The 129,596-nt window shown below is 32.5% G+C and overlaps 3 protein-coding genes across 5 annotated transcripts; 2 read left to right on the forward strand and 1 right to left on the reverse strand.

Annotated features, from left to right (window-relative positions):
* Positions 1 to 800: 800 nt before the first annotated feature.
* LOC129949925 (calcium uptake protein 1 homolog, mitochondrial) lies at positions 801 to 12,226 on the reverse strand. Of its 2 annotated transcripts, none has more exons than XM_056061656.1 (9): positions 12,085 to 12,226; positions 11,733 to 12,016; positions 11,463 to 11,658; positions 10,056 to 10,218; positions 9,873 to 9,910; positions 8,927 to 9,041; positions 1,890 to 2,050; positions 1,159 to 1,618; positions 801 to 1,094 (listed from the first exon to the last, which is right to left on the reverse strand). In XM_056061656.1, the coding sequence occupies exons 2-9, from the start codon at positions 11,987 to 11,989 to the stop codon at positions 940 to 942; spliced, it is 1,545 nt and encodes a 514-aa protein (XP_055917631.1). In that variant the 5' UTR covers positions 11,990 to 12,016; positions 12,085 to 12,226; the 3' UTR covers positions 801 to 939. The 2 variants fall into 2 exon arrangements, with proteins under 2 accessions (XP_055917631.1, XP_055917629.1); XM_056061654.1 differs by lacking the exon at positions 10,056 to 10,218 and adding an exon at positions 11,123 to 11,285.
* On the forward strand, positions 2,321 to 4,815 carry LOC129949926 (carbohydrate sulfotransferase 11). Of its 2 annotated transcripts, none has more exons than XM_056061657.1 (5): positions 2,321 to 2,421; positions 2,883 to 3,228; positions 3,294 to 3,624; positions 3,692 to 4,229; positions 4,286 to 4,815. In XM_056061657.1, the coding sequence occupies exons 2-5, from the start codon at positions 3,076 to 3,078 to the stop codon at positions 4,527 to 4,529; spliced, it is 1,266 nt and encodes a 421-aa protein (XP_055917632.1). In that variant the 5' UTR covers positions 2,321 to 2,421; positions 2,883 to 3,075; the 3' UTR covers positions 4,530 to 4,815. The 2 variants fall into 2 exon arrangements, with proteins under 2 accessions (XP_055917632.1, XP_055917633.1); XM_056061658.1 differs by lacking the exon at positions 2,321 to 2,421 and adding an exon at positions 2,574 to 2,656.
* A 21,443-nt stretch (positions 12,227 to 33,669) lies between the features above and the next one.
* Positions 33,670 to 121,377, forward strand: LOC129950907 (uncharacterized). Its single transcript, XM_056062846.1, has 5 exons — positions 33,670 to 35,291; positions 103,188 to 103,320; positions 103,565 to 103,776; positions 118,744 to 119,021; positions 119,089 to 121,377. The coding sequence occupies exons 1-5, from the start codon at positions 34,332 to 34,334 to the stop codon at positions 119,213 to 119,215; spliced, it is 1,710 nt and encodes a 569-aa protein (XP_055918821.1). The 5' UTR covers positions 33,670 to 34,331; the 3' UTR covers positions 119,216 to 121,377.
* Positions 121,378 to 129,596: the final 8,219 nt, after the last annotated feature.

Below are 129,596 nucleotides of genomic sequence, written 5' to 3' on the forward strand. Positions count from 1 at the left end.
CGAAGCAAATAAAGCCGATTTACTCAACGAACTGTTTGTAATAAAACATAACTAAGTCTGCTAGGCTTCGACTCGGACAAATCTCTTTTTTCCATTAACACCTCCTCAACAAAAATCATCCCCATATCTGCTCCACTTGCAACACCTGCCTACAACTTTGCCCACTGTCGCAGCCAATAGTAAAAAAAAACTTTTCAAACAATTCCATACATAAAATTTTCAAAAACTTTAGCCTAAGAAATAATATACATAAATGAAATCATTGAATTTTTCAAAGAAGAAAAAATTATAACTTCGATTCCTAAACAATAGAAAGCCTATAGTCGCTGCAGATAGGCTTGCACATTTTATATTAGCTTTTAATTTTGAATTATTAATAAATAATAATAATAATATTTTCAAGTAAAAATTTGACTTAAACATTTGGTGGCAATGAATTTCAGCCTTCTCCTTACTTAAAATTTTGTTGTTGAATCAAAAAAATTAAACTTATTTAAGTTTTAGCTTGTTTAAGCTCCAAATAATTTCTAATATACCACATAAGCTATAAAATCATAAAAGCGCAACCAATGGGATGATTTCATAAAATCTATTCCTCCGTAGGGGCACAAATTTGTGATGTTTCGAACTTATAATAATAACTGAAAATAGTCAACATTTTAATGGGATTGATTAAGTAAAAGCTAGCATTATCCAAAGTATTGGTTTTGAAAGTTCCTATAGTATTCAAAGTTGATTTGAATTGTGTTTTCCTTATCTGGATGTTTAATCCTATTTATAAATTAAAATAAAAGACATCGTTATCAAATACATAGCATTCTGAAATACTTTTGCATGTGTTTTCTTTTTTAAAATAAACATCAAAGAATTATTCGAGGAGCTTAAAAATTAATATTAATTATATTACTAGCTAGAAATGCATTTAAGGTTAATTGGTGTTTAAATATCCAAGAGGACAGGTTTAGATTCGTTGGCACATTTTAAAATCGAATACATTAGCTTAACAAATCCAGTGTCTTTAGGTTTTTCCAATCCTCTTAAGATGCGATTTTTCATTACCGAGACAAATTCTTTGTTGCTCAACTGTCCGTCCACTTTAAATGTAAGAAAATAATTTAATTTTATAAAGCTCACAACATTTTTCAAGCTCAAACTTACTGTTTTCATCAAAAATAGTAAACACAACATCAATAACATGGTCCGATAAATTCACCATAGCTACAGTTTTAGCAACGTGCTTTAAGGTTGCTGGATCAATAGAAGCACCCGCAATGTGGTAAAATGTCAAAGCCGTATCAACGTCATTAATATTATTCAAAAAGTGGAAAAAGTCTAGATAATCTGTCTTGGAAATGCCCTTTCCATGGTCACGGAATCGACGCTTCACTCGTTTAACCTTCTTTTGCTTCTTTTTATCAGAATACCCGGCATAGGCTATCATCAGCTCCGCGAAATCTGCTTCACTTATCATTCCATTTTCGTCTGGTTTTTTTCTTTCAAACTCCAAAGACAGCATTTCACGTTGCAGTTGTCTTTGAAAGTCCAAAAACTTTTCAATTGTCAGTTTTTTGTTCATATTCCGACCGAAGAAATAGGTTGTCAATGCCGAATTGACGCCCTAAAAATTGAAAGAATCCTTAAATTTTGATCTTCAAATAAAGGGACATGTTGTTAGAGTGTCAAGTGTTGTGCAAAGTATCATATTCACAAACATAAGTGTTTGAGAGTGCAAACAAAAATAATGCAAAAGGAAAAGAGTGCAAAAGTACAGAAAGGAGAGTACCTCGGATTTCTTAGTACACAACAAGGAGAAAAACAAAGATACATTAGAAAAAGAACAAACACCGATTAATTGGCACTTAAGGCTATGTTTGAGAATAGGTAGCTACCTTAAATGTGCTTCCAGTATGGGAATGATCTCGATGTCGGTTACCTATACTCGTCTGCTGACGTATGAGGGTAGCAACCTTTTCAAATTCCTCCGAGTCCACATCACCGTCACCGTTCAAGTCAAACATCCTAAAAGCTATCTCAAAATGGCGCCTGGAAGCTGAAAATATATGTGAAAATGAAAATCATTTGAGGTGCAATCAGGTGGTTTTCCACACTTAAATTAAAAGGCTCTTAGTTAAAGTCCAAAGCTCTCCAAAGTGCGTAGCCCAAAGGCAGTAAACATTATTAAAATACGCGTCCCGGCGCATGACAGTGTCAGCAAACTTTCACTCTCAAAAAAAAAACACAAAATTATAACTTTTAACATCCCAATCCCAGCTAGGGTGGGTGCTATCGCTGTTCTTGCCGATAGTCGGATAGTTGCATATGTTCGCCTTCCTTGCTTGGTCTCCAGTGTCGTGAGGACATATTTTTTTCGTGGAGCTATTGAAAAACTGAAACTGTGGATACATTTTTTAGCTGCTTCTGGTTAGTTGATATTTTTCTTAGTCTTTTCTACCTCTGTGCTATTTTAAAACAAGTATTAATAAAATAATTCATGAAAGGACTTATTTTTCAAGTGCGAATTGGTATTGAAAATTGTGTGTTTCTAAGTTTCGAGGATTTAAAATCACAACAAGAAAAAAACCACCCACACCCTAACCCACACTGCTGTCGTCATACATTGGGGGTTTTCCAAAAAGGACATTAGACATTCAACAAGGTGCTGTGTGCACTAGTTCATTCTTTGTTTGCATTTCATTTCAAGTTTTTCTTTTATTTTCGTCCTTTGTGTCCTTCCCCCAACAATAGTTTTGGTTAAAAATCGCTTTTTATTGTTTAAATGCACGTTTTAATTCTGGGCGGTGTTTTTGGGTTTTGTTTCAAGTGAAAATTGCGCCGCTTTAAGTGACAGCTTTGTCTTTTTTTCTATTATGTGTACATTTCAGCAAAAGTGACATGAATTGGCAGAAAGGACGAACAAAGTTTCACTAAAAATAATGAGAAAACGAAGAAAATATATCAACAAAACAAGCTCAATTGTAACAAAAGATAAGGAGCGAGGTTAAAGAGTGAATTAATTAAGAAGAAACAACAGCTTAGCTTCAGCTTCAGCCAGAAAAGAAAAACTCGTAAGGCACCATGCTGAAGCGAATATGCTCAAGGCGACGTGTCAATATTTATTTCAAGTTTACTCTGCTCTTGCTGTTGGCGATTTTCTACATAACTTTTCTCTTTCGAGAATCTTTAAATGCTTTCGAAATGAATAAAGATAAATCACTCAACAAGCCAGAAGTAAGTTCAAAACTATATATTGAATTGATTAAATACCAATGAACATAAATATTGTTTTCTTAAAGTCAAACCCAAAACCTGAAATAATTAGAAACAGACGTCGACACCAGGTCAAAATCGAGGTGGATCCATATGCAGATTTCCAAGTCAGGACCACCAAAATCCCAACGACCCTCAATCCAGTCTACGAATATTCCGAAGAGATCCACAGTGCTACCGAAAGAAATCTGACGAGCCGAAAAACCCACCTCAACGAAATATGCAAAAAAAGGAATATTGTGTCCACATACCCACCGAAACCGTGGGAGTTTTTTGTCTCTCCAGGTCACAATCTAGTCTGGTGCAATATTTTCAAAGCGGCAAGTAGCACATGGATGTACTACTTCAATATATTAGGTAAGGACACACTTTTATTTGATCTTGATGACTTTTGAAAAGTTTACATATTTGTTCTTCATTTTAGGCGGTTACGACATAAAATATCTTCAGCGAACAAAAATGTCTCCACTTGAATTAGCCCGACATCGTTTTCCTAGGCCAGAACTATTGGAGCTCTTTGAGTCTCTAGCATCTTCTCTATCATTTCTCACTGTGCGTGAACCTTTTGAAAGGTTATTATCTGCTTATCGGGATAAGTTAGAAGGATGCCGCAATAAATACTACAAGGTACTAGGGAAACAGATAATTAGGCAATTCAGGAAAGGAGCAAAGCTAAAGCGACATAATTCAGGACCAACTTTTAAAGAATTTCTACATTTCATTGTTCACAATAATAAGATCGGCAAGCAATTCGATGAGCACTGGGCGCCTATTTACAGTTTTTGCACACCGTGCACTATCAATTTTACACTTATTGCAAAGGTCGAGACATTCCAACGAGACAGTGAATATATTATCAGGCAAGCTGGATTAGAGCCATTGCTATTGGGCAAACTTCCAAAGAGCAAAATGCGAAAAATATCAAACCAATCAGCTCATAATACTGGAAATCTTATTCAAAGGTATAATTGTGACTTTCATTGTCCCGAAAAGTGATTGAGTTGAAAAATCATTTCAGATATTTTTCACAAATCGACCGACAAACTTTGGATGCCGTTCTCGATATATATCGTTTGGATTTCGAGCTATTTGGCTATGACCTGACCAAGTATTACGACATTGTCCAACCACCATCCACGACAACACCACCATATTCTCCAGAACTTTTTACAACAAATCTGTCAACAGTCTCACAGACCGCGACCAATACAAAATCCCTCACAACTATTACGGACCAGGACCACTTTAATCACTTGATTTAAATCTAAACAGAAATTACAAAACTATACTAAAAAAAAAACACAACAAAACAGAACCCGTACGAATTTTACATCTAGAAACTAGTTCATTTATACAAAAATGTATTGGTTTCACACCATTATTCAATCTATATGACCTTGAACAGGTACCTACTCAAATGTTATTAACATAAATATATATATTATAAACTATTGTACATAATTTAGACTATACAAAACAAAAAACAAATATGTTGCCAAATTATTAACAAATTATATTATCATACAAATATTTATAATTTAGTATTATTGTATACTAAACACTTCTCACCGAAGTGTTTTTAGCACAAGTAACATATATTTTGTTGAATTTTTAACCGTCTTTAAGAAAATATTTCAAAAAATACGCTTTATTGTTCCGAAAAGGATTGATTTTGTTTAAGAAAAAATAGTATTTATAAAGAAAATCAGCCGCATAATTAAATAAATGTGATAATTTCTAATCTGTTTTATATCTTATTGTTTTTATTAATTTTTAAATATTTTTTTTCTTTTATTTATAAAAAAAAGAAACTATTTTTGAATGAAAATTTACTGTAGGTGTAAAGGCTATAATATTGTCCTTTTAGACAATCTGCGCTCGAATGTCTTTAAACAGGTCCATTCAGACAAAGAGAAATAAGTACATACATAATATATAATTTTTTATATATAAGAAGAATTTTAAAATATTAATAACATTTAAAAATGTATAAAATATATTTACGAGTATAGCTTAAATTTGCAATTGTAAGATAGTAGTTTGAATTTTTTTATCAATAAAAAATGTATTTGATGTTTAAAAATATGTAAATGTTGTAATTGTTTATTCTTTAAAAAACACTCATATTATTTACAACCCCACATTTCTGGACGGCAAAAATTGTAGTTGTTTCCTTCGCCACTTGCAGTTTTTGTTGCCTATGTTCTGCCTAAAATATGCTCCAATAAGTTTAGTAACACAATTCCAACAAATTATTTGTTACAATCTTTTTATTTGATTTGTATAACATACATACGTACATACGTTTAAAAAAGGCTGTCAACTAAAATATTTTAAGACTTATTGTTCTGAACTTTGAGGAAAAAAACATTTTTGAAAACATTAGCCGAAAATTTTCGGAAATAAGAATATTAACCGAAATATGAAAACCTATAGAACGATGTTAATAAGGCATATTAAAAAAAACCGAAAAATGTAAAATCTTTTTCGGATGTCCAGACCTACATTTAAAGTAAGCCATTTTGTATTCAAATCTGACAGTTTCCAACAGCTTGTTTTGAATCAACTTAAGCCATTTTGCAAACACTCAATTTGCGAACGGACGAAAAAAGATATGATTCTACCCCACTATTTAAAAGCTTGCAAATAATTGTTCATTTAGTATAATAAGCTGTTTATTCGATATTGATATAGAATCAACTTCCAACAAGATTGTTGTTAAAATATACAAAATACTCACATTAGTTCCTCTGTCATTTAAATGGAAATTCAGCAACATAATAAAAACTAACTTAAATTGACCGTCGTTTAACTTTTATGAATACAAGTATTGTAATGCTCACGCATACCTTATGCTGCTTGTTTACATTACGTCCGTTCGTGTACCTTCCTAAAACAGTCCAATTTTACGAAAAATTACAAAATTTAACTAAATCCCGTTCGCGAACTCAAAAAATTCGTAGTTTTTCGTAAAAGAGAGCCCTCACGAGAGACTAAAATATTTCCCCAATCTACAAATTTTAGCCCAAGAAATTTCATTGGGATGATTTGTAAAAAGTGTCAAATTTGATAGAACTTCAAATAAATTAAATAAATGGCGTTCAATCTCGTGTTTGATAGGGTATCTTGAATAGGTGGATTTTAGATATCTTCTTGCACGAGTCGGATAGGTGTATTGAGATAGCTGTCAAAAAATAAAAACAACTTTCAGCTGTTCACAAAAAGCAGGGAAACATCTAAGCTTCGAAGTTGACAACATACACCCAGACTTTTTAAAAATCCTTCTCCCTTTCATACTTCCTCATAACCCACATTTTTAACACCATCATAATGACCTCCATTTATCCCACCTCCTGGAAAAAATGTTAAGAAAGAAAATGGAATACAGAGCAATAGCTATCCTTCCTTTTTTATCTAAGGCTTTTGAAACTATCTTAAGTAACCAGATCAAAAATTATATTGAAGATACACGTCTTCTCCAATCGGGATTTAGATTTGGCTACAGCTGCATCTCAGCCCTTTTAAAAATTTCTGAAGATATAAGACAAGATTTAGACTATAATTAAACAACTGGGATAACCCTACTTGACTTTTCCAAAGTATTTGATTGCGTTAACTCTAGCCTCCTCTGTGATAAACTGACGACTTATTGACTAATCGCATGCAAGCCGTATCGTGTAACGGTATAGGTGTTCCTTAAGGATCTATCCTTGGTCCTTTACTGTTCTCTATGTTTATTAATGATTTGCCATCTGTTTTATCTTACATCCAGTTGCACATCTACGCTGATGGTGTACAATTATATAGAAGCTTTCCTATCGGTATGATTGAAGATGCGATAGAAAAAATGAACATTGATTTATGCTCAATATTCGATTGGTCAACTCGGAATGAACTTGTACTTAATCCAGAAAAAACAAAAGCTATTCCAATAAGTAAAAATAAACCCCACCTTAAAAATGTTCCACCCCTTTACTTGAACGCCTGCCAAATCGAATATGTCACAAATGCAAAAAAACCTGGGTATAACTTTCAACAGTAGGCTAAAGTGGGACACCCATATCAAAACTGTTATCTCCAAAATGTATGCTTCACTCCGAGGACTATCTGTTACTAGACCAATTCTGCCTACTTAAGTTAGATTAAAGCTGGTTAAATCACTTATCATACCAATAGTAACGTATGGGTGTGAGATATTTCCAGATCCTGACTCCAACTCGCTTCGTAAGCTAAAGGTAGCATTCAATGCCATTGCTCGGTTTGTTTTGAACCTCCGAAGATACGATCACGTTTCGTCTCAGGCTCGTCAACTTTTAAATTGCAACTTGGAAGCTTTTTTTTAAATATCGGTGTTGTTTGCTTCTCTTCAAACTAGTTTTCAACAAGACTCCAAACTATTTGTTTAATAAGCTTAATTTTAGATCTTCATGTCATTTTACCTTGCTGCGCTCCCCCAGGTTTACCTGTTTGACATCACGGAGGCAATTTTTCGTTTATGCTATCAGACTGTGGAATAATCTTCCCAGTCACATAGGGTCTGGAATCGAACATAGAAGGTTTCATCAACTTTGTTTTGAATATTTCTCAAATTTGAACTGAGGTAACTTTTTTGTAATTAGGTAACTTTTTTGTAATTATTGTAATTTCTTCTTCCTGTGACTTTAGTAGAAATTCTTGGATACCTTTGGATTCTATTTTTCACACCTCAGATAGTAAAACACTAACAAAAAGGTATCCGGATACCCTATCTGTCTGAGATTGAACGCAGTCAATGCAATTTATTTGCTCTCACTTATAGGATTAAAAATTGGGCGTATTCACAAAGCTAGTGGCTATGTAGTCAAAATTCAACAAGCTTTGTGAATGCAAATCTACACTACAAAGCTAGTCAATCTGGAACGGTCATATTATTGACAAGTGCAAATATATAAAATAAGAAAAATTTTTGGTTTTTAAAGTCAATAAAATCAAATTAAGGACACAATTTGAATGATTTATATTTGTATTTAATGACTGAACGATTTATTTCATTTTGAATTCGTGTCTTTACCGAGCAGCTGATTCTGAAACGTCAAAATCATTCTAAACTAACTTTGTAGCCGATTTTTGTACACTACGTCGGAGGGAAAATTTCAAATCATTTTGTAGTTAGATTTAGCCAATCAGAATCTCTTGACTACGTAGCCACTAGCTTTGCAAATGCGAACATTCTTTTCCAAAGAACAGCAACAAGACTACAGCTTTCAAGTTTTTCCATAAAAAAAAACAATGGACCAGCATGATGTTGCTCGAAGTTCATGTTGTCTTGAATGGTCCATTTACAAACAAAAAATTAATTCTACGAAATTAAACAATTATGTTTCAAAATTTATATTTTTTTGACAGTTGAATTGTGGGAAAAATTTGTTGATTTCCCGTTCGCTTACTTTTTTGTCGTTTTATTTTTTGTGAGAGAATTTTACCCCCACTCTTTAAAATATCTCTTTTTACGAATATTAGCGCAGAAAGCACGCGAACGGACCTATTATTAACGATATTGCAGATTCTTAACAATTTTTAAAGTTGTTCAAATTTGACATTTACTTTCTGACCTTTTAGTAAAAATATTCTTAACGAACGTACAAAATCGTTACATTTAATTTAAATTGTTTATACTCACTTGATAAAACAGTCAAAAGAAATATATAGTCCGAAAATGTAATCAAACCAGAAGATCCCAGCTTATAGAAAATACTGTCCTTTTCCAGATTCAAATCCAAACGTTCTGTTACCGACTGCGAGAAAAAATAATGACAAAGAATTGGTTTGAAATTTCGTCATTGATATAAATTTTAGACAATGTAAAAAAAAATAGAACTAATACTATTCATGTGCATTGGCCAAACTAAAATCACATACAAGTTAGCTAAAAATGACCACATCTTTCAAGAGCATAGATTTATACTGAAATTTTTATCGTGATGTGTACTTGATTGTATTTTATTTTATGGGGGGGGGGCTAAACTATATAAATCAAAAATATGTATTTAAAAACATTCAGGTTAAAATAGTCGAGTGTATTTTTGTATGTAGGTAAGGTTGGTTAAAAGAGAATATCGCCAAAGATTATAAAACTGACAAAAATATTTATTTTTCCTTAAAGCCGTAAAGTTAACAATGGCGCTGGGAGAGGGAGCAAAGAGAAGTTCAATCAAATTCATGCAACAGATCAATAAAATTCTCTTATTTATTAAACAAAACATGCAAGGAAGATTTTATATGTAAAATGCTTGCTTTGGTTTTAAAAATGAAAACCTAAGAAAATTGAATTATTTGAGAAATGCAAAACTAATTTATACCTCGCCAGAAACCTGAAAAGACATATTTAGAGATGAAAAAAAAGAGAGGAAAGGTGTTAGAAGAAATATTACGTAATTGCAATATTGCGCTAGCAAAACTTTATTTGAAAAACAAAAAGACAAAAATAAGAATGAAAGTAGGGCATGTGAACGGCTTTTTTTTAGAAAGTTATTATATTAATTTTCCTGAGAAATCAACGGATTGGTTTAATTGCATTGTTGAATCTAAATAAAGAACACAAAACGGTTCCATCTATTTGAACTCACCTTTGGGTCGTAGCGACGGAATTGATCTAAACCAAGACCTTAAAATAAAAAGAAAAGAAAATATTTGATTGGCTTAACAAACACTTTTGGAAATATGAATTTGAATGAAATGTTAGTTAAATTTACAATATTATTATATATGTATGTATGTAGTATTAGTATGTTATAAAGCATATTTCCTACCCTCTGGTTGTTTTATGCCCGGTGTCATGCTTGTTAGAAAATCGCTTGGAGTCATAAACACCTCATAACGATCGTCTATGGTTGGAACTTGAATCGTGGCAAAGTAACGAAAAACTTTATCTGGCGTTGAAAATTGTCGAATGCGATTTTCATACTCGATTATCTGTGAGATTCAATTTTTAGATACAATGGCAAAAATGGAAAAGTAGATAATTAAATACATAAACTTCTGCATGTCAAAAACAAAACAAAGGGAAAAGTAAAAACAAAACTAATGGAGACAAAAATTACACGAAATGATAGCAAAGCAAGGATTTGATATAAACCATGAAAATGGCCTTTTGAAAGTTTTGACTAAGAGACCACAATAAACTTGATTCTTTAATTCATAACAAAAATTTGGGTATGCGGGTTTTTAGCTAATTTTTCGTGATTTTTTGAATTTAAAAAAGAACTAATTTTGTTTATTATTTCGCGACTTGGAAGGAATCTGAATTTTTGTTTTTTTTTTTTTTCTTGAAAACAATTAATTTGTATGATATGCCGAAAATGCGAAATGTAGAGCAAAATGGTAAGCTCTTAACTTCGATATCAAGTAGATTTTTAAACTGTTACTATTTTATGAAATTTAAAAGGTAAAACATTGTTTAAGGTTTCTATTCGAAAAATACAATTTAATTGAAATGGGACAGCAGGAAAGAGCTGCATACATTTTTTTTTAGATTATAGTATTATATTTTTATAACACAACTTTAAGGGTGTGGGATGTTAAAAAATCAACTTTCATAGCAGTAAATTAGTACCAAATACATTTCCGAAAAAATAATCCCTTAACTTAATAATAGTGTTATTATGATTAAGCAAAATTTCAATTAAGAAATATGCCCTTACAATGTATAATAAAGTTTGTTATAAGAAACGGTTATAACCCATAACTTGTTTAATATCGTGTTAGTTTTAATTAATTTTATTCTACTGCTATTGGCAAAAGTTAGTACCATAAATCTAAGCTTTAGAAGTGCAACCCAACTTAATTGAAAAAAAAAAAAATGTTTGAATATTTTTACCATCTGGTTGTTTGAGGCCTGGATAAATGGCTCGAAGGAAATCATCGGGAGTCATGTATATTTCAGTTCCGCCGCCACTCATTGGCAGCCTCACAGTCGCAAAATATCGAAAAATCTTATCGGGTGTTGAGAATTGACGGATTCTGTTTTCGTATTCCATTATCTTGGTTTTTCAGAAATTTAAGTGCGAACATAAGAGAAACAAAGATTTTTAAAACAAAACATAAATAAAAACATCACCAACATAAATAATAAATTTAAAATCCACCAATGCTAAAGGCAAATAATGTTCTTTTATTGTTTATAAAGCAACGTAGTTGAGTAGATCCTAACAATATACCTTTCGATCACGAAAACCGAATTTTTCTTTTTTGGATTTCTTTGCTGCTTCATCATTTATTTGGCTCTCATCTTCAGATTCACCAGAATCACCTTCGCTTTCGTTTGCTGATTGGCCAAGTTTTTCCTGTTGAGACTTTTGAGGCTCTTCTTGGCTAGCATCCGCATCGACTTTGGGCATTAGATATTTCTTTATTCTAAAACAAGAGAACAAATTTTAAGTTCTTTTGCCTTTGTCTTTAATTTATTTGAAGATGAAACCAAAACCTACTTCCTGAAATCGACCATGCAGATAATGAAGAGCGAACCAATAACCAAGTGGAAGTACTTGGTAAGCGAGGGAGTTGGTTCTTTTGCGTGACCAAACTTCTTGTGTCCTCTTGTATTGGGGTTTTCCGATTGTTGTGCAGCGAGCGCCCAAGGTTGGTGTCTGTTTTGTAAAAATGTCGTCGTTGTTCCTGGAGCCAGACGGCTGGCACTTATGAACTGCCTGCCAATGGCAGCGCCACATTGACGCAGTACTGACATTCTTCGATGCAAAAATATATATTTACGCTTTAAAATGCAAATATCGATTATTAAATTTTTAAAACAAGAAAACAAAAAACAACAATTAAATTTACAATTTAGAATTTTAATTTTGAAAGTAATCTTCCTCAGCTCCTTATGTACGCAGAATTTTTCACTTTGTCACAAAAGTCAAATGTTGTCATTCTTCTGATGACAGTTGTTATCAGCTGTTAGGGTGCGCTCAGAAATTTGGTAGCTGTCAAGTCATTTTCAAGAGAAAATTCATTGCAGCATATTAGGAGACATTTTTAGAAACAATAATGAGTACGTTCAGGCCACAATACAAGCCAAATTAATGAAGGTCAAATAGCGAAGGTTTAATCCTTGGACTGCCTGCAAAATGCTTAACCAAAAAAGTGGATTCTGACAAATTTAAAATCTTTAATAATAATTGTTAAGCGCTATTCACATAAGTACGATAAACGACCAACGAATTAACGAATATTCGTTGATTTTGACATTTCTTTCACATGAGAGTTTTTAATTCATCGCGATTGAAGTGTGACTTTGACAATTGACCAAAACAAGAATAATTTTTTTAGGTTAAGAGCAAGCTATTATTTTGTTGGTTGCGAGTGTGGATTATGTGGAACGCGTATAAAGTTTGACAGTTCGCTTCAACTACAATTTTTTCGCGACGAATAAATTAGTTTTTCTTAAATTTATTAATGTATGATAATTAAAGTATGCATCATAAATCAAATAGAAACTATATTGCTATCGTTTTGTTAAGAATTTGCTCTTCAACCGTAAATAAACTCACATTTTGTAATTCATTCGTCGTTCGTTGGTCGTGCTCATGTTAATAGTGCTTTAGACAATCACTAGGTACGTTTGGTAACTAGAAATTACCTAGGTTACGTTAGGTTATAGTAGCTGTCCAAGATGGAAACGGACACACTTAGGCGAGTTCAATGGCCCATTGTGATACCACATGAATCTTTAGGCTTCCTCCTAAGCTCAATGGAACCAGTTTGAGTCCCTTACCAAACGTGAGAGGCTGATTATGCTGATATGATTTAGATCGTTGAAGAATAATTCTACTAGGTAAATCTTGCATTCTTGAGCTAGAGCAGGGCATGCACAGAGAAGGTGAAAATTGTTTCCTCCTCTTAATCGTTCATAGAGCTTCTGAAAAAGTCATTTAAGAATACGCCTAACAGCCAGCGTGGCGTGCTTTCCTATTAAACAGTGTCCGGTTATGACACCTATTATCGAGTTTGTAGAGACAGAGTCCAAAGATTTGATAGCGGCCTGGCTATCTGAGAAAATACGGATATCAGAAGTTGATATCACGTTTTCTTTAAGCAAGGACAAGACTTTCTTAATCGCCAAAAGTGGAACACGCTACAATGATAAGAAAGGCGGAATGAGAAACTTAATTTCAGTCCTTCAGAGTACACACCTCCTAGAGATTACCTACTCATAAGAAAAACAAGTTTCCAAGACTTGCTGAAGATTATGGGTTACTTAACAAAAGATTCTTGGTAAATGCCACTTTTGAGACATCACGAACACTTTTGTTTTTGGCATTAATGCCAAATTCATGGCAAATCGACTGCTTAGTATAAATTCCATAATTTATTAAGCCCAAATAATAAAAGTGGAATTAGCAATTTTTTGTATTAGGTGTCAATTATAGCTATTCTTAAATATTTACTTTTTTCCTCAAAAATTGAAATCCTCCGAAAAATGTTTACTGACAGAAATCTGTTATTGAAATTGTGCAAAAAAACACAAATCAGTGGAACGATTTGTTTCTATTTTGGACATAAAAGTATCAGCTCTTCAGGAAGTTAATTTCCATCCGGAAAATAGAAAAATAATTTTCTGGAGAAAAACAAATGCGCAACTTCACTTTTTATTCCTTAAAAAAAATCTTTTTGTGATTCTCGATCAATCAGTAAATAATATTCATTCCTAATCGAATTGAAACATAGTCAAACATCGATTCTAAAATTTTCCCGGATCGATTTCAATGATAGCTAAAACTGGCCCCTTAATAGGGCAACAATTAAACAATTTAAATTAGTGAAAACATTGTAGCAAAAAATAAGCAAGTTTTAATAAAGCTAGCTTGACAGCTGTCATTCTCTGTAACTGCGGTTGTATTTCAGAAGTTGTAACTGCGGTTGTAATTCAGCACCTGTCAATGAAACAAATTTAAGAACTTACCTTTTCAAGAGTTTTTTTTTAATATACGGAATATTTACTTACTTACTTATTAAGGGTGGCGCTACAGTCCTGTGTGAACTAGGGCCTCACCCAACAAACTACTCCATCTAGCTCGGTCCCTAGCTAGATGTCTCCAGTTTCGTGCTCCAAGTTGGGTGAGGTCACTTTCCACTTGTGCGTGCCACCTGATCCGCGGTCTTCCTCTACTGCGCTATCCTGTGGTTGTGGATTCGAAGACTCTCCGGGCCGGAGCATTGGTTTCTATGCGCTCTACGTGACCCAGCCATCTTAGTCGTTGGAATTTTACCCTTTTCTCTAAGTCAACGTCGCTGTACAGCCCGTACAGCTCGTCGTTCTATCTTCTCCTCCACTCCCCTTCGATGCATACGGGACCGTAGATCATTCAACAGTGAATCCGTTCGTATCCGAGGCTTGTTGGTGCTTCGCAACTATGATTTTTTTACGTGGTCAGGAGGTCAACCCGACGGCACAACCCCCAACCTGGAGGATCAGATCCTTAGTATAACTATTTATAGGCCTGGAATCAGAATAAGTCGTAGAAGCCCTATAAGGTGTTCACTAAGTAGTTCAACCTTACTGGAACTGTAGACGCAACCGTTGATTCCATCTCGGGAATTCCTCCACTAACGTCTGGATAAGAAGAGGTGCCTTAGTGGAAACATCTCTCCCCCCTCTCTCGAATATTTAGATTATGATAAATGTAAACTAAATACTTGCAACACTTCTTGTAAAAAATAGAATGCTTAAGCCTTCCACGCCTGTTGCTTCAAAAATCCTTTTTTCACAAGCATTTATCTTCAGTCTAAGTTTTGGATTACTCTGTACTGAATAGTTTATGTTTAACAGAAAGCTTTTTTGATGTACCCAACTGATATTTTTGATCCTGTCATAACCTCATATGGTTAACATTTCCGTCAAAAAAGGCGCGTCCCATGCGTGGGTATATAGTTTTCCATTAGTAGAGACTAGGGAAGAAATGCTATACTATGTCATTCACAAAACAGATTACCGCACCCGAGTTGGCTTTAGTATGACTGGCTTTATATTTAATATTCCAGCCAGATGATCTTTTAGTTTTCATTCACAGAATAAACGAACTCGTGTCTGTCCGAATTGCGTGGAATATTTGCCAATCGTTCTTCTGTCAGACGAAGAAGGTTTTCCCGCTTCTTGAAAGTGTTAACGAATTGTGCATGTCAATGAGGCTTGAGAATTAAATGGCGTTATATGTTACATCATAAACTTATGCTGCTACAGCTACACTGCTAGTGTTTCTAGCTCTGTTCTTTTATGACCATATCAAACTGCGCCCAACCAGGTTAACTTAGATAGGTATGCACTATAAGTACTCTGTATTCATCCGGCGGCATTTTTAACTGCAAATGCAATTCAATGCTTATTCAAATTTGATGCTGCTTGAGGTCATAGCTGACCCATGCGGCTTTGAGCACTTCGTCACAATGTCCAGTGCCCACCCACAGAACTTTAAAGGTAGGTAGGTATACTTTCCCAATCGCGGAAGCAATAATCAATTCATCGACTAAGACCAGCCCGTATATAATATAAATATCGAAGAATAAACAAGCGAAGCCGCAATGGTTGTGATGGCTTCATACAACTTCGAGTATGCGCTTCTCCATTAAGACAATATAACCAGGGAACGTCTTTATCGAGGCTAACCAGATGTCTACACAATGCGGTACATACGTGAACAAATGCTGGCGCTTTCCAGCAGCCATATCGGACTCTACATGGAGTACGAGAGTACGAGTAACAAAATTAATATCTCACCGGCATGCACTGCACTCGCAAAGGATCCGCATCCAACTATGGTCATGTTCTTCAAGCTGGATCCGACTCCAAAAGTCTACCGTAGACTGTGAAGAGATATTATCTTCTGCGTTCGGCTTGTGTTGGTCTTTTGCGTCTTGCGTCTTATGGTGATTCGAGACAGTTGTTGTTTTTGTTTCTATGGATTATAATAGTATGATGTACTTTATTGCTGTTGGATTCTTTGTTTAAGCACCGAGCTACGCAAAACGACTAGTGGTAGCTTGTCACGAAAATCAAGACCGAATCGGCCATTTGTCTTACGGAGATGAACGTTTCAATTATAACCGCTGCTGCTGGTAAATTAAGCTAAAGGAAAATTATTTCCGCGGGAGTTTTATTTTTGTTTTAATGGAAATGGAAACAACAACAAGTCGTGATAGACGTTACAATAATAAGACCTTTGTTTCGTTGTTTTGTTAATTTTAAGGCATCATCATCAATTTAACGACTATAAAAATGTTAGTTCAAGGTTAGAGCTATACTCGTAAAACCATACTCCATGCCTACAACTTAGGTAGGTTAGGTATACCTTTGAACAGCGGAAACCTTTTAAATTTTGTAACTTCTTATAACATCTGATGTGGTTTATATTTAAATACTTTGGTTCAGTACCTTACCTACCTACTTAATCTTGAAGTACGATTTACGTGATAATTCGTAACTTTTATATACGAGTATAATTGGCAGCAAATTGGCTTATAAGAGCAGATTTAATGGCCAAGCTAGTATGGGATTATTTACCAATAAAAATCATATTCTTTTGTAAGTCTCACGTTCCTAGATATTGAGAATGGACATAATGTATTCTGCAAACGTAAAAAAATGGATCTCCGTCAGAGAACTACAAATAGGAATAGTTTCAAGATTCAGAACTATGAATGTGCACATCCGTATTCGATTAGGTCTCTTGATATAATTAAAATGATATCTTTTTCTGGCAAGGATTTTTGTCTCAAGGACTAAGACTATCATTTGAATTTGTGGTATAGCTTGAATGAACAGGTAGTTATATACCCACATCCATGTACATCACAAATATATCTATTTACCTAAAGGTAGGTCACGTGTTATCTTCATAAAGCCTTTTTGCGGGAAGTATAGATCTTTATTTTACCTGCTGCCTTTAAGGATTAGCAGAGATTCAGATAGAAAAAAGGAACCGAAAATAAAAATGTAAATTGAATTCGAAGGCGGACAGAAGCTATGCAGATTATTTGTTTTTTATTGTTGTTTGTTATTTTAATTTTGAGAAAAGGGATTCATGTTGATAACAAAAGTTGGTAAGTGATTTATTTGAGAGGCGTTTTCAATTGAAAGTATCATAAATAAACGGCAAACATTGTCAATAGTCGTTTTGGAAACCGAAAGTATTTGTTTTCTTTTTAAGGGAATTACTCATACCATTTTTTTGTTTGAAAGAGAGATCCAAGTTTTATAAAATGTAGATATGACAGGTGATTTACAAAAGGTACTTACAAAAGGCTTAAAGGACTCATGGGCTCACAGATACGAATTGTGGAGTTTCGATTTCAGACCGAAGGATTTTTACCTTTTTTTGACTAAGTATACATTTAAAAAATACATTACTGAGTTTAAAAGGACAAAAGAAAAACAACTTTTTAAGGTTATGTTTCAATTTTGTTATTTTTTCTTATTGCAAATAATGTTAGTCATCATAAGCACAAGAAAATTAAATTTAAACGGAACAGATTTGTTTTTATATTTAAGTTTTAACAATTGTTTTTATTTTCATAAAGTTGTTGTAACTGATAATTTCAACAATCTAGAAAAACAGTAGAATGAGGCATGAATTTTATTTAAACCCTTAATATCTCAGAATTTCAAAGGCAAAATTACCGCATTTGCTGATGATTAGGCCTTTTCATATGGTTGCAGTTCTCTGGTTTATTTAATTTATGACATTAACTCAGATTTGGATATCTTAAGATGCTATTAAGCAATAAAACAAAACTAATGTACTTTAGTCTGTCAGGATCTTCTAACTTAGTTGATATATTTTATCATTCCTCAGATTGCCAAAAATTTAAATTCAGTGTTAACGAATCTAATAGATTTGTCTCTAGGGAGCCCTGTTCAACACATTGCTTTCAGGTAGAATTTGTGAATACCTTTAAATACCTTGGTGTCATACTTCATACTAAAATAAATTGGTCCGAACATACATTATCGTTAAAAAATTATTTACTATGTTACTTAAGACAGTTTTATACACTTGGCTTATAATGCTCGAGAAAAATACTTGTTATGATCTACTTTGGTATTGTTCACTCTAAAATTCAGTATGGAATAACCTGTTGGGGAGGGTCTTATAAAAATAAAATCAATCCGCTTCTTGTTCTTCAAAAACATGTAATAGGAATTGTTGGAAAAAAAATCGCTTTCATAATAGTTTGTATTTATTTCAGGAGTTAAAAGTTCTTCCCTTAAGACATCTACAATAATTCAAAGTAATGAGGTCGTTTTTTATTAGAAGTGGATATCTATCAATAAGAAATATAATCCTCGTTACAATTTCAGAGTGAATTCTATGAATTTAGTATCTATACGCTCTTATAGTAAAATTCACTTTCTTCACAATAGTAGCATCTTCAATTTTTAATAAACTGCCTTTCTTCGTCCATTTTCCTACAAAGTGTAAGGTCATGGCTGTTTAGTTACGTTCACGAACAAATTGAAACCTTATAATTTATTAAAGTTAATAAATACAATACAAATACAAATACAAATACAATACAAAATACAATGACTTTTGAAGAAGAAGAGTCCTATCAAAAGCCATTCTTTTAAATAAAGACTACAACTATGATTCAAATGCTACAGGTTGAAAAATAAAGAACCACAAATGTTTTGGAAGTAAAAATTGCAATGAGGGAATTATTAAAGTTGTTTTTAAAGCTGAAAGATAAATTAATAAACTCGAAAAAACGCGAAGTGATAGGTCTGCTAAATGACATTTACTTAGTTTAGCCATCAAAAAAGTGATTCACCGAAGTAATGTTCAACTAATTTGTTGTTAGATTATTAAACTTTAATAAAATTCAAAAATTGTCTGTAATAATTCTTGGACAATCAGCAATAGCTTAGATAAATACCTCTAAGGTGCATTTGGTAATGAGAAAAAATTGAATTGACTCCTAAGAAAAATGACAATTTTGCTGAAATCAAAAATTTGCTGAAATTTCAAGCCAGTTAACCTACAAAGGAATCTAGAAAAAATGTCCTCATATTTTTCCACTAACATTTTGCTTTTATTACTTTAGTCCTTAAATCCATGGATTAGCAACTATTATGAAATTTTTATTAGAAGAAAATGGAAGTTTTATAAGTTGCAATGTTTAACAAGAAAATAGCCTTAGGTATCAGCAAAATCGTCACAAATAATGAGCTGCTAAAAATTCATGTCTTGAAAATCTTGATTTCCATATGTGCTTTGATTTAACTTAAATGTTGCGAAATTGAGCTATTAAGAAAACAATTATTCTACACCCGTATGCTAGAGTTTTGAAAATAAATAAACCAACTATAAATGTGCCAAGATACAAAATGCAACAGTTTGCAATATAAAACTATTTAACATATTTTTATGTTGAAAAAAAAAAATACATACTTTCAGACTTTTAACTCATTTTAATTTCCAAGAAAAATGAATACTCCCTCTGACCAAACGAAGCATTATTTCCAAGCTACCGTTGTTGGTTGGAGTTGGCGTATTCAGTCGTATTTCAAAATTGATTATTTTTTTCAGAAATAGACATGTCCTATAAGTTTAAAGACTTTCCTTGGGGCCGGGCACTTACAAAGGTAAGTTAACGTAAGACAGCAACCATTGTTAATGTTTTCTTTTTTATTATTTTTTAATGATTGACTGAGTTTCCCCACAATCAAAGGTATGCAATGGTCAACTGGTACTATATGGCTTTTCAGACTCTTGTCTGGAATCCAAATCATCAATCAATCAAATCGATTAAAAGGATGTGACACCCTTACGTGCCCGGAATGAAGGAAAGTTATTACGCCTTTAAGTAACTTCGGTGTATATGGACGTTACCTAGTAAACCACACCACACCACACCACATTTATTTCATTTATTTTTAATAAGATTTTATAAACCTTTTTTATGGTTGTAGCTTGTAGACGAAGAAAGCTTTTATTTTATTTTTTCAAAAGATTTAGGTGATGGGTCTGAAAAATATTATTACTACCTCCTATTGTTTCACTTTTGATCAATTTATTACTTCAACAAAATGTTTTCATATAATATTTAATAAATTGAGTTAAGGTTCACACAACAGAGGGATGGGAGCCCGATTTTGAACTATTTTCAGGATGATAAAAGAGTTTTAGAAATAATCAAACTATAAAAATACTCTTCACCGATCTTTTCGATAAACCAGGCGCCTTTTTCACTTGAGATCAATTTACTTGAATTTACAATTCCGTAAAACTAAAATATCCATAGAAATTTCTGAGCATTCATTTCTTTCTTAGAACGATAATACCTATCAAAGAATTTTTGGGATTCTTAGACAGAGAATCATTTTCGTCCATAGAACGATGACTTCAATAGCAGTTTCTGAGATTTGAAAACAGAGATTTAATTTCTTCCCCAACTTAAAAACTCTTTAAGTAGGTACTGCTCATTCATCGACGGCAGGCATCAAAGTCAAGAAGTTTTTAGTGGATTTAGTAAAAAAACATCAAACAACTTTCAATTACATTCAACAGGATCAATGAACTCCGTTGCGTACTTTATGAAATCTTTCATTAAACTAATGTTAACATTTTTCATGAGTCAGAAAAGTATCAACCAAACCTTTGATTAATGATTCCATCACAGTTAAAACAAAATAAAAACCATTAAATATTATCCAAATGTCAACATGTTGTAATTATTTAAAACAAAAATGTTAAATGACTTTTATATGCTTCCATCATAGCCTCAAACCAAAGGTGAAGCTATAAAAAGAAAAACAATATACCTACCTTCCCACGCGTAGAAAAAAAACCAACAAATTCCCAAGATGATGAGCTCGAATGAAATTACTTGGAGATATTAATAAAAATCTGTTACGTAAACTTTGCAGCAGCCAAGGTTCCACTTCATAATATTCTTACATTAAGAATGACGACGACGATCATAATCAAACTATTCACATAATCACAAAATTTATGAGGTCATCGCACAGAGGGAGTGCAGCAAAAGATAACCTCAACTTCGACGATGACGATGAAAATATGAAAATGACGGTAAGTATCTTTAACAAAGAATTTCAAGCCCAATGATGCTACCGTATTGCGCTACTACTGATGCCTTTTGGGTTGGAAGAAGACTTTTTTATCCATGGAAATATAAGGAAAAGTTAATATTTGGGTAGGTCGTATGGTCAAAGATTCAAGATCTAAGATGTACCTATGTAATACCAGGAAGGAATTATTATTATAAGGCAGACAAAAATTAAGAAAAGGGGCAGACACAGGCTTGATGCCTTTTGTAAGGTGGATTTATTTATTTTTTTATTTTTAGCGGAAGCACTTTGTTATTTCTAATAAGATTATAATTGAAAGAAAAATAGAACCAGTTTCTTTTAGAAAACTATCACAAAGGATACATTGTTGTTTTCGTTTATATTTTCCAACATTTCAAATAAAACCAAACAGTATCACTTGTAGTACAATATTTAGTAACCTGTCAGGGCCACAGTTCTTTCTTTCTAGATTAAAAAAGAAGATAGATGAAGGGCTTATGGTTTACATATGTATGTATATGGGTAAAACAAAAGGAAAGCGGTTTTGTTAAAAACATGCTTTGTACAAATAGGATGGATCACAAAAAGTTAGTTAAAAATTATTAAAATATTTGAAAGAATTATTTGTTAAGCTATAAACTCTAAAACTCCATTTTTAATTTCTAGATATAACTGCTGACTTTTCTTTGTAATACAATCTAAAACCCTCCGATCTATTAGTAAAGAGAAATCTTATTAAGTATGATATTGATGCTGGCTTCATTTATTTATCTTCTGTTGTTTCCGAGTTAGGTCCTTAATTTTATGACAAAACTACTATTTTCTTAGTTTTCGTCATTTACTGCACTACACAATAGAAAATAGTATAATTTAAAATTCAACGTACCAACATTTTAAAGTGATTTATTAAAATTGATGCATTATACTCACCCTCTTTATAATCAACAATATGATTTTTTAATAGTTCGGACCCTTACCCTTATTTTATCATAAGCGAAAATGTTTTGAACAATAAAAACAATTTTCTCGGTACTTAAGCAATCAGAGTCCTGATTTCCGTTTTTAATATTATTTTCAATGGCTCACGACAAAATTAAAGTATTTTATGTCCATGTCCGTAAAATTGATGCGTTACTCTGATGGTGAACCATGACAATTCTTCAGCAAAGTTAAACTGTACATGAAAAATAGCTATTATGCCAAATTTATCTTTTACAATTAAAACCATATTCGGGAAAGTTCATTGAATGTGTGGTATAGGTTTTAATTTATTAATTTAATATAATAGGTACATTTGATCAGGTTTGGCTTTTATTTCTGAAAAATATAACTTTCAGAGTTCGTTTTAATAATTTTTATAAGGGGCTGTCATTAGTTTCCATCATTGAAAATTTTGTCTGGATATTCAAAAGTGGTTAAAAGAGTCAAATTTTGTATGTTTGGTGTTAAAATGAACGTTAAGACTTGTAGATGTCTTTTACCATACAAAATAGTTTATCTAATCCATCATTTTTCTTTTGGTTCATTTTTAAATAAACAAATGATTTTTTGATTCTTTTGAAAGTGTTGCATTTTCCTTGCATTTCCAACTGTCAGTTTTGCTTTCAATGATCAGCTTTTACCTGAAATGCTTGTTTTCAATCAGTAAATCCTACTTTGATTTGATTGAGGGAATGTTTGTCCAATGACAGACATTTTCAATGATTGGTTTCAATGCTAGAAACCAATGATAGCTATTGCTGGCCCCTAAATTAAGGTTTTTTCAATGATGAAATAGTTTTTAATAAACTGTTGATTTTTTGGTTTTATAATTCTTCAAATAAACTGTTTTACTAGAGGCGTTCTATTGTCTTTTTATATTCTCCCTGAAAGGTATTATTTTCAATGATAAGAACCATCGACAACAATAACTTGCTTTAAATTTCAATGACACTTTTTCCAAATTTTTCTTACTAGTATAATTCTAATATATAAAATACATACTCCTGTCACAGTGTTAGTTGCTATACTCCTCCGAAACGGCTTAACCAATTCCAGTACAATTTTGCATTTACCTTTAGTAGGTCTGAAAATAGATTTGTATCTATTTTTTATTTTCCTAAGTGCTATGGTTTAATTGCATCAACATCGTATACGGTGCAACGATCTTACGATAGTAGTCAGTGACGCTATGAACAATGAAGCATTGGTTGCTATTGAGGATTTTTGCATAATCATTGCCAACTAACCACTCAGTCATTTCGGTATGCAATTACCAAATCGAAATACATCTGATTTAATAGACACTGAATTGAATTGTGAACTAAAATACAATACTGTAGAAATGGCAGCGATTGTTGCTCGCAATGTCTCACTAATGAATAAAGAACAAAGAACCATTTTTGAAAACATCATGTACGCTGTTTCGGCAGGACAGCGTGGATTATTATTTTTGGATGCACCAAGTGGAACTGGCAAACAAATCCTTATTTCGATAATTCTTGCTAAAATACGATCAAATAATGGTATCGCATTGGCTGTTGCATCTTCTGATATTGCGGCGCTTTATTGGATGGCACTACCACTTATATTCAAAATAACCCAGACGCGGTAATGCAATATATAAAAAACAATCATCCATGGCCAGGCCACAGTGCTGAAACAGTGTAAAATTATCATCTGGGATGAAACATTCGCTTGAGGCTTTAAACAGGACATTGACAGATTATTTAGCAGCATTCTTTTCAGGTGATTTCAGACAAACACTTTCCGTTTTTCCGCATTCAACATACGCTGATGAGATCAACGCATGCTTAAAATCATCGAAACTATGGCGTAATGTTGAAAATGTACACAACTGAATGTAAATATGCGTGTTCAAATGCTTCAAGATCCACCCGCTGAAATATTCTCAAAACAACTGTTAGATATAGGCAACGGAAAAGTTTCTAAAGATGAAACTGGATGCATAAAATTTCCGGTCGATTTCTGCACGATTATTGATTCACAAGATGCCCTCATTGACCAGATATTTACCGATGCACACAGACAATATACGAATCAAAAGTGGCTGACAGAAAGAGAAATTTCAGCAGCAAAAAATATTGATGTCAACGAATTAAATCTCAAGATACAACCTTTGTTACCAGGAGACTTGGTGTCTTACAAATCTATTTATACAGGCATACCACCGCACAATCTACAACTGAAGGTTGAATTTCCCATAATTTTGTTTCGTAATTTGAATCCACCACTGCACGCTATTAGTAATTAAAAATGGCGAATTCTGAGGTGAAAATATATTATTTCCGCGAATCCTTATTATACCCACAGATGTGCCAATTCAATTCAAACGCCTTCAATTTCCAATTTGATTGGCATTTGCAATGACTGTCAATAAGTGTCAAGGCCACATCGTTTGGCCTGCGGCTTAGATTTGAGCACTTCATGATTTTCACAAGCACAATTATACGTGACGTGCTCTCGAGTGGGCAAACCATCCAGTTCCTTTTTTTTTTTTGGCAAAAGATGGGATCACAAAAAATATTGTACAATCTGTTGCATTGAGGGATTGATATTGTTTTTTTTTAAATTAATTTTAATAAGTTAAAAAAAATTGCTTGTTGATTTGTTATTTTAATATTTTGCCACCGTTTACAGTGCTTGCACAATAAGTAATTTATTCCTATCAAAATATTCTCTAGAAATTATTTATATGACAAAACAACGTTTGTCGGGTCAGCTAGTATTATTAACTTCCCACAGGAAGTTATTGTGATAGGTCCGATTTGTCAAATTGAAAATTTTGACATTTCTCGACGTTTCAAGGTTCCTAGATTTGAAATAAAAGATTTTTAGAAAAATGTCTGTGCGTGCGTGTGTACGTACCTTCGTACGTCCGTACGTTCGCGACGTTTTTTTCGTCGTTCATGGCTCAGGAACCAGAAGTGATATCGATTTCAAATAAATTTTGTTACACAGAAAGATGCAGAAAGGGCTTTCAAGAAAATTGCGTGGGTGGTTTTTTTACCATAGCAGTTTGAAAAAAAGGTGAACATTTTGGTTAACCCTTAATATCTTAAGAAATAAAAACGCTAGAGACTTGAAATAAATTTTATATAATAAACTGTAACGTGATCTCAAAGAAGTATATATTTTTTAAAAATCAATATGACGGTTTTTTTTCTAAATCAAAAAAACTGAAAAAAAATTTGTCATCTCCTAAATTTAACGACTTACATATGATTTCATCTCCAAAACAATTGTGTGCAACGGAGAATAAAGTTTTTGAAATCTGATAAAACTTTGAGAAAAATCGAATTGACAGTTTTTTTATAAAAAGTAAAAATCTAAAAAAAATATTACTCAAAGTTCGTAAAAATTAAATATCAATTCAAATATCTTTTCAAAAACTTGAAATTTAGGCTTCAAACTTATTTGATCTTATAAGAAGTATTGTGTTCAACATTCAGTAAAATTTTGAGAACAATCGAATTGACAATTTTTTTACAAAAAATAAAAACCTAAAAAAAAATTAATAAATGTTGGTAAAAATTGATTTTTGACTCAAATATCTTTTCAAAACTTTGAGATATTGGCTTTAATTTACTTTTATCTTTCAAAAAATATTGTTGTCAACATTCAGTAAAATTTTGAACAAAATCGAATTGACAGTTTTTTTTATAAAAAATTAAAAACCGAACAAAAATTAACAAAAGTTGGTAAAAATTGAATATGGATTCAAATATCTTTTCAAAAACTTGAAAGTTAGACTTCAAACTTATTTTATCTTATAAGAAACATTGTTTTAAACATTCTGAAAGATGTTGAGAAAAATCGAATTGACAGTTTTTTTTACAAAAAATATAAACCTTAAAAAAAATTTATAAAAGCTGGTAAAAATTGATTTTCGACTCAAATATCTTTTTAAAATTATAAAATATTGGCTTCAAACTAATTTTATCTTATAGAAAATATTGTTTTGAACATTCGATAGAATTTTGAAGAAAATCGAATTGACGGTTATTTTACAAAAAATAAAACTCTAAAAAAAAAACAATACTAAAACTTGGTAAAAATTTACTTTCGACTCAAAATTTAAAAATATTGGTTTCAAACTTATTTTATTTTCCAGAAAATATTGTTTTCGATATTCAGTGATTTTTATATAAAAATCCAACAGTCCGTTTTTTCATAAAAAATAAAATCTATAAAAAATAGTACGCAAATTTGGTAAAATTGATACTAGTATATAGAGACAAACTTTTAAGCAAGACAAATCGACAGACGGGATGGGAAGTTATCAGTGTGGGTCGCATCCCAGCCTCTTTTTATTTTAATAAATTAAAACAAAATTGTTTGGTGATTTGTTATTTTAATATTTTGTCACCGTTTACAGTACACTAACTCTCCCACTTATACACCACATCCTTACACACTTCCAATAAGTTATTTATTTCTATCAAAATATTCTCTAGAAATTATTTATATGACAAAACAACGTTTGTCGGGTCAGCTAGTTATATTATATAATTATAACATTAGAATTTTCAGCACTAGAAAACCACTAAAATATTTTCTAATCTAAACTTAATAATAATAAATAATAATTAAACTTCATTAATGAGAAAGAAATAAATTAAAAAAATCAGGAGTTTATGGTTACATTTTTCTTTATTATAAAATTTATAAGAATCGTAAGTTAAGTAATGAAAACGCATTTATTTCAATCAATAGTTCTTTAAGGAAGGTACGAAAAACAATGTTGTATGTATGAAATGTATCGTCAAAAATCTATAGAATGCAGAACTGTTACCATATTGAAAGCGAATCATTGACCCACTGTTTCTTTAACATGTGTTGTTAACCACAATTAAGGTGAAGGTTGTGCAGTAAAATAAAAATTTACAAAACAAACTATTAAAACAACAGAAATGAAATCAACAATTCCATCATGCATGTACATTTTTAACATAAATACAAAAGTTACCATCGTTTTTTGAAAAATTATCTGATAAAATATAATGATCATAATTATTGTGTCCGAAATCCATAAAATGCTGATTCATTACTAAAACAGAGATTCAAATGCCATATAGTTACATAAACGTGTTTATTTTGCCTTATTAACCACAAATTCAAAGCCTCCGTCTTTGGAGCAACACTTTTTCAACAAAGTGTTGTTCTCTGTAATTAATTGCTTCTTTTATGACTTTGTTATGGGTTTGTTTTGAATAGTACTTGTCGTAGGTATACTGTATACCTCTAACAGACCAAACAGCAGGCTTCCAATTGAATCCAGAAACACAACAATTAGCATGAGTGCAGAGTGCTGACTGATGACTGACCCAAAACTAGGTCATCAACATTACAGCTTTGTTGCATATAGCATATCTATATAAGACTTCGAGAAGGTCTATATAATATAAGTATTCCAACTTATAAACATGTTCAGCATCATTATCGAATTTATAAATAATCTGCAAATTATCATGTTCACTCAATAAAAAGTGCCACTCTAACGACACCGACTGACTAGAGTACGAATGCAAGTTTTGATATTTGTGTCAGCAAAAGCCACAGCAAGCCAAGAGAAAACTAAAAAGTCTACGAAATCATCAAAACCTACAGATTCAAATTTTGGTACCAGCAGCAGCACAACAGCAGCAAAAATGTGACATCAAAAATAGTCCAAGGAAACACTAAATGATGAAAAATAGACACAATATTCCAATACGCTCTTTCATCGACACTAGACTCGACTCGACAGCCGGACTGTGAGTGAGCAATAATGTCGTCGCCGGGCCGCGTCGGGCGGAAAGGGTATTGTAGCGATATCTATAAGAGTGATGCTTCTCAAGACTCGTTGAAGGTATCTAAAATATATATGTACGTATTTTCCAACAAATCTTAAAATTATACAGAATTATCGGGAATCCGTGGGCATGTCCCAACTTTGTCGTCTTCGTCGTCGTCGACTTCATCTTCGTCGTCGTCTTTTTTATTTGTCGTATACTCAAAGATTCTCCGTGAATGAAAGAGAATGACAGCAGATTCACACTATCACCACCGTCTTCGGTCGGTCGTTCGTCGTCGTCGTCGTCGTGCCCAAGAAACCCGCCTACGCGCAACGTTCCCAAAATATACACGTTGGACCTACGACAACTAAACTATACAACAGATGCTGATGACGAAGTGTTTTGCTATTAGAGTCGATGCACTTTGCTGAAATCCCACACAGCAACCGTTCTAAGAGAGAGAGAGAGAGAGAGACTATAGCTAGCGGGGATGGCAGGGTTAGCGGCATGACGCCTGTGGTTAGATGTTTTGAAGCAGAAACCACACACTCTTTATAGGTACCTCAACTTAGCTCAATAGCTCTATAGACGTTCCCATAATACATACTAATCCATTAATTACTTTTCATATTTATGATTTGGGACAGACACTTGCCCCTAGGGACTTGAAACCACCGAGCATTGAAAATAACTCATGTGTGCACAGAAGCATTTGCCACAAAGAAGTCAATAAGGGCAATCGCTTGCTGGAGCAAAAGGTCCACTCCAATACAAATACTTCGCATCCGTATACCGTATACCGCATCCAGCTTCCAACATTCAAAACAACAGCCCTTGACCTTTATCCACCTGATCTATTTTCAGGAATTTTCAGTTGCCTATACTCTTTCGAGTATATACTGTAGCACGTTGTAGGAGAGGGCTGCTTTTATCTTTCGTAATGGAAATTTGGAAATGGAATCGAGAGTAGTGACATACACACAATATGTTATACACAAAACGATGAAGAGGGTCGCAGCTCGGAACCGAAGGAATGAAGCTCCGAAATAGATTTTAGATTTTAGAAATAAAAAAAAAATTGAAAAATACTCTTCTCAGAACATAGAACGATTCATTGCGGAGGACGGCAAACAACTTTCGCAATTCTACTGGGTTACGATAATTGGATGGTGGAGTGCGGTGTGGCGAGGTGGCGGGTGAAGTGCGGCGGGCGCGCAAGTTTCGCTGAAATTGTCTACAACCAAACTAGCTATTTGGACTGAGATTAATTGCCTGCCATTTATATTGCAGCATCTTTTGGTCGTTATTTCGTCCTCCACTTTGATAACAATAAACGCCGTGCAGTAGTTACGTACATATACGTTTATGAACGTCCTACTCGAAGCCATAGATGCTGCTGACGTTAGACCGTTCCATTGTTAGCTTAGTTGTTCGGTCAAATTTTATATATCTACCAGTACTAAAAGTGTTCAACCACGATTGGAACTTGGCCAAAAACACCACTACCGTGTGCGGTCTTTTTCTTTGGTCAATTCCGCTATGTGTTTTTAACATCAGGACACATCAAACGTATTTTCAGTTATCTAGACTTGGAGGAAATTTTTTACACATACTTTAAAAATTTATGAAAGATCGAAGATTTAGTTCCGCAAAATGAATTTTCGGATTATTATTTTTTGCAAGACTTATAAGATACGATGGCAGTGGGCTGTGCGCAGAGTCCGCGGCAAAATATGGCTTTGATTTGTGAGTTTTAAGTAATATAACAGTTTCGAGAAAATTGTCTAATAAAACAATTACCACACATGCGAGTGACCATCATCATCACTTTTTTATTGAAAGTAAAGATCAATAGTAAATCTGTTGAAGAGTAAACAAAATTTCAACCTCTGGCAAGATCTACCCTTTAATTTTGTTGGAAAGTCTTAAAAAAGTATAAAGGTTATTTGAAAATAAATAAATCATAACGCAATTTGAGAGCCTTTTTCTTACAGCGCAAGGCGGAATCTTTTGACACTAATTATTTGGACGTTTAATCATTTCCTCCAATTTCTTCTTTCTTTCTTTTTCTCTTAGCCTTCGAAAACGAGTTGCCTCAAAAGAATCTAATGTGAAGGCCTTCTAAGGCAACTCAAACTTGACAGCTTTTTCTGATAGTTAATTTGACAGCTGACAGATGATTTGTACTAAGTGTACTTAAAAAAAGAAACTAAAATTGAAGTTGGTTGAATAGTTTAAATTTCAACTTGCAGAAAATTTTGACAACCTGGAAAATTGCAGCAAGTTTTGAAACCTACCAAATTTTGCTTAGTCTCTCAAAAAATAAGTTAAACTGGAAAAAATCTAATATTTTAATACAAAAAATTAAATGCAAAACAAATCCAAAATATTACACTAAAACCCTCACAGAAATGCTGCGAGGGTCACCTCAGGTTTTATGTGATGCTTGTAAGCTGAGTATTTCACGTTCATAACAATTATTGAAGAAAAGAGAGGTCGTAGTAATGGAGATGATGCATTGGTCCAACGTTCAAGCAATAAAAACGTCTTACAAAGATTTTTTATAGCTTATATGCTAAAAGAGAAGAAGAACAACGCATTTCCATTTCCATGTCAGAAAAGAAGGATTACATCAAAACGTTACGCGCTCTACAACTGGGCTCTGTGAAGTGGCAATATATGAACCTAACCTACAACAGGTAGCGAGTGTTTCTAATTATACCTACCTTAAAAAATAAAGAAAAGAAGAACCTACCCCGGTGGATCCGTGTCGAATCCCACTCTCACATATCGTAGCTTTCAACTTGATTAATAACAGGAGAGTGACGCGTTTAGATCTTCAAGACCACCCATCATCATAATAATACCCGCGTTCTAATTTGTTGGTAGTGTATTTACTCTCGAATATGCATTTTGTAAATTATAAAGAAAATAAATATATATATATATCCATGAGCTGAACTAGTGCACTTCGTTTGATATTGATGCTATGCATGCGGTGCAGTGTCGGTGTCGGTCAGTCTTTGAGAGAGATGACGATAAAATGTTTTTAAAAGCAAAGTGCCGCATCGGCAAAAGACTCGTATCGAAAATTGTAATAGCAATTGATTCTCACTCCTTTCAAGTGGATGTGAGATCATTATTAAAAATCATTTCAAGATGTGAAAACTATTAATTACCCACTTATTCGAAAGATAGGAGTTCGTGGCTTGAATATTGTGTTTGGATATTTCATGTAAGGCTCGTATATTTTCGAATTCTAAATTGTGATGAAGAGTATATCGACTTTTTGAGTGTTTTGACTTTGAGTCATCAAACTATATCTTGAGTTCAAATAAAAACAAATACGCTTAATGGAAATCAATGCGTTTTGTGCATTCTCGCTTCGGCATATACTCCAATGAACACACGAAAAATTAGAAATTAGAAATCCGTAAAGGAGAAAGTATCGGGTATCATTGGAAATGTTCAATTTTGAATTCTTGCATTATTTCGTCAAAAAGAAAATAAAACGCAATGCAAAACACTTTTGAAGAAAAACAAAATAGAAGCAGATTTGATGTCAGCTGCTCACAGTACTTAGTGAGCTATTCTATTCTATTTTCGTACTCGATAGTGCCCAATGATGCTGTAGCACTTGTGCCTATACCAGGATCTGATGTATTTGAAGTATTTTTTTGAAATTCGTTTGTGGTCTGTAAGTAGTCAGCTATAAATTTTATAGCTAAGTTGGCACACATATGTCTATTAATTTTCATTTGAGTTTTTAGCACGAAAGATCATCTTTTGGAATTTGAATCAGACTTAGTTTTGCGCTGGCAGAGAGGGCAAATTCTTTAAACTTGAGGTTTAAGTTGTGTTTAAGATTCGTTTTGGAATATGTTTTCAATAAAAAATTTCTTTTGCTATATTGTTAGTAAATTTTTAATAAATAGAAAAATGAAACTAAAAGTTATGAAGTCTTAGTGCATAAACAAAAAACCTTTTTAAATGGCGCCCAATGTGGAATGCTATTTTAAAACATGGCTACCTGCGGAAACATTCAAGCAGCAGGGTTTTTTTAGATTTGACTATTTTTTACTAAACGTGCCATTCAAAATTGTAATTGATGAACAAAAATAGAAAATTAAATTAAAAGTTATTAAATGGCGCCAGGGATGGAAGGGATCTACAGTTTTAAGCCAATTCCGAACAGCTAATTTGAGAAAGCACTTTTCATGACAAGATTTACTCTTGGAGAATTTGTCCGTTCCTCCTTTTTCCATTCCTTTAGGTGGCATAGTCAGAGATCGAACCCAAGACCTCTCGCATGACAGTCCATCGCACTAACCATCATGCCAAGGGTACTACTCGTTACTACCAAATTGTTTTTAAAAAATTGTCTTGTTTTAGAGAACAAAATGCAAAATTTTATTATCCTAACATAAGTGTCAATTGGTTCCTTATAATTTTAATGTGTTTTTGTTTGAAATTGACTTTTTGAAATGTGTTAAATCACGTTTGTTCGTCCATTTTTTCATTTGCTGTTTACTCTCATGTGCAAGGTCCTTTAGATGTGACGATTTTTCACTAAAATTGCAACTCAAAATTTAATTTGATGGGCCGAAAATTCCTTTGACGAAAAATGTTTTTTTGTGAAAATTTTAACGCCTTTTTCTCAAAGTTCTTTTTGAAATACAAGCTCCACTTTCTCAAACACTTCCACATCTGCATTCAAATTAATACAATTTAATTGTTCTAGAGTTTTTGAATCCAGTAATTAGAAAATTCTGAAATTTAACTTAATGTGGTTTCAGTTTGTTTTGAACCATATCTTTTTAATCTCTTATTTATTTTCCTGTATAAGAACTAATTTTTAGCTTTGATGCGATTAAATTGTGGGAAAAAGGTCAGTTTCTCATTTTAAATAACCCAATTCAGCAACATTTTAGCATCGTTGCCAAACTTTTCTTAAATGGCGCCCAACGTGGAATTCGTTTTTTTTTGTTTTTAACTTAAATCTTAAATGGCTCCCAACGTGGTATAAACCGAATTGAATAGAGTTATATTTTTAAAATTTAGTCACATTACTTGGATAATTTAATTTTTAATTGAACCATTTTCTCAAAGAAAAAAATCAACTTATTTATTTGATTACACCTTGTATCGTAGGGAATTTACTGTCCGCTTGTATTGTTGATGGGCAATTTAACGAGAATGTTTATATATATTTTGTTTTCAGTTGCAACATGATGCAGAGCTAGCGCAGAAGCAGAAGGGCCAACAATAATCATTGTGTATAGTGTGTATAGACACAACATCACTGGTGTTTTTGTTTATAGTCAACAATTTCCCCAGTGGCAAGTGGCAGCGCTGCGCAATGAACCTTTCCGTTGTGTGTGGATTGCATTTGTACCGCTATATTGCACTATGGAACGGATTGGGGGCTTGAGAACGAACATCACGAGCAAGAGCACAAAAGATACAACAAATAATGCTGGTAGCTACTTAGTGCTTACTTGCGTTTTGCTTAGCATCATTTCCATGTTGCTAGAGCAAATGCATCCAATCCAATCCAATCAAATCAGTTGTTATCTCAACGTCGAGTTGCACGGTTGATGTTCGAGTGAATTTCCGTCGTTGAATTAATATTTTTGTTAGTTTTAAATGCTAAGGAATTTGTTGTTGTGTGTTTTGTATTTTTCAGAAATGTGTAGCACAAACGAATTTTTGATTTTGTAAAAAAAATATTTAGGTATTTGAAACTTCATGCGTCCTTTGTGTCCAATTATTGTTGGACATCAGTGTGTCGTTTTTAATGAGAATCATTTTCTTTTGTGTAATGAATTTGCATCCAGAAACTAGTGAACCCGTCGATTCTGTGCGTGGGCGTGTGTATGCAAATTCTAAAATATAAATACAAAAATATATAAAGAACCTAGTTATATGTTTTAATGTGTACTTAAACGTAATGTTAAAAATACGATATTCGAAATACGAAATAATGATAACGAAATAATAGGATTTAAATATACATAGGTATACCTTAAACTGGATTAAAAGTGCATCCGCATTCGAACGAATCAATGTGTATTTTATTTGTCCCTCAGGGAATTTAAAAATAAAAATAAAAATAAAAGAAAAACAAAATCTTAAAACGAAGGAACGAAGAACATAAAATCGTAATTTTGTAGGTATCCATTTGACAGCGAACAAATAAGAAAGACCACCGACCAACGACCATCGACATGCCGGGGCTCAAGGCTTTAATTCTCTTCGTCTCCGTGGTGCTTGTGAACTTCGGATTGCTGCCGGTCACAATGGGCTATCTTGATGTTAGTGGAGGCCAGACGTCCGCAGAGGATCTGTCGTTGTCGTCATCGTCGTCAATGGAAAATGAGTTTCCCCATTCGTTCCGACATCAGGAACACTATAATCATCGCATTGAACACGCATTGAAAGAATCTAAAAAGAAAATACTGAGAGCCTCTAGTCTCAGCAGCGCCAGCGCCATCGCCTCCACAAAAAACAACTCGCAGTCGGCTCATCAGATCTATCTGCGACACCATCATAGAGGCGGTGTGGTGACCTCCACATCCACGCCATCACCCTATAAATCGGGACATCATTTGCGACATCATAACCGTCATCATGAACCATGGGAGAATCGCGTTTTGATGCAATCGCAAGGTCAACAGCATCAAGCTGTCGCCGAGGCTTCTGCGGGACCCACAACCACCGTGAGACCACTCAAGCTTAACCTCACCAACACTCTACACAGTCGCCTATTCGATCGCGATAGTCTGTATACAATGCCGAGAACAAGGACCACGACCGGTCCGAAATCAAGACACAATTATGGGAGTCACATTCTGGCAGCTAGTTCCAGCAGCGATCGGGCCTATGGTGATGACAATCGATTTGACGATCGGGATAGACCGCAATTGCAAACGCAAAAGCAAACAGTGGAACATTCACAAAAGTACTCTGACAAAAACAATGCAGCAATGCATCTGTTCTCTGGAGAAGACTACAACGAGGATGAGGAAGATGATGATGATGATTATCAATACGAAAGCAATGACGAAGACGAACAGAACGAGGAGCCAGCTTTAGACAGTGAAAAGTGGAATAAAATCGATATTCAGGACCGAAGGAATAGAAGAGAACACTCTCCATCTGCAAAGCCCTGGGTTAGCATAAGTGATGTGAGTATCATCTTCTAATCTAAAATTCTACAAAGTAAAGAAATTAAACTCTCTAACGATTGTAGCGCTATAATTCTTGGTTTGTTATTGTTATTTCTATTTTTTAACTTCTGCACTTAACTTTAATATGGTGCGTATATTAAACAGAAGCAAAAAGAACAAAAACGCAAGACAAAGCATCATTAATAAAAGGAGGAATGAGTTTTTAAATCCAGACTCAGATCAACGTCTGTCGTCGCCACTCGGCGGGACTAGTATTGTAATGTGTTAGATTTCAGCATCTGTATTTATGAAGTGTGAGATCTCTTCAGCTTTGACTTCTTTGTTACTCGCATACACCACACTGTTTGGTCTTTGGTTTATTTATAACCGCCCACGATTGGTCACGTTTTTGATTAATCTCATGAGTGTGCATTCCACAATTCTGTGATGATTCCGAGTGTTCGTTTTTATTGTGTCTTAAAGGTGCTAGGAGGCTTTCCATCAGAACTTGCATATTAAATAAGGTATTAGAAATTTGTATTTTTAGTTCAACGTTATTCTTTTGTTTTCAATGTTGAAATGTTTGCACACAACACAGCACAAGATGTTCCTCAAACAAATAAGGATAATTTAAGAAACAAGAATTTAAACAGGAGGCTTTTGTTAAAGTGAAAACATAACTTATTTCCAGGAAGTAGTTGAAGAATAATATTTCCTCGTTATTTAAAAGACCATCATTTTTAAAGTCTGTTAGAGAACTAATGATTTTACTTAATAGAAGACACCATTCAAATCCGATGTTTTCAACTGAAAAGATCTTCAGTATTGTAACAAATTCTGGATAATCATTAGTATTGCAAAAGTTTCTAAGATGAAAAGGTTTAAAGGATTTTAATAAACTAGGAAGCATATCTTTTAAACTTTTTTATTAATAGAACATATTTTGCAACACAAACTGAAATTAACTTCATCGAAGGAACATTCATTCAAGGACAACATTCGATAAAAAGTAAATGTATGCTTCTTCAAAAAGAATTCATTTAAAATCACTTAGTAACCATAAAATAAAAATAAAAAAACGTCTTAATCCAAATCGTCATCATCATAAAAATGATTCTCCACTCAAACAATGCTATATATCCCTACCTTAAGTCTCGTCTATAAATGGTGAAAGAGAGTAAGCAAAATGAAATTGCACTAGCCCCTGGACCTGGACCTGGACTTGGCTATTAATTCTAAGAAAAGAATCTTTATGGAACAAAATGCACGATTCTAATCAACTATTCCTATAGCTCCATCAGTATCGTCACTTGTAAAGACTACACATTCAAGCACTTCTCCTCCCAACAGTCTGTGTTTGTACAAGTGTTGTATAATATTTTTCCATTTAGAATTCTTCTATATGTACCTAAAGCTAACCAGAAGGCTGCTTTTCAGGAACAAAACAAAATAACACTCATCCATATTTGTATCATATCACATGTTGCAGCATTCCATTTAAAAAACGAAAAAAGGTTTAGGGCATCTATTAATATCCATTACCCAAAGCAGTAAGTTATAACTGAAAAGATAGTTTTTTTTTTCAATGTTACAATAGTTGCAACACATTACATATATATGCATATGTATTTCTATGTAAATAGACAGGGTGTTATTTTTGTTAGATTCCGTATTGAGCTTTTCCAAGAAGTTAACGTCAAATTTCCAAATAATTTGAACAGCTTCCACCTGTTTTGGCGGAAATACTCAGAATTTGATTGTTATTGTTTGAAGTTTGAATATTCAAACAACATATTTCCTATTATTGATTTCTAGAAATAGTGCAATAGGCGGAGAATACATAATGTTGCATTCTTAATAACTTTGGTGGTCTTGATGCTTAGTAAAGTTATTGGTTCTGTATTTTTAAATGTCTGTTATTGCAGTTTATTGTAAAAAAGGGGCTGGGATGCCACCCACGCCAATAACGAAAACTTCCCATTGGTACTCATACTATTTAGAAATTGCTATTCATATTTTGTAAGCCGAATTTTCATTTTTAAAGAACTTCAAAAACCACATATGCTGTCGTAAATAGAATTCTAAGCTGCTTTCTGTCGAGTATTCAACCGTTTCATTAAATCAAAAAGGGTTTCGTAGGACTTTAATATTTGTAAAAATATCACTGTGAAATAGATTTCTTTGAGAAATTTAATCAAATGAATGACTATTTTGAGAGATGTTAAAAACAATATTTTGTATAAAATAAAATAAGTTAAAATGTTAAACAGGTCTTGCTTAAGCAATAAAGCCGACTTTAGTCAAAGCAGTTTTTTACTTATAAAGTCATGTTTAAAGTTTTCTTAATTTTACACAATTTAAACAACCCGTCAAACTAATGAAGGTGTCCTTACGCATTTGTATGTTTTTTTTGTATGTGATAGAGTTTTTTTTGTATGTGATAGAGCATTATAGATAGAGCATTCTATCTATTTCACTAAAGATCGAGAGGTTCTTAGTCGAAATCCGGGCACAGCTTTAGTGATTGTTGACTGACAAGCTCAAAATCATCTCAAGATTTGCATTTGTCCAGGCTATCTTTCTATCGTCCTATTGCACTTACGTCCCTTCTTTCCAAGGTCATGATCAATTTTCAGCTTGAGAAATATCTTAAAGAACGGAAGCTTCTTAATGTCCGGCAGTATGGCTTTCGTTGCAATAGGTCCACTGGTGACCTTATGGTTTATCTTATCAAACAGTGGAACAAATCTTTACATCGTTTTGGGGAAAATAGGATTATTGACTTGATATTTCAAAGGCTTTTGATACTGTTTGGCACTAAGCTCTCTTATCGAAAAAGGGTGCTCTTGATATCGATGAATCTCTTCTTTGTTGGGTTAGAAATTATATTTCGGACCGTTCAATTCAAGTAGTATTGCACGGGTTCAAATCTGATATTCACAAAATAAACACTGGTGTGCCCCAGGGCTCCGTTTTGTCTCCGATGCTCTTCTTTATTTTTATAAATGATTTTTTGTCTGAAACTTCTAACCTAATAAATTGTTTCGCTGACGACAGTACCCTCAGCTTTTCGCATTCATTTTTAGATTCTCGTGCTTGTTCTTCGGATGTGGACTCATTAAATATGATAAGCTCATTAAATTCTGATTTAAACAGCATTGTTTAATGGGGAATCAAAATCAAATTGGGTAGTGCAACAGTCCGTTGAGAACTAGAGCCTAGTGACTTACAACTCTCAACCATTCCTGTGTGCGAGTTGTCAGAAATGGAGGGGACCTACAGTTTATATGCCAAATCCGAACAGCTAATTTGAGAAAACACTTTTTCATGACAAGAGTTACTCTTGGAGAATTTGTCAATTCCTCGAAAAAAGGTAGTACCCGTGAAAATACTTTAGATGGCATAGGCAGGGATCAAACCCAAGACCTCTGGCATGACAGTCCAACGCACTAACCATCATGCCACGGGCACTAAAACGGAGAATCAAAAACCGTGTAGAATATAATGCTTCGAAAACTCGATTCTGTCTACTGTCGCAAAAGCTTACCTTCCCCCGATGCCACTTTCCATGAGTGGTATTTGCATCGAAGAGACTGAACAACTACCAGTCCTAGGTATGGGGTAGATATCACAACCCACTTGTTGTCTAGTGATCACATATTTGCCATCACCAAAAATTCTGCTAAGTGATTAGGTTTTCTCCGACGACACGCAATAAGTTTTGTACCCCTTCTGATCTGGCTATAATTTAAAAAGCTTTTATTCGCCCAAAACTTGAGTATAACACTCATAATAACGTACTTGAGTCTTTTGGATAATATTGAAAAAAGAGCTCTAAAAATGATCTCTTACCGAGACATTTGCTTCTCGTGAACACCGCCACAAGGTCTCATACCTATCATTTTTATATCGTAATTTTTATAAAAAAATGCTCTATTGAAATAGCCAGTTGCAATCCTTCTCTTAAACAATTCAACCGTAACACCCGTACTGCTGAATGTGGTATCAAGATATTTGATTCGAAAACCAATTTTTCAAAAGTTTTAGCAAAAATATTTTGTAATTAAATGTTTTAATTTTTGTAAAAAGAAAAGGTCTATGTTGAAAACATCATTTTCCGTTGCATAAGTTATTCTTGAGATACTATCATTCCTGTTCATAAAATATTCGAGATTACAAATATTAATTTTAGTTTGTTTCTAATTTATAGAGGAAACTGTCAGTTAAATTTTTATTAAGCCCACTATGACATCACAATGTGTGATACCAAATTTAATTGAAGTCTATAAAGTCATTATTTCATGAGATATTTGTGAATTTTTGCCTTTTTCTTTTTAGTTGATGTATTAAAAAGGCACCCATTAAAATGTTTTATAGTCCTTTATGCATATTTTTATGCAATCATCTTTAAAACAAAATGAATTTAAAATTTATTTCTCTCTTGAGAATGGCCTACTAAAAAAAGTATTCTGGACACTTATGGACATAATACTTACAATTTACTCGTACATTCTAGAGACCTTGAAATGTGTTATCAAACTTGTATGTTCTTCTCAATAGAACACCCTGTTAATTGATTATACAATCAATAAAGAGTAAGCAAAATTCTCCAGAGGGCTATAGCTCATCTATTTTATCGATGCTTTTAGTTTCGTGTAGATTTTTTCATGGTTCTGGTTCGTGATTCGTAACAATACGCATATGGAATCACACTCAGCTCTAATCCGCCTAATCAGCCACAAGTTTGCTATGAAGCCAAACCGCTCTACTTATACCAAAGAGACAATAATCACTAGACATTGGCTAAGTTCCTCCATACGCCTTTGGACTCTAATTCCTTCTCATTGCCATTGAGGATAAAGTCATCATTATAATCAATATAGACATTTTCTTTTTCCAAATAAGGCATTTAAAAAATCTTTCTAATCCAGTTTTAGAAAAGTCTGTCTTGTTAATCTTTTCAGTACAAAATAATTTATTATTATTATTTTTCACAGAGGTGTTACTCAAATGGAAGGTAGAAACTCTAGTTAACCACCTTTTCTCCAATATACTCTAAGGAAAGTTGGAAAATTGTTATGAATTTATTTCAAACTCCTCCGTGACAAATTTTGTATTTGTTTTAAAAACTTTGTATGTTTATAGCTTAAGATAATTTTTGTAAGTCGCTCGAGGTCGAAACTTATATGTGTCTACTTTTTTGGAACTCATATACGAGTAGACTAAACAAAGACTGATGATGCGTGTTTTCATATGAGGGAGCAATCTGTACAACCAAAACCAACGCAACGATAGAAGTTATAATAATTAAAAGTAGTATCATCCAACCCATAAGGCCTGCGGCACTGCTGCGGTGTAATATTTGATAAGGCAGGCGAGGGGGCTTGTTTACTTTTGGTTTCTCTCCACTTACTCGTATATGTACTTGTCAGAAAATGCCAAGTGCCGAGCCGACCTAGTAAACTGTCAACTGAATTAATTACAATAATAATAATTCTCCTGGGTATTTTAGTACGATTGCTTTTATTATAAGCTCAAGTTTGTTGTTATTCGTACTTCATCATATGATATGATATGATGCGATGTGATGCGATGAGATGACGGAGAAATTTAATTAAAACTGATTACAGTAATGTTCTCGTTCTTAATGTGGAAATGATATTTCTGTTTTCTATTTTATACTATTAGTGCTAATTTATGCAATAATGTACAACAAGAAAAACTTAATCGACTCTCTGAAGCCTCAACTCGAAATGTGTGCGATTCCAATTCATTTTCTAGTTATAGGTACATACGTCCATAAATAAATGTACATATTTGAGAGTCAACGACTGTGGTTCAATTATAAGTCATCTTTTGATGGAAAAAGTTTTCCACCAATAGGCATAAGACGTTAAATTTATATTTATGACTATGTCTAACATCATTTTAATTGAGATTATGGATTTCCTAATTAAGGTCAAATTATTGATGGGAGAAAAGATGAGAAGGGAATTCGTTTTTTAAGAGGAGACCTATATGTCACACATGCATTTATATATGGGAAGAAAGCTATGAGGAAGTATGTACCTAAATTAATAAGCTATAAATTTGTCGTATAATTAATTGGAACTAATATTTGCCTTAAGGACCGTGGTAGAAAGGGTGAATAGGTTAGAAAAATTAATTTCGAAAATAGTAAAATTGAAATCGGCTCCTATATAAGACCCAAAGTTTCCCAATCTTCCACTGGACTCTTGCATGATCGCTTATAAAGAGATAAGGGTCGAGGGGGATGAACATTTATTTTAGCACAGAATTTCAAAATTGTTTTGGGGGAGGTAAGAGGAATTGAAAATCGCCATTTTTGAAAATAGGTTAGTCGCTTTCCATTGCATATTCGTTAGCTTTCTCTTTATTTTTTTTTTTTCAATCATATGTAGGCACTTTTTGCCTTAATCAAATTTTTGATCATCAATTAATTAATAGCTTTTTTTGAAATAAAAAAATCAATTAAATTTCAAATCACGTTCATTTTGTTTAAAAAATTGTTTATTAAATGATGTGTAGGCTTTTATTTAACGGTACAATTCCATCGAACAACACTTTTAACGCACGATTAATTATCAACTTTTCGCAAGCATATCGTATTTAAATTTTCAAAATATTTTCATGGTCGTCTCTGCGCCGCCATAAGCACTGAGCCTCTAGTCACACCCACAAATTGTAAGCATCAGAATAATAATAAATATTTCACCATTTCCGATTTTGTGGTGGGCACTCCCTGACCTAGTTTTCTCCCTCCTCGGGCTTGCACTTCAATTGAATTAAAATCTGTACAAAAATTCATCATGGGCAACTTAATAATTCTCGAAGATTTAACATGATTATAAAACAATAACAAAAAGCCAACAAAGCTCCAAATAAATCATTTTACACAATTGAAAATGATTAGAAGTATCTGTCAACAATTTAAAGATATGTTCATATGAACAGCATGTGAGGTAATTTATTCATATTTTAAATCCCTAAGTTATTGATTTTTCCAACCAACAATTGCAGCGTAAATAATATGCAATTAAGTTTAATAACAAAAAAGTTGAAAAAAAACAACAAAAACTCAAACAAAATACGTGTTCCAAAAAAGGGTTTTTTTCGGGAAATAGAAATAATGCTACACACCAAAACAGACACAAACACAAAGGCAGAAAGTCATATCAAGAAGCAAAAGCAGGTCAAAATGTAGTACTTAGATAAGCAAAATTTGTCGTCTAGATAAACAACAAAATGGTTATTAACTTTTGGGAATAGCTTCTTAATGCGAGAGGCATTTCCAATTATACAGAAAATTGTTTATTTTTGTCTCATGGTGATGCTGCGTTATGGGAAGGGAAGTGCTTTCGGCTATAACCTTTTTGTCTTTTCACACAAATTACACGAATTTTAGGCTCATTGATATAATAATTGCTAAACTTGTCTAAATGCCTATGAATTTGAATATGTACTTTGGAACAACTTAATATAGTGTACGAGTTTTCTAAACTGGTTGTTGGAACACATTTCTTCTTGTTTCTGATGTTTGTTTTAATTTTAAGGGTATTTATATGAGTTGCATGAAGTAAGGGTTTTCCTTAAAGGAAGATTTTTGTTCTGAAATCTACGTAATCTATGTAATTATAGCTGTAGTCAAAAACTATTATTTTAATATTTAGAAATAGGCGAAACAAATTTGTTATTCCAATATCCCAACCTCTCATTAAACATGCTGTTTATTAAGTTCGTAAAAACGTTTTTTCAAGAATCTAAAAATTAAATTAAATTGGGTGGCGCAACAGTCCGTTGTGAACCAGGGCCTAGTGACTTACAACTCTCAACCATTCCTGTGTGCGAGTACTGTTGTCAGGAATGGAAGGGGACTACAATTTTAGGCCGAATCCGAACGGCTTATTTGGGAAAGCTCTTTTTCATGACAAGAATTACTCTTGAAGGATTTGTCAATTCCTCGCAAGAGGCAGTACCCGCGAAAATTAATTTTTTTTTAAATTAAAGTGGCACAGGCAGGGATTGAACTCAAGACCCCTTGCATGACAGTCCATCGCACTAACCTTCATGTCACGGTTACTTTAATCTGTTTGACGAAAATGTCAAATTTATTTGTTACCTTGCTTTTTACAAAACAGTATTTAGAAATTAAAGAAATGTTGAAAGGTTGATAAAATGGTCGTAAAAGAAGCTTTTCTACAATCACAAGACAATCAGAAAAAAAGTTAAAATAAAACTTAGTATCTCATCTATAGTCATCATCATCATCAATTGTGTACACTTTAATATAGGGTTTCACTTTCACATAAATTGTTTATTTAATAAATCAATGGTTTAATATTTATTTCAAAAAGAAATATAGCACATTTTACTTTTCAAGTATATACAAAATGGTAACGTGACATTTTCTGAAAGATTATTATGGGTCTTCTGGTTTACAAATCACTCTTTATTCTAAAAAAGCTTTCCCTTCTTTTATATCGACAGATAACGTCTCGTCGTCGTAGTACATTGTCTAGAGTCAATCCCTTGATTAAATAATGACTTCTTATTTTAATTCTGTCAGCATAATAATAATGGATTTTCTCTATAAAATCACAATATCGGTCATGGTATTTAGTTTCTGAAAGGCTATTAAAAATTTGAATATCAAAAGTTATGACGAAAAGACCGCTGCGGGCTGTGTTGAAAAATAGCTTTATTGCCGCCACAAAGGAAAGTGGTGGTGGAAATCTGGTTGTTAAGAATCAAAACAGATTTTTACAACTCAATTTTTTTGAGAGTTGTCTGATGGTATAATAAAAGATGATTCTAAAAACAAATACAGTCGTAAAAAGTGCGGTGTTAGTTTTAGGTCGGCATCCGTTAAGTTATAAAATTAATCATATTTATTGAGAATAAAGTTTATGAATAAATAATACAAATTTTATTGAAAGTTCCATTAAAGGTTTAGAATAATACTTTCTAAGAATAAAAAGTTGTTATTATTTCGTAACTTAGTTTTTTAAATTTTATTTTTGAGTTTACATCAGGAAATAAAATTAAGTTTCTCAGAATTCCTTTTTCATTTTCAAAACCAAAAATACTGGTATAAATTGTTTAAAAATATTATGGTCAATATTAACACTAAAATTACTTCAATATTTCAACAAGTCATCTAAATCGGAGCAAAAGAAAATAAACTTTTTTGTGTGGTTTTTTAAGGTTTTCTAAAAATTTAAGTATCAAGAATATCAACTTTTGTTCTACATTTCACTTTCACTAAAATAAATAATTGAATTGGGTGGCGCAACAGTCCGTTTGAGAACTAGGGCCTAGTGACTGACAACTCTCAACCATTCCTGTGCGCGAGTACTATTGTCAGGGATGTCACTTTGACTAGAAGGAAAAAATTACCTTCAACTCAATATACAAATTGGAGTTCTGAAATTTATTTTTGTAGATATTGATTGCTGCATTTCAATTTTTGCAATTTTCAAGTGATCTGAGTTCGATTAGATTATGGGGTAGGATTTAAATTCGACAAGAGTAAATTCTTTTGAAGCAGAAGTTTTTCAATTGTAGAAAATAAAGAAACACTAAATGTTTAAACAGGATTAATTAGTAGAAAGTTGCAGTTAGAGCATTTAAAACGATTTTTCAGCAAGGGGAATGTCTTCTCTATAACAAAATTGTTCCTTAAAACTTTCAACTGTGCTTTGACTCATAACAACATCGGAGTTTTTTCCAACCGATTTTGAAAACATACGAAATTATACAAGTTATGAACATCAACTTTGGCAATTGTTTATTAAATGCTGCGATACAATGTATTTAACTGATTGGCACTCAAGGGGTTATTGGTACCCTTTATATGTTTATATTTAAACACAGTGCGAGCATTAGGAAAATAGGGAAGGATTTAAGAGGAGATACCGGTGCACATTTGTCTTAATGTTCTGAACATCAAAATGGGAAGAAAAAATAAAGCTGGACAAAGCATTCCACATTCTCGATGTGCGGTTTAAGAAAGAATTTCTATACTTGACAGTCCGCCCGAAATTGAGCTCAAGGGTAAATTGATGAGTAATCCTGGAAGTGCTAGTATTACGACTGAATCGTTTAGGAGGTGGAATGCAAATGAGTAATTCGACAGAACATTATTTGTAAAAATATCGATAAAACATCGAAACGGTGTTCCAGCGATGTACATGTTTTGATTATAGTTCTATCGCCTATCATTTTTAAAGCCCGTTTTTGCATTGGCAATTTCAAATATGTGATCATTTAATAAAGGTGATATGTGATACACATACCGAGTACTGACAGTTGATTAGTTTTCTGGATGCAAGTGCCACTCATCGGGTGTGTGTTGCGCTTTAACGACAGAATATAGCATTAAATTCAACAAGGTTTCTGACTCCCCATGGACAATGCTGTCAAGATCAGAATTTCATGAGCTTATCAGATGCTGCCGTTTAAGTTCCACATCCGAAGAACAAGGATGTGAATCTAGAAACGAATATTAATATGAGGGTACTGTCAACAGCGAAACAGTTTACTTTGTAAGAAGTGTCAGACAGAAGATCATTTATGAATATAAGGAAGAGAGTCGGAGACATTTTCGATGTTGTGAAATAAGGACAAGTTGTTCTAGATTTACTTTTCAAAAGGAAAATATTGCTAAGTTTATGTAGTTGGTCCTATTGCATTTTAACAAAGTGAAATATGGTCAACTTATCAAGAGAAATATGCAAACCATATTGTTGAAAGTGAAATGTGACCTACTTGACTGTATTTCACTTTTTTTAAGTTTGATAAGACCAACTGTTAGAAATTAGCTTTATTATACTATACAAAAGTAAAATAAAGCAATGCTTAAAATTCATCCTTATTTCACTTGGCTTTTTTTTCACTGCACTTTCATTTTTCCGAAAAATACTCGAAAACATGGAACTGATCAAAAGATAGAAACCTTAAAACGATTTAACCAGATTTTCGGAAACCTAAATGAAGACATAATGATTTCTTCTTTTCAAAATTAAAATTAAAACAAAGCTTCAAATTATTTAATTAATAAACGTAGTTTAGTAACATAACAACGAACAATTTAATTTTCTTTCTAGAAACATCATCAAAACCCCGAGTATTTGCTTAGACCCTTAACATTGGATTTGCTCCCTTTTCCATCATTTAAAAAAAAATTGAGATATGTCTTAAGATTAAAGATATTTGTCTGCTTAAAAGCATTAATAAGTTGATACATAACATAACAACAGACTCTCAAGTTTATAAATGAGGTGATTTTCATATTTTGTCAACTCAAAAATTATAATCATTAATTAAAAAACTTAGACAATAAAAGACAATTTGATTCAAACAAAGAAAAGTAAAATGTATATTATATACGTATATTTATCTTTAATAAATTTATAAAGAAATAAATCCCTCAACAGAAAACCAGACCTATCTCTGAGAATATACTTAAAATATAAAAGAAGGTAGACAAAGAGTTGATGAATTCGTTGGATTGTTATAGTTTCGAGGTCTGGAATTTTTGTTTCTTAGTAAAATACTTTTTTGATGATATTTTGTGTATAAAGTTTTTTCAATTTAAGTTTAAAGTGGATTATGTATTTGGCTTAGCAGTATAATTATATAAATCATTGGAGCATTTTATAATAATTATTTTTGTAAAAATGAAAAAAGTACAAAACCTAAAAATAGCACTCTGTGTTTGACGTCAAAGATGTTTAGGTACCTATTCAGTTATGAGAGTGGTCTTGTAACAACGTCTTCAAGAACTTTTTGGTTATAATTCTCTTAAGTTATGTTTATATCATCTTTTGCTTTTTATTCTTTTTTTTAATAAATAAATTAGTTGTTATTACTCCAATTACTACAAGACTTTCATTTTCATTCCTTCAGACCAAAAAACCAATAATTATAAAGGAAACATATTTCCTGTACTTTCAACTCCACAAAACCATTCAGTTCACCTCTAAGATCGTTAAGTTGTAATTCTAGAAAGCTTTTAGCTCCTTTTTTCATAATTATGTAAATTATTACTATTATTACCAAACCTTCCATATTTTCCAAATGTGTGGGTTTTATAAGCTGTTGCAAAAACAAAGGGTTAATGTTGTTTAAAATTAAGATAAACACACACACACACACATTACATAAACCTACTCTAGTTGGACAAATATCTTAGAAAATATGAACTTGGAGTATAATGTACAAATTTTTAAAAAATAAACATTGAGAATGAGGAAATATATTATATCAAAATCACCTTCAATATACATTATTAAAAATTGTAAAATGTCAGAAACAGCTCCCCCCGCAAATAACAATCAGAAAAAGTGTTGTAAAAGCCTGCTCACTCTTCTATAAAAATCGACTTCCATAAGAGAGGAAAGTAAATATGAGAAAAAAAAAAGAAATCATCACGAACTGGCACAAAACGACTAGGCCGTAAAAATAACAAAACCATCAAGAGACCATTTTTGCGGTATTGAGGTTCACTTCAGGAAAGCACCAAGGTAAGCGGGAGCAGAATAAAATAAATGTATGCATCTCTGTACAGTAGAGTACATACATATGTAGTTATATATGCAAGTACAATATGCCACCATCTATATACCACCTGTTCACGCTGAAGTTGCATGCAAAGGACTTAACCCCGTCGCTTTATTTCGATTCACAGCACTAAAGGCTTACTTTGCAGCTAGACCTCCTCTGAGTCGTTAAACTCCTTTCGTATGCACGTTCACTTTGAAGACCAACATGAATAAAACAGGAGAAATAACGTTACAGAATATTCCATCAGAAAATCGCGGGCAGTTCACGATGTTGGTAGGAAGGCTTAGAGCAGTTTTACAAAGGATGTCTGTGCTTATGTGTACTTTGGAGGTAGAAATAACAACTGTGTTATGGTTTCTAAGGTTGCCAAAGTAATGCTTCGAGAATTTTTAAGTTTCTTTATAATTTGTTTTCCAAATAGAATTATGCAAAACTTTACTAATTTTGTTGAAAATATGAGTTATATAACCTCTTAATTTTAGGTAGTCTCTTTATGAATATGTTTAACTTTATGTTCCTCCGGCATTAATGATGGAAAGATTGTTTTTTGAATAAACGATTTTAAACTCCATTCTTACTTAATAAAAAAATAATAAAGAAATAACTTTATAGGGTTATTTCTTAGCCAAATCCAAAAACTTTAATTGAGTTAGCTGTTGAAGAAAATTATTCAGTTCCGGAAACTTTGGAAAGATAGTCAATAGTGCTATTTTTTACATTTTGGAAAACGTTGCTATTGTTGTAAAAATTCGATAGGTAATTATTAAAGGATGTTGAAGTTTTTCGTTTAAAATAGGGACCAAAACTTTTTATTTCAAATTAATTTCAGCATTTTGTGAAGAATTTGGACTTTAGTCTATTGATAAAAATTCTTTAATTGACATCAATAGTATTTTCTTTCACTCGAAAAGATAATGGATACAATTTTCTTCTTTTAAGACTGATTACAGCTTCTATATTGATTTTAATTCAATGATTTTTAGGAGTTTTTGAAATCAATTGAAATATGGTCAATCAAAACAAGTTAAGTCATTTTTTAAATTACATTTCGATCAATATATAAAACTTAGCTGTAAAAAATTTCAAACGAAGTTGAGATATGTACCATTTTCTTATTTCATCTAACAGTTAAAAAAGATAAAAACTTACTTGGCAATATTATTCTTTGTAACGAAAACCTATGTTACTGTGTTACCTAAATAAAATTTCAATATAGCAATAGCTACTTTAATAGCTAATGTTTGAAACAGCAGCGCAAGTAGGTTCCTTTTTAGTTTTAGACAATTCTTTCCGGGCCGAATATTTTGCTTGCAGGTTTTCGTTCTCATCTCAAAATAAAACTTTCATTTACATAATGTACGATTTTTTAAAGAACTTATTTGAGTAAACTATTTCTTGAATGTCTCCTTTATTTTTCCTCCTTATCCCCGACATCTTTCTAGGGGTGATATGACCAAATTTATCTTCTTGTAGACGAAGATGGTTGTTTGCATTGAATGGACATTATGTGTACTAAAAAAAAAAACAGCAAACTTTCGTTTTGAAGCCAAATCAACACTCCCCACATCTTATACCTAAAAGGATGAGTTTTTCCATTCGACCCAAATTCATATAGAAAAGAAGGAAAAATAAAATTCTGGTTTGATGGTATTTACCTTTTGGCAATTATTTCCTTTTTCAGTTTCGGGCAATAACTGATGAAGGATAAATTGTTTTGAAAAACAGCAAAACCAGCACACACAACAACCGGTTCCTGTTCAATAATGGTTAAAGTTTTTGCTTCTGTAGAGTTTCCGCTTTCAAAACTAAAATATGATGAATAGCTTAACAACAAACCTACCCCCCCCCCCCTTTCCCTTTCAAACTGTAATTCTATGAAATTGCTTCTGGTTTTTGAAAAAGAAATACAGCTGAAACTTTATTTCCTTGATACGAAAATGGGGTTGTTGGTAATCTCGTAAATTTGTTTGCATTAAAAAATAACTTTCGTATAAATAAAATAGTTTATGGATATCTGATTTAAAACGAGTCAAATAAAACAACAATCAGGATAACTGTATTGATCCATTGATACTTTAGATATTTTATTTTAAATTCCAGAGGGTAAAAAGTCCATAGACCAAAAGTTCCTATTGCACTTGGGAGGGTTAAAAGTGCAGAGAGAACTTAAAACTCACCCAAATGTTCAGTAGAAAGTTGTCGTCATTTTAAAGGCCCAAAAGTTCATATTTTAGCCAAGCAATTTCTTTTTTTAAGAAAAATGGTCAAAAGGCCATATTTTAGACCAACAAATCAATGACTATCAATAAAAAAAAGAAATAAGAGAAAATGTCAAACAATTTTTTCTAGCTCAAATTGAAAAAGAACCAGACTTTTTTTGGAAAATAAGTCACAAATGTGGGAAATAATGCCACCCAGGAATGAAAAGAAAGCTAAATGAAAATAGGGCCAACAAATTCAATAAAGCATATTCTGGCTTATGCAAATCTCTAGGAATAACAATTGCAATTAAAAATTATGTATTACGATGTGTTAACAATGAGTCAATGTTTTGCACAACGACGCGATGTCATGCATAATTTTGAATCATGGACTCAACTTACAACTACATAAACGATGAGTCAGTAGTTCACAAGAGCTATTAGCCCACTTCGGTGGTAATAATTTCATAGTGCTTTTATGGACTTTTAACCCTGAACAGTCTTGTAACATTAAAATTTCTCTATAAAGGCTAAGTGTGGGTATAAGGCTTCATCTTAATGAGTCACATTTTATTTCTCAACATCGTTATTCTATCGAAATCCTTAACAAATTCATTTTCAAAATGAATAACATCGATTACGACGAACTATCATCACATTTACATTAAAACCATATAAATCAACCATAAGCCCGGCAAAAAAGTAGAAAGCATAATAATAATTGACGTACAGACCCTCCAGGTTGTAAGTGTGAACATTCCAATTGAAAGTCGTGATTATAATACGTAGAGGATGGTGACAACTGTTATATGAAATTGTTGTCACCCTTCGGTCGGCAATCCATCAGACAAAACGGCATAAGTTCTACATTAGCATATATAATATACAATTGTTATGCATTTCAATACGATAGCAACCTACCTATACTCTACTCAAGCCTTACTTACGTATTGTAAGGTATGCCTTAAAGCGTTTAAATATTCCCATTGTATAGTTAAATGAATCACTAGACAACTGAACGCTACTTGTGTATTGTGACCCTTCTCGTCACGGACTTTTTTTTTAGAGGAATTCGGATGTAATTTATTTGAATAAAGGGTTATTTATGGCCACCCATCATCACGTAGTGTAACGTGGCCAATAAAAATGTTGTGTTCGGGTTACATTCAAAATTTACTACAATTTCTCCTCGTAAATCAAAACTCCAATAGAGGAATTAAAAATGTTCAATACTTTAAAAAACATTCGAAATAATTGAAAATAAGTAACTACTTAAAATATGTGGAATTAAAAACTTATCCCTAAAGTATTTGAAATTAGTAACCTACTTATCAAAATGATGAGTGCATGTTCTTCATTTCTACAAGTTCCAAAATAGGATACACATATTTTCATGTTTCATTTTAATACAAAACAAAAATAACGCAACTTCACTTCAAATGACATTTTTTGTGAAAGTTTTTCAAGAAATGCTGAAAACATACACGTGAAGCCTCCTCTCACGCGCTTATAAACGAAATCACGCGGCAAAGGGACAAGAAATAAAGAAACTGCTCAAGATGCATGACATTAAGAAGCATATGCGGAAAGGTTTCATAGAAATCCATGCATTAAATTATGTCTACTCAATTAACTATGCTGGTCATTCAATCTTTTCTTGTGTAAATGAATTGTCAAAAGGCGCCCGCCGCCGCCACCATCAACATTACCTACGTTTCACGACTAAGGCCAAACTGTTGCCGTTGACTTGTTGTTGAAAGAATGCACAATAAAAGAGCTCTGGTTTCTTTTTTGTTATATAAAATAAAAGTCTAGGTACTGGAACCTTTAACGAGTGATGTTAAACATTTAATAAACTATATATAACCGGAAAACATGATGGAAGTGTATATGGAACTTGCCTTAACAACAGAAACAAAAAACTCAATCCCACCCTTTTTGATGTTATTTTTATTTTGTTTAAAAAACTTAATCCGCTGAAAATCGATTATCTTAAAATCAGCTTTTGTAATTACATTAGTGTTCTATTTTTTTGTTTTTCCAGCACATTACCTTTATGGTAGCAGAGCCATCAACTGTTTGAACTGTTTAAAGGGGGAAAAGCTATAATACCATCAATTTTTGTCTGTTTTTTGAAACAAGAACAAATTTATATTCTCGATACACGATTTTCGAAGCAAAATCCAAATCAGATTATACCTACAATATGTAGATTTATATGTTTTTAGGTACCTGGGAGGCATGCACCCATATGCAATCAGGTGCTGCACTTACAGCAGCCGCGGCGTGAAGATACGAGCTTGTTTATTTTTTATGTTTTCAATCGACATACTTTTCATACTGAACGAGTTAAAAATAGTTTCAAAATACAAAAAAAGTGTAGAAAAATAAGGAATGGAATATGCATCTTTTTTAAATTAATTTTCCACGCTCGATTGCATATTTTTGACAACATTTTCAGTTTATTCAAGATATAGAAAATATGCATTTATGTAAATGAATTTATTCTTAACTAAAATATGCGCTGATTTTTTAACGTTTTTGACATATTTTGTAGAAAATGTAACATTTAAAAGCATTTTCAGCACGATACTATGACGGAAAATAGGTTTAGTAATTTTAAACTAAATTTGTTTTGACATTTTATTAAAACTATGTCAGAAAAGGTTTGTTTATAAACTGTTTTTGTAACGTTCAGTTGAAGTTACAGGTTGTATAATGCGTCAAGCGTTCAGTTGCAGTAAACATTTTTATTTTGCCTCAAGCTCATAGTGTAAAAGCAGGCTGTTCAACATTTTGCTATTATTAATGGAATATTAAGTATGTTTTTGTATGTAAGTTTTGAATATTGATAAATCCGATGCTATTGAGTTTTTAAAAATAAAAATAAAAGCTGGTTCTACACTTAATTTTGTTTTGTAAAAAAAGACATCAAAGTGCTTAGAGCTGGTACGAGAAATGAAGTGATTACACCAGATTACAATTATTATTTAATATCAATAAAATACAAAGTGCAATTGGTGTATAGAATTCCGTAATTGATTGCAGCTCAAAGAAAAAAGAAAGAAGAATGAGGGATGTTTTGTTTATATTAAACAAACAAAATAAAAAGCTCGTAGTCAGCCTGTACTTCGACACCGACAGGTTTGAAGCTGTATCTGTATAGTATTGAATATATTTTTCAAACTTATAATTTTAAGTTATATGCTAGTGGCAATTTCTAATATTTGTTTGTAATACAAAATAAATAGAAGGAGACGTTTAGAAAAAGCTCATAATTACTTTTATTTTAAAGAAGAAACTATTTATTTAGTTTTTGGTCTATTTGTAAGTGGCAGTTTATTTTTTATATTATTTCTCTAAAGATTCCGCGATTTTTGAACATTTTAGTTTAGTTTAGTTTTTTTTTTACAACCGTAAGAAAAAAAACAGAGTTTACTAGAACCTGGACTATCTAGTCCTTCGTCTAACGCTAATGAACTTGACAGCAAAAGTCAATGACCTTACCTCAGCTATGAACAGATCGCTAGAAATTGCTTGTCTATTTATTCACATGAGAGGAAAGAGGAAACCACAATGGTGGGCAGAAAAGAATGCAGGAAACTTTTCAACCGGGCCAAAGCCACAAGACTAGATTCTCACTGGGACTCTTACAAAGAATCCCTAAGAATCTACAAGAAGGCACAAAGGAAATCTAAGCAAACTTCTTGGCGATCCTTCTGTGGCCCGATAGAAGAAACTTCTGAAGCCTCTAGGTTACGCAAATTCTTTCAACTAGTTCAGCGATGCCAAGCTGCTTGAAAAATGCAGACGGCTCCTTTACAATTTCAAGTAATGAATCTCTGCACTTACTAATGGACACTCACTTTCCTGGTAGTTCTCTTACCAAAATTTGCAACAATTATATACGTTCAAGTTGAAATACAACATATCCACAAGGTCTGATCACCAGGGACAAGCTTCAATAGGCTCTCAACAGCTTCAAACCATTTAAATCTGCAGGACCAGATGGAAAAATACCAGCCGAGTTACAAAAGACTTCTGACATAATTGCACCAATCCTTGAGGTAATTTTTACCAGCTGTTTTTACCTGGTCCATGTTCCCTCGGCATGGAGAGAAGTTAAAGTTGTTTTTATACTTAAAGCAGGTAAATGCCCGCAAGTTAATCCTAAATATCTACCACCTATAAATCTAATATCATTCCCTCTTAAGACTTTGGAAAGATTGGTTGATATTCATTTAAGGGCAAGTATCGATGCAAGACTTCTGTCTTGGTCTTAAAATGCCTACTGTAAAGGTAAATCGGTGAAAACAGCGCTATACACTTTAGTACGCACCGTCAAAAATTCTCTAAATCATAAAGAGTCCACTATGGTTGCTTTCCTTGACATCGAAGGTGCATTTAACAGCATATCTGCACTAACATCTCTAAGTGTAGAGAGTTCGCTTCGGGAGTTAATTCCTTTAATCCTCATTATTGGCTCAAAACTGGGCAACTCTTCTGGTAGACGATTCGTTAGTAGAGGGACACCGCAAGGTGGTGTTCTATCCCTTCTCCTCTGGAACATGGTGGTGAATGAAACCCTAACTGGTCTGGATGAGAAGGGCTTCATAGTGGTAGCCTATGTGGACGACGTTGCTATAGCAGTTTCAGGAAAGCATCTTAAAGTCCTAAAATAACTCTTACAAAATGCCTTGGACGGACTAATACTTTGGACTGATCGGTGTGGACTGGGTGTTAACCCACACAAAACCGATTTGGTCTTATTTTCGAGGAGATACAAAAGTCCATTTGTCAACCCTCCCTATATTGAAGGAATCCAATTAAAATTATCAGACGAGGCTAAATACCTGGGTCTTGTCTTAGATACAAAAATAAATTGGAAGGACGTACAGGAAAGAGTCAAAAAAGCTACTGTAGCTCTCTTTTCTTCCAAAAACACTATTGGTAATAAATGGGGTTTACAATCCAGAATCACACATACACATCGTTAATCAGACCGATTTTAATGTACGGTGTGGCAGTATGGTGGACTGCTTTAGAGAAAGATATAAACAGGGATAAGCTAAATAAAGTCCAACGTTCAGCTTGCCTATGCATAAGCGGATTGCTTCGCACGATCCCACCTGCAGCACTGGACACCTTACTTTACCTAAGACCTCTTGACATATTAAGAAAACAAATAGTTGCAAGCTGCTATTCGCCTCAAAGCATCTTAGCAGTGGGCTAACAACAACATTGGCCACTCCGTAATTCTTAGGTATTTAAAATCAATTTCAAAGCACACAGACTGCACCATCACCCAACTGCAATTCGACAAAAATTTCCAGATTTCTATACCTCCCAGATCTTTTTGGGAGGATAGGACATTCTTAGAGCATATGTCAATTCATTTTTACACAGATGGGTCAAAAACAAAAGTAGGGGTTGGTGAAGGTGTGTACTCTGAACGACTGAAAATAAGTCTCTCATTCCGCCTTCCCAATCATTGTACCGTATTCCAGGCGAAACTTTTAGCGATGAAGGAAGTCTTGTCCTGGTTTAAAAAAAAAAAGTAATATCAACATCTGATATTACCGCTATCAAATCTCTTGACTCTGTCTCTAGAAACTCTATAACAGTCCATAACTGTCGATCATCTCTAATGAAGATGGCACAACAGTTTAATATTCACCATTGCTGGGTGCTGGGCCATGGAGACTGTAAGGCAGATGAACTCGCCAGGAAAGGTACATCCTACCACGTTTGGCAAGTACTGGCATACCAATCGCTACTTGTAAGCTGGTGCTAATGCAAGACGCTGTGAGGAGGGCAGGCACCAGGTGGAACAACATCACCATGTGTCAAGTCACAAAAAACATCTGGCCAACACTGGATTTAAAACGTTCAAGATGCTTGCTCTCTCTAAGCAGATCGCATATAAGCTCCATTATAGGTGTCATAACCAGACTCTGTCTAATAAGAAAGCATTCCACGAGACTAGGCGTATTCTCAAATGACTTTTGCAGAAGCTGTATGGACGAGGAAGAGGAAGGAACGGTTCTTCATCTTCTCTGCACATGCCCTGCTCTGGCTCAAAAACGCAAGAATTACCTAGGAGAATTCTTCTTTAACGCTCTAAACGATCTAAATCATATCGGTATAATCAGCCTCTCACGTTTCGTAAGGGACTCAAGCTGATTCCATTGAGCTTAGGAGGAAGCCTCAAGATTCATGTGGTATCACAATGGGCTATTAAGTGGCCGAAGTGGCCTAACCCAAACCTAGCCTAAGGTATTTTTAATAGTATTTGCTTTTATCAGCACTTAAAACTTTGAAACTTGACAAAACGCACTTTAAATTGTTTTCGCAGGGCCTTTTTACTTATAACAGTTGACTTTTTTTTTAAATACTTGAGCAACAAAAATTAAAACAAAGTTTTGACTAGAACTAGAACTGCATAATTTCTTCCGAAATTGCCCTTATGCTTAATTTATTGTAATTTGATATGCCTCAAAATCGAGGAAACTTATTTTAGAATTTTTATTTCTTCAATATCTGCTTATTGTTTTAGACATTTTTAATTATTTTGTTGGTCTATTAATCAATAAAAAGTTTCATTTGTTTAATATACTTAATTAAAATTAAATCAACCACCCCTACTTAACATAAAATTGTCATAAATGCAAATGTCTTTCCTTCCCCGAGTGAGCCATAACTTTCAAGGTTAGGAAATTCATGGAAATGCAAAATACCCTCTACTCCTTTATTTTAATATCACTTAAGTTTGAAGTGCTTTAATACTTTAACGTAATTAATCATTGAGCATAGGGATGATGTAAGCTTAGTTAAAACCCATAAAGTTGTTGTTTTACTTTTCCACGTAATTTGAATTATGTGCACTCGGGCGTATGCGCACTTTTTTTAATTGATGTTATTATTATCATCCAATTTTTTAGTGGGTGTTGAGTTTTTTCAAGCATTGTATGAATTCATGAAAAGTGGGGACTATGCACCATTAACATGCAAAAAGTATCAAAATATAAATAGAATACAAATATAAGTTTTTCAAATTTGCATTATAGTTTATCTGGATCAAATATTCAATGTTGTATCTTTTATTTTAATACTATGATCTTCTTAATAGCTTTGAAAAAGTTACTTTAACTTGTATGTTCAAACTTATGCATCTGTGGATTTATAAATAAAACATAGTTTTGTATTTCAGATCCCGTGCTCAGGTCAACTACACCATTAAATAAAAATGTTTTTGACTCAAATAAAACAGCCCAAAAAATTATTATTCCATGGTAAAGTTGACCTGAACACGGGAACGGAAAAAAAGCATTTATTTCTAAACAAGGCAAGAAGTTAGCTAAGTAGTAGCTAAGCTATAATTTATTTTGCACATATCAGAAGTGGAATTCTCATTTAATTTTATGAGTATGAAGAAATTCTTCAAGCGAATATTTTTCTAAATATTATAAATTACTTAAAAATAAAAGTTTTTGTATTTTTTTTTCAATTAAATCAAATTTTCCTGGAAATGGTGTTCATATAAATTTTTATTTTCTAAATGTAAATAAATATATGTGAGCATTATAATTCAGCTCCACTGAATCTCAGATTTAGTTGTTTAATTGTTTGAGCTAAGGCTAATATTTTTGTTTTTTTTTTAGAATACAAACAGAAAATATTTTTGTTTAGAATCATAAACTTTCAAAGGTTTCTCCCTCTCTCACCTATTTTATAAAACATACACAAAAACTTGTGTTTTTCTGAGAATTTTAAACTACACGGATAAAATGCTTCAATTCAAAACCACAAATTTACCCGCATTCTATTTTATAGAAACGAGCTTTTCATTGATTGAAACTCAAACAAAACAAAATACAAAACTTGAAGCAAATAAAAAGAAAGAAAAACTGAATTTTCCACCAACCAAATTGCAAGCTATATGAAAGTTGAAAGCCAAGTTCCTTTCATTCTACATCAGAAATGTTTACTGGATGCCAAATTTTGAGTTTATATTTTCTTTTTGTTTTTCTTATTTTTTCTTCGTGTAATTCGCTTGAATTTATGATGGTTTGTTTAAGTTGTACATACACACATGTAAGATGGGTAGCTAGATATGAGTTTGAATGTGAGGGCAGAACTTTGTAAGCAATTAGCACTTACATTTTCCAAGTGAAAACAATTCAATTGAATACAAAACTTTAAAGTTTGGTGCACGAACAATTAGTATTCCAATGTGATTTCGCATTTTCGGGGATTCGTACTCGTTTATAAAAATCCAATTATGGGCTTACAGAAGAATACAATATAACTTGTTTTGAATGTGGTGAATATCGCACATTCACTGCTTTCGAATGTTTTTTTTTCTTTGTTAGTAGGGCACGTTCCAAAAACCCTAAAACGGCGGTATAGTGATTCATGGTGGGCAATTAAGATTTGATTGATAAAGCTCAAAATGAAAGGGTCACTGATTTTTTTTTTTATTTCTGTTGCTTTCACTGAACCTCGTGGTTTGGCTTTACTTGACCATTTGCAGAAGAGTTGCAAGATAAATCATCACACGGTAACATTAAAAAATGTTTAATGAACAATTTTGAAAAGGCAGCTTTTTGAGCAATTTTGAAGATTTCGTCGTGACACATTAAGACTTCGTTATTACTAAAAATAAAATATTCTTTATCGATACATTCTAAATTTCATTACACACATGGCACAAAGGAAAAATATTTCAATTTTGAAAAAAAGTTTTTGAACTGTTATGTAAAATTCCTTTGAAACGGTGTCTGCTCCAACTATAGTCATTGTAGTAATTTTGCTGATATCTTTTTAGATTTCTATTGACAGTTCGTAACAGCATTTTTTAATATCATAATAAAACCTGCGACCAATTTCACCAAACACTTTTCACTTTACAATTTTGGAATTTTACTTTGCAATTTACGTTTTAACAAACGCAAATTTGCAAAGAGGAAGTTATTTAATTGAAAAGTGTTCATTTTTGCAAAATACATTTCACCAAATTCAATTTTTGCAAAGTGCAAAGTCTTCTCTGAAAAGTGAAATGATTTGTTATTTTGCAAAGTATTTCTTCTTTTTATTTCACGAAAACAGTAAACTTTGCAAACAATATTTAAAATTTTGAAAAGCTTTTCAGTAATATGCAAAGAAAATAATGGACGTAGCCTATTTTTAAATTTTGAAGAATTTACGAAAGATCATTAATTTGAATTTTATTGTTAACTCCTTGGTTCATCTTTATTTCAAAAATGTCTGATTTTGTCAGGATGTTTTAATCCATCAGCATCATGTCCTTCAATAAAATTTGACAGATTTTATCGAAAAAAGGTTTCTTTTGAAAAGCTGTTGTTTATTTATTTATATATATTTAAAAAAATTAATTGTTTAAAATAATATTCTGAAAACAAAGAAGTAAAGTCGTATAAAAATTACCTTCGATATCGTAAATGATTTTTACAATTGAATTTGTGTTTTCTAAAATTGGAATAAACTACAATTTAAAAGTCAAAGAGCTTTGAATAGAGCCCAATATCACAGTTTTGCGTCTATGCATGGAACAAGCAAAAGAAACACTCTAAAGCCATTTACTGGGCACAAAATATTTCAGGCATAGGCTCCAAATTTTTTCTTTTCTTAAGCTGGATTTCTTCACAAATTTTTATTTTATCTTAATAAACACAATCTAAAATTTACTTTGAAACTTTTCAAAATGTGAATTCAAATTCACTTTTCAATTAAAGTCTGAAAAACTGAAAAGTAAAAATTCTCCACTTAAACTTTGCAGTGTATTATTTTTTTGCAAAGTTGCAAAGTGAAAAATGTTTAGTGAAATAGGCCCCTGGTATTGATTAACCAAATACCCACATTTTTCATATGATCATCAAATTTTTTAAGAGTTTATTCTTTAAAGTCTGACCAGTAGTGTACACTTGTAATAACACCAATAAAACATACATTTAATAATACTGATGAACATTTTGAAAATAATGGACGTAGGCAATTTTTTTAAATGTTGACGAATATGCCAAAGAATATGAATTTAGAATTTTAAGGTTTACGCCTTGATCTCTATTTTAAAAATTTCTGATTTTGTAGAGTTAATCTATCAACATCGTAGCTTTCAATTGAATTTGACAGATTTTAGTAAAGATAAAGCTTCTTTTGAAAAAGTGTTTTAAAATAATTTTTAAAAAAGAAATTGTTTGAAATAACAAATAAATAATAAATAAATAATTTTTTAACAAAATAGAGATTTCGATTAACGAAAAGCACTATCGAATTTGTGTTTTCTAAAATTGTTAATAAACTACAATTTAACAGTCAAAGAGCTTTGATAGAGCCTAATACCACAGTTTTGCGTCTAGGCATGGAACAAGCAAAAGAAACATCTGATTGAATATTACCATTAACTAATTTTTCTCTAATACCATTTGCTGGGCACAAAGTTGTTCAGACATAGCCTAGAATTTTGTTCTCTTCTCAAGGAGGATTCCCTTATGTAGCTGGATGTGTTGACGGTAATATTATAGATATTGATTCACCAATTTGTTTTAATTCATATTTGATCTCAATAAACACAATCTAACATTTACTTTGCAACTTTTAAAAATGCGAATTGCTTGCAAAATAACTTTTCACTTTCCAAATAAAGTCTGAAAAATTGAAAAATAAAAATTCTTTTCGCTTTGCGGATTTTGTGAAACACTGCACTTTAACTTTGCAGAGTGAAAATGTTTGTGAAATAAGCCACTGGTATTGATCAACCAAATACCCCCATTTTCATATGATCATCAATGCTTTTAAGAGTTCTTTAAAGTCTGGCCAGTTGTGTACACTTGTAATAATACCAATAAACATCCATTTAATAAGACTGACGAACATTTTTTCTTGTTTAAGTTGTTTAATTCCTTCCACAATTTTAGAGAAGACCTTCTAAATTAAATTTGAATAGGATTTGCTGAAAAATATCATGGCACAAAATGGCATTCAACAAATTTTACTAGTTCAAGATATTTTTTAACCTTTATCGGTTACTCAAGGTTTTGTTGAATTTGTTGTATTTAAGGTATTTTTGAAAGTCCTAACAAAACAAGTTGTTGTTTAACTTTGAAATTCCATCCTTGGTTAAAAACCTATCAACCAACCTATGATCTTTTTTCGTTAACATTGAAATAAAAATCGAAATCGAGATCTTAGTCTTTTCCTTCCTTAAAGCCAATCCAACTTAACATTGTTGCCTATGATTTTATTTTTTTATTTTTGTTGTCAACATATTGTTTGCTTTCACTTTTTGGTTTACAATATGTTGCATAGAGGTATAGACACAAACGATGCTTTCACCGTATATTAATTAATCCTTAAACTATTGAAAACTCATATTAGACATTCTTCGGCTTCACATTCATCATACATATATGGACAAATAAATAAAAGTTTTATGATGGAGATTAGACAGTCTCGGATACAGGTTTTAACTTTAATGTTTTTCTGCTCTGTTGATTTACAAAATTTTATTGAATTATTGATTTATTGAATTTACAATGGATTATACGCACTTTCAACTCTTGAATGAAATCGTATTCTTAATCAGTGATAATGATGACGGATCAGCCACCTTTTTTTATTTATTTCGAATTTGGATATTCTGTTTGAATTATTGTAGAATACAAAATCAATAAGTTTGTACAAGCCTAAAGTTTTGACATCTCATTGCTGATAGTTTATTCCTCTAAAGGAAATAACAAGAGTAAAGTTGCAATTGTAGAGAACTAGATTTTCTGAGAAGTATATATTTTAATACATTTATTTGGAATATAAAACATAGTGTGTTAAATTAAAAAATACAACTTTATTTTAAAAACTAAAAGGGTGTTTTTTTTTAGCAGCATGAGAAGTTTTTATGGTTGTTGTCTATTTTTTGACAGCTGCGCATGTGAATCTGTATTGACATTTCTGTTCAGTAAGGTTAACAATTTATTGGAAATCGTTTAACGCGATAACAACGTTTTCAAATTGTCGAAATTTACACTCCGTGCAATAAACAGTATTTTGTTTGGTAAATGGTGTTTGCCTTAAAAGCAGCAAATACAATCCTCAAGCTATAAAGGAGTCACTCTAATGTCAAAATAAATTGACTGTTTGTTGCAATTAACACGCTGGTGCTGGCGGGTGGCGTAATAGGTCTTTGTTTATTTCAAAACGAGGAAAGATTTGCCGTTACTGTGAATGGGTTCACTGATTGTTATTTCCAAAATTGAATCAGCTAAACATCGACGACTTTTGGTAAGATAACGCAACTTACCGTCAATTTCTTGAAAGATATACAAATTGGTGACAGCTTTATTTCTAGAAGTTATCCTGCTAACTAGCCCTCTTATTAGTGGGACATAAGGCCTCCCGATTAATTATTTGTATAGGACCAAATTAAGTTATTAGTTCATAGAGATATACCAGCAACTCTTGAAGCTTTGATAGGAAATATTAAAGCTACTATTAGAATGGTTCATGAAAGATTTATTGGAAATGGACAAATTGGACTGACCTAATAGACTATGTTACTATGACACAATAGAATATGTAAATTAATTTCAATAATTTGTCTGTATAGTATTATTATTGAAGGTTTGCAAGCTCTTAAAAATAATCAAAATACATAAACTTAAGAATATGTTTTACTGAAATAAAAGGGATGTATAAAAAGTATCACTCATTTGTTTTTTTTAGAAATGTTGTTGTTGTTTGTTTGTTAACTTGGTAAAGATTTTATCTTACACATTATTAATAATATATTTTTTAAAACTCAAAAACTATTCACATTTGTCGTCAAAGCTAGAACAAAAAATATTGAACTTAAAATTAAATATTTACTGCAAAAATAGTCCAAGTCTTTCAAAACTTAATCTTTACTTCTCAACTCTCCTTATCCTTATTTATTTTGAGTTAAAAAAAACTCCATTATGCTATTGTGTAAGACTTTCCATCCAGAAAATTCAACTGTAAACGTTCGGGTTTCTATGTAATTGCACCTAAAATATGTAAGGTATGTGAGCCTCATATCCATTTTTCAAATTCCATGCAGTATAATCCGCCTACTCATTCTTTTTATTATAAAATCTGTCAGAATGTCAAATAAATTGCCATGCGATATTCGTGTCATCAATCATTATATTGACGCCGCTTATGTAGGAACTTTCTTTTAAGGCTCACGAAAGGCATGCAGCAAAAATGGAACTATGGAACTTTTGACATCTTATGAGAGTATCCACTTTTTACATACGCCTAAAATACATACATACGAGTACATACCTACTTTACCTACAAACAAACATTTTTTATATTTTGTATGTGTACATTTTTTAGTTTTTATTTGTACATAACACTCACAAATGTAAGCGATGTGCTAATAGTGGTCCTCCTTTATCCCATCAGGAGCGGCTCTCATGAATTTTAAATTGACAAAAATTCATATTTTGGAGGTGAACCAAAAACACTTGCAAAAGTTAAAAAAAATAGACTCACTCACAACTTAAAAAACTGTCTGTCTGTTTGGTAAAAAACGTGTACTCATCAATTATGCAGTCGGCTGCATATTTTGACTTTAATATGTTATGGCCAAAAAATAAATGCACTCAGCATAACTTAAGGTTAACGTCATAACTCATAAGCATATGACTCACTTTAAAATTTGGCACAGAATCATAAAATATAAATATATCTTCAATTGTACACATACCTTTAATACAATGTTTAAATTTATGTTTATTAACTTGCAATTACTTTTGAAATAAGGGAGATAGTATGTGGATTATGTGTATTGCGTGGCATTACGAATTCCGATGGAGCTCAGTGGAGTCAAGTCACATTCTCATGCCATTGATTTCTAATTGAAATTAATTACGTCCATGGGAACAGTACTCGAATATGCATAAGTTGCAGGAACTCACTGAGCCAGAGCTGGCAAAGTGAATGCTTCGAATCAGAGAGTTCCTTTATTGCTTTTGAATACGGGTAACGAGTAGTCATAAAGACATAAAGGTAGATTCGTTCAGAGCTGAATTTGCAATCAATCGCGCCTTTTATGAAACTAAGGGCGCCATGTTTAAAAACACATGAAACTTTCAATTGATATACATTCTGTTTTTCTGAATAATCATAAAGCATTAAGGATTTTAATTAAGCATTAGATGAATTAAAGTGACACAAGCAAACTTATGTAAAAAGTTCAAAAATGTTGTGATGAATGAATACTAATGTGAATCTTTACTCATCGTAATTCAAAACTTCAATCGAATCATGTAAGACAAATTGTTTCATTATTCCAAGTATCTTGATTCGCGCCTCTAATAACAAATTACTTGCTACCGGCCCAAGCTATACACGACGATGTTTGTGGATATGATATCGACCTAACGTATGCAAATAACGTTGACTAGTATCTATGCATTACTCCTTGTGAATAAACCAAACCTATCTATGATAGATACTGTAGGTACCTACTTCATTGTACATCGGTAGCAGGTTTTAATTTACACTTGCAATCGCAATCTCAATAGCAATACGAGTACAACCCATTCATTCATGCAATCTCATCAAAGGTAAAATAAAAATAAAAATAATTTAAGACAAAAAATAATAGAGTTTGGATTTCCAATTAAAATCCCAGGCATCATTAAAATAAAAGGAAGCAATTTACATCACTGCAAAACATATTTTGAGAGGGGCAGTATAGATAAACATGGTAGGTATAACTCATTCGACCGACTTTGTTAAAGTGGATTTGAAGGGTCGCTCGTTACTACATAATCGCACAAAGGCAAAGAAAGAATAACTTTTATTTTATATAAATTCAATGTTATTTTTACCAAGCCACTGAGCACATCAAGGACTTTTAGAGAGATGAAAAATATATGTTCTCATCTCGTACAATTAATTGCATTGCAAAACTAGACATACTTTATTTTTATTCACATCAAAACACTCTTTGAAATATGTTGATGTTCTAATAAATGAAACATTAATTCAAAGGAAGAACCAATTTGTCAATTTATTTATGATATTTTCGTTATTGTGGAACATGTTGGTGAAAGGTCATTTCATTAAAACACTGGGATATCTGTTTTATTTTTCCCCTAAAGAACCATTACATAGGACCCCAGAAACTATAGATTTCAAAATATGAGTGAATCTGAAGTTGAACTCTATAAATTTTGACTCCATACTTTGTGTGTTAACACCGAACAATTGACACCATATTTGTCATCTTTTTGTTTTCATTTGGTGGCTGTTTATTTCGTTTGTACAAATGTGTTAAAAACTTAATAATTTATATTTAAATATAAAAAATTACCCATATATGTGGTTCAATTCATTTTATATATTTTTTAACTGAAATAGAAAATAACTTGTATTTTTTTATTTATTGCAAATGACATTTTCAACTTAATTTCTGAAAGAATAGTAGGACTTTCTATTTTTTATGTTCGACCAAGAGGGTTTTAATTGCACTTCTAATTTATGCATTGTCAGTTCAAAAAGTTAGAAGTCAAATGTAACAATAAAAAACATTTATTAGAATGCCACACGCATCTATGATGCAGATGAAATATTAATTCTTAAGTGTCATCACGTCATCAAAATTACAAACAATGAAACTGGGCCCGGGTTAGGTTAATACATAGCAATGGCTGTTTTTTAGCTGCATGAGAAGTTTCGATGGTTGTTGTCTATGGTTGGACAGTTGAAGATGTCAAACCATGTTGATACTGGAAATTCGTTTACAAATATTTGAAATTTACTTCAAATAAAATAAAAAATCTGTTCACGAAATTCGTAAAGCACTTCATCAATTTTACAGTGCCAAGTGATGAATCTATAGACCGATTTGTGTCAACTGTCAAAATAACAGCTGGTGGAAACGATACAACCAAGAACTGTACGAATTGAACAGTGACATTCCACTGGTCAAAATACTACGTGTTCAACGGCTCATCTTAGCCTAGGACATGTTGAGCGAATTAATATCGAAGCTCCAGTTCGTATTGTATTGAACGACGAATCATAGGTAACAAGAAACTGAAACAATCCACTCAGGCTCGAAACTAAAGACAGCAATCAAGAGATCGAGTTACCTGTCGAAATCTATTACCTGAGGCCCAGGAGCTCTCTGTGCTATAGCACTACAAAAAGTAAATGTAAGGTTATTTAAGTGGTGAAACTCATTTAACGTTTAATATTCAAGGCTTCATTGACGCCATGCGGCCAGATTTATTGAAAAAAAGTAGTAAAAACAATGTACTTCTATAAGAGACTTTGTTATGTGTTTATATTATTTTTTATGTTACCAGTTAATATTAGAACTTAAATTTTATAAAATCAAAATTGCAACGTGCTTTTGGAAACTATTTTTTCATCTACGGAAGAATTTTGATAACCTAATTGTACACTCAAATTGGAGGCCAAAAATACCATAATCAAATGCTTTGAAATTATCTACAAGTTTAAAACAATATAGATAGATAGATATTTTTATTCAATAATTTTAAGATTCTTATTACATATGTAAATTTTTTGGTTTAAGAAATAAATAATAAGGCATGACAAAAATGTCGTCTACCCGAATGACAATGATATTTAATTTTATATTCAATTTAAAATCATACAATTTTTAGTTTTTTTTTAAAGTAATTGGTACTTATGGACTTGTAACATAATTTTTTTTGTTGCTTACTTTAAGTTTATTTACAAAATCCAAAGAAAATCATGACTTTTAGTAGACACAAAAATACAAAAACAAAGATAGTTTAAAACATTTTCGTCTATGATTCTTCTCCTATAGAACATCACCTCGGTGGTATATTTTTGGATCAGAAACTAATCATCTCGATTTAGGTAACTTATTGTTTCATTGTCACTTAGATAGCTTTTTCCAAAAAAGAGTCTCCTTAGCTCCTTTAATATTGGAAATACACCAATGAAGTGGATAGTGTTTTCTTTCACTCTCATTTTGCATAAGGAGCAAATATTAAGCAAATCATTTATGTGTAGCATAAAATTCAGGTTAAGAAGTTCACCTCTTACTTTAAAAATAGTTTTCCTTGAAAAATCGAGCCTAGAGTAGTTATGTTCATTTAGATTATAATTAAGCTTCGATTTCACCGATCGATTGGATAACCTCACGTACAGTGCTTTTTTCATCTGGAGACCAGTACATCCATTCAGTTCTAGAATAATACCACAATTTGCAGCAAGATCAATCCAATCCTTGTTTTTCACGCATGACACTTCTCAGCATAATATTTGGTAATCGGTTTCGGTCCTTATTAATCACCTGTATCAAATAGTCTGCGCTCGGCCTCAATTTTGATGAAAAGAGTTTCGAAAGCCCTGTTTCCAAATAATACATGTACTTAGGCGTACTCAGGGTGAGGAGAAATACTTTTCTAAGGAAGAATAGAAGCACATTTTCAACAATTTCGTATTTCGGAACACCCCAGATCTGTGCTCGATAAAATAGAACTGCTTGTGAAGTTGCGTTAAAAACTTCAAAATTGGCGTTTGTTGATATGTTTTTATTATTGAAAATTTTCTTCCAGTTCGAGCAAATAGCCGATCTAGCAGCATCGGCATTGGCTTTGAGGTGTTTTTCCATGTTCAAATTAAATGTGAGAGTCATTAACAGATATACATAATCCTTGACGACTTCCAATACTAATCCATCATATTTCCAGTTTACTTCTCTGCATCATTTTGAAATACCATTATCTTAGGTTTTGCAAAATTTACTTCCAACCCCATTTTTTACAATAATCATATAGCCTATTGATCATGAGCTACAGTGAAGCTGGAGACTCTGCCAAAATGACTATTTCAAAATCCATTCCACAAGGAAGCCAATCAACCAAGTCATCAAGATTTGTCACATCTTTTATGAATGCTAGCTGTCGTTAGATTGTAAAATTTTTCCAGTGCTTTAACAAACTTGGATAATACAATTCAGTAAAATAATGGTTTGTAAGTCTTGGGTTATCAATTAAAAGTTCTGAAGCTCTTAGTAAAAAACACCCGATACAATGTACATCCTTATATTTTTGTCGGTTATAACATATCGAGCTTTTAGTACCCCGAGGCTCTTTTCCCAATATTACGTTCATAATGCATGGTTGGAAAACAATTAATTTTAATCCAGAAATAATTGAAGTATAGCCTGAATTAAAAACAAGATGTCAATCAAAATGTCGGTACATAATAAACGAGTAATTCCCTTTATTAATTTTTATGAGCAAAAATATACAAAAACTTAATAATTTTATTTTATTTTCTTACTCATTCGTATGAATAATATATTTTTGTATATTGTGTTTTTATACATATACAAAATATATGGAATAACTATATTATAATCCAAGGTTTGAAATTCAGGATTAAGGGCTTTGAAATTAAACATATGTAGCTATTACGTAAAATTATCAAAATATACAAAATGATTTATCATTCCATTATAGAAAATGTTTTATTTGCTCATTTTTAATGAACAATAAATATCCCAGGTACACAACAAAAGAAACATACATATATCACATATAAATATGTACATAAACAATAACGAATCTACATACATTTTATATTGATTCATATGCATTCAAAGGAGTTATAAAAAACCATGTTTGAATGGACATTACTCTCAATTGAATTAACATTAAAATGTGATATCGCCATAACAAGTTATTCAGATCTGAAAACGGAATTGATGTGTCACCTAACTATGGCGTTAACATTTATTTTATTTTATTTTCTTTATATTTGAGCACAAGCACAACAACAAAATTAAATTTTATGTAAATGAAGATTGTTACTGATTTTAAATGGCGCCCTTTTTTACAGATACCTCGCGGTTGACATTGAAAGGTTTTATTTTTATTTTCGGTGGGGGTATTCAATGAAGAAAAAGACTGTGGGAATGTTAATTTTTGTTATCAGATTTTTGATTTAAAGGAAATGTTTACACATTTTCTTATGACCGTGTTTTTAATTTGTCCAATTAATCAGCTTCATTATCTTGATAGGGAAAGAATTTTAATTTTTACTTGCGACATATAGGAACTATATGGCAAGTTTTGCATTCGTGCAAAATTTCAAACTCGAGATTTTAATCAAACTTGATATTACGATGGTAGAGAAGTCAAAAAAAAGTGGGTCCCGCGATTCCGTCCGGTCGGTTTTGTCTGTCTGTCCACGCTCCTACAGCCTAAACCATTGGGTTGATTGAGTTCAAACTTCGAAGTTAAGGTTTTGAGCAGATTCGCGTTAGGCGTTTTTTTAATTTTTTTTTTAAGATCAAAACTAACAGTGGCCACCATACAATTTTTTTGGTCAAAAAACGAAAATTCAAATTTTCTCAAAAACAAACCGATAGATTTTCTTTAAATTTTCTCTAAAATTTTATTTTTTAACTTGGCTTCTTTTAATAAGAAAAACAAATTTTTGTATTGCTCAGGAAAGGTACCGCTCATAGAACCGTTATTTTGTTTTTTAATTTTCTCAGCAACTTATGAACCGATTTCAATAATTTTTTTTCTAAATAAGCTCTTACATTGCTTTAACAATATTTGATTATCAAAAGTGCAATTTTTTATTGTTTGGATTTTTAAAAAAATATTGAATTTAATTTTTTCAAAATTCGATATCTCAAAAACGGGTCAACATTTTTTTACGAAATTCAAATGTATAGCGTATATTAACAATCTCTAAACAACTGCGTACCAAAAATATTTTTAGAACAAAATTGAAAAATTTTATATATAAAAAATTAATTTAAAAAAAAACCGCTCTAACGATTTTCAAAAAAAAAATTCGAAAAATCAAATGTTTTTTTATTTATAAAATGGCATTTAAATTTTTGAAGAAAAACTTATTTTTCGGGCGAAATTTTGAATATTAAAACAGCTTTTTTTTATATTTTAACTGTGCATGAGCCCGAAAGAGCGCATTATTTTGACAAAATTGTAATTACATTCCTATCTTTCATCCAAATTAATGCATTTGGTAAAGATTTATATGATATATTTAATCAATAATCTATTTTAAAGTGTCTATCAAGAAGTAGGTATTATCTTGGTAACTTTGTATATGTGACTTTAAAATATTATTCTTTACGAATAAGATTGTTTCACACATGATTTACTTTCCTTCGCCTGTATAAAAGGAATAAATACTTAGTACAAGTTAAAGAAACGGGCAAGAAAGAGTGTATGTATTTCCTATTAGAATCACTTTTTCAACGTATACACATTATACCTATTTATAAAGGCATTACGTACAACTTCTACAACTACTGCTTACGTGTCACTTCATAACTAAAATCCAAAGCGCACAAAAGCCTGACTGTAAACAACAAATGAATAGCAATTTCTTGTACCTGTTCGTATGCTTGTTATTTTTTTAAACTTTAACAAAATAAATAAACTGAACGTAAAAACTCCATGTTAGCGCTGAAAACTTATAGTCAAGAAGGAATGTAGTATGAACCTTTGAGCTACCAATAACATTCCTTCATTATCATCATAAACATGTCCTTATCTATCTATCTGCATAAAGCTCATAAAGCTAAGCACACCGATGAACTATTCTTTATTCGTTTTAGACATCTACCTGCTACCTAACTAATCAACCAATAGGCGATCGCTTTACAATTTAAACATTCATGGTCTGCCTCTTTTTTATCTTATTTATTTTCCATCCTGGTTCTTCTAATATGAAGTTACAATAAAGCTCTATCTAAAGGAAAAAAGCTTTGAAAGAACGAGTTGAATCGCATCGTAGCTTTATACATAATAGACACCATTTTTCATATACAAAGGTCGTACCCAAATAAAAGCAGACTTATGAATGTAAATAAAAACAAATATCGGTAAAAGATCCTAAACAGCTAACGTAAGCATCTTTCATCCCCTTATTAGATACAATATTAAGCCATTTTGTTTTACTTATTTTCCAAAAACAAAAACAAATTTCATCAACTTTCATATGGAAGCTCTTTATGTGAAAACATATGCAATTATAGACTCAAATAGAATGAAGGAAATTGTGTAGACTTTTAGGTCGAAAATTAACTATCTCCCTTATTCTGCTGGCTGCTTAAGGGAATGGAAATAATATTTTTCTCTCGCTCCCGCTGAATTTCTCCACTTTCGATACTAACGCCACGCCAACGACTCGGCATCTGGTCGCCCTAAAAGGTTCTGCTCATGAGAGTACTATGGTTTTCATATACAAAGATCGTGCGGTATATTTTGACAAATCCAATGGCATTTATATCTTTGAAGACAAACTTATTTTACACGTATATTTTTAAATCTTATATAAGTACTTTTTTAAACAGACTCTTAGCATACAGGAGCAAGTTCGTGCGACCCAGTCGTGCATTTTATTTGAGTAAACAACTTACCGCTTGAGTACCTACTTATGAATTGAGTTTTTGTTTGAAACAGGGTTTGATTTGGGGATGGTCTTGTTTCAATGTCGAATTTTGTTTGCTTCATGGATTATAAAGGGTGATTTTTGTAAAGATATACAAAAGTTTTTCAAAAGAAAACACATACAAAAATGCATAAAATCTTAATTTAATCGGAAGTAGGGTCCATATAGTACTTGTAGCGTGATGGTTAGTGCGTTGGACTGTCATGCAAGGGGTCTTGGTTTCAATCCCAGCCTGTGCCACCTAAAAGTTTTTTTTTCACGGGTACTGCTTCTTGCGAGGAATTGACAAATCATCCAAGAGTAATTCTTGTCATAAAAAGTGCTTTCTCAAATTAGTCGTTCGGAATCGGCATATAAACAGTAGGTCCCTTTCATCTCTGATAACATTACTCGCACAAGGAATGGTTGAGAGTTGTAAGTCATTAGGCCCTGGTTCTGCATGGACTGTTGGGCCACATTATTTATTTATTTAGGGTTCATATAATTTAATGTATGAAGATTATTTCATGCAAATGTTGACCTTGACTAAAGGTGTTAGATCTAGGCGGTTAATTTACCGGTCCAGAACTTGAAATAAAATGTTGCGCGCGCTGTGTGGCATGTGGCACCGTTGAAACCACATGCCATGCAATTCAAGCTCTTGCAATTAAGGTAAAAACAAGTTGAATATCATCTCACGGTAACGCTCACTATTCACAATAACGTTACGATTCGCATCATCTTTGAAGAAGTACGGTCAAATGATGCAACCAGCCCATACACCGCCCCTAACTGTTACTTTTTCTGGATACATTGGTAACTCTTGTAAAGCTTCTGGCTGAAATTCACTCCAAAATCGACAGTTCTACTTATTTACGTATACGTATCCATTGAGAAAAAAATGAGCTTCGTCACAATTTTTCGGTTGAACACAATTTTTCTGTAAAAAAGTGGATCTTCGGTCAACTTTTCAAGAACTGATTCATTAAAATTTTTGCGTTGCAATATGTCGCTGGGCTTCAATTCTTGTACAAGCTATATTTTGAAAGGCATCACACCTAAATGCTTCAGCAAAATTTTTCACGTTGTTGAATTTAGAGAGGCCCAATTGCTGCGAACGGCGAAGAATCGCTAATTAATGGTCATCATTACAGCTGCGATATTTTCTTCAGTTCGTACTCTACGTAAGCGTGTCGTTGGTTTAATGTCCAACAATGTAAATTTGTTGCGAAATTTAGTCACAATGGCCCGAATAGCTGCTTCAGTGGGTCTACTAAACTGATCATAAAATGGAAGAAGGGCCCGATGAACTTTCTTAACATAGCACGCATTTTGATAGTAAAATTCAATAATTTGCAAGCGTTCTTCGTTTGTAAGACTATTTATGGGTAAATTATAGACCAAAGTAAAGAATCTTGACTGAAAAAAACAAAACACGAAACGTGCATCACCTGTTTAAACCAGTATTGCAAAAAAAGAGAATAGCTAAAAAATCATCCTTTATAGATACATTTCTTTAAAGAGACTACAAGATTTCTCAGGAATACTGTTTTTAACGAATCCCTAAGAATCTGGCAAAACTGTTTTAGATAAAGTGTCAAATAGTAACTTCAGATTCGTAAAATTTCAACTCAACTAAGTTTTAAATGTCTGTTTCAAGTTAATGTCAAAAGATATTGATAAACTTATGGTTGCAGATTTTCTTCAAAAGCATAGAAATCAATATTCATTTTATTTCGGAATATTCTACATATATATATACGATATATTTTTAACAACACATACAAAGATTAGTTTTTTCTCAACATCTGTCTTAGAAGTGAGGTTGTTGCATTTAAAACAATACAAAAATACTGTTAGTTCCACGATCTAAATAAGACATTTACACTGCGCAAAACAAATATTTTCTTACAAATTAATTGATTTTTATCAAGAAGTGGTATTATATTTACAGTTCTACTTGTGATTTATTAAAACTGACAACCCTAACGAATATTGTGTCAATGCAGACGGAATACAAATACACGAATTTCTTGTAGCAGTAATTCTTTGATATTTTCTTGCCACCGAAGGTGTTCATTTCAATAAATGCACATGATACTTGTCAGCCATTCAAAACTCACGACCTCTGCAAGCTGAAACATTTATAACAACGTTTAGCTCTAGCTGTCTCTCATAGTCATATAGTCATAGTGAAATAATGACAACTTCTTGTTTTATTAACTGGTAAACAACTTCGAATTATTTAAATCCGCCCAATTAGAGTCAACATTAACATTTTCCTAAGGTTAATAATAGTCGCTCGTTGGGATGTCATGTCATGTCTTTAAATGCGTCATTTATTCGTTTTTCCCACTAATTATGCAATAAAATGAATACCACAGCCACCAATAATGTGTATATGCTGCATCCATTCCACAGTTCTATAGACGGACCGGACGGCGGCCGCGGCATGGCAGCTGAGTATTTGAGCCTCCTCGTCAATGATTAATGATGATCAAGTACATTTCGATTGCATAGACGAAGAGGTCAGAATCGTTGGCATTGGGTTGATTTCAATCGAAAATCCACACTATCAAAAGACCATCACTCAATCAAAGAGTTTCCCAACATCTCCAACAACATCCCAACTCAAATGGTTCTAATTCCATATGTTTGCGTGTCGATTGTCGAGATAAACGACCAAACGAATTCCAGCAGCATCCATCATGTGGTATCGTATTATTGATTCGAAACTCTGCCTCAATCACATTGGGTTTGGGGATGGAAATAAATACATACACCAGGATATTTCTCTCTATTTCTATGACTGGCCTTTATTTGGTATACCTAATTATAAACCTACAACCACAAAAACAACAACAACTGCAACAATTTTCGAATGAGGTTTGAATTTGTGAGAATTTTCCCGAACACAATAATTGATTTTTATCAGCTTTAAAATGCAATTAAATGACATAATTAAAAGTGCTATTTGTTTAATTTAAAAAATAGAAGAACATTGTCACTTTTAAATTGTTTGCAGGTGTTTTTTAAGTACGACAATATTTTTATATTTAGGTTTTGTTTTCTGGGGTCAAAAAATAAATTTTGTATTGATAGATGACAATTTTTCATGTTTTTAGATGAATACAGGCAACAACAAAAAAGGCTCAAAACTCGAATAAATTCTGAAATCATTGATGTTTTAAGATAAAACGGGAAGTTTTTGAAATAATGTATTTTCATAATCAAAAGAAAAAACAAATAAGAAAAATTACTTCCAACTGAACTGTGTAAACAAAAACTGATTTTCATTCATTTGAAACCCTTTATGATACTAGAAATTTAACTGAGAGAGGGTCGAAATACTCTTTTTTCAAAACTCTGTTAGATACTGTATGGTCATAACGTTTTTTGATATAAATTCTGTATTTCAAAAGCCTGTAAGCTTAGAACATCAAATGATTAAAACGTAAAATATGTCATAATATTGTGTCTCAAAAATTTTAACCATAAAATATTGTGTCCTAAAAAAGTGTGTTTTGTGATAGTTTATTGTTTAATCCATCTGTTAAAAAAAAGGGAACACTTCACAATATTTTTTTTTAAATTTGGAACGATTGTTAATTTAGAATGCAATAAAAAGGCATATAAAAGATGATCAATGCAAAGGAACATTACATTGCTGAAACTTTTTTAGTACAAATTTACAAAACCATTACAAGAAAAACAAAAGGTCAAAAATTGTAATATAAGCAACTTTTTGAGAACATACATAATTAATGTTTATTGAAAAAATATTCATAAATATTATTGTCATAAAACGTTTTGCTAAAGCATGTTTCATGAAAAATAGTTATGGTACCTTAATCTGAAAGATATATTTCTATACAAAATGTGTACTTTCTTACAATATCAAAACACTTTCAGCCCTATTCTGAATTCATAGGGGGGAATTTTTTTGAATTTTCACTTATCACAATTCTGCTATTTATTCGAAGTAATACTGTGTAGTACGTCGGTAACGTCGGTAATAATGAGCTCTATTCTTCTATTCTATATTCTATATAATTCAGATCCGAATAAGAAATGTAGTGGATTTTTCATTTGATGTCTGTTTATTTTAACTTTTAAATTATTGTTTAATTTAGAATATTTTTTGTATAAGTAAAAGATTATTAAATTTTTAGGAGAAGAATGACACACTAGGAAAAAAATAAAACAATAATTTCTGTAATGAAATCAAATACAAGTATTGTAAAAAAATAATGCAAACCGACAACCCGAATACCTCCGAGAATTTTGGGACATCCTAAGAGACAGGCTCAACCTCCTGGTACCACCAATGAAAGACGTGGCTGATTTTTTTGTATACTTTCTAACATTTCTCCGAAGATCTCTGTTTGAGGAGTATCGTTTTCCTCTGTTTACAATTGGAATAAAAAGTCCAATACTTTCCATTTCTAAAAATTATACAAATTAAACACTTGGTTTTATTAAACTTAATTTTTGTATGAATCAAAACAATTGATCCAACATTCTCAAGATTGTCACCTGAACAGCTGTTTACGTGAATGTCAAAGTGGTTTAGGGTAATGTAGTTCACCCGATGGATAGCAGATGCAAAGGCAGTGTGAAAGGGAATCGAACGGGTCAATCGAATATACGATCCACAGCAGAATAGGGCTGTTTCTTTCCTATCCCATTTCTATCTAGAAACTAAAATTTTTGATGTTGTTTATAAATGGATCGAGTCATCAATCATGTAGCCGATCAGATATGTAATTACTCCTTTCTTTATGAATTCCAGGAAAATGCTTAGATCTTTAAGCGATGCGTTGCATAGCGAAACGGAAAGAGGGGGTTTAACTTAGGTTTAACGAACTTACGCTCAAATATCAAACAGAAGGGAGCCTTATATTAGAAAGAATTTGTATTTTAAGTCAAAATCTTAATGCTGACTAGACTCATTCTTAAAAAATAAGAATATCTTTCCTGAAGCAGAATACACAAAAATATATCTTAATTACTATAACATCAACGAAATAAATGCTTCGGGCACCGCATACCACAAAACAAAGCTGCAACAACTTTTTACCAAAAAGAAAATACAAAAAGTTTCATTTATTCTAGCTTTTTGTTTTAAAACAATGCAAAGAAGTATCATACAGTAAAACAAACAAAAGAACACACTCATCAAAACAATAAAACATCATATGGCAACTCTGTTTTTCTGTTGCACATTCAAAAAACCAGACCATCAAAAATACAATAGCCCATATGGCATAGCTTCCGTCTCAAACTATCGTATCATTGGCACTACTTACGCAACCTCTGCTGATGCCGCCGCCGTATATAATGTATGAATAGGATCAAGGCTTCTTGGGTTAAAAAAAAATATCTCCCGCATTTCTGAAAATAGATGCGGCTAATTATTAAAGTTGTTAATTCATTTTTGACAATTTGTTTACAAATGTGCTTTCAGTTTGTTGTTGAGTGTAAAAATGTTGAATTGTTTAAATGCGTGTAGGTAAATCAGATAGTTTCACTGCTACTATACCGCCTGCCGTTGATGCTGCTGCAGCATGCTAATTGCAGCTTCAACATGGTATCGTTTGTTACTCAATCACTATGCGATGGTTGCTTGGGTTTGGGTGCGGGTGCGGGAGCGAGTGCGGGTGCGGCTATAGCCAATGGTCAGCTAGTGTTAAAAGTGTACAACTGACAACTTCTCTTTGGTCCACTTAGGATTCGGATTTGTATATTCGGAAGGCTACCAAGGCAATAAATACTTTCGCGCGACAGCCGTGATGTCATCTCTGAATAACCTTACCGCTCCGGTCCAAGGCATTTCGGACCACCAAAGCTATACGATTGCTTGATGTGGGGTTAATGGGGCGCCCATCGCCATATAGTTAAAAAGTTTGTCTGTGCTTTTAGTTTGCATTGCATAACGTCGGTCGGTTCTTTCGTTGTGTATTGTGATCACTGATAACGAGTTTTAAATATTTTTTAAAAGTTTTTTTTTTATTTGTTTTACAGCGGGATTATGCTGCTGTCTGAATAAGCACATAAGTTTAAATGGCATTTTGATTTCAATGTTTTTTTTTTTACGAAAGTACCCATTCGTTTGCGTTATTTTTTTGTAAAAAGCTTTAGAATCTATGAAGTTTGGTTTCAGATCATGATTAAGTTTTGATTGTTTGATAAAACCAATCTTAATTGATGGAAAATTGTAAATAATTTATGCTTACAATGATAAAATGTCAAATCAAATCAAACTGCAATGAGCATTGCATTTCCCTTCAAACTTTATCGAAGTTCGTTGAGCTTGTTAAGCACACAATAAAAACTTAACCAAAACAATCTAAGGTACATAAATCACACTACAAGGTTATGGGTAAGATAATATTATCGGTCGAACAATCTTCGCGTACCGCCAACATTCCTCGAATATAGGACGGCATGAAGAATGATGAACAACATCACAAACAATAAAACAAGAACACCATGAAGCAACACAACTTGTGAAATATCTATCTATCTACCTGCTACTAAATGATACTACTTATGACACTGCGAAATAAAGGTGAAAAATTTATCGACAGATAAAGATAATTAATTTCTTGTTTGTCAGTTAATTTTTAAAAATGTAAGATGAGATGTTAGTAATTTGTTTAGGTTTTTTATATGCAGTGGGTACATTTTTGAAATTGTTGTATTTTAATTTGCAGTAAAATATGGCAATGGTATTCTAATGAAGGTTGAAATCTGTATGGTTTTAATAATTAATTAATTATTTTATATCTTGTCATCATTGGCATTTACCAGGTTAAAGACACAGATTTTGTTCATGATTTTATGTTCATATAAGTAAAGGTCGTTTGAGATTAAACACCGCCGCTGGTTGACTTATCTTGAGATATGAACACCCAAGCAGAAGTCTTGTTGGAAATATACGAGTCGCACTTGAAGCAATTTTGAACTTTTTAACTGCACGAATTCCAGTAAATTATGTTTTGCATAATCCGCATATAAACGTTCCTTTGGTATTAAAGTCGCATGGTTTATTTTTCCCACTAAACTTCTACATACCTTAAACGTTAACTGCAGGTAAAATAACATCCATATACCTAACCTGTACTCATATCCTCTTATGCTTATTTAATTTTCCGACAACGTGAACTTTCTTCTTTTATAAAATTCCTTAATGCTGCAAAAGATTAGAAGTGCACTCGGATTCAGCTAAAGGTAAACTCTGACTCTGAGCTGCTATTAAAATAAAATCCTTTACAGAAAAAATATCTTTGGAATCGCAATGCTTTCTGTATAGATGCAGGATCAGCTCAGGAGCCCCATTCGCCATATTTTGTCTGTGCGAAAGTAATGAACTAATGTACCTTTATGTACATTATATACATTTGTATATACAAAGATACATGTATGTTTTTGGTAGGTAGCTAATGGGAAATGTCAAAGTTGAAACAGTTTTCGTGTTGCGTGAATTTTAAAAGCTAAAAGCTCTCTTCTGTATACGAATAGTGTAGTGCTGGAAAAATCAGCTACAGCGGTGATTATACGCAAGCATTTCTCAATTCTCATTCCCCTACGCTGAGACATCCATTCGAGTTTATTCTCTTGTTTATCGTTTGAAATAATTTTTCAAATGAATTTGGATTATCCAATCTGCCATGAATCAAAAAACATACCAGAATCGAGATAAAAGTTTTCTCTCTATATGATATTGGAGATGAGGTATGTTAGAAACTGCACTATGAGCGGGTATAAGATTTCTAAAAGAATACACTTAAAGAATATGTAGAAAGTTCTAAGAGATGTTTTAAATTCCTTCCTTAAAAGATATTGAAAGTGAAATTATTGGCCTAGTACTTTTTTTTTAAAAACTCATTTAAAATCGATTCTGATATTAAGTGTGATGTATTCAAAGTTTTTGAAAATAATTTGTTACTAAATTTTTCGTCTTAAAATATTGAGTATTTAAGCCTGTATAACTAAATACAATAAAATGGGGAGGTGGCTGGCTTAAGGATTAATGCCAGTAAGACTAAGTAATACACATCAGCCGAAACCAACAAAACAGGTTATTGTGAGACTACTGGTAGTAGAAGAGGCAAGCTATTTGGCACTCGATGGTGGAACGGGCCTGGATGTCACCAATAGAATTATTAAAGAACTTAGTGCATTCGGAATGCCTTCTTATGTGTGGAACTCCAGGAAAATAACGCTCCGTACCAGGTTAAAATTGTTTGAGTCCAACGTAAAATCCGTGCTGCCATATGCCTTCGAAACGTGGAAGTTAGGTTAGGTTAGGTTATAGTGGAAACGGACACACTTAGGCCAGTTTAATGGCCCATTGTGATACCACATTAATCTTGAGGCTTCCTCCTAAGCTCAATGGAACCAGCTAGAGTCCCTTATGAAACGTGAGAGGCTGATTATACTGATATGATTTAGATCGTTTAGATCATTAAAGAAGAATTCTCCTAGGTAGTTCTTGCGTTTTCGAGCTAGAGCAGGGCATGTGCAGAGAAGATGAAGAACCGTATCTTCCTCTTCCTCGTCCATACAGCTTCTGCAAAAGTCATTTGAGAATACGCCTAGTCTCGTGGCGTGCTTTCCTATTAGACAGTGTCCGGTTATGACACCTATTATCGAGCTTATATGCGATCTGCCTTGAATGTTTTATATCCAGTGTTGGCCAGATGTTTTTTGTGGCTCGACACGTGGAGATGTTGTTCCACCTGACCATTTCGTTGAAGTGGCAGAAATAAATGAGAAATCAAAAGATAACTTACTTCAAAGGTATACATAGACAACTTTATTTGAATAATAGCTAACAAATGTTTTTAGTGTTATAACAAAATAATTAACTTCAAACTATTATTCTCTCAGTGCAAAATACGGTATTGAATATATCTACATATTTTTTACGGTGCTTTGAAATTGATAAGTCATTTTTTCCACCTAGGGCCATTGCATAATAAAAACATAAATCAATCTTGCTGTACGTGGCGATGAAAACACCACGATGATTTATAGAAACTGCATATGCCAAACACTATAATAAAACTAAAAATAGGTACAAAAAACACAGATACTGATATCCCGCTGAAATATGGCTTAAATTCAGTATGACTGGCTTTTGAATATACTTATTACTTATTGCTTTTTTTAAGAGAGACTCAATCTATGGGATACATTTATCAAAGACACACGAAATGTCATCTTGACTCATTCGGCATCATGTGCCATTATGTATGGCCTAGCCATTGCAATGACTGCACAAATAGCAAATGGCACAATCTAGCAATTTGCAAAAGACACAGATAAGCTCTTACTATTAAAATAAACCCCCTCCACCCTCTCTAGCCCAACCTAACCATGCTGAATTAGAAATGCCGACTTCAACTTGAGTTTAAACGAAACTACTTAGCAGTCATATCTTGTATAGGCGATATAGGCACAAGCAAAACAAATAACTAAACGATTTATGATTTACAGCGAAAAATTCAAATCGCTACGCTGCTTAATGACAACCATTTATAATTACTGCTTAGCGTCGCTCAATTACCGCTAAATGCCGATTTGCAGATTAATCAGCCCACCTAGCGAGGTAAAATGGCAAAAGGTGAAAAATGCCAAATGGGTGATAATCCTTGGCCCGTTTCGCTTCCTTTTACTTTGTGATGGATTGTTTAGTTATTGTCTGGAGGTATATTGACAAAATCTACGAACTAACAATAACAACCAATCTACGTTGCAAGTAAAGCCGTTTGTGAAAGTGCTAGGATATTGTTCACACTTGTTTCCTGCTTCTAATACTTGATTACTAATACAATAGTCAAAGAAATATTGAAACTTTTTCCTTGAACTGAACAAAGTAATTTTCGACTTTGTTTCCATTTCTGTACACAAAATTCTAGTTCAAACAACATTTCTATGGAGGCTTTGAACATATTATCTGTGATTTTGTATCAAAGTGCATAAATTCTCATTCCGTAAGATACCTCAAAACCGAACTAACAACTCTGACTTTTTTTGCCATTGTTTTAAATCTTTATATGCGCAATTATCGCAGTACTGCAGAATCATTCAAATCCAGAAGAATCTGCCAAGATGAGCTCATCTCGAGAAAAAAAAGTTGTAAATAGGGGAACCACGTCTTCGCCGCCGTTGATCTACAAATAGTGCATCTCGCAAAAGGCAGAGCCCCGGTCTAGAGCTGATTGTTGTACGATGTGTGTTCAACAGATGGGATATCTTTGTAAGTCAAAAAACAACTCATAAGCACAAAGCGTATCAAAATCGCACAATTTAGGTTCATTAATAACTTTTTGTTTTGACGACAGCAAGAGCAGCGCCAAGTGAGAAGTGGCGTGACTCATTCACGCGTTGTCTGTCGTGTCGTGTAGAATCTGATGCAATTGTATATTGTCAGCCAATTTGTCAACAATGTCGTGGCACTCGTTTCGTTTCTCGTTTCTCATTTTACGTTTCTTATTTTTTCGAACGTTTGTTGCTGCTCTCGTAAAGACACATTGCGTGCGCAAAAATTATTTGAATATTCTCTTTAAATTGAAACAATCATTTTAGGTTAGGCTATAAATTGATTGCCCCTCTCACTTGCAACACTTACGAGATAACTTGGACACACAAACGCCACCATGTTCAAGCACTAAGGAATTCAGTAGACAGAAGTACTGATTATTGAGATTGAACTGCAAATTGCATGCGGAGAATATGGACTTAATTCTAACCACATTTTAGAATGGGCTGTATACACAATACAATCACAAGTCTACACAAAGCAATCACAACTTCTGCAACAGAACTTGACTGGGATATGCTACATTGAATTGTGGCATTCACTGTATGTACATAATGGTTTCTGGAATCTGCATCATGAGGCAATATTGGTTCAATGGTTTGTGCCTATTTGAATCTTGGATTGGGTTTAAATTGATTTAGGTATGTGTAGTATAAGTTAGGCATGCACAAGTGCATAAGTACTATAATTAAAAAGCTATCTACGTTGTAAGGACATATTGATTATTCAGACGAAGATGATTCTTGCATTTGAAAAAAATAGTCTACTTACATAAAGACTATTTTTAACGAAGTAATTAGCAATGTGCGCAAATAGGAAAATAAAGTGGACGATATTTGTATAAGTATTATAAATTCTTAAAATTTCGGACTTCAACCAGCAATTTCAAAAGATTCTTTTTAGAGTGAAATATGTATGTTAATTAGGAACTTTGGAATTACTCCAAGCATTTTCCATTCAAATTCTTATTTTTAATCACTGTTTAATTGTTTGCCTTTGGGAGCCTCCTAAATGACTCACGATCCATAACACTTAAAATTTTGTGAGAGTAACTCATACCAAATCTTTTGTCACGGATACTGCCACTTGAGGGGAATTGACAAATCCTGGAAAAGTGATTTTTGTTCTTTTCAAATTTGATGGAATCTGCATAAGAACTGTAGGTCCTCTTTATTTCTGATAATACTCTTAAGAATGGTTGAGAGTTTTAAGTCGATTTCTATGAGCTACGAGTATAGCACCACCAAATTAAAATGTTTAAATTGCCGTATAAAGCTATTGTCCGATTTGTTCGTTTGATTGAAAAGAGGCTGGGATGCGACCCACACTGATAACTCCTCACCTGTCTGTCGATTTGTCTTACTTAAAATTTTAACAAAATATTTATATACATTATTTTGTTGAGTCGAAAACAATTTCTTATCAGTTTTGTGTTATTTTTGTAGGTTTGTAAATGATGAAATAGTTTAATTTCAAAATCTATTTTTGCTAAGCAGATTTTTAGTTGAAGATGAATGTTTACCAATTAGATTTTTCTAAGAATATTATCTCACGTTGACAACAACATTTAACACAGAATTAAATCATTTTGAAAATAATACCTTCATTTATTCACGAGATATCCAGTATCAAACATCATTTTGTACCAATTTTGTGAAAAATGTTTTGTAGATTTTAACTTAAAGAAAAAATGTACTATTTCATTTCCATAAAAATTCAATATTTTGAAATGTACTGTCTTATTTTCATAAAAATTCAATATTTTGAAATCAGTGTTATCTGCACTGCGGGTTATAAGGTTAGAAGCAGGATTTTTTGAGAAGTAAAATCGATATTTCTCCCATTACATAATGGATTAAAAAAAATAACTATGGTTAATGAAAGACTATTTTGTTAACAACACAACATACATTTTGGGTATAGAAGAGATTAAGCTAACTGAACTTCTAAAACAAATTGTTACTTAAGTCAAGAATATGCGAAAATAAATCGGGTCATTAGGCCAATTTGATAATATGAATAAGCGCTTCCTTGTCATCGTATTGCTTCCCTCCCTCATACACCTTACGTGTAAGCCAGCCCCACACATATTCCATTATGTTAAGGTCTGGGGAATATGGTGGCCAAGGCAGCAAAGTAGATGTTTTGGTTTGCAATGAAGGATTCTACCTCTTGGGCTGTGTGTATCGGAGCGTTGTCCTGCTGAAAAATCCATAAAATTGGTCCAAAAAGCTCGGTAATTTTGGGGAATACTGATTCCAGCAAGGCTTTGTAGGTTTTTCCAGTCATTTTACTTTCTTGGACTACCAAGTCTATAGTGCCATAAAACGAAATTGAGCCCAGACCATAACGCCTCCTTCTCTGCTATGGTGACGGTTTAAACACCGTTCCTGTTTCCTCATGTCATGGAAATAATAATTATAACCATTTGGACCATCTAGGTTAAATTTGTTTTCCTCGGAAAAAATAACCGCCAATCATTTGTAGTCATTGAATTCTGCACATCCCAGCTCATGTGATCTTTCGCAAAACACAAGCGTTCCTTCTTTCTTGCGTCATTAAGTGGTACATTAATTTTAGTTGCCGATAAAGATGAACTTGACGCTACTCTAAGTATATTTCGCGTTTCGCGAAGTGTTAAGGCAGAGGAAGCGTTTCCTTTATAATTTTTTAGATACGACGATGGATTTTTTAAATAGTTACTGACACAATGATCACTTCGATTTATTTTTCGGCATGAAAGACCTTCAGAGTAATAAACATCTATTCTTGCCATTTCCTCCACTGTCAACCATTTTTTCTTGCCCATTTTTACTACAACTCAATAAAAAACAATTAATTTATGAAATCCACCGTTTATACCGAAAATAAAATGAATTCACTTCACAAGACAACGTTTATATGGTCACTGCTTCTAATATATGACCCGATTTTCGCATATTTTCGACTCAGTTGACAATTTGTCATAAAAGATCCGTTAGCTAATTCTCTTATATTCCCAAATTTTACATTTTGTTTTTAACAAAGTAGTCTTTCATTTACTATAGTTGTTTTTTTCTAATCCACCATGTAACGGGAGAAATATCGATTTTACTTCTCAAAAATGCCTGCTTCTAACCTTATGACCCGCAGTGTATTAGATAAAATTAGCTCGAAGCAAATATCTTAAATTTATAAAAAGATATTTCAGTCGAAAATTAATTTTTTAAAAAGTTTAGTAATGTTTTGTGAAAAAAACTGTTAATTCGATATTACCCAACATTTTACCAGATGTCAAAAACATTAATTTTAGTTGCATACAATTATTTTGGAGATACAATAATTTTTTTCGTAAAATATTCAAGGTGACAAATATTTTTTTTTTTCAGTTCTTTTGGTTTATAAAAACAACGTTAATTTAACTTTTTTCCAAAAATATATAAGTTTGGTGCAACGTCAAAATATATAATTAAAAATTTAATTCAAGTCGCTGTTATTGGAGATAATTAATGTTAACCACACTTTTGATTTTCTTGAGAGTCCTTTCTGCATCTTTCTGCATTATTATCTGTATGAGAAAATTGACATGTGGACGACAAAAAAGGTCTACCTAATGTACTTACACACGCACGCAGACATATCTCTGTAAAAATCTTTTATTTAGATTCTAGAGACCTTGAAACGTAGAGAATGTTAAAATTTTCAATTCGAAAAATCGGTCCGATGAAAATAACATCCTATGGGCAGTTAAACAGGTTAAACATTTTGGTTGATTTCAAATATCTTCAAATACATTCTCATTATAACATTTGATAACATTTCTCAAAACATTAATTCATATTAAATGAAATTTGTTCTAAAAACACAACTTGATTAATTTTTCTTCCTGAATTTTTCGACACAAAACAGCTTGATTTTCAAAGTTGATTGTTTTTTTATAAAAGTTTAAAAAATAACAATTTGGCTTACCAAAACTATCGTTTACAAATTATATAGAGCATCAAGGTGGATCTTATCTCAACTTCTTTTTTTAAATTTGTATGTTATACCCTTGGTTTGTTCTTTTCACAAACCTTATTTGGTAGTAAACAAATGAGTATACAAAAATAGGTTGCATTTTTTGAATATGCAGAAATGATACTATTAAATATGGAACATATCCTTAGATGACTTATAAAGAATTATTTTTTTCCATTCAAAAGAATTAATCTTGGTTTTTTTCAATTTCGTCAAACATATTTGCCAAGTCGTCAAACACATTTGCCAAGTTCGTGCCTGCATAATCCTTTCCATCGGATAAATGTTGAAATAAATCCCTCTCAGTTTTGCCGAGAATCAAAAAGAAAAATACAAAAAAATTGCTCTCATTTGCATATCTGAATCCCAACACCATGTCCTTTTTGATATAATGCCATTGCCATCGTCATACGTAAAAGAAGCTTCAAAAAACTTGAATTCCTTCCCAAAATGTAACTGCAAAGGTATACACCATATAACTATGGGAAACCGCTTCCAAAATGCAAAATCACTCATTCCCTCACATAAAACCTACGTACAGTGTACGTTTATACATTTTATAGTTACATACTATAACTTTTAACTATGTATACGGAATGACTCTAACGGTTCTTCATTTATGCTCCATTTGAACATAAAAACCAAAAAGATGTCCTTGCACATTCCACTTTTGCTTCATCCAAAAACCCAAGCCCTCTGTGGTATGGCACTCGTACATAGTGTCTTTTGTATATTTAACTTTTCAGCATGTGTGGTTTATTAGACTGTCTAACGTTGCACAAACAAAAACCAGCTAACTACGACTACGAGTTGGTACATTTGAGTTTGGGAATATCAAATGAGGACGAACTAAATCCAAATTTTCTATAAGAGCCCAGCTTTATGGACTTGTTACACACACATTTTGAAATGGAATATTAAAATAAGGACGTGATATTTTCCTTCCGTGGTGTTCCATAAATTCTGCACCTAGTTTAAAGGGTAAAGTTAAGCATTTTTGTATTGTAAAGTGTATACAGTTTACAGTACATCACTCCTCCAGCCTCTGATGCTGATGGTGTGTTTTATTTCAATGAAAAGGAAGTGAAAGTTTATCTCTCCCACAGTTAGCCACTGCCACATGAGAAAGGTAAATATTCATGTCTGAATTGTTGTAGTTGCATCTTTGTGAAAAAAGTACTTAATTTTATAAACAAGGCTTTAAAAATGCGTTCTTTACAAGTCGTAATTACATAACATCTATCCACACACACAGTTTTGGTGCAGAGCAAGATTAATGTCTAGTTACACAAGTAAACAAAGGGGACCAACGTGACCCCATTAAAAATGCATAAACTCGAACAACTTTAACTTTTAAATACTTAGTTTTGGATCTATTCAAAATTTAAGCGCATTTGTCAACCAGCTACGTATTGAAACGAGCTCCAGTTCGTGATGTCGAATAACGCCAAGCGTTACAGTGGGTCGATCTGGCAAAAATTCAAACCATGGGTTTTGTTATTTATTGTTTTGGCGATACTTTGTTAAAAACCCATTGCACATAAACAGATTTGTAACTGTGAAAAATTATGCGTTTTCGAAGATTTTTTTGGCTGCCCAATTCTAAATCTGGTTTAAAAATCATGGATTTCTAAAATATCACTTTATAAAATTCAAAAAATATCGATATTACGTTTTTTGAGGCTGTTGAAATAGTTTTGTTGTTTCAACAAAATTTGTGATGATATTCCGAAACTTGAATCTTTTAATTCGATATTCAGTTTAAATATTTCAAATATTTCATTATTTTTCGAAAACCCTATTTATGAAGGATCAGTTCATAAAGACTTAGTGTATGCTATTCTTAAAGGGTTGTTAGCCAAAGAAAAAGGAAAAAAGCGGCCAATTAACGAACCTGCTTTCAAATCACTTGAAACATGTTGAAAAAAAAAATAATGAAAACATATTGTGCATAATGGGAAGTTTCAAATTAAGTTTGGATAACTGAATTGGGGATCCGCTCTAAAAACTGTTTTTTCAAAACCATAAAAGCATAGAATTCAAACTTTTTCAAATTTTTTTAGTCAAATGAGATAATTTCCGGAAACTATGTGATTTACAAAAAAGATTTAAAGATTATAAATCGATCAATCATATTATTATTGATAGGCTTCAAAACATGGTTCACTTTTTAAATATGTGTTCTACTGTTCGCCGGTTGACTGTGGTGCCGCTCCTTTAAGTGTGGCTATATTGTAGCAGGCCACTACCGCAACGCGGTGCTTCAAGGTTGCATCTACAATGTACCTACCATGTTTATCTTTTTTTCTTGAGTTATACGAAAGATAACAACACAAAACTTAAATGCAAAGTGTTCGTTTGCGGAATGAAAACTTCAGTCGCCCACACTTTGGTACATAACCTATGCCTGAGTCTGACATATTCAAAGCTGTTTGGTGATGGAGATGCAGTTTATTTGATTATTATAAAATGAGTATCCGTATCCCATAAATTGCTCACTTTTGGAGTCAGTGACCTTGCGCATGTTTTTGATGCTTTGAGCTTCGACTTAAGTGATTTCTATAAATATAAATAAAATATGCTCGTAGCTTGCATTTATATAATAATTACTTTACTTCAAGTCCTGCAGCCCAAACCTATATTTATTAGTTATTAACTAAGGCTTACAGTATATTTTATTTTAGGTATCCCTTATTCTTTAGAAATTTAACTGATTCTTTGAAAATAGTTCCCATGTTGGTTTTGAGTCAAAAGACAATAAGAAACAATACAAACACTTTTATATATCACTTTTACCTACCTTTATGGTCACATAAATGTTCTCGTCAGAAATATGTGGCAACTTTTATTAGGTCATGATGCAATTAAACTCAACTCAACTCCACAACACAATTCAATACAACACAAGCAAGCATTTGCCAACGCCTTTTGAAATCGATATGCGTCACTTTCTGATGCTATAATTTAAGTTCCTTCCATCATATGACAATACCATAAGACCTCCTTCAATCTCATTGCACATTAAAAATGCTGAATAGCTAAACAAACTCTATTAATAGATAACAATGTTCATTCTGGTTCGTTAAGGTTTTAAAACCTCAAACTCGATTTAATTAAAATTAAATTCAGTGCTGTGATGCCGACCAATAACTCGGCTTGGTTTTGATTTTGATTTCGGTTTCCAATTTCCCCTTCCCTTTGTTGTTTTCCAACAATTTTCCAAGAACACAATAACTATTTGGGTTTGGTTCAGAGGAGGCTATAAAACAATAGAAATCACATCATAGAGTCCCCTATATTTCGTATGAATGTACTCTTATAACAATAGACATTATTTTTGTTAAGAAGAAGTGCTTATCGAATTAAATGCTTGGCAATGCGAGTTCTCATCCAGTACCAGTTCTTGATTACCAAATAAAGTGAGTTTGGGCATTAAAAGGATACGGGTTGCTCTTTATGTTACTTCAAATAACTAAAGTTAATTGATTGGAATTTCTATTTGGTTTGTGATAATCAGTTTCTTATGTGCGTGCATTTATGTGTAATATTTCTTTGTTGATTTGTTCTTGTGTTTATCCAAAATACATTATATTAATAATTATTTAAAAATGTCATGCAAACAGAACATTACATTTTTTTAGTTTTAAATGTTTGTTGAATATTTTTTAGGAAGTCACAAGCATGTTTAAAATATTTGTTCTTCGAAAAAAAAAAATGATTAAAATAATTAAAAAATAATTTTTTTTTTAAAGTTAGTCGAAAGCTATAGGTTACATTAGTTTAAGGTGGGTGCTGACAGCAAAAGCCAACACACTTAGACCAATAGTTGGTCCGTTGTGATATCCCATGGAATTTAGTATCTACCTCACTTGGTAAATCCTACTGTTACTAGCAATGAAGCGTTTGAGTTAATAAATATCAAAATGTCTCCATATTGCTAAATACAATACTATTAGTAATATGGAGAAAGCAGAAATCTAATAAGTGGAGTCTTCGTTTTTGGTATAGGACAGGATATAAATATTTAGTTTAGTTGACACAAAAGTGGTAGTATTATTCCATCTGTAGCTCGATTTATGGAACCCCTGGTTTGATGTGGAATGTCGGCAGGCAAATGCAGCCAAACAACAGGCACGCAAAGCGGCGGTTCATAAAAGGATGAAAGCTGCTCATGAGCTCTATAAGCAGAAGGGGAGTGAGGAATATCGACTTCTCAGAAGGAAAAAGAGAGCGCATGAAAAGCGTGCGGTAGAAGATGTTGAGAATGTTGGAATGAAGTTCAAAAATTTTATGAACAGTGAAACAAAATTCTCAGGTACATAAACCTAAAACCGAATGCAGCAAAGATGAAAGTGGAAACATCATTATGGAATGGCAGTCAATGCTGAGAATATGAAAACTGTATAAAGGCGACAACGAACCGCATTCCGCGCTGTCAGGCAGGATGATCCATTCAACTTAGACGACGAAAGCCAACAATCCCGTCCTCCTGAATTAGACGAAGTAAAGATTGCCATATCTAAGCTGAAGTCTAATAAAGCTGATGGAGCGGATGGCTTAAATACCGAGCTCTTTAAAGCAGCTGCAGATAAGTTGGTTAGGAACATGCACCAACTTATCTGTAAGATATGGTCGGAAGAAAGCATGCCCGATCAATGGAACCTCAGTATTGTTTGCCCGATCTTAAAAAAAGGAGACCCTCTAAACTGCACCAACTATAGAGGAATCAATCTACTTAACAAAATCTTCTTTGCCGTAATATCTGAACGTCTGAAGCCCATCGTCAACAACCTGGTCAGTCCTTATCAATGTGGTTTAGACTAGATACAATCAATCAAAGAATCACATTGCGACAAAGCCTATAAAGAACCCAAGAACACCAAATCGACACCCAGCATCTTTTCATCAATTTCAAAGCCGCATATGACAGCATCTACAGGGACGAGCTGTATAGAGCCATGTCTAGTTTTGGCATCCCTGCCAAACTAGTCCGTTTTTGTGCAGGATGACCATGGAGAATTCACGCTGCTCCATAAAGGTTGGAATCAACTTAACAGAACCTTTCCATGTCAAAAAAGGTTTTAGACAAGGTGATGTGCTGTCATGCCATTTTTTTTAACATCGTACTTGAAAGAATAGTGTAGAGCTCACACGTCACAACTAGAGGCACTATCTTTCAAAAGTCTGTCCAATTACTAGCATATGCTGATGACATTGACATAATTTGAAGATCTCAGCGTGTTGTGAATGGGGCTTTTGTGAGTATTGAGGCAGAGGCGGCAAAAATGGGTTTAACGGTTAATGAGGGCAAAACAAAGTACATGCTGTCGTCAAGAAAGGACCTACAACACCGACGTCTTGGTCAAAACGTTACCATCGACAGACGTAACTTTGAGGTAGTCAAGGACTTCGTCTACCCAGGCTCCGCTGTAAAAGCAGAAAACAACACCAGCGCTAAGATCAAACGCAGAATAACTCTTGCTAACCACTGTTTCCTTGGACTAAGAATGGAAAAGTCCTCTCTCGAAGGACCAAATTTGGACTTGAGTCCTTATCATCCCCGTCCTTCTATACGGTGCAGAAGCATGGACTATGACAATAGCGGATGAAAGCACCTTGGGTCGTTTTGAGAGAAAAGTTCTTATTGTGATCTACGGTCCTTTATACATCGAAGGGGAGTTGAGGATAAGATAGAATGATGAGCTATACGGGCTGTGCAGCGACGGCGACGTAGACTTAGCCAGAAGGGTAAAAGGCCAACGACTTAGATGGCTGGGTCACGTAGAGCGCATGGAAACCAATGCTCCGGCTCGGAAAGTCTCCGAATCCACACCCACAGGACAGCGCAGTAGAGGAAGACCGTGAATCAGGTGGCACGCACAAGTGGAAAGTGACTTCACCAAACTTGGAGCGCGAAATTGGAAACATCTAGCTAGGGACCGAGCTAGATGGAGAAGTTTGTTGGGTGAGGCCCTAGTTCACACAGGACTGTAGCGTCACCTTAAGTAAGTAAGTTCGATTTATGGTATCAATCTTTAGTACCGATGTTGGATTTGATGTCGAACAAGTTCTACAGCTTTGCAGTAGAATTGAATCTCTTCAAATCAACCGCATTAACATTTTTCTATCACATCATGTTCTAAAACATGCCATCTTAAAAACAAGTAAGACAACTAAAAACAGTGTTTTTAAGGTTGAGGTAAAACACAACATAGTTGTTAACAATAAATATTGTGATGATTTTGAAAATTTAAAATATTGGTATATTTATTAGGTTCTGGAAACTTTAATTAGTTATTAGTCTTCATTGGGCTCTATGTGAAGCCTTGAACTTAATCCTTCTATGGTTTTGAAAAATACGTTTTGAATTCTTTTTCCATTGTTGATTTCTATTCTGTTCAAATTTAGAATGTACCCGTTTTCAAAATTATTTTTATAATTCAAAATCTTGATGTGATAGCCTTGATTAGACGACGAATTCGTTACTTAAATAAAAATCAGTTCCAAATTTAATTTTTCTACCAAAAACAGTTTATAATTAATGGTGCAGCATTGTCAGACAAAATCTGAACAACTTATGAAAATTCCTCGAAGATTTTATGAAAAAGTATAAATATTCAAACGGATTATTGAACATAGGAATTATTAAAGGATCATGAATGCTATATATAGGTACAAAAAATTACTTTTTTAAAGCTTGATATGAATATAGTTCTCTTTGAATTTCCTCAAAAACACGACGGGATAGAGCGATCTTGGAATAGAATTCTGATTTGCCCTTTATCATTCTATAAAAAGTATCGATAAATACTAAAACATTACTCAACCGCAAACATTTTGGAAGTCTAAACGAAGCTCGGGGATTTTTCCACTTGGCGATACTTTGTCCAAAATACATGATACATAGTTTATTATTTTAAATTATGTTCTTCTTAAATATAATAATTCTCAAAGACTATGCCTGATATACCTTTTAAATACGTTTATGATAAACATTTTGTTTTCAAAAATAAGAGTGAATTTAATTAAAAACTAAGATAATTTACAGAAGGGAAATATGTATTTCATTACAGGTAAAATAAATATACCGTTTTTTTTTTAATTTTAGAAGAATAAATTCAAAGTAAAAGGCACATAAATATCATTTAACTTGTCCTTTTCTAAGAAACTTTACCATAGTGATGGTTTATTTAACATTTAATTGTTTTTTTTTTTTTCACAGATCAAAGTAATATAATTTCAATACCGGTTTGAAAAAAGTACGTTCACATACATACATATGTATGTATGTATGTATGCATGAAAATTCAACCGCATAAATAAAAATGTTTAATAAAATTATTAAAAAAAGAGCCTTAGATGAAGGACAAGAGTCCTTGTTTGGTTCATTTTCTTTTCAAATAAAGTAATTTCAGTCAAGTTCTTATAAAAGCACCAATGCATTGAAATTTTCAGAAAATTCGGTTTGGTCAAATTATTATAATATCCAACAAATTGTTTTTTTTTCTATTGAAATACCCAAGGACTTCATTACTTTTGCCCTGTCCATAACACGACCAAAGAATGGATCATTTTTTTTGGTTTGTTCATAACTCGAATAAAAGTTGGGATAAAAACAATAAGAAAAAAACTCCGAAAACTCTTTCATTTAATTAAAAGCCGGCTTGATGAGAAAATGTACTTTTAGGTAAAAGAAAAATGTGCTATGCACCTCATGGATGAGGTGACCATATTTATTTTCTTTCATCCTTTTTTTAAGGAGTCTTAAAACAATTTCAATTCACGTACGAGCCTTTAAAATAAGAGAATACAATTTGACAAATAACTTACAAAAGGTTCAAGAGGTACAAATTGTTTACACGTTACGCAATCTTTTAAATGCCACTGAAAAAACTACAGAAATAGTTTAATTAATTTAACAAAGGAAGAAAAATAAAAAGTCGTTCTTATTATCACAAAATGTATATAAAAGACGAATTGACGGAAGGATACATTACAACAATACCAGGAACGGATTCTTTTTTTGTTAGATGAGCACATTTTAAGTGAATTGTCTGAAATTTTTCATAATTTAAGGTTGGAGAAAGAACTACACACAACTTTTCTAGCATTTGAACATTTATTTCAAGATTTTTGGTATCAAACAAAAAAGAAGAAAATGGTCATCATAACTAATGTATAGAGCTGTATCCGACACGCCTACCGATATACCTACCTACATTTTCTCACAGCAACTGTACTCTGAAGCGAAAAGATCTAATTAGTGAAAAATACCTGCAAATGAAACCACCACAATTTATGAAATCCTTTCGGGAAGGAGGCTTCGTTAATCTGGAAATTCATTAAGAGACGCGAATAAAAAAAAAAATTGTCAAGAGAATTTAATCTTTAAAATGCATCCCTCTGCAAGTGCTGATGGGTAAGTCAGATGACAACGATATCCTTTTACAAGTACCAGCCAACCTACCACCCTCTCAAACATACCTTCGTATCTCATACTCGTATCATTATGAGAACAAAGTATATACTTTGTTTTGTATTTATACCTATGTACGTATAGATGATACATTTTTATTATGATAATTTTTGTATGTGCTTCCTTTTGTGTCCTTGTTCTTCAATTTTCCAAAACCCTGACTGAAAAAGGAAAGAAAAACAGAGAAACAGAGGAGTTGAAATAAATGCGAAGTATTTCATGATTGATGGTAGGTTATAAAGATAAGAGAGAGAAATAATTTCCTTGAGTGTTTAGTGTACGTATACTTTTGGAAATATTATGTGCATCCGACTCAAATACTTTTTTCATTGCTATTTGTGTTTTCCAGGAGCAATATTTTACTTAAGTTTTGTATAGAATACAAAAATACAGCTTTATTGCCTTCCGGAAGCCCCAAACACCCACAAGGACGTTTGTTTTTCTTATGAGGCTTAAGAGTATCAAACGAACACGATTCAAAAGCATTTTTTTCCTTTAGATTTGATAATTTTCTGTTTTTGTCACGATGCTACTAGGGATGTTTGATAATCTTCCAGTGATAATTTCAGTATCAAAATTCTTTTTTCCCTTAAATACTTAGAAGGTTGTTTCAAAAAATGAGCAAGAAATTGTTCAGGAAGTTGTGCGAGAAACAATTATCAGAGTTTGACAAAAAAATGAGTACAAGAAAATTCAATTACAATTACTCCACACAATTTTCCAATTACCAATTAATGTAATTGAGCAATTTCAATTACTAATTACTTACTTACTTACTTACTTAAGGTGGCGCTACAGTCCGGGGCGGAACTGGGCCTCAACCAACAAGCGTCTCCAGCCAGCTCGGTCCCTAGCTAGCTGTCTCCAGTTTCGCACGCCAAGTTGGTTGAGGTCCTCTCCCACCTGGGTGCGCCACCTGAGTCGCGGTCTTCCTCTACTGCGCCGTCCCTCGGGATTGGATTCGAAGACCTTCCGGGCTGGAGCGTTGATGTCCATCCGCTCTACATGACCTAGCCATCTAAGCCGTTGGACTTTGATTCTGCTAACTAGGTCAGTGTCGCTGTACAGCCCGTACAGCTCGTCGTTATATCTTCTCCTCCATTCTCCATCTATGCGTACGGGACCAAAAATCGCCCGAAGAATTTTTCTCTCAAAGCATCCTAAGACGCTCTCATCTTTCTTTGACAGGGTCCAGGCCTCAGCGCCATAAATGAGAACCGGGATGATGAGTGTCTTATAGATGGTGATTTTACATGCTCGAGAGAGGACTTTACTTCTCAATTGCCTTCTAAGTCCAAAGAAGCAGCGATTTGCAAGAGTTATTCTTCGTTTGATTTCAGCGCTGGTGTCGTTGTCTGCATTAATAGCGGTGCCTAGGTAGACAAAGTCCTTAACTTCCTCAAAGTTATAGCTGTCCATGGTGACGTTTTGTCCAAGACGTCGTTGTTCAGTGTCCTTTTTTGATGACAGCATATACTTGGTCTTGCCCTCATTGACCACTAAACCCATCTTCTTCGCTTCCGTCGCAATGCTCAAAAACGCTCCACTGACATCACGCTTTGATCTTCCAATTATGTCAATATCATCTGCGTATCCGAGCAATTGGATGGATCTTTGGAAGATTGTGCCTCTAGTGTGACGGTTGAGTTTTGCACAATTCTTTCCAGAACGATGTTGAAGAAGTCGCATGACAGTGCATCGCCTTGTCTAAAACCTTTTTTGACATCAAATGCATCGGTAAGATCTTTTCCGACCTTGATAGAGCAGCGTGCATTCTCCATCGTCATTCTGCACAAACGGATAAGTTTGACAGGGATGCCAAAACTAGACATTGCTCGGTAGAGCTCTTCCCTATAGATGCTGTCATACGCGGCTTTAAAATCGATAAAGAGATGGTGGGTATCGATTTGAAGCTCCTGGGTTTTTTCCAAGATCTGCCGTAGTGTGAATATTTGGTCGATAGTGGACTTTCCTGGTCTGAAGCCACACTGATAAGGGCCAATCAGGTTGTTGACGAATGGCTTCAGACGTTCACATAATACGGCAGAGAGGATCTTATACGCAATGTTAAGGAGACTGATGCCTCTGTAGTTGGCGCATTTTAGAGGGTCTCCTTTCTTATGTATCGGGCACACTATGCTGAGATTCCACTCATCGGGCATGCTTTCTTCCAACCAAATTTTGCAGATGAGTTGGTGCATGCTCACTACCTGCTGCTTTGAATAGTTCGGCGGTGATGCCGTCAGCTCCAGCAGCTTTGTTTGACTTAAGTTTAGATATAGCTATCTTCACTTCGTCAAGGTCGGGTAGGCGGAATTGTTGATCTGCGTCGCCGAGGTTGAGTGGTTCTATCTCCCTTACAGCGGAATTCGGTTCGTCATCGCCGTTATATAATTTGGAGAAGTGATCTTTCCATATTCTCAGTATCGACTGTGGTTCTACTACGATGTTCCCTTGATCGTCTTTACAGGCTTCGGTTCGTGGCTGGTACCCTTGTCAGGTTTTTTTTACCTTTTGGTAAAATTTACGAACCTCATTCCTGTTGTGACATCCCTCTATCTCCTCGATCGCGCGCTTCTCATGCTCTCTTTTTTTCCGTCCAAGAAGCCGGTGTTCCTCTCTCCTCTTCTGCTCGTAGAGCTCGCGAGCAGCTCTCGTCCTTTTGTGCAGCGCCGTTTTGTATGCCTCTTGTTTCGCTGTGTGAGCTTGCCGGCATTCGTCGTCAAACCAGGGGTTTCGCTGTGGTGGCCGTGTGAAACCTAGCACTTCAGAGGCGGCATCTCTGATGGCTGCAAGGCAATGTTGCCACTGGTTTTCAATGCTTAATGCAGGAAGCATAGGACTCCTTAGGAGGTTTTTAGAGACTCGATCGGAAAAGGACATGGCAGTCTCTTGCGATTGTAGCCATCTAACGTCGAATCTTCTCACAGTACTTCCTTGTTTTGGCTTGGATCGGGATATCCGTAGCCGTACCTTGGCTACAACGAGGTAGTGGTCCGAGTCAATGTTGGCCTCTCGGAATGTTCGGATATCCTGGATACTGGAGAAGTGTGGTGCGTCGATCGCAATGTGGTCAATCTGGTTGACGGTTGATTGATCAGGAGATTTCCATATCCCCTTGTGGATATTAAGATGCGTGAACTGCGTACTAGCTACCAGAACGTCTCGCCGCGCAGCGAAATCGACCAGCCTGAATCCGTTGTCGGAGGTAGTGTCGTGCAGGCTGTATCTCCCGATTATGCCACCAAAGATGTCTTCTCTTCCTAGCTTGGCATTAAAATCTCCTAAGACAATTTTAATGTCATAGCCAGGGCACTGCTCATATGTCTTGTCCAAGAGCTCGAAGAACATATCTTTGGTGTCTTCATCTTTCTCCTCTGTTGGGGCATGCGCGCATATTAGGCTTATGTTGGCGAATTTAGCCTTGATGCGGATTGTCGTGATGCGCTCGCTCACACTGTTGAAACTCAAGACTTTTTGCCTGAGCCTAGTTCCAACAACAAATCCACACCCAAATAGACGCTGTCTTTGTTCTCGGTAGCAGTCGCCGTAGTAGATATCGCAGTCTTTTAGTTTGCGTTTCCCCGGTCCATCCCATCGCACTTCTTGGATGGCTGTAATATCTGCCTTGCAGCAGTTTAGGGCTTCCGCTAATTGTTCGGCTGCACGTGGTCTGTTAAGGGACCTAACATTCCACGTACATATCCGAAGTTCGTTGTCCTTATTTCGTTTGCGTGGGTTGTCAACAGTGAATCCTTCCGTATCCGAGGCTTGTTGTTGCTTCGAGACTATGATGTTTTTACGTGGCCAGGAAGTCACCCCGACGGCACAACCCCCAACCTGGAGGGCCAGATCCTTAGTATAACTCCAAGGAAGGGGAGCCGGATGAACCGCTCCTTATAGGCCTGGGCTCCGAATATGTCGAAGAAGCCCTATAAGGTGTTCACTAAGTAGTTCGACCTTACTGGAACTGTAGACGCCACCGTTGATTCTATCTCGAGAATTCATCCGCTGCCGCCTGGATAAGGAGAGGTGCCTTAGTGGAAACACCTCTCCCCCCCTCTCTCGTTTGCTAATTGCATGTAATTAAAAGCAACATAAATGATTCATTTGTAAAGTATTCATGAAACAAAAATTTATTTTGAATCAGTCACATTTTACGATTACCAAATAATTTTCTGGAGTGTCTTCCTTCCCGTTTGTTGTTTACAATTCATGACCATGTATTGTATTTTCTGTAATAAATTCACACTTTGTTCATAGTTACAGCCTATTTTTTATTTTTTTATTTTATTGGAGAAAATTAAATTTAAATTTATGAATGAATAATAATCGAGAAATCCACTAACTTAAATATAACTTCAAAACTCACATTACAATTTTCCATTACATGAAATTTGTGAGGAATTTATTTTTTGAATAACAATTGCAAGTTATTAAAACGTATATTTTTCGTGAATTACAATTACAAGTATATAATTCAAATTATTGTTTTTCAATTACAATTACAATTACGTGCAATTGTAATGGAAATAGGTCAACTACTAATTACTTGTAATTAAGTAATTTAAAAGAGTTATTATTATTTCTCTAATCTAAATCGGTCTTTCATTCCTGAGTCATGCTGTTATGAAAAAATCTCTGATTTTGTTTTTCACTAGTACTGCCAATTGCGAAGAATTGAAAAATCTTTCCAAGAATAATTTCGTCCATAATTAAGTAACTTTTGTTATTCTGTTACACTTGAACTGTGCTAACTAAAAATACAATACAAAATTTTAACTATGTATTTTAATTGCGTAACCTTTTTTACATTTCAAACAATTTCTTAGTCCAATTTATTAATAATTTTCGAGGTCTTCACCAAAATTTTCTTCAAAAAATCAGTGTTCGTTGAATATGTTATTGTCTATAGAGTGTATCCGGTCACTGCTTTCAAACCTAGTACATTATTAAAATTTGGTTTATTTAAATGAATTTTCTTAATGACTCCATACATTTTGTTCCAAAATTTACAAAACAAGGTCCATACTAAAAAATGATAAATAGTCTGTTTAATATTATATGACCACAATATGGTCTTGAACCAGTCATGTACATATTTTATTTTATTCGATCTTATAAGATTTATTATTAAAACCTGTTAGTTGCCTACTTACCATTTTCAGGTATATATTTTTACCAAAGAAGTAAGTATATACAAAAATTAACATAGAAAATATCAATAAACTTACATTTTTGCATAAAAATCTTTCGAATTTAAAGTTGAGATTTATGTACCGATTTAGATTATGTATCGCAATCAAAAACCACTAAATTTTAATGTTACAGCACTTAAATAATCTCAATCCGCAACTGTACCCACTTAATGCATTAATTTTTTAGAGAGACGTCATTTCAGAAATCCAGATGTACCTATCTACACATTTATGGTAAAATATACCTTTTTTTTAGTTTACCTGTCGACAGTCGAAGTCGACAACGAGACGTGCCTGCCTCTCTCTATAAACCGGCAAGTTGAATGAGCTTCCTTGTAGGCAAGTTCGCTAGCTATACAAATGATTCATTTTTCTGTCATTTGCATTCTTGAGCGATTTTTTTGTAAGAAAATAGACAACTTGACGACGACGCCCGTCCTTGAAATGCATATGCATTGTTGTTACTTAATATAACGTATCTTGAAAATGTATATGCGTACAACGTTTGAACGCTGAAGCTGACGCTGACACTGTCATGAACTTTGCACATAAATACCTCTTTTCACCTTTTGTATATGGAATGCAAAACAGAATCCTATACCTTTAATGCTACTGTTACCACCTGAGAGCTGAGAGTAGCACCGAACGACGTTCGTCGTTAACGTCGACTTCGACGTCGACATCGTCGTTGTCGTCGCCATTCCAATGTGTCAATGACACTTGAGATTCCACTCTTGTATATGCGAGGCTCTGCATAAAAAAGGAGACATCCCTCCTTAACTTCGTACAGTGTCAACGGCTAAAACTGCATTGCCATACCGATCCTCTTTTTTGCTTCCCTCTGCTGGCTGTGCCTGTTAGAAGCTCCACTTCCACTGAAATGAGCACACATCATCACATTTGCATCAGATAATTCTACGAGAACCACTAAGTCTGACACAAGTGACACTATACCTGCTACCTAACCTATACAAAAGTATCTAGATTGCATATTGACAAGGCAAGTTAGTTGAATGATTTGGCTCAGAAAATTAATTGGCTGCCACAAGGAAGTGATGAGTTTTCGAATTGGAAACAGGTGAATCTTGATTCATTGATCTTTTTCTTTCTCCTTTACAAAAATACCTAAGATTCTTGATGCATGAATTTCATAAAGAATCTGCATTTGACTTATGAATAGGGTTCAATTAAAAGAATTCCTATATCAATTACATGGGATCATATTTGTGAAGTTGTGTCTATAGAACCATATTATGTGAATAGTTCAAATTTTTATGTTGAACTAGACGTGCAGATGGAAGAAAATAAAATAGGGGATGTTGGGGCACATTGTCAAATAGAATTTCTTTTAAAGATGAAAATGTTTAAACTGTTAAATGAATTGTTGAAGATATTTTGGTACTATACTAAGTTAAGAAAATTTTGCTAATTTCAAACCATCGAACACTTGTTGAAGTTAAAATCCTAAAGGTATAATATCCCGAAATTAAAGTTTGTTTGCTTACTTGTTGTATCATGAACAATCGCTGTTTAAAGGTTTTCAGATGTACTAGTAAGGGAGTTAGTAGTACCTGTGGAGTGATGGTTGGTGCACAGGACTGGGTTCAATCCCTGCCTTTGCCATCTGAAGTTTTTGTCATGGGAACTGCCTCTTGTGAGGAATTTCCAAATTCTCCAATAGTAAGTCTTGTCATGAAAAGGACTTTAATAAATTACCCGTTCGGATTCGGCTTAAAAACTGTAAGTCCTCTCATTTCCTGATAACGTCTCACACAGGAATGGTTTAAGATTTGTAAGTCACTAGGCCATAGTTTTTAACAGACTGTTGTGCAAGCCAATTTAATTATTCATTAGAATCAAAATATTGGAAAATGGAAACAAATACCATAAACAAATTATAAACATTTTCAAGTAATTTTTTAAACGGAGTTAATTTTTATATGACAATGTATCATCTTTCATTCAACATTTCAATCTCTTTAACAGCAAGAACCACAATCAAGGTATTTAAAACAGATATATTTAAATTTAAACAATGAATAAATTGATTTATCTTGTCTCAATGTTACCCTGGTATCCCGTATAAATGATTGCTTCATTATGGCTAATATCATTTCCATGTGATGAAACTGCACGGCATGTGGCATCAGTATCGCCGTCATGGTTTCATCTCAACTCGTCACGCTTATAAATGTCTAATGAATTATGCTAAGAGCTATTCAGCTTGTTTTCTAAAGAAAAAAACATTCAGATAAAAAGCCGATCAATGGAGAAGGCAAATAGAACACCATGTTATAAATTGATAATTGCTCGAATTAAATGGGCAGTGGGTTATCGGCACATTTCAAGCGAGCTACGCCCATATTGTTGTCAATGATGCGGCTAACCGACAATCACTCCGTTTTGATATCTGATGACTTGTCTGGGTCTGATATACCAGCAGGTTCTTATAGATTTTTCATAATTAATACAATGATACGCATCAATATTATGTACAAATATTTAATTATAATGTCTTGAATGATTCGCTATGGAGTACGTAGCTAATCTTGAAAGCTTTTTGGGACATTTAGGAGTTAATAAATAATTAAAAGAAATTTATTAGATTTTCGAGAAATTGACTGTGAAAATTGTAAAATTTTGATTTCTAACTTAATCAAACACCTATAGCCACTTATCAAATCGTTAAGAGAAACTAATTGACGGAAATCTTGGCATCAATTGTCACGGAAACTTTTCACTATTGCAAAGTTGCGAAAAAAATATGACCAAACATTTAAATTGATGTTGAATTTAAAATTTGGAAATAAATTCTTAGAATTTCGAATTTTAAATCATTACTTTCAATTTCTTAAGCCACCTTCACCTTACTCCACGCATGTTGTATGCTAAATAAGCAATATTGCAATCATTGTTATTAATTAACCTTTATGATAAAATAATGTCTATCATTAATAAATTAAAACTAAAAATGTATGTATTATCAGCATTGCTCGGCAACAGCTGAATAAGTTTCAGCATCGCATAAAAGCAGTGATACCGAATCAAATCGCAGCACAAAAGTTTGAGATTTATGAATTTACACTTAATATCGATTAATATGCGCAAAATTGGCATTGAATTATTATTTATAAGATACAATTATTTGCTCATTGCAATTTAAATGGCAACTTCAATTATTTATCGTAATAAGTTTGCAGACAGAACATGGTTAATCTATTAAAAGCACTTAGTTGTTCAGTGCCTTGATTTTATCAATCTATTAAAATTTTAGTAGTACCCGTGGCATGATGGTTAGTGCGTTGGACTGTCATGCAATGGGTCTTGGGTTCAATCCCTGCCTGTGCCACCTTAATTTAAAAAAAAATAATTTTCGCGGGTACTGCCTCTTGCGAGGAATTGACAATTCCTTCAAGAGTAATTCTTGTCATGAAAAAGTGCTTTCTCAAACTAGCCGTTCGGATTCGGCATAAAATTGTAGGTCCCCTCCATTCCTGACAACATTACTCGCACACAGGAATGGTTGAGAGTTGTAAGTCACTAGGCCCTGGTTCACAACGGACTGTTGCGCCACCCCATTTGATTTGATTTTGATTAAAATTTTATTTAAAAATTTGAAATTAAAAAAAATACAATAAAAATATTCTATGTTTTTTTAAGGACACGGAAAGCCTTTACTCGCGCTTCAACATTCCAGGCACCCTGACACAACATAAATTTGAAGAATTAGGAACTCACGATGCCATCAAGCAGTCACGAAAGACCCATAGCACGAATCACTTACAGAACAAAGGTAAGATTAAGTAAGATATGTACCCTTTATAAAAGATCTATACCTAGGAACTAGTATTGTAGTATATTTTAAATAAACTTCCCTACTTCAAATAAAAACCGTCTCAAATAACAAGTTATCCAAAGTAGTAGCTCTTGTTGTTTGTAAACATTATGAGTTCGTTCAACTCCGCGCAAATTCATGAAACAATAATTAAGAATTCATGCTTTTACTTACATTCTTTTATTTTTGTATTTGCTTACAGCTTTGGCCAATGCACACGCCTCGAGAATTTATAGTGAGGCTAACTGCCGGCTGCCTCAGCAAAGGGTCGAACGCATTCAAAAGGATCCTTCGAAAATGTACGTGCCACACTGTACGATTTTGCACAGATGCGGAGACGATACCGGATGCTGCAAGACAGACCGACAAACGTGTGCCCCCAAGAGGACGCAAAGTGTGGACTTGTATTTTTTTGTAAGTTGCTAAATAAATAAAATACTTTACTTACACACGAATGTTAAAATGTGTGTTACATACATACATATATTTTAAAGTAATCGATTTGAGAAAGAATTTTATGTCCATCAATTTATTCGAGGAGATCGCAAAAGAGATATCCAATGGTATAGTGGCTCGAAGACGCTTTCAATTTGAAGGCTTACAGTTATAAGAGTGACAAGGTTATTCTTTTGGCATACTTTATTTTTCTGCGAAATATACAATTATCTGTGCAAATTTAAGTTGTTTTGCATAAAAGACTGGATGTCTGATTATGGTCATAAACCTTTAACCTGCCGCAATCTTACCTAGATACTTAAACGTACCCTAAAGAACGAATGTTTCAAGCTACCAATCATAATTGTTACTTTGCATTACTATCGCTATCAACAAAATGATAAGTGGTCTTGATTTTAAGTAAAGATTGTGATTAGCAAAACTAGGTTTTTGGTTAGAGCTTTGTGGAATAATGCTTCTATCAAAATGTCAACTGGATTGATCTTTAGAGGTCGCTCATTGGGTTTTTTAATTTTTCATGCAAAGCGTATGTAAGCTAGTAGTTTTTTTTGTTGTTTCTTTGGTGTATAGTTTGAGAACCTGTTGAATTTAAATTATGAGTCTGACCTACTTTTAAGGAAATGTTGAGAGTCTTTTAAAAAAGTCCTGTCAGTTTTTCAAACTCATGTGCTCCTAATAATATTATCAAAAGTTAAATCCCATTGTTTTTAAGATTTCTTTTCAAGGCTAATGTTTTGACGGAAATAACAGCTTTCTTTGGTTTTCTATATCTATAAACTATCAATATATTCAGTTGAAATATTTATAGTATACAATTTTTGAAAATTCTTTATACGGTTTTAGACTTCAACTGTTTCACATAAATTTCTAAGAAAACGTTGAACCATTTATGCTGAAACGATTCCTAACAAAAAAAGAAAAACAGATTTGAAATGAAATAATGTTTTTTGTTTTTGTATTAACACTGTCTTTTAAACAAGGCTTCAACATAAAGTTTTCGAAACATATTGTAAAAACATAAAAATAATGCTGAAACGGGTATTTTCAAATTTGATTATATCGTTAAAATTGGAGTTAGGATTCGAAAAAAGTACTTAAAATTAACTTTAAACCGTTTATTTCAGAAACACGTAAGTGTTAAATTCAAGAATTCTTAGAACTTCATGAGAATTTTCAGAGACCAACTGAAATATTAAAATAATATGTTATGTTGTATCTTCATGTTATGTTAAGCTCTTTTAGTTGATTTTAGCATTTGTAAATTGGCATATTTTAAAAACCTGATGGGATGGAATATTTTTGAGAAGAAAGTCGAGTTTAACAGAATTTAAACCTTTAAAAAAATATTATTTTGTTTGTGTAACAAAAAATAGATATTATTATAATAATTCGTGAAATTTATAACAGATTCCAATAAATTGATTTAAGGGGCTATGTACCCTAAAGTTTGATCTGCTTAAATTAGTATTCAATGAATTCTCGAGTCCTATACTTGAACGACTAAAACTAAAGTTTAAACTACCAAGAACTGATGGTGATGAAATTTTTCCGTTTATTATTCCAACAATAAAACAAAACTGCAAGTACATCCTATGAATTGTCAAAGAAGAAAGATTTATGAGAGATAGTCTTTGTGAATAAAGCGGTAATGTTTGAATATCTTGAAACCACGAAGGGATCGTAGACAAAAACGCAAAACGGCGTAGTACTGTGACCATACTGTAAAGGCATATTCCAGGACTGGTCTCACAAATGAAACAAAAAGTAATTTTAAAATGAAGTTGATATCTTCATTAACTGTTAGTTTAGAATCTAAGACAACACCCAATTCAGAAAATACATATACTCTACTTAAAAGACAAGAATCATATCATGTAGCTAAAAATGATTGGAACTTTTTTTCGTGTAAAACTCATGGTTTTACATTTGTCAACATTTAAAACAAGACGATTATTATTGCACCATTCCCTAAATAATATTAGGTCTTCTTGCAAGAGAAGAAAGTCAGATGTAGTTAATTTTTAATGTAATCCCTCATCAGCATATATAAGGACAGACGAATTTTGTATGATCGAAACCAAGTCATTTATAAATAAAACAAATAGAATAGGACCAAGGTGACTACCCTGGGGGACACCAGAATTTACAACAAATTAACCTAATTCCCGACCTTCGAGCATTGATATCCAATAGCTAAGAATTACCGAGCCAATTCATTCAACATGTTTTAGCTTTTTGATCTTCACTATCATTTTCTTGCAGCTTTCACGATTCAAGCTCGTGGTTATATGTTTTTCTCCATTAGCATTCTTCGCACGCAGGACTAAATATCCGATAAATCAATTTTATTACCAGAACTTCCAGCTTCTAACTTCTTCTTTTTTTGTAGCTCAGGTATACAGAGTAAACTTCCTTTAAAAGATGTTCAAAGACGGAATGAACTTGGATAAATTGACTTTTCTTCAAAGTCAACGTTAAAAATAATATTCCATTCAAATTAAATAAGCTGTCAATTTTCCAACTCTTTTGGAGGCATTAAAGTTCGAATTTTGGGATCAGGTTTACAATGAAACTAATAATTCGCATGGGTATGACTTATTTTTAAGCATTCTTAAATCACATATTAAAATATTTGTATAGATACTTTTATTAATAATTTTAACTGTGATATGTATCCAGATTTGTTAGAAGACCAATTCCACGAAATATACAAAAAAATAATGGCTCTCGATAACAAATGCTCCAGTACGTCTGATGATATAACCAATTACCTGTTTAAGCCAATTTCCTTCTATTTAGTTGACGTGATTTGCTTCCTATTCAATATGAGTATCACCTCTGGAATTTTTCCATCGTCTTAGAAAGAAGCTGAAGTCATTTCGTTGTTGAAAAAGGGTAGTCGTAGTGTTATGAGTCAATACCGACCAATCTCTATATAACCAACGTTCTCTAAACTTTTTGCAAAACTTATAAAGAATTGTATGGTGTTTTTTAAAACAAAAATGAGTTTTTCAGCAACGACCAATTTGGTCTTTGTGAAGGTAGGGGTACTCAAGATACCACATTTAAGTTTTGCAGTGAGGTAAAAGTGATCTATCGTTGTTTATTGATCGGACTAAAGCATTTGATTAGGTCAACCGATAATAGATCCCAATGAAGTCAATCCTGATCAAATTAACGACGCTATTCAAAATTTTACAAATGTTACATTGGAAAGCGTGGCACAATCTGTTCCAAAGAAAAGGGTTCATAACGATAACTCAAACTCACTTCCAGCAAATATTGTGCAACTTATTAAAAAACGGAATAGATTTAGGTTATTGTGGATAAGAACCAGAAATACTTTTTATCTATCTGAAGTTAAAGTTCTTAATAATTTAATAAAATTTTCTACTCAAGAGCACAAAAATAAAAAGTGGAACGCGAGGCTACAAACATTAGATAAAGCCAGTAAGCCATTTTGGAACCTTGTCAAAATAGTTAAGAAAAAAAAACAGTCAGATTCCAGCGTTAAAAACTGGAAACTCAGTTTTATTGACAAATCTTGAAAAAGCAAACGCTTTGGCTCATGAATTTTTTGAAAATCATCAATTAGGTAACAACGTTTCGAGCAGTAGTTCTACTGAAATTACTGTAGAGCAATCAATGGAAATTATAAGATCTCAACAATTTCAATTTAGCGAAGATACAATTACAGTACAGGATGTAAAAACTGTACTTGGTGGCCTTAAAAAGAAGAGTCCAGGACTCGATGGTTTGAAAAATATTATATGTTAAAAAAACTGCCCAGAACAGGTATAAAATTTTTACAAGTCATTTTTTCTGCTTGCTTTAAAATAGGTTATTTTCCAAGGCAATGGAAAATAGCAAAAATAATTCCCATTCAAAAACCTGGAAAAAATCCTTCTATAAGTTCTAGCTATAGACCTATTAGTTTACTCAATTCTCTGAGTAAAGGTCTTGAGAAACTCATAAAAAATAAAATAGTTTTGCATTTGAACGAGCATAACATCCTTCCAGCGGAACAATTTGGTTTTAGAAGTTGTCATAGCACAGTGCATCAAGTGCATCGAATAACGAATGACATAAAAAGTAATTTTGCAGTAGGGAAAAGCACTGGTGTGGTCTTATTAGATGTAGAGAAGGCTTTTGACACTGTGTGGCATAAAGGCCTTCTCCACAAACTCTTAGTTCTGGATTTTCCAATTTTCATTATAAAAATGATAAATTCCTTTTTAGCTGAAAGATTTTTTAAAGTATCAGTAAACGGTTCCTACTCTGATCTATATGAAATCCTTGCAGGTGTACCACAAGGATCAGTTCTTGGTCCTGTTTTGTATACCATATTTACTTATGATTTCCCGACGTTAACAAACTGTAAATCAGCTATTTTTGCAGACGATACGTGTTTGTATTCATCAGATTCAGTTGGTTTTAACATCGAAACCAACTTGCAATCTGCGCTGAATATTGTGCAAACGTATTTTAAGGATTGGAAGATTAAAATAAATGCTGGGAAAACTCAAGCCGTCTTTTTCACTAGAAAAAGAAAAGCTTGTTTTTTGCCCGCCAATATGCTTCAAATTAGTGGTATTCCAACAGAATGGAAATCGAGTACTAAATATTTAAGAGTACACCTAGATAAAACACTTACTTTTGGTGTTCATATACAAGAAGCAATCAAAAAGGTGAACTTAGCTATAAAAATTCTATATCCGTTTATCAACAGGAAATCAAAACTTAGTGTTGAAAATAAGCTCATCATTTTTAAGGTTATCTTTCAAAGTATCATGCTATATGGGTCACCTGTTTGGGGTAAATGTGCTAATAGCCATTTACTTCGATTACAAAGAACCCAAAATAAAATACTAAAAATGATGTTAAATCTGCCATGGCACTATTCTACGGAAGATCTCCACTTACTTGCCAAAATTGAAAAAGTTTCATTTAGAACAAGTTATTTGTTTGAGCGATATAATGCATCTTGCAGACTATCGGAAAACCACCTTATCTCAAATTTGGCTATTTAGAAATAAAAAAAAAAAAAAAAAACAAAAAAAAAATTAAAAAAAAAACACGAAACTATAAAAAAAAAATATGTAAAAATAAAAACTTAAAAAAAAAATGGTTAAAGCTTTAATTAGTACTTATTTATTTATTTATTTATTTATTTATTTACTTATTTATTTATTTATTTATTTATTTATTTTTTTGTATACTTATTTATTTATTTATTTATTTATTTATTTATTTATTTATTTATTTATTTATTTATTTATTATTATTAATATATACATATATTTATTTATTTCTGTCTTTCTTTATTTATTTATTTATTTTTGTATCTTATCATATTTACTTTCTTTTTATTGTTTTTATTTATTTAAATGTTTATGCATTTGTTTATTTGATTATTTGTTTATTATTCTAATTATTATTGTAATTATTTATTTTGTTTGATTTTTATTTATTTATTTATGTATTTATTTATCTATCTATTTTTGGTTGTTAACATATTTCCTTTTTCTATTTTGATTGTATTTATTTATTTACTTGTAAAGCATTTTTGAGATTAGCGTTTTTCGATGCTTCCCAGCCTCCTATTCTCTCCAATCTTGGATAACCATGTTTCATAAAAATTTGAAGAAGTTTTTTTTTTGTAGCTTTTTCCTTCGATTTGTTTGTTATGTTAAACTGTGATAATTTTATATAAAATTGTTATTTTTTTCAGAAGTAAAGTAGGGTTATACTAAATCTCTGTAAATTGTGCAATATAATTATAAGAAAAAATGTAAATAATTACTGCTACAATAAAATATATATATGTATATATAAGTGTTTGAAGTGTTTGAAGGTCAATCATCAGATCCTTTTAGAAAAATTTGAAAGCTGGATTTAGAGGTCCGGTTTTCGATTAGTTTGCTTCCTTTTTATCCGCAAGACATCTGAACTGATCGCTATGTTACAAAAATATTTAAATGTACTAAGCCAATGGTTTTCTAGGCATGAGCTCATTTTAAGTGAAAAAAAAAACAAAAATAATGCCCTACAATTAAAAAAAAAAACAGCTCCAATCTAGGACTGTAATTTTATCTTCCATTCAGGGACATGTAAGAAACTTAGCTAAGCTACACATTCTTGTGGAAAATCCAACTTTAAACTTATGACACCTTGTTCCATTGATTGTTTTGAAATCGAATTCAAAAATAGTTGTAAATATTTAGGAGTTACAATTGACAAAAATTTAAATTGGATGCAACATATTAGGGAATTAAAAAAAAAACTTAATGTCCGTAATACGTAAAATGTTCTTAAAACGAACTTGTACAAACAATCTATTAACAACAATATTCTTTGGGCTCGTTCATTCTAAGCAACAGTATGGAATAATTAGTTGGGGAGGTGCATATCAAAACACGCTTGATCCCAAAATTACATAGCAGAAACATATTGTTGGAATCATTTGTAAGAAATCAAGGTTAACAAGTAGTTGGCCTTTATTTCAAGATCGTCGTATCTTGCCATTGAAACCTTTTTATGTATATAATGTTCTCAAAGTTTATTTCATGAGAAGTAGATACAGTCAGGTACTCAGAAACTCAAATACACATAGCTTGAGAATTAACACTCTGTTTTTAGTTCATATTCCAAAAAGTAATGAAACTCAATACCCTAATTTTTACACTGCAACAGCACCTAAACCTTTTAATCAATTGCCTTTTGAAACTAAAAAACTTCAATATCCTAATTTATTTTTGAAATCAGTAAAAAGATGGCTCTTTGAAATGAACAGAACAGATGGTCAAAAATCTGTTTTTCACTATAGCATAACTTTTTAGCTTTGTATTTACTTTTCTTTTCAATTTTTGTTTTACTTCATTTAATAATTATTATTATTTTTTTTTTAACTTTTTGCTATTTGCATGTAAAAAATATTTCAAATATTCATTTTTTTCATGCATATGTTTTAAATTTCCTGACATGGTTAATTCGCCTCTAGTTTTCAACTATAGAATGATAAATAAATACTTATGTTAACATTATTAAGATTGTACATAGATAATGGAATGAAAATAAATAATAATAAATAATAGAAAACAGAAATAAGTTTACAAATTGAAAAGCAGTGCCCAGGCCCAGCCCTCCCAATATCCTCTGAGCTATGCACATTTTTCAAGCTGATAAAAAAGTTAATTTACGGAAAATATGCTTCAACCTAAAATTTGTTGATATCTTTTAAAATATAATCAATCAAATTTATAAATTCATTTTATTTGTTCGTCTAATCACGTCAACATACTCGTTTGTGCATTGCAACGCACTAAAGTCTAAAATTGAATTTGAAAAATATCTGGCGCTTTAACATGGAAGCTCTATAGCAATTGTTTCAAAGTTCACTTAAATGTTCATGAATATTTAACCACTTATTATACACAGAATAGCAATGAATATAGACAGGCGTATTACAGGGATAAATTTTAATTATGAATGTAACTGTTAATTGGTGTATCAACCACCGACCTATACAACATTATAATGCAAAGCCAACGTATAGAGGTGCAAATATTTATTTAATAATACGGTTTTGCCATCTTTCAAAGTAGGGTAAATAATTTAATATGCATATAGGTAGTCTTTATGGGTGCTTGTTTTTGTATGCATGCATAGCATAGCCTAGCATATATTTGTATATCTTCTGGTTTTGATCCAATTTGGTTTCTAGGTTAATGTAAAAGGGGTTGATTTTACAGAGGGGATATTATTATAATTTATATACAGGAGCTTAATACCATTTTAACCAATATTATTTATTTTCCATATACCAGAACTATAAGCGTGGTTAAGTTTTTGATGTTATCGATGATATGATATATTATGTACCTACCTGATAAATATGAACAATACATGAACGTATTTTGTGGATGTCCTAAATTCTTCGATAAAGTTTCCAAAATGTTCGGGATGGCAGCGATTGTTGTCATGTAGTAATCAAAAGTTGTCCTTGAAAAACGTTTCCATCCTTATAGGAGCACGAACACTGCTTTTATCCAGCACAACAAGATCCATGCTAGCTTCATTTAGCTGATGCCTTCCCAAACCATTGTATGCTCTCATGTTTCAGTTATCGTGCATGGAACAAACTTTTCGTTTTTTCGCCTTCGGACACGCTGACATACATCTGGGCTTCATAGACAAGTTCTGCTTTCATCTGAGAATAGGACATTCCTAAATTATAATATATATGGCAAAACGAAATCTCCCTTTACGGTGCTGTGGAAGCAATTCGAGGAAACGGGAGCTGGTCGGCAAGGTCTGACATTTAATTTTGCAAATCTTCTTTTGATGAAGCTATCACTCTAACGAACATTCCTCACCTCAAAAAGACGTATACGAGCTAGCTACAGTAGTGGTGCAAAACCGATTTTCAGCTAATATTTCGAGCTTAAGTAATTTGATGCAGGCCTTGACTTTTCGTCCTTGTGGTTGAGCCAGTCAATGGAAAATAGCAAAAATAATTCCCATTCAAAAACCTGGAAAAAATCCTTCTATAAGTTCTAGCTATAGACCTATTAGTTTACTCAATTCTCTGAGTAAAGGTCTTGAGAAACTCATAAAAAATAAAATAGTTTTGCATTTGAACGAGCATAACATCCTTCCAGCGGAACAATTTGGTTTTAGAAGTTGTCATAGCACAGTGCATCAAGTGCATCGAATAACGAATGACATAAAAAGTAATTTTGCAGTAGGGAAAAGCACTGGTGTGGTCTTATTAGATGTAGAGAAGGCTTTTGACACTGTGTGGCATAAAGGCCTTCTCCACAAACTCTTAGTTCTGGATTTTCCAATTTTCATTATAAAAATGATAAATTCCTTTTTAGCTGAAAGATTTTTTAAAGTATCAGTAAACGGTTCCTACTCTGATCTATATGAAATCCTTGCAGGTGTACCACAAGGATCAGTTCTTGGTCCTGTTTTGTATACCATATTTACTTATGATTTCCCGACGTTAACAAACTGTAAATCAGCTATTTTTGCAGACGATACGTGTTTGTATTCATCAGATTCAGTTGGTTTTAACATCGAAACCAACTTGCAATCTGCGCTGAATATTGTGCAAACGTATTTTAAGGATTGGAAGATTAAAATAAATGCTGGGAAAACTCAAGCCGTCTTTTTCACTAGAAAAAGAAAAGCTTGTTTTTTGCCCGCCAATATGCTTCAAATTAGTGGTATTCCAACAGAATGGAAATCGAGTACTAAATATTTAAGAGTACACCTAGATAAAACACTTACTTTTGGTGTTCATATACAAGAAGCAATCAAAAAGGTGAACTTAGCTATAAAAATTCTATATCCGTTTATCAACAGGAAATCAAAACTTAGTGTTGAAAATAAGCTCATCATTTTTAAGGTTATCTTTCAAAGTATCATGCTATATGGGTCACCTGTTTGGGGTAAATGTGCTAATAGCCATTTACTTCGATTACAAAGAACCCAAAATAAAATACTAAAAATGATGTTAAATCTGCCATGGCACTATTCTACGGAAGATCTCCACTTACTTGCCAAAATTGAAAAAGTTTCATTTAGAACAAGTTATTTGTTTGAGCGATATAATGCATCTTGCAGACTATCGGAAAACCACCTTATCTCAAATTTGGCTATTTAGAAATAAAAAAAAAAAAAAAAAAACAAAAAAAAAATTAAAAAAAAAACACGAAACTATAAAAAAAAAATATGTAAAAATAAAAACTTAAAAAAAAAATGGTTAAAGCTTTAATTAGTACTTATTTATTTATTTATTTATTTATTTATTTACTTATTTATTTATTTATTTATTTATTTATTTTTTTGTATACTTATTTATTTATTTATTTATTTATTTATTTATTTATTTATTTATTTATTTATTTATTTATTATTATTAATATATACATATATTTATTTATTTCTGTCTTTCTTTATTTATTTATTTATTTTTGTATCTTATCATATTTACTTTCTTTTTATTGTTTTTATTTATTTAAATGTTTATGCATTTGTTTATTTGATTATTTGTTTATTATTCTAATTATTATTGTAATTATTTATTTTGTTTGATTTTTATTTATTTATTTATGTATTTATTTATCTATCTATTTTTGGTTGTTAACATATTTCCTTTTTCTATTTTGATTGTATTTATTTATTTACTTGTAAAGCATTTTTGAGATTAGCGTTTTTCGATGCTTCCCAGCCTCCTATTCTCTCCAATCTTGGATAACCATGTTTCATAAAAATTTGAAGAAGTTTTTTTTTTGTAGCTTTTTCCTTCGATTTGTTTGTTATGTTAAACTGTGATAATTTTATATAAAATTGTTATTTTTTTCAGAAGTAAAGTAGGGTTATACTAAATCTCTGTAAATTGTGCAATATAATTATAAGAAAAAATGTAAATAATTACTGCTACAATAAAATATATATATGTATATATAAGTGTTTGAAGTGTTTGAAGGTCAATCATCAGATCCTTTTAGAAAAATTTGAAAGCTGGATTTAGAGGTCCGGTTTTCGATTAGTTTGCTTCCTTTTTATCCGCAAGACATCTGAACTGATCGCTATGTTACAAAAATATTTAAATGTACTAAGCCAATGGTTTTCTAGGCATGAGCTCATTTTAAGTGAAAAAAAAAACAAAAATAATGCCCTACAATTAAAAAAAAAAACAGCTCCAATCTAGGACTGTAATTTTATCTTCCATTCAGGGACATGTAAGAAACTTAGCTAAGCTACACATTCTTGTGGAAAATCCAACTTTAAACTTATGACACCTTGTTCCATTGATTGTTTTGAAATCGAATTCAAAAATAGTTGTAAATATTTAGGAGTTACAATTGACAAAAATTTAAATTGGATGCAACATATTAGGGAATTAAAAAAAAAACTTAATGTCCGTAATACGTAAAATGTTCTTAAAACGAACTTGTACAAACAATCTATTAACAACAATATTCTTTGGGCTCGTTCATTCTAAGCAACAGTATGGAATAATTAGTTGGGGAGGTGCATATCAAAACACGCTTGATCCCAAAATTACATAGCAGAAACATATTGTTGGAATCATTTGTAAGAAATCAAGGTTAACAAGTAGTTGGCCTTTATTTCAAGATCGTCGTATCTTGCCATTGAAACCTTTTTATGTATATAATGTTCTCAAAGTTTATTTCATGAGAAGTAGATACAGTCAGGTACTCAGAAACTCAAATACACATAGCTTGAGAATTAACACTCTGTTTTTAGTTCATATTCCAAAAAGTAATGAAACTCAATACCCTAATTTTTACACTGCAACAGCACCTAAACCTTTTAATCAATTGCCTTTTGAAACTAAAAAACTTCAATATCCTAATTTATTTTTGAAATCAGTAAAAAGATGGCTCTTTGAAATGAACAGAACAGATGGTCAAAAATCTGTTTTTCACTATAGCATAACTTTTTAGCTTTGTATTTACTTTTCTTTTCAATTTTTGTTTTACTTCATTTAATAATTATTATTATTTTTTTTTTAACTTTTTGCTATTTGCATGTAAAAAATATTTCAAATATTCATTTTTTTCATGCATATGTTTTAAATTTCCTGACATGGTTAATTCGCCTCTAGTTTTCAACTATAGAATGATAAATAAATACTTATGTTAACATTATTAAGATTGTACATAGATAATGGAATGAAAATAAATAATAATAAATAATAGAAAACAGAAATAAGTTTACAAATTGAAAAGCAGTGCCCAGGCCCAGCCCTCCCAATATCCTCTGAGCTATGCACATTTTTCAAGCTGATAAAAAAGTTAATTTACGGAAAATATGCTTCAACCTAAAATTTGTTGATATCTTTTAAAATATAATCAATCAAATTTATAAATTCATTTTATTTGTTCGTCTAATCACGTCAACATACTCGTTTGTGCATTGCAACGCACTAAAGTCTAAAATTGAATTTGAAAAATATCTGGCGCTTTAACATGGAAGCTCTATAGCAATTGTTTCAAAGTTCACTTAAATGTTCATGAATATTTAACCACTTATTATACACAGAATAGCAATGAATATAGACAGGCGTATTACAGGGATAAATTTTAATTATGAATGTAACTGTTAATTGGTGTATCAACCACCGACCTATACAACATTATAATGCAAAGCCAACGTATAGAGGTGCAAATATTTATTTAATAATACGGTTTTGCCATCTTTCAAAGTAGGGTAAATAATTTAATATGCATATAGGTAGTCTTTATGGGTGCTTGTTTTTGTATGCATGCATAGCATAGCCTAGCATATATTTGTATATCTTCTGGTTTTGATCCAATTTGGTTTCTAGGTTAATGTAAAAGGGGTTGATTTTACAGAGGGGATATTATTATAATTTATATACAGGAGCTTAATACCATTTTAACCAATATTATTTATTTTCCATATACCAGAACTATAAGCGTGGTTAAGTTTTTGATGTTATCGATGATATGATATATTATGTACCTACCTGATAAATATGAACAATACATGAACGTATTTTGTGGATGTCCTAAATTCTTCGATAAAGTTTCCAAAATGTTCGGGATGGCAGCGATTGTTGTCATGTAGTAATCAAAAGTTGTCCTTGAAAAACGTTTCCATCCTTATAGGAGCACGAACACTGCTTTTATCCAGCACAACAAGATCCATGCTAGCTTCATTTAGCTGATGCCTTCCCAAACCATTGTATGCTCTCATGTTTCAGTTATCGTGCATGGAACAAACTTTTCGTTTTTTCGCCTTCGGACACGCTGACATACATCTGGGCTTCATAGACAAGTTCTGCTTTCATCTGAGAATAGGACATTCCTAAATTATAATATATATGGCAAAACGAAATCTCCCTTTACGGTGCTGTGGAAGCAATTCGAGGAAACGGGAGCTGGTCGGCAAGGTCTGACATTTAATTTTGCAAATCTTCTTTTGATGAAGCTATCACTCTAACGAACATTCCTCACCTCAAAAAGACGTATACGAGCTAGCTACAGTAGTGGTGCAAAACCGATTTTCAGCTAATATTTCGAGCTTAAGTAATTTGATGCAGGCCTTGACTTTTCGTCCTTGTGGTTGAGCCAGTCTACCAAAAACTTGTGGTGGCGTCTCTAATTTTAATTTTACGTATAACAAACGTACGGGCATGCAATTGGCGTTTTTCTTTTTTAATTCAGAGCAGAAATCGAACTTTCAACACAAAATTGTGTGATCGTTTAGAGCTTCAAATTCGTCTTCCTTTTTTAGTTCTGAACATGTTCAGAGTGCGCTCTGAGAGCTCAGAATAAAATAACAGAGTTAACAGAGTAAAATGCTGAACACAAACAATTTGATATTGGATTGCCTAAGTACGATAAAGTTATCATAATTTTTTTCTTTCTATATCGATTCTCTTCCAGGTCCATAATTGTGTTGTTCCATGGCAAGAAGTTACTGGCGCAACATATCAAATATAATGGGATTCAAACGAAAATGTTGTTTGAGAGTCTTGTCAGTGAATCTCGACACCACTTCTTCGACAAAGTTCTCATTTTTTATAATTCGCCTTGAGTTAATTTCCTTAGCATTTTCTTCATCATCAAATAACAAACTATAAATGCTTGCCTTAAAATTATTTCTTTATCCATTTTTGTTGAACAATAAACGAATCTTACTTTTCTTGATTAACAAATATTTACGTTTGACAGTCTTACATTTGACATTTAAAAATCATGACAGTTTAGTGCTCAAGTTGTTTCATAATTAAATCAGAACATACTCTGCTCAGAACTCTTGTCTACTCTGTTCGCTCAGACTCTGCTCAGTGCTCAGCTCGGCGTGAATTTACCGAATTTGAGATATTTTGATCCAAAAAAAGAAAGAATGAATTCAAATTCAAAATAACTGAAACGACATTAAAAAACAATCCCGGTTTAAATGTTTTGTTTGTTTCTAAAATATTAGTTTAACAATAAACAAATCACATTATAGTGGTTTTGAAAAGAAATAGTGACCAGAAATGCAGACCAAAAACACTTATTTTAAAAAGCACAAATATTAAAACACCTCATTTTCAGCTGCATCTATTCAAAAAATTGATATTAATAGCCGTAAATAAATATACAACTCAAAAACAAAGAACTAATGATTGATGTCAATCAACCGGTCATTCTATGACCAACAAAAAAATCTAATTTGTTCATTAACAACTCAATTGAAAATCTGAAACAACTTCATTTGTTAACTCAATCTTAAAAGGCCTCAAGCTTTATAACCATCAATACGCCACTCGTCCCACAATACAAAAAATACAATACCTAAATAGCCATTCGTAAAAATGGAGGTGGGCCATTAGCCGTTGCATTGTGTAAATAAATTGTAATGTTTCATCACCTTTAAGGTAAAATAACTGTTAGGTTCTTCTTAAGTTAAAAATAAATTGAAGATATATTTTTTCTTTTGGCCTTTTTGAAAATGATGTGCATTTTTTCGTCAGATGTAATTTAAATAGAAATATTTGAGTTGATGGGCTTAATTAACAAACCTTGTTTTTAGATAGACATTATGTATAGGTACACACCCACAGTATTAATATTTTATGAGCACCTGAAATCAAAGCCGACGAAGATTTTATTTCACCAGCCACTTACCTTTGAATCTTAAGCGGATTAGAAGAAGCTCTTGTGAAATAGACGAATGAACCCCATTTTCTTTATCGAGCTCTTTCTTATAAAACGAACTTTTGAAGATATAAATCAATAAAAAGAAGAACATTGGTTATATTTTCATCATCAACTTATAGTGACCAATAATTTCACTTGAAATATTAATGTTTGCTATTTTCTTACATTTAATATCATCTTCAATTAACTGAACCTAAAACAATGTCTTTTTAAGGTTAAAAGCTTTAATTCGAAGCAAGGGTCTATTGAGCGACACACTTTCGTCAACCACACCGAGTGTCATTGTGTTGATAAGTCGAGACACTATATGCATTCCTTCACCGATGCAGCACCGATGATGCGAAAAGCCACCGTTCTAGACTGCAACTGTCCAAAACTGTTTGAGAAAATCCTTCAAGAGGACGGCATTTGCAGGTGCGACTGCTCATCCGGTAACATAGGATGTAACTACCTTAAACGTGGGATGGAACACTTTTCAATGATAGACAGAAAGTGAGTATCACAAAAATATTATACTCAATATTATATTTTTTAATATAAATAAATCCTTTTCCAAAAGATGTATTATTGAAGGCCGTTGCAAGCCACCGACCTGTGAATTCGGCAACTATCTTAAAAAACACGGACGATGTCAGAAAGGCGGTGAAGTGGTACAGCAGCCTCCCCTATCCTGGAGCTACAACTAAACTATGTGAATCTCATAGCGATAAATTAAAACAAAAAAATAAAACTTTAGTTATAAATATAATATATTTATAAAACATTATTTTAAAATTCATTTTAGAATTTTAAGGGAGCAAGAAGAACCTCAAAAAATAAAAAAAATAAAAGAAAAGGGTTACTTTAAAAAAAATTCATATTTTCTAAAAATGATATAGATTCAATGATTCCAATGACTTTTTAGCTTTATTTAACTTCAGTTTTAAGGAAGTTATTTTTAAGTTTACATCTTACATGATTTTGTTTGTCAATGTTTTTATTAATTTTTATGATAATACGATATAATTTACGTTCTTTACGAAAGAAGTCATCTTTTATGCAAGACTCTAGTCAATTTAATTAATTGCTTGAATATTTTTATTAATATACCTAACCTATATAATTATAATAAACCGTTTGATCAAAACAAAATGTAATGTAATGTAATTTTAATAATTAGAATCAAACACGAGTATTAAAATAAATAAATTTTTTCGTGCAAGAGTTACAAATTAAATAATTATAAAAATAAATACGTAAAAATATTATATTAAAATTATAAAAATCATGTCCACCAAATGAAATTGAAATATAGAAATCCCACTGCCTTTCCCTTTTTATAATTATTAAGACAGGATAATGTTATTTATGTATATTTATGTGATTTAACTTGTGAAGACGAGACTGTACCCATTTATTAACAACAACAAAATGAAAAATTGTTGGAATTTTTTCTTTTGAATGCTCAAAATAAGTTACATTTGTAAAAAAGAACTATATTAGCACAAATTCCTGGATCGTGAACCCGGAACCGGATTAATAAGCAATATGATGCATTTATTTGTTGGTTTTTTAAAGTTGACTTTAAGAATTATGTATCTAATTATAAATAAGGCACTTTTAATAATAAACATGATACAAACGAAATTATGAGCTTTGTTGGAACTGAAATATCAAAACAATAAATTTAAGTTCCGAAAACATACAAAACATTTATTTTGTATATTATATTTTTTTCTTCGAATCAAACATCTATAAAAATATCAACAAATTTTTTTTAGGAATATTATTAGATGTTTTATACGTACTATTTTATATTTTTGTAATTTAGTCTCTTCAACTCTTCAAAAATATTGCCATGTTCTATTTTTTGACTTAAATGATTATTGAGAGTTTAAAAAATTGGCTTTCAAACACAGAGACATATTCAAATATTTGGCAAGTCATTAAATCTTCTATCAAACCACTTTTAAAATAACATTTTTTAGAAGATCTTGATGAATTCCAGTAAACAAATGGACAAGGAATTTGGTTCAATTTGTATTTTAAAATATTTTGTTTGTCTGAAAACATTTCAAGTCAAGTCGGGGCTTAATAATTTTCATCATCTCGAGAGATCTTAGCCAAAAATGATGGTAGATTTCTTTTTAGTTAAGTTTCCAATAAAGCTCTAAAATTTAATCAATAAAATTCTTATTCGTATTCACAAAAAGAAAGTAAAATATTATCATAGAATAAAGATTCATAGTTGTATACATTCATATATTTTTTTTAATTCTAAGACTATGTATTTACAAATTAAATAGTTTTAAAGAGACGCTGTTAAAATATTTACTATAATCAATAAGTAGTTAACAATGATAGTTATATCTATAATAAGAGCAATGTTATTAAAATCTCGAATGTATATTTTTAGTTTAATAATTTATTGTTGTTTAAATGTCCTATCCGATTTAGTTCTAACATAGTAATGTTCATAATTCATATGTAAACAAAAAAAAACAAAACTTTTTAAAAACAATTAATTTACATTGAGTATTTTGTTTATATTATAAATAAAAAAAATGTTTGTTGATCTTTTTATTCCTTAATTTAAGAAAGCATTTACAAAAAAATAATGCATAATGAGGATTGAGTTTGAACAGAAAACAAAAATCTGATATTATAAAAAATAGCTCATTAAGCACTTTCAGTGAATCAGTAATGTTTAGTTATAAAACCACTCTTTACTAAATAGTTCAACTCTAACTCTTTTGAACGATTCAAAAATTAAAGTATGACCTTTTGGGTTTGATATACCATAGATAAGATTTTTATTGAAATTAAAATATATAAAGGAAAAAAACATTAATAAAAAGAATGAAACTTATCGAGTTGTTTTTTTTTAATTCCTCGAAACATAAAGTTTTTTAAACATTGTTAACTAGAATTAGGACAAGTTCTTATTGCAAAAAATATTATTTATGGATTTATTTGAAATTTAAAAATATAGTAAATTAAGAAATATATAATTTTTAACTCATAGTAAACCAAATTAAATATGTACAATTCCAGAATTATTTAATTTCAAGAAATTGGCTGTGTTTTATAGGAAATCATGTGTAGGGATAGCTCTCTTCGATGCAAAGTCAGCAATTTTGAACTGTCGGACAAGTAGTGGGAAAATTAACTTAAGAAGATTGAATACCGAAAATTGCAGGCTCTTTTAGACGAAGACGAAAATCCTTCTTGAGCAATTGTGGTTTTCTCAACAAGCCTTTTCTCTTTGCCATTGAAAAGGTTCAAAGGACCAGAAATTTTGAGAAGATTGAGGACCGAAAATTGCAGGCTCTTTTAGACGAAGACCAAAATTCTTCTTGAGCAATTGTGGTTTTCTCAACAAGCTATTCTCTTTGCCATTGAAAAGGTTCAAAGGACCAGACATTTTGAGAAGATTGAGGACTGAAAATTGAAGGCTCTTTTAGACGAAGACGAAAATTCTTCTTGAGCAATTGTGGTTTTCTCAACAAGCCTTTTCTCTTTGCCATTAAAAAGGTTCAAAGGACCAAAAATTTTGAGAAGATTGTAGACCGAAAATTGCAGGCTCTTTTAGACGAAGACGAAAATCCTTCTTGAGCAATTGTGGTTTTCTCAACAAGCCTTTTCTCTTTGCCATTGAAAAGGTTTAAAGGACCAACAATTTTGAAAAGATTAAGGACCGAAAATTGTGGGCTCTTTTAGACGAAGACGAAAACTCTTCTTGAGCAATTGTGGTTTTCTCAACAAATCTTTTGTCTATGATATTTCAAAGGTTCAAAAGACGAGAAAATGAATAAAGCTAGAGGCAGATAAAGCTACGACAAAATACATAGGAAGCTTTGCTTGGAAGACAAAAAAGAAAGCCATTTCTGAATTCTTCAGGTAATAAAGACAACACATCATCGCACTGTCAAAAAAGATTCCAAAACTACACTCAATTACTTTCCAACCTAGCCTCTTTGGAATACCACATGTGGTCGTCAATAGGTCAAACGCTCTTAAAGCAGTGCTTCTATTCTTATGAAGGTGAATAATTATGGTGTCCCAAAATTAATTTATGGGTGGTTTGCTTAGTGATAATAATTTTGTTTTTCGCAAATTGCATGAGAGATGAAAAATACTAGCGAATTTAATAAATAAGCTTTCTTCAGAAAAAAACATGTGCTTTTTGATTAAAAACAGAGGATTTAAGGTTATAAGACCTGGAGGTGCCCATACCGTAACCGTATATATACTCTCTCCTTCGGGACAACTTTTATAAATGCACACTTCTTATAACTGTCTAATTTTCCAGGAATAATTATATTTTCATATAAAACATTTGTCCATAACCAAAAGAAGCCCCTTACAGACATTTCTCAATAAAGTCGAGGCCCCTTACAATGTATTTAATTTGAAATTGCGGAATTTCACAAATTGTCACCTTCTGGCCACAAATCTTAACTCTAAATACAGTGCACACCTTTGAGTGAAATTTACTCTCAAGTGTTTTGTGTTTGCAACATTCATTTCGTAAATAGCAAAGGTACACATTCTGAAAAGAAAACATTTCTATTTGTCTTGACTATAAGTCTATTATTATGGTAGTTTGTTAGTTTGCTACACTTTCTGTTTCTGAGAACAATAAAATTGTTATCTTATGTTTAATCCTTTGTTGAATAATGTTTGTTCATTTTTGTTCTTCTACTCCACTCACTGTGAAAAACCATGGTACCCCTGAATCATGATACATAAATATTTGAATTAAATTAACAGGGAGTGCCTGTATCCAGAAGAAGATCTTATACCGCAAATAAACTCAAGGCATAAAAGGAACAAATATAAACATCGGGAAACAAATCAAACAGCGAGTTGCTTCGCCCAGGAAGAGTCAAAACATTCGTTACGTACATTCTTTAACAGGATAAATGTATACACATACGTTATGTAGATATAAGGTACATAATACGCGATCAGGTCAAAAAGATCTTTAGCCTGACTTAGCATTGGACTCTGAGACATTCTATGGAAGAGAATAAATGAGAATGTTGGAATTGTGATTATAGCGGCATTCTTATAAAGAATTTAAGGATTGATAATAACAAAGCCTTAAAACCCAGAAAAAGACGAAACATGTCATGTCAATTAATGTGATGTTGTGTAACAAGTTGAACAGCTTCTTTTTCTGAAGATGATCAATCAAATAAAATCGACTTCCTTAATTCCCCTTGAAATCAGAAATAATCAATTTAACATGAATGAACTCAAGGAATTTTTATATGTACATTGTTTTGTTTTTTGAATGGTAATGTTTTAGGTTGGTTTGAAGTTGCTTTATGCCGAACGAAGGGAAAATTTTTAAATTTAAGGAAAGAACAGTGCAATGAATGAAGAGTTCAGTGGGACTTGAAGCGATTTGACACACGTATATTATTTGAGACGTGCTTCACTGCAAATCAATTTTTCCTAAATTACCATTAGTAAAGTTGGTATTTTATACTTCCTCAAATTATGCTTATAGAATATTATAAGCTATTATCAAAATAAAATTAAATTGAATTACCAATAATTTGTACTTTATTTATTTACTTAATAAACTCAAAAGTGCTAAGGTGATAGTTTTGATAAATGATGCTGCAAAAAATACTGCCACATTTTTACCCTTGCCTTTTTGCCTTCAAAAAACAATCTTTTAGTCGTCACGGCTTAAGAAAAATAACAAGAGAAAGTAGGAATTTTATCGTAAGACATTCAATTCGGTATATTACGTTTGATGATTGGAAACACTCGAAAATTTCACCATGTCAACCATTATTTTGGAAATTCTTATCGTAAATGGTTCAATCGAATTGAATTGAGTTGTATCACCTTGCACAGACGTTTTTCTCTGTGGTAGTCATATTTGAGCATGTTTAATTTTGCGGCAATCAAATATCATCATCACCTTAGCCGATTTCTATCCAGATAAATAACATATGTAGGTCAACAAAATAGAACTGTTGGGTTGGAGGTGTGACTATGCAATTTTTGAAAGGTTCATAAATACTGATTTGAGGAAAGATACATTTGTTCAATATATTCTTCCCATGAAGAAATAAACTTTTGAATGTTCCATAATTTTGAAAAATCTGAAAATAATCTCAACCAACGCCATTTCAAAACTAGGATCGTCAAGAAAAAATTGAGATAAATTTAAAGAAGAAATCGAAAATCAATGTAAGCTGCATTAGTAGAAAAATGCTTTTAACAAATCAGGACAAGAAAACCTTTCTAAAAATATAACTTGGAGTACTCAACCAAACTCTAACATCATTTTCAGAAACAGACAACACAAATATTAACTATTGTGAAAATTCTAGCAAAACTGATATTTTCGATGTTATAAAAATAGATAGATTGGATTGCACCGTTTTTTACTACGAACAAGCTAGTTAGTTTTTGATCCTTTTATAAGACAACGTACCACAAGATTGAAGCAAATTAAATTCTCTACATTAAAAACTTCGTGGATAATAGTTAGTGCTTTGGACTGTCAGTACACAGGTCTTGGTTTCAATCCCTGGCTATACTATCTAAAGTTTTTTTTTCACGGGTACTACATCTTGCGAGGAATTGAGAAATTCTACAAGAGTAATTTTTGTCATGAAAAGTGCTTTCTTAAATAAGCCGTTCGGACTCGGCTTAGAACTTTAGGTCTCCTCCATCCCTGACAACAGTACTCGCACGAAGGAATAGTTTAAAGTTGTAAGTCACTAGGCCCTAGTTCTCAACGGACTGTTGCACCGCCCAATTTTTTTTTCTTTTGCTTAACAGTAATTTCAGTTGAAAATGATTGCTTGATTGTATTTTGCTTAATATTTTTTTCTGTTATTAAAGGTCCTCACTCTTCAGAGCCTTTAAAAACAAAATACTCATTTTTTTCTATGTGCATATGTAAGATCTGAAAACAATATTACTGCTATCAAGGCAACAACAGCAAAGTTCTAGGGGGACTTTGAATATTTTGTAATTTAATTTAGATATATGATAGGAAATATTTTTAATTTCAATAATGAATTTTGAAAAAATTGAATTCAGCTCAATCATCTTACAGAGAAGTAAAGCTGGGCGATAGTCAATTTGAATACAAAAAATACCACTTAACTTTGAGGAGTAAAGTTAACAATTCATCGATTGCGTTTCACTCGAATTAGTTTAAATTTTGAATCGAAAAATCAATATTTAGTAAAGAATATATTCTGAACCGAGTTTTATACGACGATTTTTTTTTCAACTAGCAACAACATTCAAGTTTCCTCGCTTGGCTACAGGTCATTAAATTTAATTATACTATTAAGAGCCCAAAATAACGATAATATACTTCAAAAACTGTATTTAATATGTAGGTTAACTAATTTTTTCCGTTTTCGAAGTAAACAATTCACTTTACCAACATAAGATACAAAAAACTGTTTCAAGGTCTTACTCTGTTATACATAGTTGCATTTCTGCGTCTTCTGAGTTTGTAAAGAATATACATACATGTACCGCATATATTTGTTTTCAAAAAAGTTTACCAAACGATAAAGATCCCAGATTGTTCTTGTTTAAAGAATTAACGATTAGTATCTCATTTGTTTTTTTCTTAATCATTTTTAATTCATTGAGAAATCAGCCTCCCTGTAACGGTCAGTAGGTCAAATTCCATTCTTATTGGCGAAAATTTTATTTACTCGCACTTCGCGAACCGCGGCGGTATTCAAAACTAACACTTTGTTTATGTGTCAGAACCAAAATAAACTTACAACAACAACTTTAAAGAACAAAATCAGACAAGACGTCTGTCTGGTTGCATTGGTTGCATTGTGCTGTGCATCGACTCTCGTGACAATCCAATATCGACGTGCACTTCTCGGATGAATAGTTGAGTCATTGCCAAACATATTTGCTGCCAAATAATAGAGAATCTCAAAATATTATTTAATTATTTCGTCTCGAAAGAACACCTTTAAATTATCTACTTTTTGCTATGTATACAGTTATACACCACCATCCGTAATTAGGTTATTAACAGAGATGTTTGCGAGCGAGAATAGATGCAAGAGTCGAGTTGTTTGAACCGATGCGACTCCTAAATAAAAGTTGTCTCTTACACCGCCCGCGCTTGTAGATAGAAGCATCACAGCAACACCTTACCCAAAGTAACTACTCTTGTTTTATCCTCGTTATCCATTAGCTTAATGGAAAGTGAAAACGCCTAATTAGTCGCACATTGTAAAACAATTCTGGTGGAAGTAAGTTTCCTTTTGCTAATTGAAAGCAGGCATCTGGCTTTTACTTAGAGATTATATGCTGTGGTTAACGTTATACGATACCTAGAACCTATATGCTATATCCAGCAGTGTGGAATACTTCCCATTAAGTTCGATTAAAAAGTTAACTCGATGAAGTATGTTTAAATGCTTCAATTTTATCTACTAACATAATTAAATATTTTTATAAATATTTTACGTATCGTTTAATTTTAATTTTTAACTTTTTTGTTTGCATACACCTTAATAAATAGAACCATATTGTTACATACATTTAAATTTGAATAAATTAAAGATTTTAGAAAAGTACACATACGCCACAGTGTCCCTTTGTTCATTAGTAACAATAAATTAATAAAATTACATGTTTCACTAATCCAAATACTAAAAACACTCTTTGAAAAAAAAGAAATAAAAGCGAAAAAAAGTGCACATACGCCACAGTGTGACATCGAACAAATGTCTTTTGCTATAGAATTATTTTTTTTAGACTTCTCGATATCACGATATCAATAAATATCAACAAATCAAAGGACAGCATGTAAATATAGATCGTTAGTCTGTTTGTAAAGTCGTCAAATTTCGAACATAATTAAATTTGTACTTAAAACCATTTATGATAGTTTGCTTTTGGAAAATTAATAACCAAAGCACAACTTCCTAAACAAGGTATGCATTCAATTTAACAAACGATAGATTCTCAGGCTACATGCTCTTAACAGAAACTACCATAGTTATCATAAATATGCAAATTAAAAAATGCTCTTAGCAACGAATGCTTTATAGCATTTCACCTTTCACTTGGTTCAAACGTTATAACAGCTAACTCAAGCTAAAATCCCACTCGCTGAGGCTTCAAACATGAATTGCAAAGCAATGTGTTAAAATTTCTTGAAAATTATTACTCTTTGACAAAATTGACAAATCGGTGTTAGCAAACGATTCAATAGGACAGCGACTTCATATACCTATCATGTCTTGTATCTTGTGGGACCTACTTGATTCCGGGATCTCGCTCTTGTTCACCTAGGGTCTACTTAATGCATTTTATTAAGTATTGGTATAGAAACGTCGTCGTCGTCTTGGTCGACCACCGCCGAGTCGTTATCGAAACCCCACAGGCGGAGAATGTTTACGAGCCATTTTATTTTCTATTAAATCTTTGTTTTTATTCAAATTTAAACCACGAAATGAGGAACTTAAGGGGTTTCGTTTCTTTTAAACGTAATTGGACGCGCATTTGAGAGTTTACAGTCTTGCAAAAATGCAGACTCCTCGTCCTCTTGCATGCATTTAACATTCATGCTAAACAAAACCAGGTACTTGGCACCAAAATTAAAACTGCCCGACCTACTCCAACAATAATGATAATTGTGTTTAATTGTTTCGCCAACGCATAATCCTTTGTTTTGGTTTTCACTAAATAACCGTTGAAAGACAAATTAAATGGAATGGAATGAAAAGCCTTTTTTAAAGACGCACGAATGGAAAAGCATTTGAATTTTGAAAAATAATATGTCGTTCTTCGTGTAGGTAAACCATTGTTGTGCGTAATAGCCTGAAAATTGAGTGGGATGTTGGCATAACATAAAAACATGGATGAATAGGCACATTGTTGTACATGTACTGTACGTGGTACTGCAATGTAAGACTTAGTGACAGCAGCAAAATTATAAGTGATTTTCCTTCTCTTTTTTAAGTGGGCGTTGTAATAAAGCGGTTTAGGATGCAAGTCGTAGCTTATGGATAGGAATTGGAAAATATTGTCACAAGAATAGGTTCGAAATACACAATTCCACACTGTTCAGCATAATGAGCTAAATTGCTAAGGCAACATGGACTGATTTTTAGGACAGTAAAAAAGCAAAATAAGTTTGTGTAGAATTTGTGATTTTCCATCAAATACTTTGATTTTTATGTGTGGAATCAGATTTGTATTACAATTATATTTAAAGAATTGTTGTAGACAGTGACACGGGAGATTCTGTCGTCTTTTGGGAACATTTTGAAGGTGGTTTTAGGTTTAACTTTAAAATTACTAGACCAACAATAGACCCATTGTTGCACTGAGGGAAAAATGTATGGAATCAGCACAAACATACATTTATTCACTGCCCAGATTTGATCACATATAATTTTTGTATTCATTACATAATGAAATATTTACTGGCTTCCCTCTTGATTGAAGTTAAATGTTAAAAAATTTAGTAGGTTTTCTGTAATGAGTACAAGTTTTTTAATAATTTATAATATTACATAATATTGTGTCGGCAATCCGTTATGTAATGGGTCCGATTTATCGAATTGAAAATGTTGACATTTCTCGACGTTTCAAGGTCCCTTGAGCCGAAATAAAAAAAACGTACGTTCGTACGTTCGCGACGTTTTTTTCGTCGTCCATACCTCAAAAACTAGGATAGAGATATCGACTTCAAATGAATTTTGTTATACACATAATAATGCAAAAAGATGTAGAAAGGGCTCTCAAAAAAATTTTGTGGGTGGTTTTTATAAAGTTTAAAAAAAAGATGAAAATCTTGGTTTAGCCAAAATATCTCAAGAACCAATAACGCTAGAGACTTGAATTAAATATTATATTATATAATATTGTAACGTGATACCAAACAAGTATATTTTTTTTTATAAATCAAAAAAATGTGTCACCTCGAAAACTGTACGAATAAAAATTGTTTTTTATCCGCAAATAATTTTGTGCAACGAAGAATGACATTTTTGATACCAGGTTCTACCTGGTTTTTTGAGAAAAAACGAATTGACATTTTTTTACAAAAAATTTACA

This window comes from Eupeodes corollae, chromosome 3 (genome assembly GCF_945859685.1).
Source record: "Eupeodes corollae chromosome 3, idEupCoro1.1, whole genome shotgun sequence".
Lineage (NCBI taxonomy): Eukaryota > Metazoa > Arthropoda > Insecta > Diptera > Syrphidae > Eupeodes > Eupeodes corollae.

Coding starts and splice junctions, on each gene's coding strand:
- LOC129949925 (XM_056061656.1), bottom strand. CDS start 11,989: ATGTCAGTACTGCGTCAATGTGGCGCTGCCATTGGCAGGCAGTTCATA. Junction 11,659..11,732: donor TGCATGGTCGATTTCAGGAA/GTAGGTTTTGGT, acceptor CTCTTGTTTTAG/AATAAAGAAATATCTAATGC. Junction 2,051..8,926: donor TCTTTTGACTGTTTTATCAA/GTGAGTATAAAC, acceptor ATATATTTTCAG/CTTCCAGGCGCCATTTTGAG.
- LOC129950907 (XM_056062846.1), top strand. CDS start 34,332: ATGCCGGGGCTCAAGGCTTTAATTCTCTTCGTCTCCGTGGTGCTTGTG. Junction 35,292..103,187: donor CCTGGGTTAGCATAAGTGAT/GTGAGTATCATC, acceptor TGTTTTTTTAAG/GACACGGAAAGCCTTTACTC. Junction 103,321..103,564: donor GAATCACTTACAGAACAAAG/GTAAGATTAAGT, acceptor ATTTGCTTACAG/CTTTGGCCAATGCACACGCC.
- LOC129949926 (XM_056061657.1), top strand. CDS start 3,076: ATGCTGAAGCGAATATGCTCAAGGCGACGTGTCAATATTTATTTCAAG. Junction 3,229..3,293: donor AATCACTCAACAAGCCAGAA/GTAAGTTCAAAA, acceptor GTTTTCTTAAAG/TCAAACCCAAAACCTGAAAT. Junction 3,625..3,691: donor GTACTACTTCAATATATTAG/GTAAGGACACAC, acceptor TCTTCATTTTAG/GCGGTTACGACATAAAATAT.